The 144179-nt window shown below is 41.9% G+C and overlaps 6 protein-coding genes and 1 pseudogene across 58 annotated transcripts in view; 3 read left to right on the top strand and 4 right to left on the bottom strand.

Moving 5' to 3' along the window:
- The window catches only part of otud3 (OTU deubiquitinase 3), a 6244-nt gene extending 3414 nt beyond the window's left edge, over positions 1–2830 (top strand). The window contains exons 3-8 of the mRNA XM_021616205.3: positions 83–231; positions 395–507; positions 925–1047; positions 1170–1299; positions 1568–1758; positions 2129–2830. Coding sequence (XP_021471880.1) covers positions 83–231; positions 395–507; positions 925–1047; positions 1170–1299; positions 1568–1758; positions 2129–2287 — 865 coding nt within the window. The 3' untranslated portion in view covers positions 2288–2830. The remainder of the gene's footprint in view (positions 1–82; positions 232–394; positions 508–924; positions 1048–1169; positions 1300–1567; positions 1759–2128) is intronic.
- A 13531-nt stretch (positions 2831–16361) lies between these two features.
- On the bottom strand, positions 16362–33588 carry vwa1 (von Willebrand factor A domain containing 1). 2 transcript variants are annotated; one of them, XM_021616203.3, is made up of 6 exons: positions 32830–33588; positions 27886–28443; positions 27426–27758; positions 26926–27201; positions 26376–26657; positions 16362–17815 (listed from the first exon to the last, which is right to left on the bottom strand). In XM_021616203.3, the coding sequence occupies exons 1-6, from the start codon at positions 32900–32902 to the stop codon at positions 17787–17789; spliced, it is 1551 nt and encodes a 516-aa protein (XP_021471878.2). In that variant the 5' UTR covers positions 32903–33588; the 3' UTR covers positions 16362–17786. The 2 variants fall into 2 exon arrangements, with proteins under 2 accessions (XP_021471878.2, XP_036844201.2); XM_036988306.2 differs by lacking the exon at positions 16362–17815 and adding an exon at positions 23809–24238 and having other exon boundaries at positions 32830–33578.
- Positions 33589–53677: 20089 nt separating this feature from the next.
- Positions 53678–93652, top strand: tmco4 (transmembrane and coiled-coil domains 4). Of its 2 annotated transcripts, XM_090184683.1 has the most exons (15): positions 53678–54176; positions 54718–54868; positions 55038–55212; positions 55431–55458; positions 55565–55694; positions 56077–56174; positions 57911–58054; positions 58225–58344; positions 58692–58856; positions 59563–59699; positions 63876–63960; positions 64240–64357; positions 64647–64764; positions 69220–69424; positions 93514–93652. In XM_090184683.1, exons 1-15 carry the CDS (start codon positions 54125–54127, stop codon positions 93549–93551), a joined length of 1764 nt encoding a protein of 587 aa, XP_090040809.1. In that variant the 5' UTR covers positions 53678–54124; the 3' UTR covers positions 93552–93652. The 2 variants fall into 2 exon arrangements, with proteins under 2 accessions (XP_090040809.1, XP_021471876.3); XM_021616201.3 differs by lacking the exon at positions 93514–93652 and having other exon boundaries at positions 69220–74671.
- On the bottom strand, positions 70400–83186 carry htr6 (5-hydroxytryptamine (serotonin) receptor 6). Its single transcript, XM_090184684.1, has 3 exons — positions 79985–83186; positions 75966–76100; positions 70400–70748 (listed from the first exon to the last, which is right to left on the bottom strand). Exons 1-3 carry the CDS (start codon positions 80948–80950, stop codon positions 70401–70403), a joined length of 1449 nt encoding a protein of 482 aa, XP_090040810.1. The 5' UTR covers positions 80951–83186; the 3' UTR covers position 70400.
- Positions 93653–100741: 7089 nt separating the features above from the next.
- Positions 100742–103462, bottom strand: sike1 (suppressor of IKBKE 1). 2 transcript variants are annotated; one of them, XM_021616200.3, is made up of 6 exons: positions 103296–103462; positions 102884–103057; positions 102675–102780; positions 102356–102498; positions 102120–102233; positions 100742–102008 (listed from the first exon to the last, which is right to left on the bottom strand). In XM_021616200.3, exons 2-6 carry the CDS (start codon positions 103040–103042, stop codon positions 101889–101891), a joined length of 642 nt encoding a protein of 213 aa, XP_021471875.1. In that variant the 5' UTR covers positions 103043–103057; positions 103296–103462; the 3' UTR covers positions 100742–101888. The 2 variants fall into 2 exon arrangements, with proteins under 2 accessions (XP_021471875.1, XP_036844197.1); XM_036988302.2 differs by having other exon boundaries at positions 102884–103053; positions 103296–103370.
- A 12328-nt stretch (positions 103463–115790) lies between these two features.
- LOC110532354 (cold shock domain-containing protein E1) lies at positions 115791–137964 on the top strand. Of its 50 annotated transcripts, none has more exons than XM_090184633.1 (22): positions 115960–116053; positions 119434–120049; positions 121038–121281; positions 124126–124284; positions 125004–125202; positions 125589–125698; positions 126487–126573; positions 126664–126761; positions 126859–126940; positions 127036–127164; positions 127735–127860; positions 127958–128173; positions 128599–128739; positions 129071–129241; positions 134484–134591; positions 134719–134894; positions 135019–135131; positions 135248–135367; positions 135494–135672; positions 135900–136063; positions 136318–136450; positions 136567–137964. In XM_090184633.1, the coding sequence occupies exons 3-22, from the start codon at positions 121156–121158 to the stop codon at positions 136612–136614; spliced, it is 2685 nt and encodes an 894-aa protein (XP_090040759.1). In that variant the 5' UTR covers positions 115960–116053; positions 119434–120049; positions 121038–121155; the 3' UTR covers positions 136615–137964. The 50 variants fall into 50 exon arrangements, with proteins under 50 accessions (XP_090040799.1, XP_090040775.1, XP_090040806.1 ...); XM_090184631.1 differs by having other exon boundaries at positions 128599–128763; XM_090184632.1 differs by having other exon boundaries at positions 127958–128197.
- A 378-nt stretch (positions 137965–138342) lies between these two features.
- On the bottom strand, positions 138343–143286 carry LOC149981270 (uncharacterized; annotated as a pseudogene).
- Between the last annotated feature and the right edge of the window lie 893 nt (positions 143287–144179).

The following is a 144179-nucleotide window of genomic DNA, read 5'->3' as shown; positions in this document are numbered from 1 at the left end:
AATGTAGTCAGCCTGGAATGCCACCAAAGTGCTGTTCTAAATGTATGTTATAACGTTGACTAATACTGTGTCCGTCCTGTAGTAATTGCCTGTTCCGGGCTCTGGGTGACCAGTTGGAGGGACACTCTCGGGGACACCTGCGCCTGCGCCAGGAGACTGTGCAGTACATGATGTCACACCGGCAGGACTTTGAGCCCTTTGTGGAGGATGATGTGCCCTTCACACAGCATTGTAAGGAAATGGCCCAATATGATAGAAACCAAATACTATTTGCATGTGAAAATGTTGTTGGCTGCCCAAGTTTCTGATAGCATGCAAGTCAACCTAAATATTGTCTTTAAAGGTCTTGTCACTAATGTTTTTCTCTGTTGTTATGTTGTTCTCTTCCTCTCAGTGTCAAACCTCTCCCAGCCTGGCACTTTTGCTGGCAATGATGCCATCGTGGCGTTCGCCCGCAGCCAACAGCTTAAAGTGGTCATTCATCAGCTCAACACCCCACTGTGGGAGGTAGTAACCTCAATGACACCCTATTGCCCATATAGTTTACTACTTTTGGCTAGAGATATTAAGCTGTATAAAGGGTATAGCAATGCACAATTGGGTAAGCACTTTATTTGACTTTGTTTGGGATCTCCTTTAAAAACAATCTCATTAAGTAAGCCTATTTTTTTAGTTTATTATATTTTTTTTCTGAAAGAACAATAGGAAAGTAAATAAGGGCGTAGTACAAAATAGAAGGGTATAAATGAAAAAGTCAGCGAGGAGAGGCATGAATCCCCTGTTGCGAGGTGGTATATATGGTCCTACCACGAGACTACATTCTGGCACACTACTGTTTTTTAAACTGAAGTCCTCTTCTAATGAAACAGAATGTACAAAATACCCCTATTGATAGTTCCTACTCATTATGTTTCCTCAATTCAGATAAATGGCTCTGAGAAGCTGGTTGGCCGAGAGTTACACATTGCCTATCGCTATGGAGACCATTATGACAGTGTAAGACCATTCGGTGACAACTCTGAGAGCCCTGCTCAGCTGCGTATAGAGGTACGAAAACGACCCTTTCAACTAAAACACACTACTAAATATTTTGACCTTTGGATTAGTCCTATTCTCACAATTTCCTTTACCCCCCCCCCCCCCCCCCCACCCCACTCTTGTCCCTTCAGAATCTACATAATTCGAGTGGGCAGCGTGAGTTTGGTGACAGCCAGACAGACAGACGGAAAGCCCCCTCGCCCACCTCCTCAGAGGAGGACAATGTGATCCTAAATTCCCTGAAGAACATGGGCCCGAACTGTGAGTGTCTTCTCCCCCAGTGCATTCTGATTATCAGTGTCTACTAGCTGTTTGGGGTCCTTTTCTAACCCCAACTCCCTATCAAACTTTAATTTGTCTGCAGTCTTAGCCTACCTCTTATAATAAACATTGCTAATAAATACAACTGATGTTTATTGGCTGTTTTGGGGATTTCCATCTTTTAGAGGGAGCTACCAACCAAAAACCTCTTGATAATGATCAACAGGAGCATCTGATATATATATGTTTTGTGTGCTATGTCTCTCAGGTGAAGAGGAGAATCTGTTTCAGCTGAGTGTCGCCACAATCAACGCTGGGTGGCTGTTGGATTCTGAGCTATCAGCCCAAGTGTGTCACGGCCAGTGTGCCTCGGGATCATGCTCTGCGTGTAGAGAGGCAGCGACAGAATGCAGTGATCACAAACTTCCACCTGATGGAGGCAACCTACACAAATCCAAGGTAAGATGCTCAAATTCTAATTATTTAAAAATATATATTATTTTGTAATTTAACACATTCTATTCAGACAGTAAGGAAATTAGATGGGGAGACAGGCAAGTTGGAGAAACAGTGGGAAAGGTGAACACATGGATTGAACCCTGGTCTCATGTGGGGAGTTGTAATAGTATATGTGTCGTGTCGGAGAGTGTTATTGCTATACGACGGCTCTGCACTCAAATCCCAGTTCTGTATCAGTATTCTGAGTCTGTGCGACTATTTCAATTCAAGTTTCAGATTAAATAGACCTGCATTTCTCAATTGAATTCAGAACGGACATGAAGTCTCCCCCTTTTCATCTTGACCCCCTGATTTTCAACCCCTCTCTCAGGCTTCAAACAAGCAGAGGAAAGAGCAGCAACACTTGGTGAAGAAAAAGCGACAAGAGGAAAGGCATCGACAGAAGGTTCTTCAGAGCAAAGGAACACCTGACCAGAACCTCTCGGAGCCGGTCACTCTAGTGCCAGCTCTAAATACACTTACTATATAGACAGAGCATAGCCAAATAAAGCAGCGGTTGACAATGTTTTGCACACAGAATCAATCTCAATCACATTGGATGACTTTCATATACCCTTTAGTTTCTTTGCAAATGTATAGTGCCTGCGATAGGGTGTGTGTGAATGTGTTCAGGGTTGTGGTTGACTATGAGGATATTGGTGTACATAGTTTCCTCTGTAGAGTCAATACAGTGTCTCTTTCTATGCTGGTGAATGAGGGATGATGTTGACATTGACCATGCAGTACATCTTGGCCTCTGAGTTTGTTTTGTGTTGAATTTCTCTGATTACAGCCAAAGAAGAAAGGGAAGAGAGAAACATCATTGTAAACAGAATTAAATGTTTTGTGAACAATACTGAAAAAGTTTAGGTGACTTGTAATGAATTTATATTTTATCTGGTTAATGACAGTTCCAGTATTATTGATCAGGTTTAAAGAAATACTTAATTTGGGAGATTTGCTTATGAATGATTGTGAAGCACTCTGTCTTGTATGACATGTAATGTGGCAATAAATGAACATCTTTACAGTATTTGATTTCATTAATATTTTGAAATATCTTATTTTAAATGTATATTTTTTTACTTTTTGATTAAGTACAGTATGTCAATGACTGAATCAATAGATATCTTCAATAGCTGATACAAGATAACGTTACATTCTGGTAGGCTGCACTATTATTTTCTGTGATAATTTGGGAAATATTTTGGCCAATGATCTTCTCAAATTACAAGTATGTTTTATAAAACTGATTTATTATTTTTCCATGGATAATGTAGATTGGAGCAGTATCAATGTTCTGGATGTTGACTGACTCCTCCCCTTTACTGTGTACTGTGTCACAATAAGGGTGCATATATGACATCAGTGGTCCAGGCTGCAAGCATAGAACACAGTTTCACTCATAAAATCATTATGACTCAAGGTTAATACACTCTCCAATGATGTTCTGAATCTGCAAGGTGGTGAGTACCTCTTAATGAGAACTGTATTGATTTTAATTTGTAGCATTGGTGATGTGGTTCTGAGAGCAACATGTGTGAGAAGCATAATGGTATTAAACAATTTAGGTTCAGGTGAATATAGGAAGCTAGAGGTCAAGCAACATTTTTTAAAGCTATAGGGATACTGAATTTTGATTGCCAAGGCAGCAGCTACTCATCCTGGGGTCTGGTAAAATTAAGGCAGTTAAACAATTTTAAAAACATTACAATACATTCATTACAGAATTCACAATGTAAGTGTGTGCCCTCAGGTCTATACTCCACTACAACATATCTACAAAACAAAATCCATGTGTACGTGTGTGTATAGTGCATATGTTATGTGTGCCTGCATGTGTCTGTGCCTATGTTTGTGTTGCTTCACAGTCCTCACTCTTCCATAAGGTGTATCTTTATCTGTTTAAAAAAAATCTGATTATACTGATTGCATCAGTTACTTGATGTGGAATAGAGTTCCATGTAGTCATGGCTGTATGTAGTACTGTGCACCTGCCATAGTCTGTTCTGGACTTGGGGACTGTGAAGGGGCCTCTGGTGGCATGTCTTGTGGGGTATGCATGGGTGTCTGAGCTGTGTGCTAGTTGCTTAAACAGACAGCTTGGTGCTTTCAACATGTCAATACCTCTCATAAATACAAGTAGTGATGAAGTCAATCTCTGCTCTACTTTGAGTCAGGAGAGATTGACATGCATATTATTGTTTGCTCTCTGTGTACCTCCAAGTGCCAGCCGTGCTGCCCCGTTCGGAGCCAATTGCAATGTTCCTAAGTCCCTCTTTGTGGCACCTGACCACACAACTGAACAGTAGTCCACGTGCGACAAAATTAGAGCCTGTAGGACCTGCCTTGTTGATAGCGCTGTTAAGAAGGTAGAGGAGTGCTTTATTAAGGACATACTTCTCCCCATCTTAGCTCCTGTTGTATCCATATTTTTTGACCATGACCGTTTACAGTCCAGGGTTACTCCAAGCAGTTTAGTCACCTCAACTTGCTCAATTGCCACATTATTAACTACAAGATTTAGTTGAGGTTTAGGGTTTAGTGAATGATTTGTCCCAAATACACTGCTTTTAGTTTTTGAAATATTTAGGACTAACTTATTCCTTGCCATCCATTCTGAAACTAACTGCAGCTCTTTGTTAAGTGTTGTAGTCATTTCAGTTGCTGTAGTAGCTGACGTGTATTGTGTTGAGTCATCTGCATACATAGACACACTGGCTTTACTAGAATTCCTGATTCTACCTGGATTATGTTGTAAAGGCCTCGATTAAAGAACACCCTCTGTGTTCTATTAGACAGGTAACTCTTTATCCACAATATAGCAGGTGGTGTAAAGCCATAACACATTTTTCTAGCAGCAGACCATGATCGATAATGTCAAAAGCAGCACTGAACAAAACAAGTTTCTAATAGTTTGTCAGTATTTAATGGACTATATTTCAACAACAGCACCATTTACAAATTCCACACAACATTGTGCACATTTTATACGTTTTCTTTTGGCATTTTTGAGTAATTGACTCTTAAAAGCTGTAGTCTTGGTATCGTATTTTCAATTGATCAAATTTCGAAACAAAATGGCACTGCACACTGTTAGACCTAATTTTCCACTTGTTTTTAGTGTTGAAGCATCATCCAAATAGTTGTTTTGGTCAGAGTTCCATTCCTGAAATTTGTTTGGCTGGCTTAATTGCTTGCATGAGCCATTTAGTGGTAGTGGCCTGACTATGTGCTTTAAAACGTCCCCACAATAAACTCTACAGCCATCTCATGTCTTTGCAGGCTATACACCAGGGCTATACACCAGTGTTCCGTCTTGACCGAGACACCCACCAACAGAAAGATTGATTATGCCTTGATCATGCCAACAGTGTTATTGCGCAAAATGATATGCAGCAATCATCTGGATATGTGTGCAACAGAAATTCAATATTCCTCAGTATTTGAAAAATATTTCCAACATACCCGGACTTGATAATCACCAAGCCTTGGTGTGAAAGGGCAAAATATAATGATCTGATGATCCTATATATCCAGTAAAGCTGTCTGTACCCAGCTCACTGGCACGGGAAACTCTGAGGGTCCGGAATAGGCTATTTAATACAATGTTTCAAGTTCGCTAGCGACAGCTTCTGGCCGGACCCAGTTGATGATTTGATACAATGTTGGACTTCACTAGTGATAGCTCAAGTCAAGACAGAAAGAAATAAAGGGAGGCAGACAGGCGGAGTAGAGAGATAAATGTGCATTTTTATTTGTCGGCTATAGGCCTATTTATTTTTACTTAGTTAACGATGGAAGTCATAGGCCTACTGCTGCAAGTCATAGGCCTACTGCTGCATTGGTCCTATCCTATCTCTGAGTTCTATGTGCTCATTTTGTTAGCTGCCAATGGACCACAGGTCAAGGGCAGGCAGAGGTCAGTAATCCAGAGCAGAGTCCGAATGGTACAGAACGGCAAGCAGGCTCAGGGTCAGGACAGGCAGACGTCAGTAATCCAGGGTGGTGTGACAAGGTACAGAATGGCAGATAGGCTCAGGCAAAATGGTCAAAACCAGGAAAACAGGAACTAGAGCAAGACAGGAGCACAGGAAAAATGCTGGTAGGTTTGACGAAACATAACGAACTGGCAACAGACAGAGAACACATGTATAAATACACTGGGGATAATGGGGAAGATGGTCGACACCTGGATGGGGGTGGAGACGAGCACAAAGACAGGTGGAACAGATCAGGGTGTGACACGCACCTGCTTCTCTGTACCACTTGATTTTCAAGAATGTATAAAGACTGAATACGTAATGACGCCAAGATGTATTACACAACATGTCTATGGCTATAACCATGTAAATACAAGGTGTATAAGTGCCTTTGACTATGTGAACAACATAAAGTTACTTGTTCTTTAACATTTTTCCCAAATAATTTTATGACACATAAGCATGTTCCCAAATAAAGGTAACACTGTGCAAGTACAGTATGTTTTGTAGACAATTGATTTGTAATAAAGGTTATAAAAGTAAACACACATACAGTACAACTAATAAAAAAGACACTTTTGCATAAGTAAATGAACATATAAACATGTTCTACACTACTACTTTAGCAATCCAACAACCTATGGGCTCCCGGGTGGCGCAGTGGTCTAAGGCACTGCATCTCAGCGCAAGAGGTGCCACTACAGTCCCTGGTTTGAATCCAGGCTGTATCACATCCAGCCATGATTGGGAGTCCCATAAGGCAGCGCACAGTTGGCCCAGCTGGGTTTGGCTGGGGTAGGTCGTCATTGTAAATAATAATTTGTTCTTAACTGACTTTCCTAGTTAACTAAAGGTTACGTGTAGCTTCTTTGTCATCTAGGCTTTCTGTAATCTTATCCCTGTCCAAGCTAGTGACATCTAGGCCAACTAGAACAATGAGACAGATATTTCACTGGACATATAAATGTGAAGTATCCAGTTGGCATTTCCATTCACTGCCAAATATGGTGATGAAAGGAAGCCCAGTGGGAGATGATAGATTTTGGTTGACATTCTTAAAATTTTCTCATCTATGAAATATTTGACCTCCATACGGTTTTCTGTTTCCAAAACTATAATCTGTAACAACAGAGTGGACAGGGTTTTGTAGACTTTAACCTTTGCCAAAGTTTTAAAAAATGGCATTGTTTAGAAGGAGTGCAAATTTAGTTATTGCACAAGCGCACTTCACAGAGTAGACTTTTCTTAACGGAAATATGCAAATAAATGCTAGAACGCGCCAATAGGATCTCACTAACTCATGCTTGGCTCTGCCCACGTCCTTGCTTGTTCTGCCAACTATTATTAATTTGCACCCATTGGAAACGACAGACTCTGGTCTATCTTGGGTTAGTTATAAAAATCTTTGCATGCAACAAACTACGACTGAAGTAGCTAGTCCATTTTCTTTAAAAGCACAATTGCAAAAGTTTGCAGAAAAAAACAATATCAGATTTTTCTACAGCCTCCCTGAAAACTTAATAGTCTTTAGAATTTTATGTGGAGATTTTTTGAAGCACGTCTTTGGGTGAGTCTGGCCACTACCACTATGTGGCTAATGCAAGCACCTAAGCCTGCCAAATAAATATCAGGAATGGAACTCTGACTAAAAAAAACTGTCTGGATGATGCTTCAACACTAAAAGTAAGTTGGCTGGATGTCCTTTGGGTGGTGGACCATTCTTGATACACATGGGAAACTGTTGAGCGTGAAAAACCCAGCAGCGTTGCAGTTCTTGACATACTCAAACCAGTCCACCTGGCACCGACTACCATACTGTGTCCAAAAGCACTTAAATATTTTGGCTTGCCCATGGCACACATACACAATCCACGTCTCAATTATCTCAAGGGGGGATTTGTACTTCAAAATAGTTTTGTTGACGTAACTTAAAAAGTTGGGATGAGACAGATTACATTTTTTTGTTGAGCAAAACTAGTTGCATCTGTTTAAAAAAACAATGACATAAACTGGTTTCTGTGAGAATTACAGGAGTGGGGCATTTAACCCCAAGCCACCCTACATTAGGAGGTTGGAGTAAATTCTCACAGTTACAAAGGCCCAACTGATTCAATCATTTACCTATTAAAATCCAGGCTTGAAAATCACACAGTGAATTGTTAATTTTAAGAAAAAACTGTTTCTGTTTTTTAGTAGAAACATCACCATGTGAAGATATTTGTAAGTAAGTATATATGTACAGTATATATTATAGGTACATGTTTTGTATTAGTTGTATTAGTAATTGTAGCAGTAGTTTTTATTAGCTGTAGGCCTATTAGTAGTTGTACAAAAATTACTTTATTATGCTCTTAATGTATGCTTTTTTATATATATAATTTAATTGTTACTATTATAAGATAGTAGTTGCCATTATTTTTGTTACTGAGTATTATTTTATTTTTACACTCTTGAAAATGAAATGGTGCATCTCAAGAGATTTTATCTTGCAAAATGTCAAATAAATAACATACATATATATTATTAAAGAATTTTAATAGATATAATTGATTTATTTCACAATTAAATGTGTTCTATATAATCAACGAAAGGCAGTTTAGTCAGTTTCTCATTAATGATCATGACTGACCTTTTTAAAAAGGTAGCTACAGTGGCTTGCGAAAGTATTCACCCCCTTTGGCATTTTTCCTATTTTGTTGCCTTACAACTTGGAATAAAAAATAAAAAAACAGAACATTTGTGCACGCATAACTATTCATCCCCCCCAAAGTCAATACTTTGTAGAGCCACCTTTTGCGGCAATTACAGCTGCAAGTCTCTTGGGTTATGTCTCTATAAGCTTGGCACATCTAGCCACTGGGATTTTTGCCCATTCTTCTAGACAAAACTGCTCCAGCTCCTTCAAATTGGATGGGTTCCACTGGTGTACAGATATCTTTAAGTCATACCACAGATTCTCAATTGGATTGAGGTCTGGGCTTTGACTAGGCCATTTCAAGACATTTAAATGTTTCCCCTTAAACCACTCAAGTGTTGCTTTAGCAGTATGCTTAAGGTCATTGTCCTGCTGGAAGGTGAACCTCCATCCCAGTCTCAAATCTCTGGAAGACTGAAACAGGTTTCCCTCAAGAATTTCCCTGTATTTAGCGCCATCCATCATTCCTTAAATTCTGACCAGTTTCCCAGTCCCTGCCGATGAAAAACATCCCCACAGCATGATGCTGCCACCACCATGCTTCACTGTAGATCATCAATTTTATTTTCCATGTTGCATGTTAGCAAGTAGAATTGATGGCAGTGGGAGTTTACTCCCTCGCCTACGGATTCTCAAAAGGAAGCCTGGTATGCATCCTCTTTTCATCTGCCTTTTATTCACACAAATTACGGGGATCTGGGCCAGGAAAGCAGTATATTTTTATCGTCGGACTCGTTAAAGGAAAAAGCTTCTTCCAGTCCGTGGTGAGTAATCCCAGTTCTGATGTCCAGAAGTTATTTTCGGTCATAAGAGACGGTAGCAGCAACATTATGTGCAAAATAAGTTACAAACAATGCAAAGAAACAAACAAAATAGCACAATTGATTATGGGCATGTAAAACGTCAACCAACGTCTTCGGCGCAATCTTACAGGTGACTAGCTCATGAAGCTGGTTCAGAGAATGCCAAGAGTGTGCAAAGCTGTCATCAAGGCAAAGGGTGGCTATTTTAAGAATCTCAAATATAAAATATATTTAGATTTGCTTAACACTTTTTTGGTTACTACATGATTCCATATGTGTTGTTTCATAGTTTTGATGTCTTCACTATTATTCTACATCTACAATGTAGAAAATAGTCAAAATAAAGAAAAACCCTTGAATGAGTAGGTGTTCTAAAACTTTTGACCGGTAGTGTATATTAGAAAATATTTGTCAATTCACCTCTGGAATTTTGAAATGTGCTTTCTGAGTTCTACCAGAAGCTGACAGAGCTCAACCAGAAGATGGAGACAGCCATGTTCAAGATTCTCCAACATGGAATAGCAGCAAGGTGTCACACCCTGATCTTTTTTCACCTGTCTTTGTGAATGTCTCCACCCTCCTCCAGGTGTCGCCCATTATCCCCTGTGTATTTATAGCATTTTTCCCCTTGCTCCTGTCCTGTCTATAGTGCCTGTTTTCTAGTTGTTGTTTTTTTAGTTTTGACCTTTCTGCCTGTCCTGATCCTGTCTGCAGGCCTGTACCTTTGCCCCGCTACTCTGGATTACTGACCTCTGCCTGACCTGACTCTGAGCCTGCCTGCCGTCCTTACCTTTGACTGCCCGTGTTCGATTTAATAAACTTTTGTTATTTCGACATTGTCTTCACCTGGGTCTTACCTTCAAACGTGTTAGTACAAACTAGCCATGACTGACCCAGCAAACCCGGGAGGGGGATGAGTGACCACCTTCAACACGGACAGCGACCACTACGAGTATTTGGTCATGCCATTTGGCCTCATCAACGCCCCTGTTGTGTTACAGGCTCTGGTAAATGATGTTCTCCGCGACATGTTGAACTGGTTCATCTTTGTCTACATTGATGACATCCTCGTCTTCTCCCGCTCCCCCCAAGAACATGTGCTCCTAGTCCGACAGGTTCTTCAACAACTCCTGGAGAACCAGCTGTTTGTTAAGGCAAAGAAGTGCGAGTTCCATCGCTCCACCATCCCCTTTCAGGGGTGCATCATCTCTGCTGGGAGTGTCCAGATGGATCACGGGGAGGGGAGAGTGGTGGTGGACTGGCCCCAGCCTTCGTCCAGGGTGCAGCTGCAACGATTCCTGGGGTTTGCCAACTTCTATCGGCGCTTTATCCGGGGTTACAGCACCCTGGCTTCCCCCTTGTCAGCACTCCCCTCTCCCAAGGTTTTGTTCACATGGTCCTCTGCTGCTGAGCGGGCCTAAAACATCGCTTCACCACTGTTCCCATCCTGGTTCAACCTTCCCGTCAGTTCGTAATAGAGGCCAATGCGTCTGATGTAGGAGTGGGGGCAGTCCTGTCCCTTGTGAAACATAGGAAGTGAGGAGGAAGGGAAAGGAGAACCTAAAGGAGAGTGAGAAAAAAAGAGAAGAAGGAGAGGGAGAAAACTTCTGAGTGATAATGAGGGTGATGAGGAGGAGAGACTGGTGTTAAACAACAAAGACAATTCATAGAACAGGAGTTAAAGAACAAACAGCAGATCCTCAAGAAATTGCAGCAGAAGGCAAAAGCATGGAAGAAAGGGTAAAAAGACAGAACAGGTGATAATGGGAAAGGAGGAGAAAAGGTGTTGGGAGAAACAGAGAATGAGGGATAAAGAGAGGGAGAAAATATAAGATAAGGATAGTGTGGGAAAAAGAGGAGGAAAAGAAGCAAGTGCAGTAGGAGGCAAAAAAGAGAGCTGAGGAGAAAAAAACGATTGAATGAGAAGAAGGAAGAGGCAGAAGAAAACAAGGAAGCAACAATTAAAAGAAAAAAAGCAGGAGGCGAAAATGGCAAAGAGGGAGAAGAGAAAATTAGAATATTGTGAGGGCCATGAAATAAGACTCATCCTTTGACAACCTCCATTTCCAACCAATCGCTTTCCCTCGCCAATCAGCATACATCTGATTACATCTGATTCATGTTCATCCTAATTTCTGCAATCCCTTTTGTTATCAACCCTTCCTTAATGAATTACTCCAATCAGCATCCCGATCCTCAATAAATAGTCAAAGGCATTCAGTCCCTGTGTCTTAACTGATGTACAACTCCCAATTTATTGAATATGAACCAACCTAGAACCTTGAATGCATCTAAAAATTTGTAGATCTAAAACACATCAGTACAACTTCCACAGGGAGGCAGCAGAGACCAGCAGTAAATAGAGCCAGATACTGTGAACAGATCTACACACAGTACAGTATGAACATGGTCAAAGGAATTTGGTAGAATAATGTATATTTCCTCTGCAGACCTACAGTGGGTATCATAAGTATTCATCCCCTTTAGATTTTTTAAATGTTGTTGTGTTTCAAAGTGGGATTGAAATAGATGTAATGGTGATCTACACAAGATACTCTATAATGTCAAAGTGAAAATACAATTTTACAAATGTTTACAAATTAAATAACTAAAATCTAGTTGTTGCATAAGTATTCACCCCCTTTGTTTAGGCAAGCATAACGTTCAGGAGTAAATTTAGGCTTAACAAGTCACATAATAAGTTGCATGGACTCAATAATAGTGTTTAACATTATTTTTGAATAACTACCTCATCCCTGTACCCCACACATACAAACAATCTCTCAGTTGAGCAGTGAATTTCAAACACAGATTCAACCACAAAGACCAGAGAGGTTTTCCAATGCCTCACAAAGAAGGGCACCTATTGGTAGATGGGTAAAACAAAAGCAGATATTGAATATCCCTTTGAGCATGGTTAAGTTATTAATTACACTTTGGATGCTGTATTAATACACCCAGTCACTACAAATATATCATAGCTGTTGGAAGTAGGGGTGCTGCATCACACCCTGATAAATAAATACATTTAAAAAAATCACACAAATAATTAACTAGAAGCCTGTACAGAATAAAATACATTCCAAAACATGCATCCTGTTTGCAATAAGGCACTAAAGTGAAACTCTTTTTTTTTTAATATTGCCAAAGAAATTAACTTTATGTCCTGAAAACAAAGCGTTGTGTTTGGGACAAATCCAACACAGTTATTTGCGAGGAAACTCAATTATTGTAATTGTGTTGGTGGTTCAGTGGTAAAGTTGTTGCCTACAACGTGGGAGACTGAGATTCGTATCTCTGCCTTGGCACTGATAGACAAAAATGATTTTAGATTGTAATTCAACCATTTGTATGTTTTGCCTGGAAAAATACGGTCGCTAGTGAACTTTTTACAAGGTTGTTTAGGTTGAATTGAGAGAATAATGGCGAGGCAATTTCGATGTAATATGTTGTGTTGCCCAAAATGATCTGCTGGAATAATGTATTGAGACGGGAGTCGTATTTAAATAAATGTATCATAGAAGAGAAAGTCACCTAAACCGGATGAATTCTAAGGAATAACAGAGAGATACGATAACGTTTAGTGCCATCAGGATGTTATATTTTTTATGAATCGACTGACATACGATATAAATTTAGCAAAGAACATGGTACGTTTACATTTTGGGGTATAGAAAGTTGGGAAGTTCGGTTGGTTTTACTTTTTCGATAGAATTTAAAGCAGAACTTTTTCTGCTTTTATTTTCTGAGTTTTAATTAGACAAGTGAATTATTATTATTTTAAGATAAAGGGTTCTTTAATATGTCTAATATGATATAGAACACGAATGTAAAGGGGTGGTGTAACCTTTGACCAGTTTTCATGGCTCTCCCAGTTGGTCTGATCAGCCACAGGGGGGAGCCATTTGAATAATGAATTTGTGGTCATGAGTGATACTGGTTTTTAAGGTAAATTAATTATAATGGAGTTTATAGTACTGCAACAGGAACAGAAATCACATTAATCATCGATAATAAATGGGGGAGGATGGTCCTTTGAGGTTTGGACAGGACACCGTTTTAACCCAATAGGGCAGGAAAATACATGATAGAAAAGGCGATTTTATAAGCATTAAAATTATTTATGAAAATAAATAAGTTGCAGTTCTTAGGGATGGTAAATTACGGTAGATAAGGTATCTCAAACTAATAATATTTTTTAGCTAACAAGTAGGCATAGAAGTTAAAGATATAATCAGATAGAACGTATGAGAAACTGTTTGTTAACCAAACCTGTATGTCCAAGATTTATGCACTACAGGTGAACTACAGGATAAGGTGATTCACTCAATCCAGTCCCAGAGGAGAATAGACAGGAAGCAGCACAGTGGGTGGGGCCATACCAAGTACTCCTGGTGACTGCCTACGCGAGGAGGATAGCTGAAAGAGCAACTTGGGTGCATATCACACATTGTAAGAGGGTAGGACACTCTGACACTGACGAACAATCATAGGGGTAGGAGCAGAACCGTAATCAACAGGATACGGGGGTTACACTCCTACTGAAGACTTCCCTTTTACCCAACCTTTCCCTGCTGTGAGCGTTCATAGAAGTGAAAGTGTGTCTTGGCCTCTTGCTGCTGATATGTTTTTCGGGAAAAGGGTTGGGCTTCACCGGAGTGCTGTCTTATCGTGGGAGCCATATTCCTGATACACCACGTCCCACCTGAGTATGCGGAGAGTGGTAATTTGACCCATGGTTTAGACGATGAGGATTTTGTTACAAACAAGCATAAGAGATCCCTAGATCTGGGTAGACAGGAAGTTAGAGTAGAGGTTGGGAAGGATGTCTCAATGGAGTTTTATGTAGACCAAATGGGGTCTCTAACTACATGGCAGTCTACTACTCTGAGCCATTATGGTATATATCAGTGCAGGTCCCCATGTTGATCGTGGACACAGGTCATAGCTCATACGGAGAGAGAGGGCTATATGAATTCACTCACCTAGTATGGAAGGAGGTGTAGTATAGTGAAGGTGAGAGTTTTTGACTGTAATCTGGAGATACGCCTTATCCTTAAAAAAGTAATGAAAGAGGATCTAGGGTTATGGTATGTTGGATTTGACCAGTTTTCGGTCGACCCCCTAGTACGGTTCCGGGTAGAGGAGGTTAGGCCAGGTGGTAACTCTATTGTCAGCAGGAATACAAGCAGAGCACCTGACACAACAGACACTGACAGCAGAGTAGTCCAGAGCCAAGGGCCGGTGAAGATAGTGAAGACGAAAGATCTGAAGGAAGTGATTGAGGTAGAAACTGGTTATGGGGATTCTAACCTTTGGATCCACTATACAGCCAGATCAGTAGCTAAACAAGAATGTTATGCCTGCGCCACAGCCAAACCTCAGCTGACTGCCATCCACTTTCCATTTGATGGAATTGATTTACCCAGGGGAATGGCCTGCATGGTAAAGCTGTTCTTGAAGGCCGGAGAAGCCAGACGATGACAGTTGCATTGATCTGCATTATTTTAGGTTTCCCTTCCCTTCGATATGTCCATCGCATCCAGGCTTCCCCCTTTCACAGTTACAGGAGGACATTATTAATGTATGGCTCGCTACATCACAAACGGATGGGACATAGGGGAAGTAAGAACATGCAATAGGACAGAGAATGTTACAGCTGACAAGACAATGAGGGACCTGACTGGGTCTGAGGACTTTAGTAAGATAAAAGGCCTAGAACGGATGTCTGGTGGTTTGTGGAGGTGTGAGACTGGGGCCAACCCGCCTACCGATTGGACCGGTAGTTGTGCAACTAGTGCAGTTAGGCATGCCTTTCCCCTTATCAAACACAAAGACCTAGAGCCAGGTAGAAGAGAGAGAGAGAGAGTGCTCCGTCTGGATCTTTTAACAATATAATTTACATAGGATAGTATTGGATATGTTTGTTGGCTGGAAAGGGTGAGAGTGGGTGGAGGTGGTTTGTTCCCCGATGGCACAGCTCCGGACTAATCAGTGACCAAAGCCTTAGCTGGTTTGACCACCCTGGCTCACGAGTTGGCAGAAAACTCTGGGGTGGATACTTCTCTGACTAATTGGTTTGATAGTATGTTTGGAAAATGGAAAAATGTTATGATCACTGTGTTATGGGCTACCTTCACCTGTGTGACTGTTTTAGTTTTGTGTAGCTATAGTCTAATTCCCTCTGTATGAGGTCTCATTTCCAGGACTCAGAAATCAATGAGAAAACAGATGGTGCGGTACGGACTGATTCCAAGATCTGACCAGTGGAATGATGAATACATGCCTCAAACCTAAATAGATGAATGAATCCGGATTCTTCATATGCGAGGAACATAAGTCTTGATTAGACCATTTTGATATTTAGAGATGTTAGGTTGTATCTTGTTTCGATGAAGATTGTAACGAAAATCCTGATAAGAAGAGTTATGATTCTGATGTAGGCCTAAAAACAGTCAGGGTGAATGCAAGTATTGGTTTATGTTAGAAGGTATTTTTGATAACAAGATATATTTCTAATAAAAATAGATGTATGCTTTTTAATATTTTAATAAAACTGGATGTGTGATTGGATGTATAATATTTAATCATTGGGTGGATATGTTAAGGGATTTTTTTAAATCAATAATGGCTAATTATGTATACATTTCAATCAGGACTGACTAATCAGAATACTATTATGTTACTGTATAGATGTATGAATTTTCTTTTAATCCTAGTACTGAAAATAATGTGTGTAATTATAATCAAGAATTAGAACAATGACTGTCTGTTCCATGGTAGAAACGAATGAATTTATCGTCAGACTGGCTAGAATGCTTATCTACACAGGAAGACCTTGGCTTGGTCATAAATTATCTAAATTGGTGAGAGACGATGTAGGAAGGCTTGAGAACTATACTGTCTTTGTACCGGAGTGGAGGAGGGACAGGACAGTTTGAAACCTAATGACGTCATTTTCAGTTTATAACCTGTTGTAAATTGTATCATGTTCAGTACTCTCGAGAATAAACGCTAGTGCTTGATTTTGAGACTGGTCTCCGCCCATTTTATGCAAATAAGTTTGTTACAAATCCTTAGAAATGGGCTGAGTGTATTAATTTAATTGGGTATTAAACATATAGGAATTGAATTCCTCTATCAAAAACCTGGTTCAGTCTGCATTCCAACAGACACTGGGAGACAAATTCAACTTTCACAGGACAAAAACCTAAAACACAAGGCCAAAATATACACTGGAGTTGCTTACCAAGATTACATTGAATGTTACTGTGTGGCCTCGTTACAGTTTTGACTTAAATCGTCTTGAAAATCTATGGCAAGACTTGCAAATTGAATAATTTTAAGAAGAATAATGTGCAAATATTGTACAATCCAGGTATGCAAAGTTCTTAGAGATTTACCCAGAAAGACTCACAGTTGTAATTGCAGCCAAAGGTGCTTCTAACATGTACTGACTCAGGGGGTTGAATATTTATCTAATCAAGATATATTACTGTATTTTTTTTACAAATGTTTGAATTTTTCTTCCACAATAACATATTATTTTGAGTAGATTGTTGACAAAAAAAAGACAATTAAACCCACTTTGTAACACAACAAAATGTGGAAAAAGTCAAGGGGTATGAATACTTATGATACCCACTCTATGCCCCCTGGTTCAATGGCCAACCTGTATGACTGAATACAGCATCATCCAAAGTAACAGTTTGCCAATACCTCCATGTATAAGTGTTGGTGGTGATGAGTCAAAACAATCCTGGAAAATATCAGTGTGACCATCCTTTATCAAAAGCACATCTGCAACATCTCACGAGTAGAACATCTATCTGTAGTTTTATCAGTGTAGCCACATAGAGAATCTGTTTGGGATTTGTAATTAGTTCAAAGGAGTTCCTCTCTGTTATTAAGGGTTCTGTGTTCACTTGCCCTTCAATTCAAGTCTAAACTGAGATTGAGCACTTATTTATTCAATGTTCCAAAATATTACGGGTGGGTGCCTTGGGAAACATTGAAAGTATATTGCATAGTTGTTCTCTGTGCACTAGAAAAATTTTACTGTACGTTAATCTTTTTGATTAAAACTACATCTTGTATGATACCGCAAACCAGAATTAGCTTGATCTAGACTGCTATGCTTGGCCAACCTCTATCTTAAGATCATATCAAAAACAAACAGTCAAACAAACAAATGTTTTAAGTATGATTACAGGTTTTAGGCAATATGTGAAAATCTGCATTGCAGAAGATAGCAACCCACAGTTCAGTTAGGGTGCTGACTAATAGAGCAACAGTTTTATAGTATAGTAAGCCTATATGTATTGTATCAGTATCTATTAAACACAAGTGCTTTGTAAGCCAAAGGCCTCGTGTATTGTGGATGATGTCCAGAGAGGATAGAATGAACTGAGAGAGGGACGCAAGTTCAGATGTATTGTTCTTCTATCTGTTCTTCTCCTTCCTCCCTCCATCCTTGCCATAGTACAGTGCCTGTTAAACTCAGCAATGTTATGATCTGTGGCCCCAAGCCGATGCATCTGAAAGGCAGAAGGAAACAGACGCACATTAAAACCTCACACCAGTCCTTCCCAGTAGCAAGCCAAGAGGCATACCATATCAAACTGTAATGAACACTGTTAGTTAGTTGCCATGGAAACCCCAGTAGCCATAACCACAACTACCTTTTGGTGTGGTTACTTTGGGGTCAGACAGAATCTATTGGCAGAGTGCTAATTACGGAGGGCCCAGTTGGGGTCTTAGACCCCTAGAATGAGACATGAACTAGATGCAACAAAGTCAAACTTGGAGGGGGGGGGGGGGGTCTCTAAATAATACTTATTTAACTATTCTCCTACTTGTTTCAAATGCAATTTGTACTGGTACAGTGGTAAATATTAAAATGAAAGCTTATTCCAAATTAAACACACACCCCTACCTCTGTCTCATGGTTTAAACAATTTTTTCCCATGTGGCTGCATTTGTCATCCCAGGACAGTCCCCTTTCTCAGCCCCTTTTCAGGTGTCCCAACTTTTCTTTCTACAAAAAAAAGGTCCTTTCTTCAGCAAGACACCGAACGTAATTATACTTTTTTTGTGTTTTTGTTTTGTTTAGGGGGCAGATCAGCTTTAATATTGCAGATATATTGTAGCTTCCATCAATATAAGTGTCTGCATCATTTCCAATCCCTCATATATTTTTTGTAAATATATATATATATATATATAAATATATATACTGTGCCTTCGGAAAGTATTCAGGCCCCTTGACTTTTTCCACATTTTGTTTCGTTACAGCCTTATTCTAAAATGGATTACATCGTTTTCCCCCCTCATCAATCAACACACAATCTCGCCTTAATTACAAAGCAAAAACAGACTTTTAGAAAGGTTTGCAATTTTATAAATAATAAATAAACGGAAATATCACATTTACATAAGTATTCAGACCCTTTACTCAGTACTTTGTTGAAGCACCTTTGGCAGCGACTACAGCCTCCAGTCTTCTTCGGTATGACGCAACAAGCTTGGCACACCTGTATTTGGGGAGTTTCTCACATTTTTATCTGCAGATCCTCTCAAGCTCTATAAGGTTGGATGGGGAGCGTTGCTGCACAGCTATTTTCAGGTTTCTCCAGAGATGTTCGATCGGGTTCAAGTTCGGGCTCTGGCTGGGCCACTCAAGGACATTCAGAGACTTGTCGCAAAGCCACTCCTGCGTTGTCTTGGCTGTGTGCTTAGGGTTGTTGTCCTGTTGGAAGGTGAACCATCGCCCCAGTCTGAGGTCCTGAGTGCTCTGGAGCAGGTTTTCATGAAGGATCTCTGTACTTTGCTCCGTTAATCTTTGCCTCGATCCTGACTAGTCTCCCAGTCCCTGCCGCTGAAAAACATCCCCACAGCATGATGATGATGCTGCCACCACCATGCTTCATGTTGGGGTGGTGCCAGGTCTCCTCCAACGTGAAGCATGAACTCTTGGCATTCAGGCCAAAGAGTTCAATCTTGGTTTCATTGGACCAGAGAATCTTATTTCTCATGGTCTGAGAGTCCTTTAAGTGCTTTTTGGCAAACTCCAAGTGGGCTGTCATGTGCCTTTTACTGAGGAGTGGCTTACGTCTGGCCACTACCATAAAGGCCTGATTGGTGAAGTGCTGCAGAGATGGTTGTCCTTCTGCAAGGTTCTCCCATCTGCACAGAGGAACTCTAGAGCTCTGTCAGAGTGACCATCGGGTCCTTGGTCACCTCCCAGACCAAAAACCTTCTCCCCCGATTGCTCAGTTTGGCCTGGCAGCCAGCTCTAGAAAGAGTCTGTCAACTGTCAACTGTGGGACCTTTTTATAGACAGTTGTGTGCCTTTATAAATCATGTCCAATCAAATGAATTTACCACAGGAGGTCTCCAATGAAGTTGTATAATCATCTCAAGGATGATCAATGGAAACAGGATACACCTAAGCTCAACTTGAATCTCGGATCGACTTCCAGCGCCGACAGAGATGGCTGCCTCGCTTCAAGTTCCTAGGAAACTATGCAGTATTTTGTTTTTTACGTGTTATTGTTATTATTACATTGGTAGCCCAGGTAATCTTAGGTTTCATTATATACAGTCGGGAGGAACTACTGAATATAAGAGCAACGTCAACTCACCATCATTACGACCAGGAATATGACTTTCCCGAAGCGGATCCTGTGTTCTGCCTTCCACCCAGGACAATGGATTGGATCCCAGCTTACGACTCAAAACAACGACATCGTAAAAGAGGCAAACTAAGCAGTCTTCTGGTCAGGCTCCGGAGACAAAAACAAGAAGCCCCCGCGCTCAGGTCTGTTCAATGCTGGTCCGACCAATCTGATTCCATGCTTCAAGATTGCTTTGATCACGTGGACTGGCATATGTTCCGCATTGTGTCAAACAACAACATTGATGAATACGCTGATTCGGTGAGCGAGTTCATTAGAAAGTGCATTGACGATGTCGTACCCATAGAACGATTAAAACATTCCCAAACCAGAAACCGTGGATTGATGGCAGCATTCGCGTGAAACTGAAAGCGCGAACCACTGCTTTTAACCAGGGCAAGGTGACCGGAAACATGACCGAATACAAACAGTGCAGCTATTCCCTCCGCAAGGCAATCAAACAAGCTGAGCTTCAGTATAGAGACAAAGTAGAGTTGCAATTCAACGGCTCAGACACAAGAGGTATGTGGCAGGGTCTACAGTCAATCACAGACTACAAAAAGAAAACCAGCCCTGTCGCGGACCAGGATGTCTTGCTCCCAGACAGACTGAATAAAAATTTTGCCCGCTTTGAGGACAATACAGTGCCACTGACACGGCCCGCAACCAAAAGCTGCGGACTCTCCTTCACTGCAGCCGACGTAAGTAAAACATTTAAACGTGTTAACCCTCGCGAGGCTGCAGGCCCAGACGGCATCCCCAGCCACGTCCTCAGAGCATGCGCAGACCAGCTGGCTGGTGTGTTTACGGACATATTCAATTAATCCTTATCCCAGTCTGCTGTTCCCACATGCTTCAAGAGGGCCACCATTGTCCCTGTTCCCAAGAAAGCTAAGGTAACTGAGCTAAACGACTACCGCCCCGTAGCCCTAACTTCCGTCATCATGAAGTGCTTTGAGAGACTAGTCAAGGACCATATCACCTCCACCCTACCTGACACCCTAGACCCACTCCAATTTGCTTACCGCCCAAATAGGTCCACAGACGACGCAATCGCAACCACACTGCACACTGCCCTAACCCATCTGGACAAGAGGAATACCTATGTGAGAATGCTGTTCATCGACTACAGCTCAGCATTTAACATCCTGTCGGGCTGTATCACCGCCTGGTACGGCAACTGCTCCGCCCACAACCGTAAGGCTCTCCAGAGGGTAATGAGGTCTGCACAACGCATCACCGGGGACAAACTACCTGCCCTTCAGGACACCTACAACCCCCAATCTCACAGGAAGGCCATAAAGATCATCAAGGACAACAACCACCCGAGCCACTGCCTGTTCACCCCGCTATCATCCAGAAGGCGAGGTCAGTACAGGTGCATCAAAGCAGGGACCGAGAGACTGAAAAACAGCTTCTATCTCAAGGCCATCAGACTGTTAAACAGCCACCACTAACATTGAGTGGCTGCTGTCAACACACTGACTCAACTCCAGCCACTTTAATAATGGAAATTGATGGAAATTGATGTAAAAATATATCACTAGCCACTTTAAACAATGCTACTTAATAATGTTTACATACCTGGGGCGGCAGGGTAGCCTAGTGGTTAGAGCGTTGGACTAGTAACCGGAAGGTTGCGAGTTCAAACCCCCGAGCTGACAAGGTACAAATCTGTCGTTCTGCCCCTGAACAGGCACTGTTCCCAGGCCGTCATTGAAAATAAGAATTTGTTCTTAACTGACTTGCCAGGTAAAATAAAAAAATAAAATAAAATATATACTGTACTCTATATCATCTACTGCATATTTATGTAATACATGTATCACTAGCCACTTCAAACTATGCCACTTGGTTTACATACCCTACATTACTCATCTCATGAGTATATACTGTCCTCGATACCATCTACTGCATCTTGCCTATGCCGTTCTGTACCATCACTCATTCATATATCTTTATGTACATATTCTTTATCCCTTTACACTTGTGTGTATAAGGTTACAATTGTTAGCTAGATTACTTGTTGGTTATTACTGCATTGTCGGAACTAGAAGCACAAGCATTTCACTACACTCGCATTAACATCTGCTAACCATGTGGGGAGAACAAGTATTTGATACACTGCCGATTTTGCAGGTTTTCCTACTTACAAAGCATGTAGAGGTCTGTCATTTTTATCATAGGTACACTTCAACTGTGAGAGACGGAATCTAAAACAAAAATCACATTGTATGATTTTAAAGTAATTAATTTGCATTTTATTGCATGACATAAGTATTTGATACATCAGAAAAACAGAACTTAATATTTGGTACAGAAACCTTTGTTTGTAATTACAGAGATCATATGTTTCCTGTAGTTCTTGACTAGGTTTGCACACACTGGGGCAGGGATTTTGGCCCACTCCTCCATACAGACCTTCTCCAGATCCTTCAGGTTTCGGCGCTGTCGCTGGGCAATACGGACTTTCAGCTCCCTCCAAAGATTTTCTATTGAGACTGGCTACGGCTCTCCAGGACCTTGAGATGCTTCTTACGGAGCCACTACTTAGTTGCCCTGGCTGTGTGTTTTGGGTCATTGTCATGCTGGAAGAACCAGCCACGACCAATCTTCAATGCTCTTACTGAGGGAAGGAGGTTGTTGGCCAAGATCTCGCGATACATGGCCCCATCCATCCTCCCCTCAATACGGTGCAGTCGTCCTGTCCCCTTTGCAGAAAAGCATCCCCAAAGAATGATGGTTTCCACCTCCATGCTTCATGGTTGGGATGGTGTTCTTGGGATTGTACTCATCCTTCTTCTTCCTCCAAACACGGCGAGTAGAGTTTAGACCAAAAAGCTCTATTTTTGTCTCATCAGACCACATGACCTTCTCCCATTCCTCCTCTGGATCATCCAGATGGTCATTGGCAAACTTCAGACGGGCCTGGACATGCGCTGGCTTGAGCAGGGGGACCTTGCGTGCGCTGCAGGATTTGAATCCATGACGGCGTAGTGTGTTACTAATGGTTTTCTTTGAGACTGTGGTCCCAGCTCTCTTCAGGTCATTGACCAGGTTATGCCGTGTAGTTCTGGGCTGATCCCTCACCTTCCTCATGATCATTGATGCCCCACGAGGTGAGATATTGCATGGAACCCCAGACCGAGGGTGATTGACCATCATCTTGAACTTCTTCCATTTTCTAATAATTGTGCCAACAGTTGTTGCCTTCTCACCAAGCTGCTTGCCTATTGTCCTGTAGCCCATCCCAGCCTTGTGCAGGTCTACAATTTTATCCCTGATGTCCTTACACAGCTCTCTGGTCTTGGCCATTGTGGAGAGGTTGGAGTCTGTTTGATTGAGTGTGTGGACAGGTGTCTTTTATACAGGTAACGAGTTCAAACAGGTGCAGTTAATACAGGTAATGAGTGGAGAACAGGAGGGCTTCTTCAAGAAAAACTAACAGGTCTGTGAGAGCCGGAATTATTACTGGTTAGAAGGTGATCAAATACTTATGTCATGCAATAAAATGCAAATTAATTACTTTAAAATCATACAATGTGATTTTCTGGATTTTTGATTTATATTCCATCTCTCACAGTTGAAGTGTACCTATGATAAAAATGACAGACCTCTACATGCTTTGTAAGTAGGAAAACCTGCAAAATCGGCATAGTATCAAATACTTGTTCTCTCCACTGTATTAGACAAATACAATTTGATTTGATTTGAATCTCATAGCAAAGGGTTTGAATGCTTACATAAATAAGGTTTTTATTTAATCAATTTCAGAATAAGGCTGTAACATAACAACATTTGGAAAAAGTAAAGGGATCTGAATACAGTACCAGTCAAAAGTTTGGACACACCTACTCATTCAAAGGTTTTTATTTATTTTTACTATTTTCTACATGGTAGAATAACGGCGAAGAAATCAAAACTATAAAATAACACATGGAATCATGTAGTAACCCAAAAAGTGTTAAACAAATCAAACTATATTTTACATCTGAGATTCTTCAAAGAAGCCACCCTTCGCCTTGATGACAGCTTTGCACATTTTTTACATTCTCTCAACCAGCTTTACCTGGAATGCTTTTCCAACTATCTTGAAGGAGTTCAACACATTTGCTAAGCACTTGTCGGCTGCTTTTCCTTCACTCTGCGGTCCAACTCATCCCAAACCATCTCAATTGGGTTGAGGTTGGGTGATTGTAGAGGCCAGGTCATCTGATGCAGCACTCCATCACTCTCCTATTTGGTCAAATAGCCCTTACACAGCCTGGAGGTTGGGTCATTGTCCTGTTGAAAAACAAATGATAGTCCCACTAAGCGCAAACCAGATGGGATGGCGTGACGCTGCAGAATGCTGTGGTAGCCATGCTAGTTAAGTGTGCCTTGAATTGTAAATAAATCACTGACAGTGTCACCAACAAAGCACCCCCACACCATCACCTCCTCCATGCTTCACGGTTGGAACTACACATGTGGAGATCATCCGTTCACCTACTCTGCGCTCGCAAAGACACAGCGGTTGGAACCAAAAATCTCACATATCTTCTTCTCATTGGTGTCCTTTAGTAGTGGTTTCTTTACAACAATATGACCATGAAGGCCTGATTCACAAAGTCTCCTCTGAACAGTTGATGTTGAGATGTGTCTGTTACTTGAAAAATAAATACAAGTTCTGATCCCTTCTATTCTCATAGTTTCTACAGATTGTAAATTAACAAAACATTTTTGCTAAAAGTATTATTACATTATTGATCGATTGACTATGACTTTTCAAATCACCGAGTAGTGCTATCTGCAGAGTTAGCTCCAGGTAAATGTTGCAATTCTTCGGCCATCCCTGGACCTGCGACCAAAAACAAGCTATATATGGACAGTACCAAAACAAATGATGTATTGATTGTCTCTTCGCAGCAAAATCTGCAGAGCTGGGATGGTTGTTTCCCCATAACATTCTATTGGTTGCAAGAATTTTGTATAATTTAAATTGAAAAAGTTTTGAAACCGGTGTCATTTTGCGTATCAGTTCATAAAACGTGCCATGGAATCGGTACATCGAAAATCACTTCCCAAATATTTTGCAATCTATATGACACAGCTGTACATTTTTTGGTCCTTAAATGAAAGTGGTATACTTTTTTATTTATCACAATTTCCTTAAACTAATGTTGGTCTTTATGTCAGAGTTTACTAGGAGTGGTGGGTTGGAGTCAGGCGCAGAGAGCAGAGTGTTCGGTAAATCGTAATATTTATTCTCCAGCACAAAACGGTCACGCCAAAATACAGGGCGCATGAAACAGACAAGCCCAAGCACAGGACAAAACAGTCTGGAGACAACAAACACGCAAACACATCCACAACCAACAGAGTAACAATCCCGCACAAACCTAAGCGGACCTAACAGGCTTAAAGAAACATAAATCAAGAAACGAAACAGGGAACATGTGCAACCAATAAGACAAAACTAAACGAAAAAGGGATCGGTGGTGGCTAGTAGACCGGCGACGACGACCGCCAAGCGCCGCCCGAACAGGCAGGGGAGCCACCTTTGGGCAGCCGTGTATTACGGCTGCCCAAACAAGTTCCAAACTTTTTCCCCATTCCACTTGCCTCTTTCGTTTTTGCATTAATGCTGCAATTAGTTGATTGTAATTTTGTGTAGAGCAGACAATTCCATATATTTTTGTTAGCTGCATGTGTGACATAACTCCACCAATTATGTTTATGATATCATTTACAAAGATTATACCTTTTTTTAAACATTTTTTAAATGTTTTTTTTTTAAATCAATGAGTTAGTATATTTGCGTTTAATCACAATAGTTGTATTATTTGTTCTGTCTTTTCTGGTGGACTAAACTGAAATTGCAACCAACTTTCTAACAGATGTCTCTTTCCATTCATCAAATGGCGCGAGTGCACAGTGCACGGTTGGGATGCTGAATGTATTTTAGACGAGTGGACGAACATATGCATGTACTCTACTTTTTGAAGTAATTTGTTTGACAATAAGATGAAAACATCATGACTGGTAAAGTTCATGCCAAATTAAAAGGTAATCAAAATGTATTTTGACAGTTAAATTACATGCCTTTACTATTAGGCTCATACATTTTTTTTATAGGAACATCCTGTCTAGCAGGAACTATTTTGGAGTTGTTAAAACAATTCTCAGGAGTCCTAGCGACATACTACCAGTGAATCAATGTTGTAATATGGGCAACAAAAAGGCTACCTCTTCATCCAAACAAAGAGTTGGCTTGGATGGATTCAAAAGCGCCAATTCTAGGATCCAATTGAACATGTCTTTAAAATATCCATGTTTGCTCCAATTGACCAACTGAACACAACTGATATTAACTGACCCCAACCAACAGTGCTGAAGGGTTCACATCCTCATTCAAAATGGCGGCGGCCCGTTCTCTCACCTGAATGAAACTGGGCCGTGCAGCAGAGGCCCTTCCCGCGTGTCGTCCGGTATACAGGCCACACACACACTCTGGTGGCGGGGGGCAGGTGTGTCAGACGTGTGGACAGTAAGTTGGGGGGCAGGTAGAAGGAGGAGCGCTGGGCGGTGGTAGAGCCATGGCCGTCCTGTCCCTCCCAGGTGAGCCAGTAGCCCCTGAGGCCGTCCATGCTGGCTTTCCAGTCCACCTGCACAGAGTCACTGCCCACCGTGGTCAGCCGCAGGTCTGCAAGATCCGGCCTCACTGAGAAGGGAGGGAGGTAGGGATGGGATTCATTTTCCAAAGTACACTTTGGCAATATATACATTGTTACGTCATGCCAATAAAGCAATTGAAATTAAATTGAGAGAGAGATAAAAAGGCTGACGTGCTGCATCTGTACAGTGGTATGTGAAGGGTAATAGTACATTTAGCATTTTCCCATTTTATTGCTTCAGTTTAAAGACGTTGAGGCTAATCTCATACCGCATCTGTGCCTAAGAACATATCCTTAATGCTATATGCTCCTTACCCTCCTCAGTGCACACTTTGACAGACATGGCCCTCTCCTGGCCATAGGAGTGACGGGCGCTCACGGTGACCAAGTACTGGGTATCTGGCTGGAGGTTGGTCAGCATGGTGGAGTTCTGCCCCCGGCCCACAGTAGTCATGTGGAGCTTCCCCCCCGGGAGCGCTGAGTACTCCACCTGGAAGCTCTGGACAGACTCTGGCTGCAGAGGACCCCAGCTCACCCTCACACTATTGGCCTCTGAGTCCGACACCGTCACCACGGCTGGGCTCAACACCTCTGAGGAGACGATAAGTTATATGTAATAATATAATATTAAAATATATATTATCTGGTGATTTACCAGGTGCTTTTGTCGAATGTGACTTCAGAATATTCGGTATACAGTGTGCCCATGCTGGACACTACCCCAAAGATATAACATCCCAACCAACTGAGCCAACATTGTTACAATGAACAATGTAAATGTTGTAAATGTCAAATGTAAACATGTCACCTCTTACCTGGCTTAGTGGTGAAGGTGACGGAGAGGGGGTTGAGCACCTGCAGGTTGGACTCAGGAGTCAGTGTGGCTGTGTAGGTGGTGTCTGGCTTTAGTCCCGTCAGCCTGGCCGTGCTAGAGTCCCCTGGCCGGGTGAGTCTCTGGTACTGGCCACCGCTGGTACTGGGGCTGGTACCAGGCCCCCCTGCTCCTCCTCCAACCACTCCCCCACTGGGAGCCGGTCCAAACCGGATGTCATAATAACCGTTCAATCCGGCCAGAACCGGTCGCCACTGCAGCACAGCGCTGTCTGTGGACACATCTCGCACCTGGAGCCGTTCAGCCCAGAGGATCTCTGTTAGAGGAGAGACAGAACGAGACCGGAGGACTGAAACACTGGTGAAATATAAAACTCCACTTTAAATTGAAGGACCATGTCAATTGCTGTCAATTGAGGAATCAAATTGGACACACACACTCACCAATAATGGCATCCCTCAGGTCCTCGGTGATGATACTCATATCGTCAATGTCCACAAAGTACAGGTGTGACTCCACAGGTGGGGTGACCACCTGCCGCAGCACCTGGTAGTTCCCGTGGCCCGTGGAGATCACCAGAACGGCTACGCCCTCCTCTCTCAGCTCCTCCATTGGTCCAATCACATCACCCGGCTTCACCCCGTCCGTCAGCCACACTAAAACCCTGGGTAGCTCTGCCCTGGCCCCTCTGGCCCCTCCAGGCTTCAGCACCCAGTCCTTGGCCATCCTGAGGGCCTCCTCTGTATTGGTGTCGCCCCTCAGAGCCTTGGTGTTCCCCAGTGCCTCCTGGAGGCCAGATTGGGTATTGTGGGCGTCAAAGCCAAACTCGAGGCGGGGTTGGGTGCCCACCTGCAGTAGCCCCACCCTCACCTGGTCCTCGCCCAATGAGAAGGGGAGGAGGAGCTCGGACAGGAAGCCCAGCATGCGGGAGTACTCATAGGATGAGACGCTGCCTGAGGAGTCCAATAGGAAGAGGATGTCGCCCTCACAGCAGTTCAACACTGAGAGGAGAGAAAAGGAAAGGAGAGTGTTACAGATGGTGGACACTAGATTTTTACAGATATAGGGTATATAGAATATAGATTAATATCTATAGGCTATAGCTATAGAATATAATGCTAATATTATGTGAAAATGAATAACTGAATAAGTCACAGAATACTGTTGAGAATTAAATACTCCCAGAGTTAAGCAATATTTACACCACTGTGGGTCTTCACGATGGGGAACTTTCTATAAGCATAGTGCTTATAGTAGATGTGTGAGATACACTACAATTAGTGTATGTGGGAAACAGGGAAACAATGTGGTATAGTTATTTGTTTACCCACAAACTTACCGTAGAGAAGCAAACTAATTATTAATGATAGCCAGCCAAACATTTACAGGGATAAATACAATCCCAGAACTCACTGAGACTGTGTGGAGCATGTGGGAAAACCCACTACTATTTTCAACTTTCTCTCTCTTTTCTCATTCTCTCTCTGATTCCTTCTCCCTCCCTTAACTTTTTCCAGTGGTCCTCCTTCTGTTCAGTATGTGAGTGTGCACACACTGGCACGCACGCACGCACGCACACACACACACACACACACACACACACACACACACACACACAAAAAGAATCTCCCCCTCACCATCCACCTCTTTGGAACAACACTATCCCACAGTCATTAAAACCTTTATAGAAAATGCCACAAGTCTGAAAGCGGGAGAAACTGAAACAAAATGAAAAGAGGAAAAATGTGTGGAGAGGTGTGAACTGTCTGTAGAAAGGAAATGAGTGGAAAACAAGTAATTACAGCAATAAGACCAGATCAAAACAAACAGGCCAACCTAAAATAAGGGATCAAGAAGTGAGCTAGATCAGAGAAGTGGTGGCCAGATGAGGGATGGATGAAAATGCTGTCATAACATTTAGACTAGGCAACATTTTACAAATGTTCCATATTTCATAACAGTAGCACGGAACAGTGCTTCTCATTAAAGAGAGAGAGTGAGTAAGAAGGGGTGAGGGGGAGAGGGGGAGAACTGTAGGAACTCCTTATATTGGTGTTATAAGGAGGAGGGTAGGTTGGAGGTGGGGATAGAGAGAGAAATGTTAACGGGGAGGTGTGTATTGGCAGTTCCATTTGTGAGAAGAAGAGGAATGTTTGGTAGTAGACGTATACCCATATACAGAGAGAGAAAGAGAGCGAGAGAGCGAGAGAGAGAGGAAGTGAGGGATAGTGAGAGAGACGTGCCATGTTCATTTTCTAGCGTTGAGTGCTTTGGAATATCATTATTTTCTTTGGGCCCTTAGCAATTAATTTCTTAACGCTTCAATTTGACACTCGATGTGTGGTCACTGTACTGATAAGAGTGTAGTGTTGAAAGAAGAGTGTACACTCAAGCATGCACACACGCACGCATGCACACACACACATCTGGACTTTGTACTCCAGCTCTCTAAGAGGGAGGGGCTGCAGTTACACTGCACATATGGCCTCTAATGTTAAGCCCCAGTAAACTGTAGTTCTGTCTGTGTCTCTCTGGTCTCTCTATGTTTACTGTAAACCAACTGTTTGGGTCTGAACTGTCTTGTACATTAGTATTAGCTTTATTGCGGTGTTAGGTTTACAGTACACCCTGAACAAGCTTGACAAATAACGTATATTAGTGGTTACACACTGAATGTAAATTATGAAACCACAGAGCCTTCATGGGCATGGGAGTAACTGACAATAACTCTTTAGACCTGCTTCACACATGCACACACACACACATACATACACACACACACGTATGCATGTATTATTGCATGTGCGCGCACACACACACACAGCTCAGATGTGTTAGAAAAAGCCTCCTCCACAGCTCTTCTTGGTTCTAAAACATAATGTGGTTATATCACCATCAGTAGGCTATAAGTAGGATCAAAATACATAATCACAGGGGATCAAACCTGGATCATCTGTGATTCTCTGCCAGTCTTTAGTATTAAAAGCATTTATATTAGTGGAGGCTCTTGAGAGGAGGAAGGGGAGGACCATCCTCCTCAGTGAATTTAATAAAAATAAAAATTGTAAAACATTGAAAAAGTTATAATTTTTAGATAAAACTATACTAAATATATTCACATGACCAAATAATTGATTAAAACACAGTAGCCTCAACAGCACTCTGTAGGGTAGCACCATGGTGTAGCCGGAGGACAGCTAGCTTCCATTCTCCTCTCGGTACATTGACTTCAATATAAAACATTGGAGGCTCTTGGTTCTCACCCCCTTCCATAGACTTACACAGTAATTATGACACCGGAGGACATCCTCCAACCTATCAGAGCTCTTACAGCATGCACTGACATGTTGTCCACCCAATCAAAGGATCACAGAATTAATCTAGTACTGAAAGCATAAGCTACAGCTAGCTAGCACTGTAGTGCATACAATATGGTGAGTAGTTGACTCAAAGAGAGAGAAAGATAATAGTTGAACAGTTTTCAGCAAATTAATTTCTTCAAAAATGAAGGCGAAGCAAGAGAGAGAGCGAAAGAGAGATCTTTTTTATTTCATTTTCAGTTTAACTTACTTAGCTAGTAAATGCAGCTGGCTAGTTTAGTTACTCAAACACCTCAAACAGAGGGATGCTATGTTTGCTAGCTGGCTATGACTATCCAACACAACACTGAAAGTCTTCCAAGTCAAGGTAAGCTTTTCGTTTTATTAATGTATTGTCACCAGGGCCTGCCGGTCTAAATACTTACTGACTATACACTGTAGCATTACTGCATGATTGTAGCGGGTTAACTAACACATTAGTTATATTAGCTATGTTGACTAGGACGTTACTTTAGCTAATATGGAGACAATGATGTAGGCTGTGTGTTGCGGTTATGACATGGTTTGGCTTGGAAAGTTTTTTTAACCTGGTCACATACAGCTGATGTATTGTTCATTGAAGTCCACAAACAAAGGGAAAATGTGAGAGGAGGAGAGTGCATAGAGGCTAGAATGAATACATTGTGGCTACTATGAAAGTGATTAGGGGTGTATTCATTCTGCCGATTCTGTTGAAAAACGTTTCTTAAACGGATGCAAATGAAACGGAGATTAAAAAAATAGCTGAATTTGTCTAATAGAAACTCTCATTTGCAACTGTTGGACTACTGATTACACCCTAGATAAGCTAGATACAGACAAGAGTGTGTAAGGCAGTATTGAATGTGTCACTGTCTGGCCATGTGTCACTGTCTGTTTTTCTCTCAACCTGTGTGCACCTACGTTGTAAACTTTTATTCATAGGCTAGGTTGTAGCAACCTCATGATGGATATAGGGAAAACTTGAGTATCATGTAGTAGCCTAAACCTATCGATGTTACATTGAACTGGGTTGAATGGAACATGAATGACAGTCTTCCAACATGCAACAACGGCACTGACCGCAACTGATTTCTATGTTTGAGTGAGACGCATAGAAAGTAATTAAGCTATGTTAGTCAAAGCCTGTCTATTCTCTATAGATGGAAGTCTGTGTGAGAAGTCTAATGTTCTGTCTGTCCACTGTATACTTACACTGAGTCATAAAGACAGACCACTGACAGATGGAACTGACTCACCAGCAAGTTTAGTTTTCACCATTACAGTATATGTTATGAGCTCTAACTACCACATGCATGGTTGTAACAAGCATTCAGTAATTAGTAATGGTGTTATAATCAATAATTTGTTTTAATTTACATCGCATGTAATAATAAGCACAACAATTTCACATAGTGTTAAAGTCAGGAACAGATATCAACATACACTGAGTATACCAACATTAGGAATGCCTTCCTTATATTGGACAACGGAACAGCCTCAATTCATCGGGGCATGGACTCTACAAGGTTTCAAAAGCATTCTATAGGGATGATGACCCATGTTGACTTCAATGCTTCCCACAGTTGTGTCTAGTTAGCTGGATGTCCTTTGGGTGGTGGACCATTCTTGATACACACTGGAAACTGTTGAGCGTGAAAAACCCAACAGCACTTAAAGTATTTTGTCTTTCCCATTCACCCTCTGAATGGCACACATGTCAGAAAAGGCTAAAAAATCATTCTTTAACCTGTCTCCTCCCCTTCATCTACACTGACTGAAGTGGATTTAACAAGTGACATGAATAAGGGATCATAGCTTGGATCATAGCTTTCACCTGGTCAGTCTATGTCATTGGAAAGAGCAGGTGTTCTTAATGCTTTGTATACTCAGTGTATATTACTGTCAAAGTTGTAGAAATTATATGACAGATGATACAAGTATTGTGCCTTTAATATAATAACACCAGTTAGAGACACTCTGACTTCTCCTCCCTAGTCTCTCAGTCACCCCACCACTAGACCATCGGCCACCACCTGCAATGCTCACCTTCTTCAGTTGCTGAGGATTTCCGCAGGAACATTCCAACCAGTATGCAAGTAAACAAAATCCGATTCTTCATCTCAAGTGTTTATTGTGATCAATTTCGGTAGAAATAATTATGATGATATCAATAGGGTTTCCTCCAAAAATGTGTTCATTTCCTGAACCGTCGCTCCAACTGAAATGGTAATGAGCCTTCCATTCAGGATACTTAGGCTATAAATTGCGGCTTGAAACTTCATATCCCAAATTCTCACTTTCACCGAGACTTTCCCGTTTTGTTTCCGCTTTTCTGGAACATTACATTCTTGTAATATTTCCCAAAGATCAAATGTTGTCTGTTGGTTGCTCTGGTAGCCTCCGTGAGTTAGTGCGCGCAAGTTAAAAAGCGCGAGCATTCTAGTCGGTTCTTCGCTCTGACCCCCCCTCCCCTCCAGTGTTCACTCCCTTATTTCTTAACCGTCTTTCAAGACACTTCGAATAGCAATAGGCGTAAGAGCTCTGGCCAAACGTCATTGCTCTGGAAAGGTGCCCATTTTCTCATATCTTTACATTTTATGGCAAACTAGACAATCTTGCAAAAAGTGAAGAGAGTCTTTAAAATGTAAAACAATATAAGGAAGAATTTAAACTTTCAGCTTTGAAATTAACTAATGGAGATGTATAATTATCTAGACAATTAAAACTAAGAAATGCAGTTAATTATGGAGCCTTATCTGAGGGCCACTGACTTTCAGCACTAAAATCCTTGGAATGAGAGTGCCTTTTCAAGATCATAGGTCCAGGGGTGGAATGGTTTTGTGGTATTTTGGGGAAATGCCAGATGGGCTGGTCCATTTTTAGACAAGTGGGCCTGTCTGTTTTTTTGCGCAAAATAATAATGATCTGGTGAATAATGGGGGCCTCAAGGAATAAAATGGGCTGATGCGGGGGTTCTCAAGGAGAAAAATTTGCTGGTGTGGGGGCCTCAAAGGGGAAGAAATGGTCAGGTGTATTAGAAATGCCAAGGATGTTTTCTGGTTCCAGTCCACCCCTGGATAGGCCTACTTGTAGGCTATTGTCTATTTCATTTGTTGGCCTTCCACTGGACACAGACATCATCAGTCTACTTTTTATGTACATTTCGCTGAGTTATCAACTAACATGAATTCAACATGAAATCAACATTTCTACATGTCATTGGATTTTGGTTAAAAGTTGGGAGGAAAAAAGGCTAAATTCTCTTACGTTGATGACGTTTTGCTAATCCAATCAATTTTCCTTGTTGATTTAAAGTCATCACATCACATTGCATTTTGTTGTTGTTGAAGTGACGTGGAAACAACGTTGATTCAACCAGTTTTTGCCCAGTGGGCTATGTGCATGTTTAGATTATTGTGAGACTATAAGAACATGGGACACAATTATGGGGTCAAGCTCATGGACTTCAGCATCAACTGCTCAAGTTGGCGAAATAGATTCCATGGGAAATATACTTTTTTATTGAATTGCATCAGCCTATAGTGCCTCAGGAGATTTGGAGAATGTGATATTGAGATGGTGTCTGTTTGAGAATGAAAAGCAGCGTGCTTATGAGAGAGAGACCGAGAGAGAAAGAGCGAGAGAGAGAGGTGAGGAGGAGTGGGAATAGGGTAGAAGACGATAGTGGGAATTAAGAGAAGGGACAAAGGTCTGATGTCTGGAGACCTCGGTGACACATCACATGACCTAAGCTTATTTCTATTGTTCCATTGTAACAGAACACCCCATCACACACCTAGTAACTAAACACTGAGTCTATACAAACCTGTGAAAGATAGGCGCTGTTCTATGAAAGATAAGTAGTTGACCATTTCCAAACAGAATAGTATGTTGTGTTTGACCTACACTATTGAGTGGCTGTTTTGAATCGTGTTTCCCACACACTAAACTTGCCCTTACACGCAACCCCTTCTGCCCCCCTCAGTCTGGTCACTGACCCCACTGTATAGTTTGCTGTTTATGTCTTCAGATGGGAGTCCTGCTCTTTCAACTGTCCAATAAGCAGTACATTGGTTAGAAATACCCACCTGGAATAACTTTGCAGTGGTATGTGTGTATCGTATATGTGTGTGTGTGTGTGTGTGTGTGTGTGTGTGTGTGTGTGTGTGTGTGTGTGTGTGTGTGTGTGTGTGTGTGTGTGTGTGTGTGTGTGTGTGTGTGTGTGTGTGTGTCCATTGCATGCAGGTTTTATGCTATTCACGGCTGTATGCTATTCACATAACATGTTGTTACCGGAGGACCAGAGGAAAGGAAATGTTTTAAATCTCACACACGTTCATGTCAACACATTTCTATCCTCTCAATAAACATAGGTCATGAAATCATACGTGGTTGTCTTTGTTCTCTTATTTGCACATTCCCTATAAAGAGTAGTAAGCTCCTCTGAGATTCATGTGTCTTTGGAGTACAGTTTCATTGAAAGCGATTGGGTAAAGCTGCAAAGAGTGGTTAGTTGACCATTTTTGGCAGTGGACAAGGCTATGGGAATAAGGGAGGAAGGGAAGTGAAAGAGTAAGGGAGGTGGAAGACGCAGACAGATGGATGACGAGTCCCATATGACAACCCTCACAGTGTGACAACATGGAAACACAGAGAAACAGCATTACGTGAGAGGAGAGATCTATTTTGTTGAATTCTGAACACTGGAAGTTTATACAACTGAACACCATTTGTAATTGGGTTTTATACAGTCTCTTGACACTTTGGCACATAGTAGCGCTCCCGCTGTTATTTACCATTAAAACTTTGGCTCCAGTGCTTCTGGCATCACAATGGAAATCCCATTTCATTAGTAAAGACAGTTCTCTCCTTCACTACTTGCCAGTTATTCCCCCTTCTTTGGTGAGATTGAGACATTTTAGGTTTATGTAGCGTGCCATGTTCTGATAGATTTGACTTGGACACCAGCCATAAATAAAAGTATAAATAAGTCAGGAAGGGGAAGTCAGAGGGGTTTCCCATCACTGGGCCGTGTTGAAGTTCTTATTTGCCAAAAATGCACAGAGTCTTCCTGGCACGCTCTGACCCTTCTGTTCCTGCATCACTAGATCACCCTGCTCATGGTGTCTGGATCCTGCACATTGCTCATCCTGCAAGCTTTTTTACCAGGTCTGTTTGTGAAGTACTGATAGTTTTTATTTTACAGTTTCCTGTCTGTTCTCAGGGTGATGGTGAGATACTGGTCCAAAGGGTAACAGAGGAATTCCAAGCCAAGGGCAGATGCTATGCACACTGTTACTGTTTTATGGTTGCTTCTTAGTAAAATGACTAGCCAAATGCAGGACATCCCTTACAAAAAAATTACATATAAAAAAGATACACATTTATTAAATGTAGAGTTGACATACAAACATCACATTTCAACATGAGGAGAATAGCGTCTTCACCTCACATGTGAATTGCATGTTCACATTTGAAAAACATTAACATGTGAAAAGCCATTTGCTGTTGTACATGTAAGAAACCTCCACATGGGTAAATCTCACTTTCTCATGTTGAATTGCAAGTTCACATGTGAAAAACAATCACGTGACAATCACATTTGCAGTTTTCCATGTAAGAAAACTCCACATGTGAAAATTGCAAGTTAACATGTAGGGGTGAAATAGTGTTATTCTCCTCATTTGAAAAGGTGGTGTTAACATGTTGCAGTAGCAATGTTTCCTCAAATTCTGTAATGCCATTCTGTAAAAAGGTTACTTAGCCTACCCGAGTAGAATAATTGAAGTGCATTAAAATGAGTGATTTCTTATTTCTGAGCCATCCACTCCATTATTATTGTAGTAATCCATAATGTTGCTTTTGATATATATGTATACTTAGCGCTACACTAGGGAGAGTCATTCGGAGTGTTACTGCTGCTGGGATGCGCCTCTCTTCTTCGAACACGTTGCTCCTTGACAATTGGAAGAAGCACAGAAAAAGAACAAAGAAGCTAGCTCTTCGTGTCTCTTTATTTTTTTAATCCTCTTTTCTGGTTTGTAGGTTTGGTAACTTTTTTTTTAAATCCAGAGATAACATGTTTATTTGGTCATTTTGATGTATAATTAAATTATTTTGACCTACTGAAAAATGAGGGAGATTTTTCCATTCACATGCTCACTTTTGTATTTTTACCAACTAGGGCTCATATTGAGTGTATTTAAATGTGTACATGTATTTTAGAAGGTTACTTTTTATGAAATTTGTATCTAATGGTCGCATGTTAACCGCTAGCTAGCTTATTGACAGGTGATAGCGAGCCTTCCATTTCCTCCTAGCTAGCTATTTGTAGCTTCTGTAATTGTTAGCGGTCCATTGATTTGTGTTACATTTAATTACACAGGCCTAAAAGGGATTTTAAGGAATTTGAAAATGTGTGAATGTGTTTGCTTTAGGAACGAATGTTGACAGATTCTTTTCCACAAAAAGATGATTTTGAATTAGGGCTGTCAGAGTTAATCAGTTAATTCGAGCACATTTTTGTGCACAATTTTTTTTGTATTGATTATTGCATTGTCTGAAAGCATTCAAAATGCACAAAAACATCCACAAATACATAATCTATACAGCTAAAAATGCAATGTCAAAACAAGTTAACATTGAGGTTAAAGAAAATGTGATTTATCAATTTACCTGATTTTGCTAAGCGTTACTTTGGACAAAATCAAGCTGTCAGTATTCTGGTAATGCTTTTCACATAAAATATCTTAAATTAAATTATTACTTAAATTCTGAATTTGTGATTTTCTGATTTGTGATCCTTTGATTAGTCATCGATGTCAGAGTTCTACAAGCCAAGCTCTTACTCCAACGTTCTGTCATACAATCTGGTGGAAAGACTGCAAAATTAAAATGTACCACAACACAAGTGCCCACAAACCTCCAGCTCTGTGCAGAAATGTTTTTGTCACTGTTCACATTATAAGGATTCCACCTCTCCAGCTACAAGGCCACACTCTTTTATCTCCCTCTCTTCTTCTCCACCTAGGCCCCTCTTTATCCTTCGTTCTCTCTCTTCTTCTCTGAACCAACACCTCACAAAGAAGGGCACCTATTGGTATATTGGTAAAAATAAAGAAAGCAGAAATTGAATATCCCTTTGAGCATTCTGAAGTAATTAATTACACTTTGGGATGGTGTCTCAATACATCCAGTCCCTTCAAAGATACAGGCGTCCTTCCTAAATCAGTTGCCAGAGGGGAAGGAAACCACTCAGGGAATTCACTGTTTAGACAATGGTGACTTTAAAACAGTAACAGAGTTAAATGACTGTGATAGGAGAAAACTGAGGATGGATCAACACATTGAAGTTACTCCACAATACTAACCTAAATGACAGAGTGAAAAAAGGATGCCTGTTCAGAATTACAAATATTCTAAAACATGCATCCTGTTTGCAATAAGGCACAAAAGTAAAACTGTTAAAAATGTGGCAATCTATTGAACTTTATGTCCTGAGTGTTATGCTTGGGGCAAATCCAACACAACACATCACTGAGTGTCATACCTTCAAGCACAGTGAAGGCTGAATCATGGTATGGGTATGCCTGTCATCGGCAAGGACTAGGGAGTTTTTCAGGATGAAAATAAACTAAATAGAGCTAAGCACAGGCAGGATCATAGAGGAATTCCATCTGCCTTCCAACAGACACTGGGAGACAAATTCACCTTTTAGCAGGACAATAACCAAAACAAAAGGCCAAATATACACTGGAGTTGTGTACCAAGATGACATTGAATGTTCCTGAGTGGCCTAGTTCCAGTTTTGACTTATGGCAAGACTTGAAAATAGCTATCTAGCAATGATCAACAACCAACTTGACAGAATTTTTTTTTAAAGAATAATGTGCAAAATATTGTACAATCCAGGTGTGCAAAGCTCTTAGAGACTTACCCAGAAAGACTCATAGCTGTAGTCACTGCCAAAGGTGATTCTAACATGTATTGGCTCAGGGGTGTGAATACTTACGTCAATTAGATATTTCTGTATTTTATTTTCAATAAATTTGATAAAATCTCTAAAAATATGTTTTGACTTTGTCATTATGGGGTACTGTCTGTAAATGGGTGAAAAATGTTTTTTATGTAATCCATTTTTAATTCAGGCTATAACACAACAAAATGTGGACTAAATCAAGGGGTATGAATAGTTTCTGAAGGCATTGTTTACACACACTGCTTACATACGTGCAAACCTTACTTTCCGTTATATCCGTACTCACTAGTACTCAATAGTCCTCTAAGCAAGGATCTGCTAAGAGTTGGCCATTGTGTTTTCCTGATCCAGGTACCGTAGCTGGGGGTCATAGACTATATGAATGTGTTTGTGTGCATTCTTATTTTGCTTCTTTATTTCTGGAGCGAGTGGATGCAAGTAAGGGTTTACTTTATGAAACCTTTGATTGGTTGCCAAGTTCTCCAAATCTCTCTGAACCTGCCCTAACAGATTCCACTGCGGATGTACCCACAGCTGCACATCCCAGTTCCTGTGAGCTAAACACAACAACAGTGTGTGTGTGTATGTGTGTTTGTGTGTGTGTAGCTGAGTGTGCAACTGCATGTACATCTTGTGGAGACAGACAGCAGTGCAAACCTGCACTCATATCTCTCACAAGATGTGTAATGTGGCTGCACACTCAGATACACACACACAAACACACATACACACACACACTGTTGTTGTGTTTAGCTCACAGGAACTGGGATGTGCAGCTGTGGGTACATCCGCAGTGGAATCTGTTAGGGCAGGTTCAGAGAGATTGACACATTTGTGAAATTGCTTATTGCAGTTACTAATAAGCATGCACCCATTAATAATTAAGAAAATGAAGAAAAATGGTATGAATGAGAGGGACGAGGCAAAAGGAATGGCAAATAAGTCTGGCTGCACAGCTGATTGCCAAACGTACTGTATATTGAGAAATCAAGAGACTAAACTACACAAAAAAAACTAGAAACTGTATTATGAAACAAAGAAAAATTATATAAAGGATGATAGTAAAAAGCTTTGGAGCATCTTAAATGAAATTTTGTGCAAAGAAATGCGAACTCTGCTCCATCCTTCATTGAATCAGATGGCTCATTCATCACAAAACCAATGATATTGTCAACTACTTTTTGCATTGGCAAGATTAGCAAACTTAGGCATGACATCCCAACAACAAACTCTGAACATACAGATCCATGCATAACTAAACAAATTATGAAAGACAAGCATTGTAAAAAAAAAAAAATCCGGTAAGTGAGTGTTGAATGATATTGTTTGTTGTTGTCTATCAACAATGACAAACCACCTAGGACTGACAATTTGGATGGAAAATGAGTGAGGATAATATTGCCACCCCTATTTGCCATCTCTTCAATCTAAGCCTACAGGAAAGTGTGAGCACTCAGGCCTGGTGGGAAGCAAAAGTCATTCCGCTACCCAAGAATAGTAAAGCAACCTTTACTGGTTCAAACAGAAGACCAATCAGCCTACTACCAAGCCTTAGTAAACCTTTGGGAAAAAATGGTGTTTGACCAGATACAAAGCTATTTCACAGTAAACAAATTAACAACTGACTTTCAGCACGCTTATAGGGAAGGGCACTCAACTTACACAAGTGACTAATGATTGGTTGAAATTGATAATAAGAAGATTGTGGGCACTGTTTTGTTAGACTTCAGTGCAGCTTTTGACATCATCGATCATAGTCTGCTGCTGAAAAAAATGGTGTAATGGCTTTACTCCTTCTGCTATATCGTGGATCAAGAGTTACCTATGTAACATAACACAGAGGGTGTTCTTTAATAGGAGCCTCTCCAACATAATCCAGGTAGAGTTGGGCATACCCCAGGACAGCTGTCTAAGCCCCTTACGTTTTAAATGTTTTTACTAATGACCTGCCACTGGCACTAGTAAAGACTGTGTGTCTATGTATGATGACTCAACATTATTCATGTCAGCTACCACAGCAAGTGAAATCATTGCAACACTTATCAAAGAGCTGTAGTCAGTTTTAGAATGGGTGGCAAGTAATAAGCTAGTGCTAAATATTTCAAAAACTAAAAGCATTGTATTTGGGACAAATCCTTCACCAAACCCTAAACCTCCACCAATTCTTGTAATGAATCATGTAGAAAATTAGCAGGTTGAGGAGACTAAACTGTAACCCTGGATTGTAAACTGCCATGGTCAAAACATATTGATTCAATGGTAACTAAGATGTGAAGAGGTCTGTCTGTAATAAAGCGCTGCTCTGCTTTCTTGACATCTCTATCAACAAAACAAGTCCTACAGGCCCTAGGTTTATTGCACCTGGTCTACTGCCCAGTCATATGGTCAAGTACCATAGGCAAATTACCGTTGGCCCAGTACAGAGCTGTATAGCTGGTCCTTAAAAGTACACGGGGAGCTAACATCAATAATATGCATATCAATCTCTCCTGGCTCAAAGTGGAGGAGAGACTGACTGCATCACTACTTGTCTTTGTGAGAGGTATTGACATGTTGAAAGCACAGAGGTTTCTGTTCAAACGACTAGTACACAGCTCAGACACCCATGCATACCCCAAACAACATGCCACCAGGGGTCTCTTCACAGTCCCCAAGTCCAGAACAGACTCTGGGAAACGCACAATACTACATAGATCTATGACTACATGGAACTCTGTTCCACATCAAGTAACTCATGCAAGCAGTAAAATCAGATTTTAAAAAAATAGATAAAATCTTAAGGAACCACGTGGACTGTGAAGAGACACACACACACACACACACGCTTTACGCACACACAAGCACGATACACACATGTACATTGTAATGTATTATTGTTGTATTGTGGTATTAAACAGTTTGTATTGTAGATATGTAGTGGTAGAATAATAATGTGGTGTATGATGTACTGTTTTATTTCTATTTTTTTGTGATGTAATTGCCTTAATCTTGCTTTGGACCATAGGAAGAGTCCAAACATGAACCAACTAATGGGGATCCTTAATAAATACAAAGACAAATTACTTCTCAATCACAGGAAGATGACAGTCAGTGTGCCCAGCTCATCCTGCCTGTTAACATACTCTACTATTATCAATGTTTTCCTTTCATTCCACATGTTTCACTTCTCCTTTATGTCTCTCCCTCCCTTTCTCAGTGCCCTAGGGTCAGTCGGTGATGCTGCCTGCCTTATTTTAATTTGTCAAGGAACGAGAGGGAGGCGAAAAGAGGCATCACATTGTCCGTCAGTGATATGGCACCTGTGAGGTTGTGCTTGAACTTGTCTGCAAGATTATTGCTGTCTACCTGTCTGCAGTCAAAGAGTAATCAATCCATCCTTTGTCTAAGGCTGATCTCACACAGAATTGAAGCGTGTGTCACATAGCTCAGAGTAGACGCATGCGGAAATGTGTGTTTTACCTGGGGGGATAGATAAAGGAGATAGTCAGGAGTGTTCCAAGGTTAAAGGATTGACGGCTATCTCCTACAAAATCAAGATAGGATCTGTCGGATATATATCAAGGAATATTTATGGTATATAATGTATAGCCAAAGTTGTTTCGCAAACTTGATACATAGGCTACAAATAATCACTTATAACAGTGATTATAACTTTTTCTCTGTGTCACATGGCTTTCAGATTCAGATCCTTTTACGCACCAAGTAAACAAACTATTTTTCTTGCAACACCCAAAAGTAATGGGCTGCGACCCACAAGTGGGTCATGCCCCACCCTTTGGGAAACACTGACTTTATTTTGTCATCAGTGAACTCCATCAAAGTATTTCTCTTTACTGCCACATTGTAGGTAAATGCTATCTATTTTTCCAGAGTAAAATGAATAACTTGTGAACAGGGCTATTTAACCAAATCTAATCAAATGAAATCAAATTGTATTAGTCACATGCGCAGAATACAATAGGTACAGTGAAATGCTTACTTACAAGCCCCTAACCAACAATGCAGTTTAAAAAACACAAATAAGAATAAGAAATAAAAGGAACAAGTAATTAAAGAGCAGAAGTAAAAAATAATAGCGAGACTATATACAGGGGGTACCTGTACAGAGTCAATGTGTGGGGGCACCGGTTAATCGAGGTAATTGAGGTAGTATGTACATGTAGGTAGAGTTATTAAAGTGACTATGCATAGATAATAACAGAGAGTAGCAGCGTAAAAGAGGGGGGGGGGGCAACGCAAGTAGTCTGGGTAGCCATTTTATAAGATGCTCAGGGGTCTTATGGCTTGGGAGTAGAAGCTGTTAAGAAGCCTCTTGGTCCTAGACTTGGCGTTCCGGTACCGCTTGCCATGCGGTAGCAGAGAGAACAGTCTATAACTACGGTGGCTAGAGTCTTTGACCATTTTTAGGGCTTTCCTCTGACACCGCCTGGTATAGAGGTCCTGGATGGCAGGAAGCTTGGCCCCAGTGATGTACTGGGCCATATGCACTGCCCTCTGTAGCGCCTTGTGGACAGAGGCCGAGCAGTTGCCATACCAGGCAGTGATGCAACCAGTTGCTCTCGATGGTGCAGCTATAGAACCTTTTGAGGATCTGAGGACCCATGCCAAATCTTTTCAGTCCCCTGAGGAGGAATAGGTTTTGTCGTGCCCTCTTCACGACTGTCTTGGTGTGCTTGTGCCATGTTAGTTTGTTGGTGATGTGGATATCAAGGAATTTGAAGCTCTCAACCTGCTCCATTACAGCCCCGTTGATGAGAATGGGGGTGTGCTCGGTCCTCCTTTTCCTGTAGTCCACAATCATCTCCTTTATCTTGATCACGTTGAGGGAGAGGTTGTTGTCCTGGCACCACACGGCCAGGTCTCTGACCTCCTCCCTATAGAGTGTCTTGTCAATGTCCGTGATCAGGCCTACCACTGTTGTGTCATCGGCAAACTTAATGATGGTGTTGAAGTCGTGCCTGGCCATTAAGTCATGAGTGAACAGGGAGTACAGGAGGGGACTGAGCACGCACCCCTGAGAGGCCCCTGTGTTGAGGATCAGCGTGGCGGATGTGTTGTGACCTACCCTTGCCACCTGGGGGCGGCCCGTCAGGAGGTCCAGGATAATGGTGTTGATGTGAGCCATGACCAGCCTTTCAAAGCACTTCATGTCTACAGACATAGTCATTTAGGCAGGTTACCTTTGTGTCCTTGGGCACAGGGACAATGGTGGTCTGCTTAAAACATGTTGGTATTACAGCCTCAGACAGGGAGAGGTTGAAAATGTCAGTGAAGACAATTGCCAGTTGGTCAGCGCATGCTCGCAGTACACGTCCTGGTAATCGGTCTGGCTCTGCGGCCTTGTGAATGTTGACCTGTTTAAAGGTCTTACTCACATTGGCTGCAGAGAGTGTGATCACACTGTCGTCCTGAACAGCTGGTGCTCTCATGCATGTTTCAGTGTTATTTGCCTCGAAGCAAGCATAAAAGTAGTTTAGCTCGTCTGGTAGGCTTGTGTCACTGGGCAGCTCTCGGCTGTGCTTCCCTTTGTAGTCTGTAATGGTTTGCAAGCCCTCCCACATCCGACAAGCGTCGGAGCCGGTGTAGTACTATTCGATCTTAGTCCTGTATTGATGCTTTGCCTGTTCGATGGTTCGTCGGAGGGCATAGCTGGATTTCTTATAAGCTTCCGGTTAGAATCCCACTCCTTGAAAGTGGCAGCTCTAGCCTTTAGCTCAGTGCGGATGTTGCCTGTAATCCATGGCTTCTGTTTGGGGTATGTACATACATACGGTCACTGTGGGGTTGACGTTATCGATGCACTTATTGATGAAGCCAATGACTGATGTGGTGTACTCCTCAATGCCATCAGAAGAATCGCGGAGACCCACAATTGCACATGCCCATATCCATGAGTTCATCCGACTCTGCGTAAGAGGAAGGGCTGCCTTCATTGCCCAAATCTCTGAATGTGGTTGTTATTAGCTGTGTGTGCAGGCAATGGTCTCGTGAGTGCTGAGCAGCAGAAAATGGCTACTCACAACCCAAGCGGGAGACAGACAATTTCCAGTAGATGGCACAGCCACAAAGTCAATATTGCCTATATCGTAAAAATGCATGAAAACTCAAATTAAGTTTTAGGTTAGAGTTAGGCAGTGCGATTAAGGTTAGGCTGTGTTTATGACTTTGTCACTGTGGTAACTAGTGATGACCGGGACAAACAGACAGCAACTAATGGAGGAAAATTTTCTGATTTCCTCTTGTAAAAATGGGCAGGAGATGGATTTTTATCGGGGTGGGACAGGAACATTTCCGGGTTATAGAACTGTTGTGGGATCAGGACTGTACAGGGATTTTTCTTTTACAGGACAAGACAGGACAGGAATACATTTTCACTCCCGTGTCAACCTCTAATTTGACATCCCAAGTGCTATTCTGATACCAGCTGTTATGGAAAGAGGTGCTCTGCTTTATAAGCAGTAGGCCTAATATAAATGTGTGTTTTACGTCACATTGAACCATGATATAATGTGTTTACATGCATACCCACATATGTACAGTGTTTTATAGAGCTTTTATAAACTTCTGAAACAGTGGTTTTGAGTCATAAACTTTTCTCTGGTCTTTTCTCTTTGAAACCTCTTGTGAAGTGCACATATGCTCATCAATTGAAAAACATATGATCAGTGTTGCATCCCGAGAAATCGGATTTGACTATGCAATGTTTCAATCAGTGTTAGCCTACATCTGATTACTATGCAATGTTTTAATCAGTGTTAGCCTACATCTGATTACTATGCAACGTTTTAATCAGTGTTATCCTACATCTGATTACTATGCAATGTTTTAATCAGTGTTAGCCTACATCTGATTACTATGCAACGTTTTAATCAGTGTTATCCTACATCTGATTACTATGCAATGTTTTAATCAGTGTTAGCCTACATCTGATTACTATGCAATGTTTTAATCAGTGTTAGCCTACATCTGATTACTATGCAATGTTTTAATCAGTGTTAGCCTACATCTGATTACTATGCAATGTTTTAATCAGTGTTAGCCTACATCTGATTACTATGCAATGTTTTAATCAGTGTTAGCCTACATCTGATTACTATGCAATGTTTTAATCAGTGTTAGCCTACATCTGATTACTATGCAATGTTTTAATCAGTTAGCCTACATCTGATTACTATGCAATGTTTTAATCAGTGTTAGCCTACATCTGATTACTATGCAATGTTTTAATCAGTGTTAGCCTACATCTGATTACTATGCAATGTTTCAATCAGTTTTTTTGCTCGTTTTTATATATTAATTTGTCTTTAGGTGGAATCATATGAACTGAACTTGTAGCTCCTGCGAAGAATGCCTCATATTTCTAATTTTCCCATGGTGTTCCTTCTAGATAACATACTGGGAGTTGACTTCATCAATGCACTTATTGATGAAGCCAATGACTGATGTGGTGTACTACTCAATGCCATCAGAAGAATCCCGGAACATATCTCAGTCTGTACTAGCAAAACAGTACTGTAGCTTAGCATCTGCTTCATCTGACCACTTTTTTATTGACCGAGCCACTGGTGCTTCCTGCTTTCAATTTTTGCTTGTAAGCAGGAATCAGGAGGATAGAATTATGGTCAGATTTGCCAAATGGAGGGCAAGGAAGCGCTTTGTACGCATCTCTGTGTGTGGAGAAAAGGTGGTCTAGAGTTTTTCCCCTCTGGTTGCACATTTAACATGCGGATAGAAATTTGGTAAAACGGATTTGAAGTTTCCCTGGATTAAAGTCCCCAGCCACTAGGAGCGCCGCCTCTGGATGACCGTTTTCCTGTTTGCTTATGGCGGAATACAGCTCATTGAGTGCGGTCTTAGTGCCAGCATTGGTCTGTGGTGGTATGTAGACAGCTACGAAAAATACAGATGAAAACTCTCTAGGTAGATAGTGTGGTCTACAGCTTATCATGGGATATTTAACCTCAGGCGAGCAAAACCTCAAGACTTCCTTAGATATTATGCACCAGCTGTTGTTTGCAAATATACATAGTCCGCCCCCCCTCCTTGTCTTACCAGACGCCGCTGTTCTATCCTGCCAATATAGCGTATAACCAGCCAGCTGTATGTTGATAATGTTGTCGTTCCACCACAACTCCGTGAAGCATAAGATATTACCGTTTTTAATGTCCCATTGCTGAATCGAATCATTTATTTTATTCAAAGCTGCCTTTTTTTCTCCCTTTTATTCATTTCAATATCAGCTACAGCTTGATGGCATCTACTGGCAGCATTTACCTGCCAGATTCCGATGCTCAAAAACCCTGTTAGCTAAAACGCTTAAAAACACCTTTTAAATTTTGCCCGAAGATTAGAAGAAAAAAACTTCACATCATTTGTGAATTTTTTAAAAGTTATTTTCATTCGTTTTGAAGTCAAAGATAATAGTTTCAGTATAGGTTTCGTTGTTCAAATGTTTTCGGTTAAAATTTTGGTCAGTTTACAAAATAGTTTTTCGAATTTTAGTTTTTATTTTAGATTAAGTTTTTTGTTTACTATACTAACCTTGGAAGCTGCAGACACAGATGAGAAGCACACAGTTAGACAAGGTCATGGCAAGAGTAATACTATGTGATGAGTGAAAATACATAGAATTTGTTTAGATCAGATGCATAATGGCTTATGCCACACATTCACACTCTGTTGCCCCTGAAAGCCCCAATAATAAGTGTAATAACATACAACATGTATTAGTCTCCTCAAATAATAGTGCAGCACACTCTTATTTATTCATGTTATTTGGTTTCATGATATATACCGTGTTCATAATTCAAGTATGATGGTACATTTGTTTGTGTAACTGTTCTGGATGTGTCTGAAAATATCTCCATAAACCCACCCCCCCCTCTCTCTCTTTATGACTCACTGTCTCACCAGTTCATTCTTGGCACCATTTACGGGCCCGGCACATCTTACAGTGCATCTGTATAATGACAGGGGTCTATGGAAAGACAGGAAAGTGTGTGTGGGTGGATTAAGAGCAAGGCCTTTATGCAGTGAAACTGTTAATACAACCTGGGTACTCTGTCAAACTAATATCCTGCCTCATCAGTGTGGAATCCCCAGCCTACGTGGTGTATATTAAGGTCACGTCCCAAAACGGCACCATTTCCCCAATTAAGTTCACTACTTACGGAATAGGGTGCCATTTGGGATGCACTCTAGGTCTCTGTAAAGCATCCTGCTTACACTGTCTTTCCATTCTTGAGTCTTCATTGTATTATAAACATTTCTTTATTTAGTAGGGACACAAATCATAAGTAGCCTATACAAATAAGAAAAGTAAAGTAATTAAGTAAGTATAACAATTAAGAATAAGAGGCATGTGAAATATTTTCTAGTGAATCTGGCTAGAATTGCTGTAATCTTGTCGTCCACCCGGCATGCGGTAGGTAGCAACTGAGCCTGGGGAGTTGGTTAGAGTTGCTGAAGTTGGTCCGTGGGGCGACGCACAATTGGCCTAGCGTCGCCCGGGTTAGGGAGGGCTTGGTCGGTAGGGGTGTCCTTGTCTCATCGCGCACCAGCGACTCCTGTGGCGGGCTGGGCGCAGTGTACGCTAGCCAAGGTGGCCAGGTGCACGGTGTTTCCTCCGGCGCATTGGTGCGGCTGGCTTCCGGGTTGGATGTGCGCTGTGTTAAAGAAGCAGCGGCTTGGTTGGTTGTGTATCGGAGGACGCATGACTTTCAACCTTCGTCTCTCCCGAGCCCGTACGGGAGTAAAATTCAAAAAAAAAAAAAAGATTTGCTGAAGTTGGTGAAAATATGTTATGGAGCAAGACATCTAATGTTTGAGTTCCATTTATGTGCAGTGCCGTGTTCAATTCAGTCTATGCCAATGTTTCCAATAGGCCTAGCTTGTCCATCGCTATCACTAGCTAACAGGTAAGAAATCTGAAGGTGAGAACAGAGCGTGAGTGGGCCTCTGTACGCAAGGCACTACAGAGGGTACATCACTGGGGCCAAGTTTCCTGCCATCCAGGACCTCTATACCAGGCGGTGTCAGAGAAAGGCCCTAAGAATTGCCTAAGACTCCAGTCACCCTAGTCATAGACTGTTCTCTCTGCTACCGCACGGCAAGCGGTACCGGAGCGCCAAGTCTAGGTCCAAGAGGCTTCTTTTGGACCCTCCCCCCTATTTTTACGCTGCTACTACTCTCTGTTTATTATTTATGCATAGTCACTTTACCTCTACCTACAAGTACATATTACCTCAATTACCTTGACTAACCTGTGCCCCCGCACATTGACTCTGTACACGTACCCCTGTATATATATATTTTTACATTTTTTACTTCAGTTTATTTTAGTAAATACTTTCTTAACACATGTTTTTCTTAAAACTGCATTGTTGGTTAAGGGCTTGTAAGTAAGCATTTCACAGTATTTCACCTGTTGCATTTGGTGCATATGACAAATATAATTGTATTTTATTTTGATTTGCAGCAGCTTGCCTGATGGCCCCACATGTGTCTCTAGTACTTCTCTCAACAGAGATGGAGCCGCTAAGGAAGGTAGCAGAGTCTGTTGTATTTCAGAAAATCAGAGAGTACAGCCATCGAGCAGCGCAACCCCAGGAAGATGCCAGCACGATGAATCCAGCAAGCATCTCAACCACAGTGCTTCAGAAATATAGCTTTGTCGTATCGAAGATTGTGTCTGAGGTCACTGTACAGCCGGAGGGTCAACCTGGCAGGGCATTAAGTTCCCTGTGTAAGCTGTGGAAATACCTGGAAGAGGTAAAAGGTGGTATGTTTACAGAGTCACCTCTCCAGTTCTGGCAGTGCAACACACATTTTTTATTGGTCGCAAGGGTGCTAGTGAAATGTTTTTACCTGGTCATGTTAGTTTTTGGTTCACAAAGCTTTTTTAATAATCATGTTTTATTCAAACTGTAATGTGCAATTGACCAAACATAAACAAAGTTTCTGAAGAGGCAACAACTGTGTGTCAGGGCTCTACATACAGGGGAGATTTTGGAAACCCTCTGGGCCAGTCGATCTTCCCTGTCAGTGGCCCACTGACAGGAAAGAAAAATATATTGTAAAAATTATATTTTTAATCTAGGCTATATAATTGATAAAAAAAAGGCTTTCCAAAATGGCTTTCCATACAAAGCGTTCCATTACAAAGGGAACCTGGCTTTTGGTTGCTTTCTTGTTTTAAAACGTGATACAATAACCCCTCTAACTCTCAACATCTCAAATGGCAAGACTGACTAGATACCACATTGACAGATACCACACTGGTGTGTTTGTGTCGGGAGCATGTTGTCTATTTAGCCATGCAATGCCCACATTATTCTGACATATTTTAGAATGTAAAAATAATGTGAATGTCAATGCATAATGCCATTGGGTTGGCCGATTAAAAAATACATTATTTTTTAAGTGGTAAAGCAAACATTTTTGTATGCATTTTAGGGGAGTTGGTTTTCTATAGGCTATTACAACAATTAAATATAAAGGTCCTTGAAAATTACAATTAAGTGCTTGAAAATTTAATTGAAAGTCCTTGAATGTGACTAGCCAATGTCTGTATAAACCATGTATATGCTCTACATCTTGAAAATCAGATTTCATGTATGGCATATAAATCTAAAGTTCAATGTGTATCCATCGCATTTTCTACCGATATTTTTCTCACAAAAACTGGCTCAAATAGCAAATGTGCAGACTCTGGTCTTGGCACGCGTGCTCTAGCCAACAGCAAGCATATTCAGTGCATGTAGGATAGTCTACATGATGAGATAATTAAGAGAGATAATATTTTTATTTGTCAAATGGGAATCAAGCATCAATCATCACCTCGCTAGAATCAGACCCTCGATATTTATTGGAAAGGAGGATCAAGATCACCATACACTTTCGCTACACTGTGAAGTTCATCATACATTATTTCATCTGTAGCCTAACTAATAAACTGCATGGTTTCCGAGTCAGTGGGAGGACCACACACCATATCATTGTGTGAATCCAAGTTTACTTTTATATGATGGTTATTAGGGTATATCCATATTTGCGCATTAAGGCGTTCCCACCGCTATTTCTCGCATAATTCATTTTACCCACACAAAAAGATCCCACCATGTCAGATGAACAAATGTTCTGTCAGCATTTATAAAATTGTGACGAAACTTACAGTTTCCATCACAGCTGTCATGATTTTATTAATATGGTTGGCCTATGACATTACTTGCGGGTTGGATGCGCGCTGTGTTAATAAGAAGCAGTGCGGCTTGGTTGGGTTGTGTATCGGAGGACGCATGATTTTCAACCTTCGTCGATGACAAGAATACCACGAAATTGGGGAGAAATTGGTTAGTGGTGGGAAAATGCTTTTTTTATTTATTTTATACATTTTACCCCTTTTCCTCCCCAATTTCGTGGTGTCCAATAGCTTTTTAGTAGCTACTATCTTGTCTCATCGCTACAACTCCCGTACGGGCTCGGGAGAGACGAAGGTTGAAAGTCATGCCTCCTCCGATACACAACCCAACCAAGCCGCCATCCCACCACAGGAGTCGCTGGTGCGCGATGAGACAAGGATATCCCTACTGGCCAAACCCTCCCTAACCCGGATGACGCTAGGCCAATTGTGCGTACCTCCCGGACCTCCCGGTAGCGGCCGGTTACGACAGAGCCTGGGCGCGAACCCTAAGTCTCTGATGGCACACCTGGCGCTGCAGTACATACAGCGCCCGGGAGGCCTTGAAATAGACCGCACATTTTATCGGTAAACTTTCCAAATGTCCACAAAACAAAATTCGATAGAAAAGTTGGGATATTTTTGTGTTAGTAAAATCAATTGTGTTGTGTGGTCCTCCCACGACTCAGGAAAGCATGCAGTGTTGGCAACTTAGCGACTTTGTCACTATATTTAGTGAGCATTCAGACCCCTCTAGCGACACATTTTCATGAAAATCGACTAGCGACAAATCTAGTGACTTTTTCTGATGTTATTGGAGACTTTTGGAGACTGACGTGAAAGCACGTATCTTTCTTACTCTTCTCAACGAGCAGCGGGTGCTGTCGTGGGGGGCGGGGCCCCACCCCGGTCCCAAAGCACTCACTCACAGGTGGCCCAGTCCTCTTGCAGCAGTCCCTCCCAGCTGCAGTCAGAGCAGGAGATGTTCACACCTCCGCCTCCACGTCCCGACTGCAAATGAATCGCGCATGCGGGAAGCCGCCGCTGGCTGATCCCGCCCTGGCTTACATTCAGGGTGGGATGTAAATGTAAAATGTTCTTTGTCTAAAATAAATCACTGCACACAAAAAAAATCATTGCATTTGACTCACACAACCTCAGTCACTTACTCACCTTGTCCACTGTGTGTGTGCCTCTCTGTGACATAAGCTAAACATCTAGCTGGCTAGCTCATCATGTCTCAGTCTAAACTGTACACTCAAAAATACAGAAAGCAGTGGGAATCCTGAATTCAAAGGCTGGTTGAAGCCGTTTATTGGAGATGATACACGGGCATACTGCCTGTACTGTAAGGCTGATTTCTACGCCAAACTTAGTGATGTAAAAAAACACATGACAACTCAAAAACATACTCAAAAGGCAAAGCCTTATAACAGTTCCACTCAAAACAAGCTGCCATTTATTATTTAAAAAATTGACTCTGCAAAAAAGGCTGAGGCCACCATGGCATTAGCTATCGCTAAACACTGTTCTATGCTGGCATGTGATCACATTGGAGAAGCATGTAGAGCTGCTTTCTCAGACTCCACTGCTGCTACCCACTTCAAAATGCACAGGACAAAGTGCACAGAAATTATTAATGGTGTTCTAGCACCATCCTTTCTGAAAAAGTTGGTTGCAAATGTGGGTGACCAGCGTTTCAGCCTCCTCCTCGATGAGTCCACGGATGTAAATGTTTCAAAGTACCCGGGGGTTGTGATAAGGTACTTTAGTGACACCAAGCAGACAATTGTATCAACATTTCTGGGGCTTGTTGAGTTGGAGGGAGATGCCAAATCTATAGCCCGTGCTGTTGTGGCTTTCCTCGAGATGTGTTGTCTTAAAAAAGAGAAACTCCTGGGGATAGGGACTGACAATGCCTCTGTTATGACAGGGATTAACAAAGGGGTCCATAAAGTGCTGAAGGAGGCGTATGGCCTCAAATATCTGGTTCTTATTCGCTGTGTGTGCCACTCTCTGCAGCTTGCTGTTGGTCATGCTTCCAATGACATCATCCCCCGTAGTTGGTTCGAGAGACTTATAACTGGTTTTCAGTGTCTCCAAAGCGCAGGGAGGCCTACAAGGCCATATATGAGACCATCAACTGTGAGGAGAAACCTTTACAGATAACCATACGTTGGCTCTCCATTGAACCTGCGGTTTCATGCATTTTGGACCAGTGGGAGGAGCTTAGGCTGCAGTTCGCAGTCACCAAGTCCAGTGAACACTGCTACATGGCTGAGGTTTTATACTCCATGTACAGTGATCCTCAAAACATATTGGATCTGACTTTTTTGACGTCAGTGCTGGGTGAGGTACAGTTGGCCATCAAGGCTTTTGAGAGAGAGCAAGTAGATCCTCTTAAGCTACTTGACAGCTTGGTTAGCCTGATCATGTCTGTGAGCAGCAGGGTGCTGAATCCACTGGCAAATGTTGATGTACTCAAAGGGCCAATAGATGGATACATCAGTCCCAAACAGTACCATGGTTACCTTTTTGAGTCAAAGGCAGCTGAGCTCCACCTTGTGCCTAAGGATTAAAACAATGTCTGAAAGTGGTGTGTAGCCTTCACCATATCCCTCACTAATGAGTTGAGGGTGAGACTGCCAGACAACATCGAAGCACTGCAGTACATGTCTGTTTTTAATGTGGAGGAAACTCTAAAGCACAATAAGAGCCCTGGAGAAATATAAAAAATAGCCAAGTTCCTTGGCTACTCCCCTGCAGAGATAGACAAGATTGTCCATTAATGGCGTGCCATCCATTTTAGTAAATGGAATGAGACAAAAACACACGAGGCTTGTTGGCAACACTGAAAGTATGCAGTTTATTAGGCTACAGATGAAAAGTTATGATGCACTTCACAGTATGGTGAAAGTGCACGTTGATGAGCTTGATGCTCCTTTCCAATAAATATTGAGGGAACATATAATAATTTCCCCTCATCCATTTACTCTTGCCGAATGAACGAACGAGGTGTTTCAGATCGTTACACGTCTGTACAAGCTGTGTCTCAACGTTACAATTTTGAACACGACCTTGCTTGGACGCGTCAGCTCTTTGGTCAAGTTGCAAAAAGTTCATTGAACTTTCAACCACAAGTAGATAATAACAACCTAGCTGAGCCATCATGCTAACAAAGTGAAATGGAGGAGGAAAGATCAAAACAACACTGTTTTAATCCAGTGTTGACTCAAGGTAATCGATCATGTTTTGCATTTATAAAGAAACATCTACGTGTCAAAGTGGGGTTGTCTAGCTAGTTAACTTAAACCAGCTAACGTTAGCTAGCTAACTTAACGTTACATAGCTAACGTTAGCTATCTATCCGCCAGCTGTTTCGAATAGTGAGTGCACATTAGCTAGATAACTTGTATCATAGTCCCCAGTTTATTTGGATAGATAGCTAACTAGAACAAGTAACTTATTTTTGTTGTCTAACTAGTTAGCGAACGTACTCATTTGAGGCAGTGTATGGAAGGAGGTAGCTAGCTAGCAAGTTGCTAAATATTTTTGGGGGGACTTATTTTTGCCTGGGTTCAGTGAGTTTCTCCGTGATGCAGGAGAATATTTTTTTTTCATGTAGCTAGCTAGCACATTTTTGTATATTTGTTGTTACCTTTCACTGACTGTTCTAGTGCAGCATCGTTGAAAATGTCAGATGTATCAAACCTTTATCAAGATATGATACATTTTGTTCTTGTGTAATAGCAGTAACGTTATCTGTCAATATCTAAAGATCCAGGGGGGGAGAAGCCCGGTCGAGAAAGGCCGGATGAACCGATCTCTGTGGCAGTGATTGGCAGGCAGCTGACTGAACCAGGGCGCTTTGCCTACGCTGGGCTCTGTGGGGTCTCCTTGGGCCAGCTGTTTCCTGGACCTGAGAACAGGTACTGTACTGCAAGGGTTACCAAACTGTTTCACACGGGCCCTTTTCAGCATTGGGGAACAATGCAGAGATGGTTGTCCTTCTGTAAGGTTATTTTAATGCATTTGTTGATATGAATATGAACGTCTTGCTGGCTTTGCCTAATCTTTTGTCCTCTAATCATTGTACAGGTGTTTCCGGGAGCTGTACCTGGAGGGGCTGGTGCAATGGCTGGGTCTGGACGAGTCGGTGATGCCCGTCATGGGGGCCTTTCTGGCAGGCCTGGGATTCGAGGGCAGCGACACCTTCCTCTCTATCCTTCAGGCAGAGCCACTACTGTCTGCAGGTGCCACTCCCATCACACAGGTGGGTTCGGTCACTGCCCTGCACATATCTAATCAAATGCTGGAATGATTCATCAGTGTATTGGTGATATGACCATGCTCTCTCTTTCTTTTTTGCACAAGTGACCTGCATGTAACTTATGTTTGTGGCCCAGCACTTCAAAACAAAGTAAGCTTTGGGCATACTGACACTTCTAAGATCATTCACAAGTTCCTTGTGTCATTCTCTCTCACTCACAGGACCTTGTGTCTTTTTCTGTCAAAGATGGTAAGTAGCTTACATTAATTAGTAGTGTTGGCCTTCATCATAACTGGAAAGTTCATAAAGTACTAACAATGTCTCTGAATGTGACCAAGACATACTTTGTCCACAGGCCTGTATGACTCCAGATCACGAGTCCTAATTCGCCATGTCAGCTGTCTACTGCGAGTGTCCCCTCCGCAATTGGAGGAGTTTGAGGCGACGCTGGGCGAACGACTGAGAGAGGGAGTGGTGGAGACCGCGTAAGTGAGGGAGAGAAGAATGAATTAAAACAAATTTCCCTCGTCATGAAGATGTTTAACTAGATAAAATGTTTAACCATGTATGCGGCAGTGTGATTTTTGCATGGGTAATTACATTCAGTGTACTCTCTTTTATGTGTCATTGCTTTGCCTCAGGACTGACTACAACAGTAAGTTTGTTTATCCTTTATGGTCTACTTGGTTTGGCTTTTAGTATGGAATGACCCTGTGGTGAAACATGTAACCATAAACTGTAGTACTTCCTTCACATTGTAAACATTGTCTTTGAGAAGCCTATATGAATGCACCAATACATATATTGTTTATAGACATTATGTATCTCACTGTATATTCAGATTGTCTTCTTTCTTTTATCTCTCAGAGAGGAGTCATCTCGGCGACAGACAAAAGAGAGAGGACGCAAATTACGACGCTACCTTCTCATTGGCCTGGCCACTGTGGGCGGAGGAGCTGTGATTGGTCAGTGCTTTTACTTGGGCCAATTTCTAGTATGAGAGGCAACATTGAGAAATTCCCCCAAAAATGTATTACTCACTCATTGGAAAATTCTGCCATTATTTAATGTACAGTTGAAGTCAGAAGTTTACATACACTTATGTTGGAGTCATTAAAACTAGTTTTTCAACAACTCCACAAATTTCTTGTTAACAAACTACAGTTTTGTCAAGTTGGTTAGGACATCTACTTTGTACATGACACAAGTAATTTTTCCAACAATTGTTCACAGACAGATTATTTCACTTATAATTCACTGTATCACAATTCCAGTGGGTCAGAAGTTTACATATACTAAGTTGACTGTGCCTTTAAACAGCTTGGAAAATTCCAGAAAATGATGTCATGGCTTTAGAAGCTTCTGATAGGATAATTGACATCATTTGAGTCAATTGGAGGTGTACTTGTGGATGTACTTCAAGGCCTACCTTCAAACTCAGTGCCTCTTTGCTTGACATCATGGGAAAATCAAAAGAAATCAGCTAAGACCTCAGAAACAAAATTGTAGACCTCCACAAGTCTGGTTCATCCTTGGTAGCAATTTCCAAACGCCTGTAGGTATCACGTTCATCTGTACAAATAATAGTACGCAAGTATAAACACCACGCAGCCGCCATACCGTTCAGGAAGGAGACACATTCCGTCTCCTAGAGATGAACGTACTTTGGTGCGAAAAGTGCAAATCAATCCCAGAACAACAGCAAAGGACCTTGTGAAGATGCTGGAGGAAACGGGTAACGAAGTATCTAAATCCACAGTAAAACGAGTCCTATATTGACATAACCTGAAAGGCCGCTCAGCAAGGAAGAAGCCACTGCTCCAAAAACGCCATAAAAAAGCCAGACTACGATTTTCAACTGCACATAGGGACAAAGATCGTACTTTTTGGAGAAATGTCCTCTGGTCTGATGAAACAAATATAACTGTTTGGCTGTAATGACCATCTTTATGTTTGGAGAGAAAGGGGGAGGCTTGCAAACCGAAGAACACCATCCCAACCGTGAAGCATGGGGGTGGCAGTATCATGTTGTGTGGGTGCTTTGCTGCTGGAGGGACTGATGCACTTCACAAAATAGATGGCATCACGAGGAGGTAAAATTATGTGAATATATTGAAGCAACATCTCAAGACATCAGTTAAGTTAACCAAGTTAAAGCTTGGTTGCAAATGGGTCTTCCAAATGGACAATGACCCCAAGCATACTTCCAAAGTTGTCAAAATGGTTTAAGGAGAACAAAGTCAAGATATTGGAGTGGCCATCACAAAGCCCTGACCTCAATCCTATAGAAAATTTGTGGGCAGAACTAAAAAAGTGTGTGTGAGCAAGGAGGCAAATCCTACTCAGTTACAGCAGCTCTGTCAGGAGGAATTGGCCAAAATTCACCCAACTTACAGTGGGAAGCTTGTGGAAGGCTACACAAAATGTTTGACCCACGTTAAACAATTTAAAGGCAATACACTCAATTAGTATTTGGTAGCATGTAAACTTCTGACCCACTGGGAATGTGATAAAAGAAATAAAAGCTGAAATAAATCATTCTCTACTATTATTCTGACATTTCACATTCTTAAAATAAGGTGGTAATCCTAACTGACCTAAGACCGGGGATTTTTACTAGGATTAAATGTCAGGAATTGTGAAAAATTGAGTTTAAATGTATTTGGCTAAAGTGTATTTAAACTTTCTACTTTAACTGTAGGTGTGACGGGCGGGTTGGCGGCGCCACTGGTGGCGGCGGGGGCATCGGCCGTACTAGGGGCAGGAGGGGCGGCTGTTCTGGGCTCAGCCACTGGCATCGCCATCATGGCCTCCCTGTTTGGAGCAGCAGGGGCTGGCTTAACTGGTGAGATCACTGGTAGATGAAGGGACTTTGGCAGTGTATGAAGATAGTTGGTCTTGTTTTTTTTTGGTGATAGTTTGTCTACTTTTTACATTTTTTGTTTGAGATCAGAATGTCTTTCCTTTGATCATTTACCTTATTTTCTCACTCGCTCTTTCTCTGTCTCTCGCTAGGCTATAAGATGAATAAGCGGGTGGGAGCAATAGAGGAGTTTGAGTTTCTGCCACTGAGCTCAGGGAAGCACCTACACCTGACTGTGGCTGTGACCGGCTGGCTGTGCACTGGAAAATACAGTGAGCAAGCATAACCTCTCACCAGTCTCACTTTAGAATTTACCATCAATAATACTAACATCAAACTGTGTCCACATACACTGACTGCCACTTAACTACCAAGGTCATCTACTGTACATACTTTACAAACCCATGGAGGCAAAATGTAGGAGAATCTTGACGGAACAGAAAGTTGCAATGTTATTCATAACACCATATGATATCGGTAGCAAATTGAAAAAATGCAACTGATTTAGATTTTCCGTATCGGTGTCTATCACTATTACAACTAATAGTTTCATGGGCCGCACACTTACCGGTATCCACTTTGCTGAACTCCCACTTCCTGTCCCCTCTCCCACCCTCAGGTTCTTTCCAGGCTCCTTGGTGCAGTCTGGGTGCGTGCGGGGAGCAGTACTGTCTGGTGTGGGAGTCTCGTTTCCTTCGGGACCTGGGTTCCACCATGGCTGCTCTTCTCGATGGCCTGGTCAGCATGGTGGCCCAGGAGGCCCTCAAGTATACCGTACTGTCAGGTAGGTAATCACACCACGCCTCCCCATCAAAACATGCCTCACCCCTGGCTAGTTGTTTTAAAAACAATGTAGAGTGGAATTCCACTGAATTGTACAAATTTGTATTTATTTAATTAGACAGATATTGCATTGAAATGAGAGGGAAGACATAGGGATACATTCAGAGAAGCTGGTTGAACAGACGATACCTTAGGTTGATCTTGTCAAGGGGAGGCATATTTTTATGGGTTACAATATCTTGTGCTGAAAATGCTATCAATAGGGATGACACGTCGTGATGCGGAGGCTTGTCTGGTAGAACGTCGGCAACAGCTGTTAGAAAGAAGCCTGAGGGTTCCTTTGATATTTGTGTGGGTGGAAATAAGGGGCCATGTGAGTTTATATGCAAGCAATGTGACTGAATTAAATGAGCCTTTGTTTGGTTGAATAGGATTTTGTAGTAGGCTACACCATTGAGAATTCTTTCCGGTTTCACCCAGGAGTTCAACAACCAACTTTGAACATGCCCCTCACTCAATTAATCCTGCACTGTAGAAACAAAGTCTAAATACATTTTTGTTTAAAGTAAAACTTTTCCATGAACATAGCAAGTTTGATTGTTGAATTCCAACCAGCATCCTAAATTGAGTGTTGTCCTCCAGTCTCATAGATAGCCTAGTAACCCTCCACTACTGAGAAGCTCTTTCCCCTACTTGTCCCTGTCTAGGTATTGTGACTGCTCTTACGTGGCCTGCCTCTCTGCTTGCGGTGGCCAGTGTTATAGACAATCCCTGGTCTGTGTGTCTTAGTCGCTCAGCCGAGGTGGGAAAACACCTCGCTCAGGTGCTGAGGAGTAGGCATCAGGTACGCTTCTCACTACTGACAACAGCTGCCACCACACACCAGCATGACCGCTCAGTAGGATTCAATCCCGTTGAAACAGGGATCTCTTGTTAATTACATAAGTAAATACATTTAAGGATGGATGAAATATAGATTTACAGTGCCCTCTAATTATTGGGACAGTGAAGCATTTTTTTCTTCTTTTGGCTCTATACTTCAAAGGTTTGGATATGAAATCAAATAATGACTGAGGTTAAAGTGCAGGCTGTCACCTTTAATTTGAGGGTCTTTACACCCATTATGGGTGAACTGTTTCGATATTACAGCACTTTTTGTACATAGTCCCCCCCAGTGGAGCAAACGTATTGGGACAAATTCACTTGTGTATCATTATTCACGATTCATTCAGGATTATCTGTAATCATGGTAGCATCTATAGTGGGGCAAAAAAGTATTGAGTCAGTGACCAATTGTGCAAGTTCTTCCACTTAAAAAGATGAGAGGCCTGTACATTTCATCATAGGTACACTTCAACTATGACAGACAAAATGAGAAAAGAAAATCCAGAAAATCACATTGTAGGATTTTTAATGAATTTATTTGCAAATTATGGTGGAAAATAAGTATTTGGTCGATAACAAAAGTTTATCTCAATACTTTGTTATATACCCTTTGTTGGCAATGACAGAGGTCAAACGTTTTCTGTAAGTCTTCACAAGATTTTCACACACTGTTGCTGGTATTTTGGCCCATTCCTCCATGCAGATCTCCTCTAGAGCAGTGCTGTTTTGGGGCTGTTGCTGGGCAACACAGACTTTCAACTCCCTCCAAAGATTTTCTATGGGGTTGAGATCTGGAGACTGGCTAGGCCACTCCAGAACCTTGAAATGCTTCTTACGAAGCCACTCCTTCGTTCCCCGGGTGGTGTGTTTGGGATCATTGTCATGCTGAAAGACCCAGCCACGTTTCATCTTCAATGCCCTTGCTGATAGGAGGCTTTCACTCAAAATCTCACGATACATGGCCCCATTCATTCTTTCCTTTACACGGATCAGTTGTCCTGGTCCCTTTGCAGAAAAACAGCCCCAAAGCATGATGTTTCCACCCCCATGCTTCACAGTAGGTATGGTGTTCTTTGGATGCAACTCAGCATTCTTTGTCCTCCAAACACGACGAGTTGAGTTTTTACCAAAATGTTCTATTTTGGTTTCATCTGACCATATGACATTCTCCCAATCTTCTTCTGGATCATCCAAATGCTCTCTAGCAAACTTCAGATGGGCCTGGACATGTACTGGCTTAAGCAGGGGGACACGTCTGGCACTGCAGGATTTGAGTCCCTGGCGGCGTAGTGTGTTACTGATGGTAGGCTTTGTTACTTTGGTCCCAGCTCTCTGCAGGTCATTCACTAGGTCCCCCCGTGTGGTTCTGGGATTTTTGCTCATCGTTCTTGTGATCATTTTGACCCCACGGGGTGAGATCTTGCGTGGAGCCCCAGATCGAGGGAGATTATCAGTGGTCTTGTATGTCTTCCATTTCCTAATAATTGCTCCCACAGTTGATTTCTTCAAACCAAGCTGCTTACCTATTGCAGATTCAGTCTTCCCAGCCTGGTGCAGGTCTACAATTTTGTTTCTGGTGTCCTTTGACAGCTCTTTGGTCTTGGCCATAGTGGAGTTTGGAGTGTGATTGTTTGAGGTTGTGGACAGGTGTCTTTTATACTGATAACAAGTTCAAACAGGTGCCATTAATACAGGTAACGAGTGGAGGACAGAGGAGCCTCTTAAAGAAGAAGTTACAGGTCTGTGAGAGCCAGAAATCTTGCTTGTTTGTAGGTGACCAAATACTTATTTTCCACCATAATTTGCAAATAAATTCATTAAAAATCCTACAATATGATTTTCTGGATTTCTTTCCTCATTTTGTCTGTCATATTTGAAGTGTACCTATGATGAAAATTACAGGCCTCTCTCAGCTTTTTAAGTGGGAGAACTTGCACAATTGGTGGATGACTAAATACTTTTTTGCCCCACTGTACATTAATGTAGAAGTGTTTAGAAACATATTCTATTCTTATTTAAAATAAAAGTGACTCCAAAATGGCACAGTACATTATTTACCATTAATTTCTGTTGGGCACAAAATCATCTGAAACAACCAAAACAAAGAGTCACAGGCTTGATGTAGTCGTTGCATGCTATGAATATGGGAACATATACTTTTTACTACACAAGTGCATTTGTACCAATACTTTCTGATGTACAAAACTGCTGTAATTTCTAAATCCTTCACCTGATATGGATGACAATACCCTAAAATTAAAGCTGACAGTCTGCACTTTAACCTTATAGTCATTGTTTGATTTCAAATCCTAACTTTTGGAGTATAGAGCCAAAAAGAAAAAATGCTTCACTGTCCAAATAATTACGGAGACACTGTAGCTGTAATTGGGGCTTGGCGATACATCAAATTAATAAAAATGATGTGAGACGTATTTGAAATATCTTGATATCGCAATAATGGAGTTTTATTTAATTTTTGTATGAGCGTTAATGTCCACTTGTTCTCATGTCTATTTGTCTCGTCTCCTTCACTTCTTCTGCTGTGACTGTGCACCTTCACATTTACACACACACCAAGCCCCTGCCACTCATAACAACAAAGAAGAGAGATCACTTCTTCCTCTCTGACAAACGGTTTCAACTTGCTATTTGCAATTGAGGTTTGGTCCAACAGAATAGGTCACATGGACACCGAAAGATATTGAGACATGATTTTACTTTAAAAGAACTTAACCTTTCTAACAATGCCCTTTTTCTGTCTCAACTCTTCAAATTGCACTCAGAACAGACACTACTAAAACAGAAGCATCAATTAACATTGGTTCTGGAAAATGAATGCGCAGTTTGAACAAAGTGGACAGGCTAGCATGCTGTTCAAACAGTTGGAGATGGACAGAGGGGTGTGTTCATAACAGTTCAGCTGTTCTACCTTGTTAGCTAGCAAGCAGTGTGCATTAGTCTCCTGAGTGGCACAGCGGTCTAAGGCACTGCATCTCAGCGCAAGAGGCGTCACTACAGTACCTGGTTCGAATTCAGGCTGTATCACCTCTGGCCGTGATTGGGAGTCCCACAGGGTGGTGCACAATTGGCCCAGCGTCGTCTGGGGTAGGCCGTCATTGTAAATAAAATAACAATTCTTAACTGACTTGCCTAGTTAAATAAAGGTATTTTTCAGGGAGATCTGCTATTGGCTCCTTGATTTGTCGCTAGATTATGTTTTTCCGTGACGGCGTCACAGCACCAATTTGCCTTGCTGCGGTCCCCGACGTAGATTTTCACCCCCATCCCTTGTGCTTCTACACCTGTGTGTGCGAAGTTGCTGTGACTTCTGTTGCACAGACAGCTTCTCCTGCTCTCATTTGTGGCAGAAGTGGGAAAAGTTGTTGAATACTTTTCAAAACCATAGTAACCTTTGGTGTCATAACTCCCTGAAGGCAGCCTGAAAAAGTTATTGAATTTGTTGCTAGAATCTTTTACCAATACAAGTTGCTGTAGGGGTATGAAAACTCGCAAAATATATCGACAACATTGCTAATTTGGTTTAACTTGAAATATAAAGATGAGCTGGCTACTCACAAGCATGTGGGCTTGTGCTTGAGAGATTGTTTGAGACCTGTTATTTTTTTAAATGCCTGCTACAAGAAGTTATTCGTTATTAGTGACTGTGCATTATGCATGGTTCTGGTTAAATTTGAGACAAAACGGGCATTTTCATAGCCAGATCAGTGATTTTTGCAAAAATGCTGGTTTAAACCATTTTAATAAAAATAATTTCATTATTAGTGGGTCTAATGGTTGTGGAAGGATTATTTATCCTAGGTATAATTTCACAAGCACTGAATTCATTAGATTATTGCAGACTGTTTGAAATGCACTGTGTAAAAATATTGTGAAAATCCTGTAAATTAAAATTAAATCCAGATATGATTTTTATGCCATATCGCTGAGCCTTAGCTGTAATTGTCATTGGAGTTTGAACATTCACATTGAAGGTTTTACAATGGACATATCTTTATACAACTAAAGTTAGATTTTATAGATTTTTTGCTGTAGATGTGTTTACAATTATCTGGATTTTGAAAGCCTGTGTCATGATGTTTGTTGTGTCAACAAATCAGCATTGGTGTTTTTAAAGGGAAAGCGTCCTGTCAGTCTCATTGGCTTCAGTCTTGGAGCGAGGGTTATCTACTTCTGCCTTCAGGAACTTGCCAAAGATCAAGGTATAGCAAGCACACTAAACCCTTGCCTGACTTTATACATACTATAGAGTGTAACAGGCCTAACAAACGTCAAATTGTATTGTTGCATTTAACTGATGCCTTCAAAGATTTTGCATAATCATCTAGGTATGCTTTTGATCTATTAATCAAAATATTCATTTTTGTGAGATTTTTGCCAGATACATGTCACCGCTTCCACACACACACACACACAACTGCAATACAGAACTGTTCAAATTAACAATATCTCTTTTTCTATCCTGTTGTACATGGTCTCAGGTTGTGAGGGCGTGGTGGAGGATGTTGTCCTATTGGGTGCCCCAGTAGATGGCACCGCCCAAGCCTGGGAGAGAATGGTCAAGGTGGTCGCTGGGAAGATAGTGAATGGATACTGCAGGTGAGAAAGATATCCCATCTTACCTTTGGGGGTGAGATTGTTGTCTTGGTGACGCAAAATATGTATACAGCAAGTTTTGAATTTGAGCTATTGTCAACAAAAAATATTAATGTATATGACCATTTCGAAATGAGACAAATATAATACATATTTTCATATGCATGCATTCTTTATCTACTAGGAATGGCATAAGTATGCATATAAATGATTTAGTCTCTTCATTGATAAAGAGCACATTCATGATACAAAGGTGCTGTGGTTTTTATTAATTGGTCCATCAACCTGTCAGAGGGGACTGGCTACTGGGATACGTGTACAGGGGTTCGTCGGCACAGCTGTCTGTTGCAGGGCTTCAGCCAATCAGCTTGAATGATCGCCGCATATTCAACGTGGATCTATCTTCTGTGGTGAGTTACACTATTGTTCCTCAATTAGTCATTTCCAAATGAAAAGTGGCAGCTTTTACATGACACTAGGTTTCAGCTTAGTCCATTTATTTTCTATCCAACACAGCATCATTGTGCTTTTGTTATTGCACTGACTGTTGTTGTTTAGCACTGACTGTTGTTGTTTAGCACTGACTGTTGTTGTTTAGCACATCCTGCTTAACAAAATAATTTGCCTGAAGTCACTGACTACCAGCTGTAAGCAGAGGGAGAATTCACACATCACTGTGCAGTACCGACTTGCCTGGTGATTTTTAATTTTTATTTCGCCTTTTTTGAACTTTTCTGGGATATGTGGGACGGTCGCGAACATCCAGTGAAAATGCAGAGCGCCAAATTGAAATAAATTACTATAAAATGTAACTTTCAGGAAATTACACATACAATACACCAAATTAAAGCTACACTTGTTGTGAATCCAGCCAGCATGTCAGATTTCAAAAAGGCTTTACGGCGGAAACATAAAATGCTATTATCTGAGTATAGCACCTCCACAAACAAACACAGACAATCATATTTCAACCCGCCAGGCGTGACACAAAACGTAGAAATAAAGATATATTTCATGCCTTACCTTTGAAGATCTTCCTCTTTTGGCACTCCAATATTTCCCGTAAGCATCACAAATGGTCCTTTTGTTCGATTAATTCCGTTGATATATATCCAAAATGTCCATTTTATTTGGCTCATTTGATTTTGAAAAACACCAGTTCCAAAACGCGCAAAATATCTCAAAAGTTACCTGTAATCTTTTTCCAAACATTTCAAATAACATTCCTGATACAACTTTAGGTATTTTTTTACGTAAATAATAGATTAAATTTAAGACGGGATAAACTGTTTCATACCGGAGAAAAAGAAAGTGGAGCGTGCTGTTCAGGTCGCACACCTCTAACAAAGAGTACACTTCCCTCGAGCTTCATTCTGAACAGTGTTGCTTCTTCTTTTCTCAAAGGAAAAACCTCAACCAATATCTAAAGACGTTTGACATCCAGTGGAAGCGATAGGAACTGCAAGCCTGCCCCTTAGAAATCTGGAATCCCAATGAAAACCCATTGAAAAGAGTGACCTAAAAAAATATAAAAAAATCTGAATGGTTTGTCCTCTGGGTTTCGCCTGCCAAATAAGTTCTGTTATACTCACAGATATCATTCAAACAGTTTTAGAAACTTCAGAGTGTTTTCTATCCAAATGTACTAATAATATACATATCTTAGGTTCTGGGCCTGGGTAGCAGGCAGTTTACTTTGGACACGCATTTCATCCGGGTGTGAAAATACTGCCCCTATCCCAATGAAGTTAGGCCAGTTGAGAACAAGTTCTCATTTACAACTGCGACCTGGCCTAGATGGAGCAAAGCAGTGCGACACAAGCAACACAGTTACACATGGGATAAACAAACGTTCAGTCAAAAACACAATAGAAAAGTCTATATACAGTGTGTGCAAATGTAGTAAGATTAGGGAGGTAAGGCAATAAATAGGCCATAGTGGCGAAATAATTTCAATTTAGCAATTAAACACTGGAGTGATAGATGTGCAGAAGATGAATGTGCAAGTAGAGATACTGGGGTGCAAAGGAACTAAAAAAACTATATGGGGATGAGGTAATTGGGTGGGCTATTTACAGATGGGCTATGTACAGGTGCAATGATCGGTAAGCTGCTCTAACAGCTGATGCTTAAAGTTAGATAGGGAGATTTAAGTCTCCAGCTTCAGTGATTTTTGCAATTTGTTCCAGTCATTGGCAGTAGAGAACTGGAAGGAAAGGCGGCCAAAGGAGGAGTTGGCTTTAGGGGTGACCTGTGAAATATACCTGCTGGAGCACGTGCTACGGGTGGGTGCTGCTATGGTAACCAGTGAACTGATATAATGTGGGGCTTTACCAAGCAAAGACTTACAGATGACCTGGAGCCAGTGGGTTTGGCGACAAATATGAAGTGAGGGCCACCCAACGAGAGCATACAGGTCGCAGTGGTGGATAGTACAGTGGGGCAAAAAAGTATTTATTCAGCCACCAATTGTGCAAGTTCTCCCACTTAAATATTAGAGATAAAAAATCCAGAAAATCACATTGTAGGATTTTTAATGAATTTATTTGCAAATTATGGTGGAAAATAAGTATTTGGTCACCTACAAACAAGCAAGATTTCTGGCTCTCACAGACCTGTAACTTCTTCTTTAAGAGGCTCCTCTGTCCTCCACTCGTTACCTGTATTAATGGCACCTGTTTGAACTTATTATCAGTATAAAAGACACCTGTCCACAACCTCAAACAGTCACACTCCAAACTCCATTTGACAGTGATGAGGGGTGTTCGTTTGACTGCGGACCCATTATGCACGCAGGCAATGAGGCAGTGATCGCTGAGATCCTGGTTGAAGACAGCAGAGGTGTATTTAGAGGGCAAGTTGGTCAGGATGATATCTAAGAGGGTGCCCGTGTTTATGGATTTGGGGTTGTACCTGGTGGGTTCCATGATAATTTGTGTGAGATTGAGGGCATCTAGTTTATATTGTAGGACGGCCGGGGTGTTAAGCATATCCTAGTTTAGGTCAAATAACAGTACAAACTCTGAAGATAAATGGAGGGAAATTAATTCACATATGTTGTCCAGGGCACAGCTGTGGGCTGAGGGGGTCTATAACAAGCGGCAACAGTGAGAGACTTATTTCTGGAAAGGTGGATTTTTAAAAGTAGAAGCTTGAACTGTTTGGGCACAGACCTGGATAGCATGACATAACTCTGCAGGCTGTCTCTGCAGGCTGTTTCTTGGTGGAAAATGTTGTAGTTGGAGATGGAAATTTCCGAATTTTTGGTGGCCTTCGTAAGCCAGGATTCAGACACGGCTAGGACATCGGGGTTGGCGGAGTGTGTTAAAGCAGTGAATAAAACAAACTTAGGGAGGAGACTTCTGATGTTAACATGCATGAAACCAAGGCTTTTGCGTTTACAGAAGTCAACAAATGATAGCGCCTGGGGAATCGGAGTGGAACTAGGGGCTACAGGGCCTGGGTTAACCTCTACATCACCAGAGGAACAGAGGAGGAGTAGGATAAGGGTACGGCTAAAGGCTATAAGAACTGGTCGTTTAGTGCATTGGGGACAGAGGAAAAAAAGGTGCAGATTTCTGGGCATGGTAGAATAGATTCAAGGCATAATGTACAGACAAGGGTATGGTAGAATGTGAGTACAGTGGAGGTAAACCTAGGCGTTGAGTGACGATGAGAGGTTTCGTCTCTAGAGGGACAAGTTAAGCCAGGTGAGGTCTCCGCATGTGTGTGGGGTGGGACGAAAGAGCTATCTAATTCATTTTGAGCGGGACTGAAGGCTCTACAGTGAAATAAAACTGTAAAAACTAGCCAAGACAGCAGTAGACAAGGCATATTGACATTAGAGAGAGGCATAAAGCAATCACAGGTGTTGATCAGGTGTGATCCTTTCATCCTCTAAATGCCCATTGTAGCTTCATGACCTCAATGCCTCCACGGCCTTGGGAATGGAGTTAGAGGCCAAGCTATTGAGATCTGAAAATGTTTACTATTGAGCTGCCGGGAGGCATTGCTTGCGTGAGTTTTTCAGCAGACTGAAGGTTGAGAAGACTTCTAGCTATACAATGGCTGTATTCAATAGTACATTTCAGTTGGTGTCAGGCAACCTTGTACTTTCTCTTGTTTTCCAATACTGTCTCTAAAACCTTTTATTACTACAACATAATAGACATGTATTCATAATACACCATGTATTTCAAGTTTAAGGAAAACTATGTTAAGGTAACTGCAGCTTGTACTGTCAGTTCACGGCCAGGCTTAGGTATTCAGCCACCACCCCCATGGACTGTCATATGAAAAGACAACCTTTGACAGAAAATCATCATGGTAGATTTAAATTGTATTTTAAATGTAACCTTTACTTAACTAGGCAATGCACAAAGGACAACTTGGAGAGCATTACAACCTTGACATGTGTTGAATAAGGTCGGGATGATACCAGTGTCGTGTCAAGGAAACAGAACACGAAGCATCATTAAATCATTATCACATGTATTTATTTTACAAGCTATAGCACACAATATTTTACATACAGCAGGTTTAGAGGACCAGAGATTTTGGTCTGCTTCGTGTTTTCATTTTTGCCATGAAAAAATATTGCGACACTGGTATTGTCCTTGGCCCTACTGTTTGAATGGAAATGATGGAACTCTACAGCATTATGTTTTACATAGTTGTTTGCGGGTTATAAAGTGGCCTATTCATGGCAACTTCAGTTACCACAATGTGACGTAATTTCCAGTTATTAAAACAAGTCCATGGTATGTTTTTAATTTCCATCGGTAAAAGGGTGAAAATGTGTCCACAAAGCCCACTTTTCCTTCTTTGCACATATTCAAATGATTTGAACCCCCCCCTTCTTTTAGGTGAAAGGTCACTTGGACTACATGCGTCAGATGGATACCATCCTCGTAGCAGTGGGCGTGCCCACCAGAGAAGTTCCAGGAGCTGGGGGTGGACCGCTTCAACCACTCACTATGACCGAGAGAAAACTGGACATAGCCATGATCCAATCAATACAAGGGGACATGGCTGAAAAGCAAAAACTGGTTGGTTCTTCGGCTGGAGCAGGTGAGACTTGCATGGGTGAGGGAGGGCAGCTGGAGGAAAAAGAGGATATGGGAGACGGTTGGGACATCCCCGACATATCAGATCTGTTGGACTCGCTAAACGAGATCGATGTTGTTTCAACTGAAAACATTATTGAGGGTAACCTGCAACAGAGTTCTGAGGGGAATGCCACCCATGAGGACAACGGTGCACCTTCCCATCTAGAGTTTGATGGATGGGGAAAAGAGCTGGAGGAGATATGGGAGGAGGGAGTGGAGGGGACAGAGTCTGACACTGAACACACGTCCTGGAGTTGGGAGGACACACGCTGGACTCCCGAGCACAAACACATGGGACCAAACAGGCGGACATAGGAGGTTACAGGACCAACTGCCTCACTGCAGTTTGTCTGCCTCTTCTCAACTTGAATTATCAACAACATCCCAATCGTGTGTGGAAAGACCTCCTTTACCTTAACAGCACACTCGGGTGCCAGAACACTCACCTAAGGCATCCGTACCACAAACGTAAAATATTTTTTTATTTTATTTAACTATGGCAGTCTAAGTTTTCTCAATCATTTCATTTACAAGTTAATCTGTTGCATAATGTATAGTGTGTCAAAGTATTGTCAGTTTTATGTAGGCAGGATGTAAATTAAAAACATTTAATTACAACACATTTAATTATAGACATCCCCCACTTTTATGGATATAAAGACAATGCAGCATGAATGAATTCTAACTATATTCCTAAATTCCTCCGGTCGATTATTCCATCTGTTGGGGATTATGGTTATCACAGTGACGTCGCCCAGTGATTTTCAGTGCCTAGCTCTTCCTCATCCACTCCTGCCCTGTATGCTAAATTACACCTTCTAGATCATTTTTACATCTTGCTACCAACCCCAACAAGACACACCTTCCTCCAATGTATGGTGGTCATATTTTAGTATGTAACACAGCATCTGTTCATGCTCTCTTCTCCATCGCCCCCTTCAGTCCAGCGTGTCCACCTGATTAGGCAGCAGCAAGGGCAGCTCAATCCCAGCATGCTCTGCATCATACAAGTTGACGGCGTCTGTGGCAGTGGCGGGGGGCTGTCGGGGATCGGAAGCCAGGGAAGGGGGCTCTGTGGGCAGGTTGGGCTCACCAGAGTTGCAGAGGGAGAGCTCCGGCGAGGGTCTGTGGGGCGAGCGGGTAGAGCAGCAGGGCAGCAGTCGCCCCAGGGCCCGTTTGAAGTCACGCATGAACAGCGGGTAGATAATGGGGTTCATGGTGCTGTTACAGTAGCCCAGCCAAGTGATGGCATCGAAGAGTGCCGGGGGAACACACTCGCATACCGCCTGACAGGTGAGAGAAAGGGCAACAGACAGGCATTGGGGTTGTGTTCAGTATGTACACAACATTTAAGATTTTGTGAAACAAAAGTATTCTTATCAGAAATATGTAGTTTGTCGGAAATATAGTGCCTATCATAAGTATGCACCCCCTTGTATTGTTTGTTCGCGTTTTGTTGCGTTACAAAGTGGGATTGAAATTTATAGGGGGTCACCGATCTACACACTTTTTTATATAAATGTTTACAAATTAATGAAAAGTATTTTAACTAAAAGGTTGCATATGTATTTATGGCAAGCCTAATTAATATACAGTGCATTCAAAAAATATTCAGACCGTTACAGCCTTATTCTAAATACACACAATACCTCATAATGACTAAACAAAAACAGGTTTAGACATTTTTGCTAGTTATTAAAAATACAAAACTATTCAATTCACATGCACTACCTGTCAAAAGTTTTAGAACACTGACTCATTCAAGGGTTTTTCTTTATTTGTACTATTTCTACAATAATAATAGTGAAGACATCAAAACTATGAAATAACAATTGTAATCATGTGGTAACCAAGGAAGTGTTAAACAAATCAAAATATAGTTGAGATTCTTCAAATAGCAACACTTTGCCTTGATGTCAGGTTTGTACACGCTTGACATTCTCTCAACCAGCTTTACCTGGAATGCTTTTCCAACAGTCTTGAAGGAGTTTCCACATATGCTGAGCACTTTTTGGCTGCTTTTCCTTCACTCTGTGGTCCGACTCATCCCAAACCATCTCAATTTGGTTGGGGGATTGTGGAGGCCAGGTCATCTGATGCAGCACTCCATCACTCTCCTTCTTGGTAAAATAACCCTTACACAGCCTGGAGGTGTGTTGCATCATTGTCCTGTTGAAAAACAAATGATAATCCCACTACGCCCAAACCAGATGGGATTGCATATCGCTGTAGAATACTGTGGTAGCCATGCTGGTTAAGTGTGCCTTAAATTCAAAATAAATCACAGACAGTGTCACCAGCAAAGCACCTACACACCATAACACCACCACCTCCATGCTTTACAGTGGGAAATACACATGCAGAGATCATCCGTTCACCCACACCACGTCTCACAAAGACAGTGGTTGGAACCAAAAATCTCCAATTTTGACTCCAGACCAAAGGACTAATGTCCACCGGTCTAATGTCCATTGCTCATGTTTCTTGGCCGAAGTCTCTTATTATTGGTGTCTTTTAGTAGTGGTTTCTTTGCAGCAATTTGACAATGAAGGCCTGATTCACGCAGTCTCCTCTGAACAGTTGAAGTTGAATTTTTTGGGGCTGCAATTTCTGAGGCGATTAACTCTAATGAACTTATCCTCTGCAGCAGAGGTAACTCTGGGTCTTCCATTTCTTTTGGCGGTCCTCATGAGAGCCAGTTTCATCATAGAGCTTGATGGTTTTTGTGACCGCACTTGCAGAAACTTTAAAGGTTCTTGAAATGTTCCGTGTTGACTGACCTTCATGTCTTAAAGTAATGATGGACTGTCGTTTCTCTTTGCTTATTTGAGCTCTTCTTGCAATAATATGGACTTGGTCTTTTACCAAATGGGTATATCTTCTGTATACCCCCCTACCTTGTCACAACACAAATGATTGGCTCAAATGCGTTAAGAGGGGAAGGAATTCCGTAAATTAACTTTTAACAAGGCACACTTGTTAATTGAAATGCATTCCAGGTGACTACCTCATGAAGCTGGTTGAGAGAATGTCAAGAGTATGCAAAGCTGTCATCAAGGCGAAGGGTGGTTATTTGAAGAATCTGAAATATAAAATCTATTTTGATTTAACACTTTGGGTTACATAAAAATAAAAGAGAATTTCACCAGGTAGGCCAGTTGAGAACAAGTTCTCATTTACAACTGTGACCTGGCCAAGATAAAGATAATAAGATAGAAATAGTCTGTATGCAGTGTGTGCAAATGAGGTAGGATAAATGAGGTAAGGCAATAAATAGGCCACAGTGGTGAAATAATTACAATATAGCAATTAAACACTGAAGTGATAGATGTGCAGAAGATGAGTGTGCAAGTAGAGATACTGGGGTGCAATGGAGCAAAATAAATAACAGTATGGGGATGAGGTGGTTGGATGGGCTATTTACAGATGGGCTATGTACAGGTGCAGTGATCTGTGAGCTTCTCTGACACCTGGTGCTTAAAATTAGTGCAGGAGATATGAGTCTCCAGCTTCAGTGACTTTTGCAGTTCGTCCCAGCCATTGGCAGCAGAGAACTGGAAGGAAAGGTGGCCAAAGGAAGAATTGGCTTTGGGGGTGACCAGTGAAATATACCTGCTGGAGCGCGTGCCACGGGTGGGTGCTGCTATGGTGACCAGTGAGCTGAGATAAGGTTGGGCTTTACCTAGCAAAGACTTATAGATAACCTGGAGCCAGTGGGTTTGGCAACGAATATCTGAGAAGTAGTTGGTGAAACAGAGTCTTCTGGATATAATGCTACAAGCTTGGCACACCTATATTTGGGGAGTTTCTCCCATTCTACTCTGCAGATCCTCTCAAGCTGTGTCAGGTTGGATGGGGAGTATTGCTGCACAGCTATTTTGAGGTCTCTCCAGAGTTGTTTGATCAGGTTCAAGTCCGGGCTCTGGCTGGGTCAATCAAGGCCATTGAGACTTGTCCCGAAGCTACTCCTGCGTTGTCTTGGCTGTGTGCTTAGGGTCGTTGTCCTGTTGGAAGGTGAACCTTTGCCCCAGTCTGAGGTCCTGAGTGCTCTGGAGCAGGTTTTCATCAAGGATCTCTCTGTACTTTGCTCCGTTCATCTTTCCCTTGATCCTGACTATTCTCCCTGTCGCTGAAAAACATCCCCACAGCATGATTCTGCCACCATCATGCTTCACGGTAGGGATGGTGACAGGTTTCCTCCAGACGAAACGCTTGGCATTCAGGCCAAAGAATCTTGTTTCTCATGGTCTGAAAGTCCTTTAGGTTCCCTTTGGCAAACTCCAAGTAGAGTGCCTGTCATGTGGCTGTCATGTGCCTTCTACTGAGGAGTGGCTTCCACCTGGTGTCTCTACTATAAAGGACTGATTGGTGGAGTGCTGCAGAGGTGGTTGTCCTGGAAGTTTCTCCCATCTTCACAGAGGAACTCTGGAACTCTGTCAGAGTGACCATTGGGTTCTTGGTCACCTCCCCGACAAAGGCCCTTCTCCCTCGATTGGTCCGGTGGCCAGCTCTAGGAAGAGTCTTGGTGGTTCCAAACTTCTTCCATTTAAGAAAGATGGAGGCCATTGTGTTCTTGGGGACCTTCAATGCTGCAGAATTGTTTTGGTACCCTTCCCCAGATCTGTGCCTCGACACAATCCTGTCTCGAAGCTCTACAGACAATTCCTTTGATTTCATGGCTTGGTTTTTGCTCTGACATGCACGATCAACTGTGGGACCTTTTATATAGACAGGTGTGTGCCTTTCCAAATCATGCTCAATCAATTGAATTTACCACAGGTGGACTCTAATGGAAACGGGATGCACCTTAGCTCAATTTCGAGTCTCATAGAAAAGTGTCTGAATACTTATGTAAAGTGTGTTTTTCATTTTTAATACATGTGCAAAAATGTATAAAAACATGTTTTCGCTTTGTCATTATGGGGTATTGTGTGTAGATATTTAATACATTTTAGAATAAGGCAGTAACGTAACAAAATGTGGAAAAAGGGAACAGGTCTGAATACTTTCCGAATGCACTGTATTTTTACTTACCCAGAATTTGGTTGTTCATCATTGTTAGACAGCCATTTAGCAGTTATGTCCTTGAGCTGTTCTTGTCTATTAATGTTCTGTATTATTTCATTTATTGTGTGGACCTCAGGAAGAGTAGCTGCTGCTTTTGCATCAGCTAATGGGGATCCTAATAAAATACTAAATACCAACTTGACAGAGCTTGAACAATCTTTGAAAATAATTATGGGCAAGTATTGTACAATCCAGGTGTGCAGAGCTTAGAGTCTTAACCACCCAAAACTCAGCTATAATCGCTGCCAAAGGTGTTTTTTTTGTATTGACTCGGGGGATGAATACTTATCTATTCAGTATATATTAGTATGTTACTTTGTAACACAAAATGTGAAGAAATCCAGGTGAGGGGGGTTAATACTTATGATAGGCACTGTATGTATCCAATGGAAATATGTAGCCAATAAGAGAGAAAACAGAAAATATTATTTCAAATGCTCTTTTCATCAGTGTACAGCTACTGTAATTGGGCCTGAGTAGAACATATATATGTAAATTAGGGACATAACCCATAGAAGGGTGAGAAACTGGCTCACTATGGCATATCAGAGAGAGAGGGTGGAGACTGCTGTTGGAGGAACGTGTCCTATCTTATCAAGATGGAAGGAGGCAGGGAGTGAGAAGGTGAAAAAAGGGAGGGGGTGTTCACATACCACATGGAGTGTGAAGGGAGGGGGGAGGAAGGCAGACACTGAAACCTCTGTTGGCTATATTCTGGAAGAGTGAAGTGAGGGACACAGATGGGAAATGAAATGACTGGATCATTGAAAGCCTGAAAGCAGGACAACAATAATTACCCATTTAGATTAAATCCTTTTATGTTACACAATGTGCGGACACCTTTCCCAGTCAGAGGAATAAGGTAACCTCAGAGTTGGAGCACAGACAAAGGGGAGTTTAATTGCTATAAGATGATGCATCAGGCATTGAATTTATGTGATCCAGGTTCTGTAATACAGTGAATTAATTTCAATTAATAGGCTGTACACAATGAACATAAGGAGAACAGATCGACAATATATTGTGTGCTTGTGGTTTGCAAGTTTCGACCCTGAGAAGATGAGCAGCAACCAATTTAAAGATTTCTATTAGTCGCAGCTCTGAGCAGCTAGCTGATCCCATAGTGTTTTGGCTCATCGTTCTTCCTGGAAATCCCTCGATTTAAGATGGTAAGAGAGTCCTTTGAATCTAAAAGTTGACAGCAACAAGGCACAATATCATTGATAAAGAAAAATAATGGCCAGATTTGATTACGCATCCTATAAGCCTATTTCATTTATTAACTTGGACATAAAGTGCAAGTTTGGAAATTGATATTTCACTATAATTTCAGAAGAACATGTATACTCTTCCAAGCTTGACATTAAAGGGATAGATTGCTTAAATTGCTGAACTATCCCTTTAATCCAAAGGCTCACCTAGTCTGAGCCACTGACCTGGGCCATGTTGGTGATGAAGAAGGGTAGCCAGGCGCTGAAGAAGAGGCCCAGCAGGACTCCCAGGGTCAGACTGGCCTTCACTGCCCTCCGGCCCTGCCTGTGGGCCAGCCGTCGCTCGCTGTTCACTGACAACTGAGGATAGAGGGACAGACAGGGCAGTAAGAGATAAGGACTGCATCACAATGTGTCCAAAAACCTAGGTATTTAAATTGACATGGTAGCTACAGGTCCACATTGTTACATGATTCTTAAAACTGTTACACACGTTTGCGGCATGCACATTTTCAAGGATTTTCAAATGAACTCAATGGAATTAAAACAACAATTCCAGGGTGAGTACAAATCTAATGCATAGAAAGTTCATTATATAGAAACAGCAAACGGGTATAAATAGCTGTAAGTATTATGTATCAATGTGCACTTACTCTGTACCTAAGAGCTACCATGTAAATACTTAGGTTTTATAATTGGAGTGGCGAAAGAAAATAAACTATAGCTTCCACCATGTTGCTTTCAAGAGAAGAAGATGACACACTTTAGATGCATCCTTGGCCTGGTATTGTCAAGGAGTCTGAAAAAAGTTAACGCTTGCATTTAACAAGATGTAATTATCACATTGAAAGAGATGTGACGTGTTGCTGAATACATTGAAAAGTCTGCGTGGAACAACATTGTTATGAATTATTGTCCTTGGCACTCAATCTCAGGAGTGGAGATGCAGGCCCTTGACTACATAAATACAATGCAAGGTCTGTGCCATTTATTCTAACAAGCAACCACTTTGCCTTCAACAGGCGCCATCGTCTCTCCTCCCTCTGTCTCTTTCAGATGTTTATTTTCTGAATTTCAAGCTCTTTCCCATCTTTCATCTTAAACTGTCTCACTTATTTCACTCTATTCCGTTTCTTTTATTTTAGTGGATGTAAGAAAATGTATTCAGTGTGTCAATTCCTCAGCTGCCCACCTCACTTTAATAGAGGGGAGATCAACGAGTGCAAAGTGGCAAGGCCAACTCTCACACACACAAACACACACTTACCTACAGTGCCTTCAGAAAATATTCATAACCCTTGACTTATTCCACACTTTGTTGTGTTACAGCCTGAATTTAAAATGTATTCAATTGTTTTTTTCTCTCACCCATGTACCCCATAATGACAAAGTTTTTAGACATTTTTGCAAATGTATTTGAAAATGAAATACCGAAATCTAATTTACATAAGTATTCACAACCCTTTGCTATTACACTTCAAATATCTTTCATCATCTTTGAGATGTCAATACAACTTGATTGGTGTCCAACTGTGACCAATTTTTTGGACATGTTTTTAGAGAGAAACACACCTGTCTATATACGGTCCCACAGTTGACAGTGTATGTCAGATCAGAAAATATACCATGTCCAAGGAACTGTCTGTAGATCTCTGACATATAATTGTGATGAGGCATATATCTGGGGAAGGATATAAACCAATTTCTAGTGTGTTGAAAGTTTCCAAGGGCACAGTGGTCACCATCATTGGAAAACTGAAAAAATATGGGACTATCCAGAACCTGCCAGAAGGACAACAATCTCTAAAGCATTTCACCAATCTGGGCTTTATGAGAGAGTGGCCAGACGGAAGCCACTCCTGAGAAAAAGGCATATGACAGCACGCTTGGAATTTGCAAAAAGGCATGTGAAAGACTCAGAGCATAAGGCAAAAGATTCTGTGGTCTGATGAGACAAAAATGTAACTATTTGGCCTGAATGCAAAGCGCTATGTCTGGAGAAAAGCAGGTACAGCTCATCTTCCGTCTAACACCATCCCTACTGGGAAGCATGGTGGTGGCAGCATCATGCTATGGGGATGCTTTTCAGCAACAGGGACTGGGAGACTGGTAAGGATAGAGGGAACAATGAATGGAGCCAAATACAGGCAAATCCTTGATGAGTACCTGCTTCATAGTGCAAACGACCTTAGATTGTGGGCGAAGATTTATGTTCCAACAGGACAATGACTCCAAGCTTACAGCCAAGGCAACGCTGGAATGGCTTCAGAATAAGAATGAGTGCCCAGCCAAAGCACAGACTTAAATCCCATTGAAAATCTGTGGCAAGACTTGAAGATTGCTGTTCACCGCCACTCCACATCTATTTTAATAGAGCTTGAGAAAATCTGCAAGGAAGAATGGGAGAAAATCACCAAATCCAGATGTGCAAAGCTAATACATACATTCCCAAGACAACTCAAAGCTATAATCGCCACCTAAGGTATTTCTACAAAGTAGTGACTCAGGGGTATGAATACATATGTATTTCATTTTCAATAAATTAGCTAACATTTCAAAAAACATGTTTTCGTTTTGTAAATAAATGTTGAATTCAGGCAGTAACACAATAAAATGTGGAATAAGTCAAGGGGTATGCATACTTTCTGAAGGCTCTGTAACCCACCCACTCCACCTTTAAAGAGGAACTGCCTTTAAAAAGCAACGAATCCCTTTGAAAACAGCCCATGTGGCAACGATATGAGTCAAACAGTTATTCTAGTGTCAAAATGTGCTACATGTGTAAATAGGATAATTTTGGTCATAAAGTAAGTAGTCTAAAACTAAGTTTAGAACATCCGTGCATTACAGTGGGTAAATGAAGAATGGGTTTTGATTTGCTGATTTCCATTTGCCTACTAACATAGGGTGATCAGCTGCAGTGACTGTTCTCTATCCAATAGCATAGACAGTGAGACAGACCTGCCCCAGCAGTTCTGACTTTGTTTGCATAAGACAACACATAGCAACACATTGCACATGTTTTTACTTGAGAAATACTGCGCCAAACACCTTAGATTTAAAATTGTGCAACTATATCATCCTCAAAAAAAAATCAACATTTAGTACCGATTTCATGAGTTATCTTAGATTCATTCTGGGGATTTTGAGGAAGTGAACATCCCATCATTAAGAGCACCTGTTCAACTTAATAAAAAACATGTTTTCCCATCTCAAGAGGTTCAATAAAAAATGTACTATAGTAAGTGCCTATTAAGTGCCGAGTAAAGTAGGGTTGATTGAAAGAGTTGACGACTTCATCTTAAATCAACCATAAATCCCCTTATTGTGTGAAACAGGGAGTGGCAATTTTTGTATTTTTTTATTGTTAAAACATTTCTAGCTTGTCTATCTATGGACAACGGTTGACGCGTTATTGTCTACCAGGTCAGTTTTCCACCAGAAAATGGCCAAAAAGCTTACCTGCTTTTACACTATGATTGACTATAAGATATTCAATGTTTCTTTAAAAAGCAATAGTTTCACCTTATTTTTTTAAAACTAGGCAAGTCAGTTAAGAACAAAATTCTTATTTTCAATGATGGCCTAGGAACAGTGGGTTAACTGCCTGTTTGGGGGCAAAACGACAGATTTTGTACCTTGACAGCTCGGGGGGGTTTGAACTTGCAACCTTCCAGTTACTAGTTCAACTCGCTAACCATTAGGCTACCCTGCCGCCCCGTTCAGAGTTCAGTTCACGTAACAGAGTTGACCTTAAAATGATCACTAATCACATTAATAAATAATAATCGTCATGAATGACTTTGTCAAAGCAACCAAATAACTAAGGCTTTACAATGATGGTGAAAACTTGGAGACATTTTGGGGTTACGTGGGTTAAAATCTTCCAGAAGTCACAGAGAGTCCATGGTGGGACATGGATGTTGAATATGTTGAATATGAATAATATTAAAAAAATCAGATTTATTGAATTCTCCATGTGGTCTATATTAAAGGGGTACTCCATTTAATATAACAGGCTTTTACAATTCAATATTGGAACTCAATTTCTATAAAAATATCAAAGGGACGCGAAAGGCACTCTTTTTGTGGAACGACCCAACTGATCTGAGAGGCAGAAAAGGCATCATGGTGGAAATCTATCCAGGCACACAGTGATCATGCAGTGACAGTTTACACAGCTGTGAGATGTAGCCTCAATGTATCTCCCTTAATTTCCTCTACAACTCCCCTCTCCCTCTCACCGGTACTTGGTGTGACATAGAGCGCTCCTGATTGTAGTCTTCTCTGTCATGGTGAGCATGTCCCGCGGCGCACCCACCTGGTGAGGGAGGCTGAGAAGGCCCTCTGGGCGAATGTTGCGGGTACGGAGGGTGACTTAGCGCCGCCACTCGCCTTGCCTGTCTCCGTGCCACCAGGAGAATCCGACAATAGGTGAAGCAGATAGCGCTGGATGGCAGGAAGAAGGTGAGGACGGATGCCACCAGGGCAAAGGGCAGGGTGACCCGCAGACAACACTGGAAGGACAGGCCATCGGCGGGTGACAGCTGGAAGTAGGAAGCGGGGTACCGCAAGCTTAGCTCTGGGTATGTGCTGATGTTGGCACTGCCAGCCCCGTGCATTGGGAAATGGTGACTTCGGTGACCCAAGCTGTGCCAGTTCATCTTGATGGGCAAGAAGGAGGCGAGGGCGGCCAGACCCCATGCCCCTCCCACCAGAAGCAGGGCTCTGGGAAGCGTCATCCTCTGCTTGTAACGCAGAGGCGAGATGATGAGGAGGTAGCGGTCCAGGCTGATCACACACAGGTTGAGAATGGAGGCACTGCAGCACATGACGTCGAAGCAGAGCCACACGGGGCAAAAGCCCGGCGACAACACCCAGGCCCCGCACAGCACATTGAGCATGGCTGGCGGCATCACCACCAGCGCCACCATCAGGTCCGACAGGAAGAGAGACACCAGGAAACAGTTGGAGGTGTTGCGTAAGGAGCGCTGGGCAAACACCAGAGTGATCAGCAGAGTGTTTCCACAAGCCGTCATCAGGATGATGAGGGTTAACATGCACGCCAACAGCCACGGACCGCTGCCACTGATGCCCCAGGCACTGCTCGTGGACAAGCTGCCATTGGAGCTCCCTAAAGGGTTAACAGCATCCACACCTGCTGCCTCTAAGCCAGTTAAGGCAGAGTCGCCCATAGCGGTAGTTGACATTGGTCAATGTGAGAGCTTCCCTGTTCCTCTCCCAGTCTGTGAAGACGAAAAGTTGCGCAAAATGTATGTGACTTCTGGTGCTTGTTAGTGCCGCTAAAGCTTTCCTGACACTTGAGGAGAATAAAGAGAAGCCACCGAAGTCCTGTGTTGATCATCCATTCACCACATCCTTCCCAAGGTTAAAAGAGGAGCCTGTGAGTCATTTATCTCTCTTAAGTGTGAAAATCTCCTCTTAACACTGCGATCAGAAGTGCCAACACCGTTTCCATCTCTCCATCGTGTCAAATAGTCCTGCTTCTTCTCAGCTTTGGAGCCAGTGTGAGCAATTCTGTGGCTGTCAGTGCGTCACGATGACACTCGCTGGGGGAGGGAGAATTGAGAGGTGGGCTACAACGTGGGAGCGCAAAGGCAGTTAGAAACGAAATGCGAGAAGAGGGAAAAATAAATTAGCCAAGATATTCTTTACTACACACACAAGGCTAATGATATAACATTGTGTGTGTGTGTGAGTGAGAGAGAGAGAGAGAGAGAGAGAGAGAGAGTGAGTGAGCGGTGTGAAGTCTATTTGCTGCTCCCTTTTTCTTGAATAGAATAAACACCACTGTGAGGCTGTCATTTGTAAGCAAGGCTCTGGCCACAAGTGCTCTACAGGTATCATGGTTGCTGTGGGGTTACCTCAGGATCCCCGCTCCTGATAATCCTCATGCCAGCCACTCCAGTGTGCCTCCCAGCAAGAGCATTTTGCTCCCGGGGAAGGAGCGTGTCTGAGCATTGAGCTGCTAATACACAGCTAGGTGATGCAAATTCTGTACCACAGCAAGGAGGCAGTGTGTGCTTTATACACTCTACATCTTGTAGAGTTGTACAGTTTCATTTAATAGCCAGTGCTTGTTGTGACATTCTGCATTATTTCTGTGAAAAAAGTTGGAAATGTATTGACTCATATTTTCTTTGTAGAGCATTTCTGGTATATATAATTGTGAAATTGTGTACTATTCAATTCTGTAGGTATATGTGGTTTATCATATTTCTTTCACTTACTTATTTAATAATAGCATAAAGCTTCATTTTTCACAGAACTACTAATAGCTTTTTGTCCCTCAATGTTAACATCTTAACAATAGACTAAGTAAAAGTCAAGGATGTCAAGAACATTGTGTTTCAGACAATTATGCAGATTCTCTGACACCGTTTACAATTGATTCTAACACAAGGTAAATTAGTCGGCTTATTCGGAGGGCACTTGAATGCTAATGAGTACAACATGTGCTTCCATGGAAGTGTTTTGCATCCGCACAAATTAATGCCGGTTTTGCATTGTTGATGTATCTTTCAGTTCACTCTATGATATAACACATCATAATCATATGTTTTAAAGGTAGATTAAGTTATATGATTTAGATGCACAAAGAAAACAGTATAGTGGGTCAATTACCGCAATTACCGTTGAAGCGCGAGGCTAAACTTCTTTGCTGTTTTGCTCCCGTAACTACCACGTTGCAACAGTATGAAGCAAATCCCTGCATATATGCAGATGTGACTCTGTGAGAGCGAACTATTGCATCTCGCTATCGCAATATCTGCGGTGCTGCTCGTGGCAACGTAATTTTGTCTTCCTTCAAAAACCTAAATTATCCTTATTTTACCTCAATTATCCTCATTGTCCTTTATTTTATTTAATAAACACAGATTTTCCTGTTCAGGCACGTAGAATTTATATGAGTAAGTATGGAAGGGTCGACCCACAGAAATAAATTAGTCTGGATGGAGATCAGTGCAAATGATGGGCAACCAAAAAAAGACAGTTCGTCGCTGACATGTGGCTACTGCTCCTGTGAGGAAAAGAGTGAAGATAAAATGGAGTCCGTTTTCATTTGGATTTACATCTCAGTACATTATACAATAACATTAATGCACGATGTGGTCTTGAATATTGGTCCAATATACTATGCATTTGTACCACATCTTCAATACGAAATGTGCAAAGATTCTTATATTGACCTTGATGTTTCTCTGAAGTAGATATGCTTGGGCCAATTAAAAAAATTAAATCTAGGCTATGTAGTTGATTTAAAAAAACAGATGGATTCCCGAAGTGGTTATGAATTTTTAATGTAGATCATTGACCCCACGAGTGACTTTGGGCAGGAGGAGCCCGCATCTCAAAGAACATCTCAAACTACTAGAACACAGCACGGACACCCATACATACCCAAGAAGACAGTGACCAAAACATTACCCATACTAAAAATGCTAAACATTTGAGAAAATGTACATTTTCTCTCATGTTGAACTAACTGGTCTGGTCTGTAAAGACCAACTGAGTGGACGGGGAGCTCAACTTGACTGGCGGTTCTTTGAAAATGACTACTAATTATATTTGCTAGCATGCTACAGTCAAATTTTGGCACCAGTAGACCACGCCCTTCTGCAAACAGCCTTCTGTGATGTTGGCTACAAGGCCGTGCTTATTTAAATTAGGTAAGAGAATAATTAGTTACCATTGGTGTATTAAAATTATTTTTTTGTGATGTCACAAAAAGTCCTTAATAATCCCACTTCCATCCCCCCTTCTGAATCCAATTGTTTGAGATGGGGAAGGGGACCAGTAACTTTATGATCAATCTTTATCAATATAAAAGCAACAGTCATTTTTCATACTTTGTTCTTTGGTTTCATCCAAACATAATTCAAATTTAATAAAAAACATGATTTTGACTATTCAGGACCTTTAAGCATTGTTGTGGACTTAATTTGGTTGTTTTTCTATAAAACAAAGTGTGATTTTAATAGTGAAAACCTGAAAAAACTAGGACAACTCGGAGACCTCTGGGAAAAAAACAGGGAAAATGCCCCACCCCACCCCAAATCTAAAGACACAACCTTAAAATCAAAAAATATATTTTTACGGTGACCGCACTGCAGTTTCCCCCAGTGGGTCACGACCCCGACATTGAATACCACTGCTGTCAGTTGTCTATGGAAATGATATTACAGCAATCCATGATTTGGTTTTGTTGTCCACTGTTTCAAATGCAAACTTTTTTGCATTTGTGGCACAAATCCAAAGCAAGTCAATGGTACCTATATTAGCATTTTCACAGTTCATGTCAAAATTATCCTAAAGTATATAAAAATGTATTGTGTAACTCAATCATATCACTTATAGATAATTTGGATATGAATTGTGAAAATGTTAATATAGGTACCATTGACTTGCACTGGATTTGAGCCACACATGCTAAAACGTTAGCATTTGAAAGAGTGTCTAGGTAAAAATCTAATCAAATTTTATTGGTCACATACACATTTTAAGCAGATGTTATTGTGGGTGTAGCGAAATGCTTATGTTTTTAGCTCGGCAGTGCAGTAATATCTAACAATTTCCCAACATATACCCAATACACACAAATCTAAGTAAAGGAATGGAATTAAGAATATATAAATATATGGATGAGCAATGTCAGAGCAGTATAGACTAAGATACAGTAGAATAGTATAGAATTCAGTATATACATATGAGATGAGTATTGCAAGATATGTTAACATTATGACAAGTGACTAGTGTCTTCCATTTCTTAAAGTGGCCAGCGAATTCAAGTCTATGTATGTAGGCAGCAGCCTCTATGTGCTAGTGATGGCTATTTAACAGTTTGATGGCCTTGAGATAGCTGTTTTTCAATCTCTCTGTCCCAGCTTTGATGCACCTGTACTGGCCTCGCCTTCTGGATGATAGCGGAGTGAACAGGCTGTGGCTGGGGTGGTTGTTGTCCTTGATGATCTTTTAAGCTCCCTGTGACATCGGGTGCTGTAGGTGTCCTGGAGGGCAGGTAATTTGCCCCCGGTGATGCGTTGGGCAGCCCTGCAGTTTTGGGCGGTGCAGTTGCCATACCAAGCGGTGATACAGCCAGACAGAATGCTCTCAATTGTGCATCTGTAAAAGTTTGTGAGGGTTTAAGGTGGCAAGCCAAATTCAGGCGCTGTTGCGCCTTCTTCACCAGGCTGTCTGTGTGGGTGGACCATTTGAGTTTGTCAGTGATGTGTAGGCCGAGGAACTTGAAGTTTCCACCTTCTCCACTGCGGTCCCGTCGATATGGATAGGGGTGTGCTCACTATGCTGTTTCCTGAAGTCCATGATCATCTCCTTAGTTTTGTTGAGTGAGAGGTTATTTTCCTGACACCAAACTCCCAGAGCCCTCACCTTCTCCCTGTAGGCTGTCTCGTCATTGTTGGTAATCAAGCCTACTACTGTTGTGTTGTCTGCAAACTTGATGATTGAGTTGGAGGCATTCTTGGCAATGCAGTCATGGGTGAACAAGGAGTACAGGAGGGGGCTGAGCACGCACCCTTGTGGAGCCCCAGTGTTGAGGATCAGCGACGTGGAGGTGTTGTTTCCTACCTTCACCAACTGGTGGCGGCCCGTTAGAAAGTCCAGAACCAAGTTGCACAGGGCGGGGTTCAGACCCAGAGGGCCTCGAGCTTAATGATGAGCTTGGAGGGTAGTATGGTGTTAAATACTGAGCTATAGTCAATGAACAGCATTCTTACATAGGTATTCCTATTGTCCAGATAGGAAAGGGCAGTGTGCAGTGTGATGGCGATTTCATCGTCTGTGGATCTATTGGGGCGGTAAACAAATTGAACTGTCTGCACATGCTCTGAGGACGCGGCTAGGGATGCCGTCTTGAGCCAGCTCGTGGAAGCCCAACAAAGCTTTGGAAGCCCAACGAGGCACCCCTGGTTACCTCGGCGATAGCACCCGGACCCGATGTCACCAACCAAAACTCCCTGATGCTTCTTTTAGTGGTGTCTGTGTTCTGTAAGGGTTGACGCTGGTAGAGACAAGAAGCTGGTACAGGGAGTGAATATTTAATGTTGATGGACATGGAACATGACAGGACAGCGTCTGGACATAAACACATAACGACATTAAATGCAGACACAGGGAACAGTTATAGACCGGGCAATCAACAAAGGGAAGGAGTCCAGGTGAGTCCAATGAGCGTTGCTGCTCGTAATGATGGTGACAGATGTGCGTAATGAAGGACAGCCTGGCATCCTCGAGCACCAGAGAGGGAGAGCGGGAGAAGGCGTGACACAAATAGTTTCATGTTTAATTAGTTGTACGGGATACGCATTGTATACATCATCCAACGAAATCCTTACTTGCAGATTCCTTATCGGCTATGCAACAACAATAAGAATCAGTTCAAATGTTCAGCAGTCCGATGGCTTGTAGATAGAAATGGTCTGAGCCTGTTGGTATCAGATCTAATGCTCCGATAGTCTGCCGGACGGTAAGGGAGCGAACAGCTCGTGGCTGAGGTGTGTGGGGTCCTTGATGATGCTGTGTGCCTTCAAGCACCGTTTCGAGTTGATGTCCTGGATGGGTGGAAGCACAGTCCCAGTGATGTACTGGGCCATCTTTATCACCCGCTGGAGGTCCTTGCTGTCATGGACAAAGCAATTCCCGTACCAGGCCGTGATGCAACTGGTCAGGACGCTCTCGATGGTGCACTAGTAGTATTTGGAGATGACCCGGGGCGGAATGGCAAATTTCTTCAGCTGCCTTAGGAAGTAAGGACACTGTTGCGCCCTCTTGACAAGAGTGGGGGTGTTGTTGGTCCATGACAAGTCCTCGGAGATGTGGACGCTGAGACCCGTGACTCTGAGACCCGTGATGTGGACCTAAAACCTGTGACTCTCTCTACTACAGTCCCATTGATGTGGATCGGGGCATGTTCCCTCCTCTGCATCCTGAAGTCAACAATCAACTCATTTGTTTGCTGACATTGAGGGAGAGGTTGTTGTCATGACACCACAATGCCAGTTCACTTTCCACCTCCATATATGCTGACTTGTTGTTGCTGGTTATCAGGCCTACAACCGTGATGTTGTCAGCAAACTTGATGATGGAGTTGGTGTCATGCAAATACACTCAGTCGTGGGTGAACAGGGAGTACAGCAGAGGACTGAAGACTCACCCCTGGGGGGCCCCTGTGCTAAGAGGGGGTGTTGTTTCCAATCTTCAAAACTAGTGGTTTACCTATCAGGAAGTCCAGGGTCCAGTTGCAGAGGGTGGTATCCAGACCCAGGGCTCTAAGCTTGGTGTCGATCTTGGAGGGAAAAACAGTGTTGAATGCTGAACTGTAGTCAATGAACAGCACTCTCACATAGATGTTCCTCTTCTCCACATGTGCTACGGCTGTGTGAATAGCGATGGAAATGGCATCTTCTGTGGATCTGTTGGAGTGGTAGGCAAATTGGAGTGGGTCCAGTGTGCCTGGCAAACTGGACTTGATGTGGGCCATGACCAGCACTTCATGATGACCGAGGTGAGCGCAACAGGGCGATACTGATTTGGGCATGTCACCTTGTCTTTCTTGGGCACTGTGACGATGGTGGTCTCCTTAAAGAAGGTAGGGACTACAATTTGGAAGACACCCGCCAGCTGGTCAGAACACACGGAGGACCCGTCCAGGGATGCCATCTGGGCCGGTGGCTTTGTGAGTATTCACTCTTTTGAGAGTTTTCCTCATGCCAGCCTCGGAGAGCGAAAGCACCTGGTCGTCCGGAGAGGCGATAGTCTTCCTGGATGGCTCTGTATTGTCTGTCTTGAAGCGAGCATAGAAAGTGTAAAGCTTATCTGGCAGGGAGGTTTCAGTGGGTACCGCACAGTTGGATTTTCCTTTGTAGTCTGGGATAGTCTATAATCCTTGCCACATGCGACGCGAGTCTGAGTTGTCAAACAACAATTTAAGTTTTAGTCGTCTTTATGCATCCCTAATGGTTTTCCAATGCTCATACCTGCTTGCCTCGTATGCGTCGCTCGCCACCGAGTCATCAGGGTTTGTTCTGCTGACATTGAATGCTGCAGTATGGGCTCTCAGCATTGTACAGATATCTCCGTTCATTCAGGGTTTTTGGTTGGGTTAGTCCAGGTTATTTTTGTGGGTACAACTTCATCAACACATTTCCTAATGAAGCCTGTGACTGACGATGTATATTCCTCAATGTTGATAGATGAATCTTGGAACATATTCCAGGCAGTATTCTCAAAACTATCCTGCAGCATTGAGTCTACCTCCTCTGTCCAGCGCCTCACTATTCTCTGTATTGGTGCTTGTAGGCAGGGAGTAGGAACAGAGAGACATGATCTGATTGGCCAAAGTGGGGGCGGGGGATGGCTTTGTACGCGTTGCAGATGTTTGCGTATGAATGGTCAAGCACCGCGGATCCTTTTGTGGGGAAAGATACATGTTGGTGATATTTTAGGAACATTTGTTTTAGACGGGCTTGGTTAAAGTCACCCGCAACGGAAAAGACTGTTTCTGAGTGAGAGGATTCTTGCATGCAAAGGATCTTGTACAGCTTGTGAGTGCCGCCTTGTTGTTTGCTTGTGGTATTATGTACACAGCTGTGATAATAACACGTCAATTCCCTCTACATATAGTGGGGTCGGCATTTTAGCATCAGAAACTCCAGGTTGGGTGAACAGGAGCTCGCAATGCCTTCAACTTCGGTACACCAGGAATTGTTTATGAAACATAACCCCCCCTACTCTTACCAGAAGACGCCGTTCGATCCATTCAGGAATATGGAGAAGTGTATTGACATTCATATTGCACTGTACAGCCTTACCTAAGGATTGTGGATCAGTGAAATGGGGTATCAGTCTACTCAGTACCCAAGTGCTTTTTTTCCAATGTCCTCAGAGTTATCAGACGTACCTTTTTTGGGACAAGCGAAGACCCAATCGGCGTTCGATAGATTGGTGGTGCAGTCCGGTAAGACAGTTTGCTCATAGTTCAATGGCTGTGATTTGAGCCGTATTTGCTCCCGATGCACATCTTTTTTTTTTAAGTGTGCCAGTGGACTTTTTGTAAGTATGCTTTAGTAAGAAGTGTTGGGATCAGGTACAACTATGTTTACCCACCCCCTCAATTAATATTTATGATAAATTCCCCCCCACTTCTCACCTGAATGGATTTTTTTTATTTGAAGTGGTTGGGCAAAGGCGAAAATTGGAGTTGAGAGTTACCTTTTAATGTCACCACCAATGCACATCAAATAGGTTACATACTGAAAGCATTGCATAGTGCCAGAGTATGCTACCTTCTTTTACACCTCTTGGTGGTAGGAGCTCCCATCTGGTGTGCAAAGTAGAGAGAGCACTGGAGGAGGAACCCACAGCATGTACAGTGCCTTGCGAAAGTATTCGGCCCCCTTGAACTTTGCAACCTTTTGCCACATTTCAGGCTTCAAACATAAAGATATAAAACTGTATTTTTTTGTGAAGAATCAACAAGTGGGACACAATCATGAAGTGGAACGACATTTATTGGATATTTCAAACTTTTTTAACAAATCAAAAACTGAAAAATTGGGCGTGCAAAATTATTCAGCCCCCTTAAGTTAATACTTTGTAGCGCCACCTTTTGCTGCGATTACAGCTGTAAGTCGCTTGGGGTATGTCTCTATCAGTTTTGCACATCGAGAGACTGACATTTTTTCCCATTCCTCCTTGCAAAACAGCTCGAGCTCAGTGAGGTTGGATGGAGAGCATTTGTGAACAGCAGTTTTCAGTTCTTTCCACAGATTCTCGATTGGATTCAGGTCTGGACTTTGACTTGGCCATTCTAACACCTGGATATGTTTATTTTTGAACCATTCCATTGTAGATTTTGCTTTATGTTTTGGATCATTGTCTTGTTGGAAGACAAATCTCCGTCCCAGTCTCAGGTCTTTTGCAGACTCCATCAGGTTTTCTTCCAGAATGGTCCTGTATTTGGCTCCATCCATCTTCCCATCAATTTTAACCATCTTCCCTGTCCCTGCTGAAGAAAAGCAGGCCCAAACCATGATGCTGCCACCACCATGTTTGACAGTGGGGATGGTGTGTTCAGCTGTGTTGCTTTTACGCCAAACATAACGTTTTGCATTGTTGCCAAAAAGTTCAATTTTGGTTTAATCTGACCAGAGCACCTTCTTCCACATGTTTGGTGTGTCTCCCAGGTGGCTTGTGGCAAACTTTAAACAACACTTTTTATGGATATCTTTAAGAAATGGCTTTCTTCTTGCCACTCTTCCATAAAGGCCAGATTTGTGCAATATACGACTGATTGTTGTCCTATGGACAGAGTCTCCCACCTCAGCTGTAGATCTCTGCAGTTCATCCAGAGTGATCATGGGCCTCTTGGCTGCATCTCTGATCAGTCTTCTCCTTGTATGAGCTGAAAGTTTAGAGGGACGGCCAGGTCTTGGTAGATTTGCAGTGGTCTGATACTCCTTCCATTTCAATATTATCGCTTGCACAGTGCTCCTTGGGATGTTTAAAGCTTGGGAAATCTTTTTGTATCCAAATCCGGCTATAAACTTCTTCACAACAGTATCTCGGACCTGCCTGGTGTGTTCTTGTTCTTCATGATGCTCTCTGCGGTTTTAACGGACCTCTGAGACTATCACAGTGCAGGTGCATTTATACGGAGACTTGATTACACACAGGTGGATTGTATTTATCATCATTAGTCATTGAGGTCAACATTGGATCATTCAGAGATCCTCACTGAACTTCTGGAGAGAGTTTGCTGCACTGAAAGTAAAGGGGCTGAATAATTTTGCACGCCCAATTTTTCAGTTTTTGATTTGTTAAAAAAGTTTGAAATATCCAATAAATGTCGTTCCACTTCATGATTGTGTCCCACTTGTTGATGATTCTTCACAAAAAAATACAGTTTTATATCTTTATGTTTGAAGCCTGAAATGTGGCAAAAGGTCGCAAAGTTCAAGGGGGCCGAATACTTTCGCAAGGCACTGTAGATGGGGTGCCGTCATATTTATCCGGGATGGACAAACGAGCATTGCTGACCTAGGCAGGTTGCTGGTGTGCTGGGTCGACTGGTGGTAGAGTATCCTCCGCTAGTTGAAGGCAACCCCTCTCGGGTATGTTCGAGACGTTGAACACTGCGAATAACCTCTTCCATAACCATCCCCAGCTGGTCGTGGTGTTGACGAAGTAACGATCCCTGCTCGTTGACCATCTGGGAGATGTTATGATTTGCTGCTGCTTCTTCCATTTTGTGAGGCAGTATTCTGTTATGTAGACCCTGGGAGTCGAGAAGCAGGTGGTAAGTTTAATATAACATGGAACGATACAACGTAGGTGTAGCGTCTAGACATGAAAAACAGAAACAATACTGTCTGGAGAAAGAGCCTAAGGGAGTGCCAGATAAAGGGGAGGTAATGAGTGAGGTAAGAGTGAGGTAATGGAGTCCAGGTGTGCCTAATGATGAAGTGCAGGTGCACGTAATGATGAATGCCAGGTGCGCGTAATGATGGTTCCCAGGACCAGTGGTTAGTAAACCGGCGACATCGAACGGTGGAGCGGAGGAGAGGGAGTAGACAGGGCAGATTTATGTCATCTTGTCTTCAGGAGATTTTATTATCTATTTACTTTATTTAGTCCGATCAGTGGAACAATGTGCTAAAATATAGGGTATTTAGTGTGCTTGTCAGCAAGAACACTGCTCTTATTCTCCACACGTATTTTATTATTCAATTTCTACACAATTTTGCCAGTGTAATCACATATTTGAAATCTGATATGCCTACTTGAGTCTTTGAAAATGAATTATGAGGCTATGTATTTTTGCAGCCATTCATGGACAGTTTTGTATAAGTCATACAAAAAAGCATTGGATATTGACTACTCCAGGCCTCAAATATAATTTGCCATTTTAATATTGTACACATGCTAGGCATAGATGGTAGGGGGACTCACAACTCATAAACACATCATATTTTCTCTATATAGAGTAAGATGATGGCAAGGACCTTCAACTTGTAGGCATAAACCAAAAAGAAAGGAGGACCAAGGCACTCTTCATACAATTAATTATACAATGGGTGTGTCTAATCCTGAATGCTGATTGGTTAAAACTGCATTCCAGCTGGTGTCTATTACACAAATTACCACCCGCTAAATCTCACATTTATTTTGGACTAACATTTAGTTTTCAACAGCGAAGATTTGTATAATTCTTGCTGTCTGTCTCTCCAACATTTGCAACATTGTTTCAATATTCAAATTCGATCTCCAGCTTGTCCATAGTAATGAACGTGTCGGGATGAGACAGACAGGCAGGCAGCTTTTTCAGCCAGTCGAAATCATGAATCAGCATCATTATTTATGGATATATACAGTGCATTTGGAAAGTATTCAGACCCCTTGACTTTTTCCACATTTTGTTAAGTTACAGCCTTATTGACGAGGGAGCACTTTTTATACGCCTGGATTTTCTGAACGTTAACACTAGAAGCGTATTACCTAAAATTGATCAATTGAAAGTGTGGGTTCACAGCTCCAATGCAGATGCGTTGGTCATTACTGAGACGTGGTTAAGAAAGAGTGTTTTGAACAGTGATGTAAACCTCTCTGGTTATAACCTTTTTCAGCCATGCAGATCTTCCAAAGGGGGTGGAGTGGCAATCTTTACCAAGGAACACCTTCAGTGCTCGGTTGTCTCCACCAAGTCTGTCCCCAAACAATTTGATTAGCTGGTTTTAAGCATTAAACTTTTAAAAAGCTCTTTGTTCACTGTTGCTGGGTGTTATCGTGCACCATCAGCACTGGCCTGTATCCTAAATGCCCTAAGCTCTCTCCTGGCCCCTCACACTAAGTCTGAATTTGTCCTGCTAGGTGACTTAAACTGGGATGTGCTTAAACCACCTGACCAAGTCCTAAAGCAATGGGACTATATACTGTAAATCTTTCTCAGATTATTACCAATCCCACAAGGTATGACTCCAAATACCCAGAAAAGGCTACTCTCCTCGATGTTATTCTCACAAATAATCCTGATAGGTATCAGTCTGGTGTTTTCTGTAATTACCTTAGTGATCACCGTTTTACAGCCTGTGTTCGTAATGGCTGCTCAGTGAAACGACCTGTCCTGATTTGTCATAGACAGTTGCTGAAAAAACGTGAATGAGCATGCCTTCCGTCATGACCTGGCCTCTGTAAATTGGTAAAGAATCAGCTTGATCCCCTCTGTCGAAGACGCTTGGACCTTCTTTTTTATTTTTTATTTTCAGTGGTATTGTTAACAACCATGCCCCCATAAAGAAAATGATCATTAAAAACAGGTTCAGCCCCTGGTTCAACCGTGATCTGGCAGAGTTACTCCACCTCAAGAATTCCATTTGGCGAAAGGCACACACATACTCAGGCTGACTGGCTCTCGTTCAGGCAAATGAGAAATAAGTGCACTCAGGCTATCCGGTAGGCCAAAGTTAGTTACTTTAAGGAGCAGTTCTCTCTCTGTGGGTCTAACCCCAAGAAGTTCTGGAAAACAGTTAAAGACCTGGAGAATAAACCCTCCTCCTCACAGCTGCCCATGTCCCTTAATGTTGATGATGTGGTTGTTACTGACAAGGACCACATGGAGATCTTTAATCACCACTTTATTAAGTCAGGATTTCTATTTGACTCAGCCATACCTACTTGCCGTCTAACATTTCTTCATCTCCCACACCTTCTCTTTTTCCCCTGCCCTGCTACAAAGTTTCTCCCTGCAGGCGGTCACTGACTCCAAGGTGCTAAAGGAGGTGGCTCCTCTTCCTGTTCGGGTGGCGCTCGGCGGTCGTCGTCACCGGCCTACTAGCTGCCACCGATCCCTTTCCCTTTTCACCAGTTTCCAGGAGGCAACAAGAAATCAAGCGCCTCGTTCAAGAAAGGCGACAGCTTAAGAAACAGTGGAAGAAGGCCTCGGAAGTGGAAAAGGAGGGCATAGAGGCACTTCAGGCTGATATCAAAACCCGGTTGGCATCCCTCCGCAGAGCAGAGAACCTACGGAAACGCAGAAGGAAGAAAGAACAAACTAGAACTCGATTCTATAAAGATCCCTTCAAGTTCCTTAAAAGTCTCTTCACGAAGGAAAAAAGTGGAGCTCTAAAAACAACAAAGAAAGACCTAGAGGAGCATCTGAGAACAACAAACTTTGACTCAAAGCGACATGAACATCTGGCCATCCCATCAGATATCCCACCCATTGAACCCCCGGAACATCATATTGAGACCAGCCCTCCGACATGGAAAGAGGTGGAAAACACAGTTCGATGGGCAAGAACAGCATCAGCCCCGGGGCCAAATGGAGTCCCGTACAAAGTGTATAAGAACGCACCAGACGTCCTGAGGTTCCTCTGGAGGCTTATGAGAACAGCTTGGAAAAATAAGATAATACCCAAAGTGTGGCGTAGGGCAGGCGGGGTCCTGATCCCTAAGGAGAAGGATGCAGTGAACATCAGCCAATTCCGCCCAATCTCCTTACTGAATGTCGAGGGTAAAATCTTCTTTAGGGTCATTGCCCAGAGGATGGCCGAGTACCTGCAAAGGAATGCGTACGTCGATACATCTGTACAGAAGGCAGGAATATCAGGGTTCTCTGGCTGCTTGGAACATTCCAGCATGATCTGGCACCAGATCCAAATGGCCAAGGTGGAAAAAAGGGACCTCCATGTAGTCTTTCTTGACCTCGCCAATGCATTTGGCTCTGTGCCCCATGAACTCCTGTGGTCTGCCTTCAGATTTTTCCACATACCGGACACCATCACAACCCTGGTGAAGTCGTACTTCCAGGATCTGCAGTTCTGCTTTACCACCTCAGAGTTCACCACCTCATGGCAGTGCCTGAATGTAGGTATAATGGCGGGATGTACCATTTCTCCGTTGGCATTCATAATGGCAATGGAGGTTATCATCAGATCCTCAAAATGGGTTGCTGGTGGACAGCGGGTCGACTCTGGTTTCCGCCTCCCTCCACTCAGAGCCTACATGGACGACATTACAACATTGACCACCACTGTCCCATGCACCAGGAGACTGCTCCGAAAACTCGAGGAGAACATCAGCTGGGCCCGTATGAAGATTAAACCATCCAAGTCACGCAGCATCTCGATTGTGAAGGGAGTACTCTCTGACCTGAAATTCTTCATCGGAGATGACCAAATCCCAACAGTGTCTGAGCAGCCGGTAAAAAGCCTTGGAAGGTGGTATGATGCAAGCCTGAAGGACAAAGACCAGGTGCAACAGCTGCGCAAAGACATCAGTAGTAGCCTACAGTCCATCGACAACACCCAGCTACCTGGAAAGTTAAAGGCCTGGTGTCTGCAGTTTGGTCTCCTACCCCGGGTGTTGTGGCCCTTAGCAGTGTATGAGGTTCCAATCTCAACAGTGGAGAAGATGGAAAGAGGAGTCACAGGCTACTTAAAGAAGTGGCTTGGAGTTCCACGATGCCTTACCACCATAGGCCTCTATGGAGATGGTGTCCTCAAGCTGCCCCTCACCAGTCTAACAGAGGAATTCAAGTGTTCAAAAACCAGGCTCCAGATGACACTGAATGAATCTCGAGACCCAGTGGTGAGCAACAACGCGCCGACCTTGGCAACTGGGCGCAAATGGAGGCCAGGAAAAGCAGTCCAGGAGGCAACAGCAGCCCTCAGACATGCTGACATTGTGGGTCATGTTCAGCAAGGGAGAGGAGGCCTTGGGCTAACTAGCCGTGCTGCTTGGAGTAAGGCCACTGCACCAGAGCGGCGGAAGATGGTAGTGCAGGAAGTACGCCATCAGGAGGAGGCTGCAAGGTGGGCCAAGGCAGTCTCTCTTTCCAAACAGGGACAGTGGACTCGATGGGACAGTGTGGAGAAGAGGAAGATAAGCTGGAAGGATCTGTGGGCCATGGAAGCGAGGCGGTTGAGCTTCTCCATCAGAGCAACATATGACGTCCTTCCAACACCAGTTAATCTTCACCAATGGTATGGTGAAGATCCGGACTGTGCCCTCTGTTCCATGCCAGCCAACCTCAGGCACATTCTCACAGGGTGTAAAACAAGCCTCACTCAAGGACGCTACACTTGGCGTCACAACCAAGTCCTTAAAAACCTTGCGTCCGCCCTGGAGGACAAGCGAGCTGCCACCAACTCCCTACCACCCCCAGCAGCATCACACCCCTTACGGACAAACTTTGTCCGCGAAGGGGCTAAACCACCGAAGCGCGGCTCGACACCATTAGAGCGAGACCAGCTGCGCTTGGCCCGCGACTGGAAAATGCTAGCTGACATTGGCCGGCAACTTGTGTTTCCTCCGGAGATCGCGACCACCACCCTAAGACCTGACATGGTGCTCTGGTCCCGTTCACTCAAGAAGGTCTTCATCATTGAGCTCACAGTACCCTGGGAGGACTCAGTAGATGAGGCTTATGAGCGAAAGCATCTGCGCTATGCCGATCTAGCTGCCGAAGCACGGCATCATGGCTGGAACACAGAAGTCCGACCAGTGGAGGTGGGCTGCAGAGGTTTTGTGGCAACATCTACAACCAGACTGCTTAGAGACCTTGGAATTAAGGGCCAGAGCCAGCGTTCGGCAATCAAAGCTGTATCGGAGGCGGCAGAAGGCAGCAGTCAGTGGCTCTGGATGAAGAGGAAAGACCCCAGCTGGGCCCCGAAGTGAGAGGGCCAGGAGGTATGCGGTCAACAATGCTTGACTCAGGGAGGAGGATGCCCCTGCCATGCATAGTCCCATGGGATGTTGGCTATCATCAACAAGGCAACTCCTATGACTAATTGGGAATGGGACGCAAGCGTAGGATTGATCACCCTATCGCTGGCCGCCTTTGGGGAGGGTGTATAGTGTGAAAGGCCGAAACACCCTAGGAACCAAAGGTACACTACTGATGATGCGCTCCCCAAATTTCACCAGGCTCACTGTTCATTAACTCTTGGAAGTGCTTGCACAAAGGATAGTAACATCTCATCCTGTGTTCTTGGAATCTTAAGCCGGAAGGCCCGCCTGCTCTTTGTGCGGGCTTGATTATTTTCCCCACTGTGTTGATGTGTGGTAGTGCGTGTTGTTTAATTACCTGTTTTGGGCATTTGTTTATTACGCCCAGTTTCGTGGAGAGTACTATTTTCCCCTGTGTGTAATAAAGCGCTATTCTGAACTTTCTGCCTCCTGCACCTGACTCCGCACCCACTACGCCTAGTGTGTTACAGCTCCTTAAACTAGAACCCCAAAAAACATCTGGGTCAGATGGTTTAGAAACTTTCTTCTTTAAGGTTGCTGCCCCTATCATCGCCAAGCCTCTGGGGCAGCAGGGCAGCCTAGTGGTTAGAGCGGTGGACTTGTAACCGGAAGGTTGCAAGTTCAAATCCCAAGCTGAACAAGTCATTCTGTTGGTCTGCCCCTGAACAGGCAGTTAACCCACTGTTCCTAGGCCGTAATTGAAAATAAGAATTTGTTCTTAACTGACTTGCCTAGTTAAAGGTAAAAAATTGTTTTTTAATGAAAGCCTATCACTAACCTTTTTAACATGTCTCTCCTCTCTGGGGAGGTTCCTATTGCTTGGTAGGCAGCCAGGCAGCCTCCTTTATTTAATTAAAGGGGAGATTAAGCTGATCCTAACTGTTATAGGCCAATTTCTATTTTGCCTTGTTTATCAAATGTGTTGGAAAAACTTGTCAATAATAAACTGACTGGCTTTCTTGATGTCTATAGTATTCTCTCTGGTGTGCAATCTGGTTTCCACTCAGGTTATGGATGTGTCACTGCAACCTTAAAGGTCTTAAATGATGTCACCATTGCCCTTGATTCTAAGCAATGTTGTGCTGCTATTTTTATTGACTTGGCCAAAGCTTTAGATACGGTAGACTATTCCATTCTTGTGGGCCGGCTATATTGGTGTCGCTGAGGGGTCTTTGGCCTGGTTTGCTAACTACCTTTCTCAAAGATTGCAGTGATAAAGTCTTATACTCCCCTGGCACCTCCCTGGATTTTGTGTGAACGCTCTACAACAAAGCTTTCTTAGTGTCCAAGAAGCTTGTTCTGAACACCTCTAAAACAAAGGTAATGTGGTTTGGTAAGAAGAATGCCCCTCTCCCCACCTCATACAATTACTTGGGAGTATGGCTAGATGGTACACTGTCCTTCTCTCAGGACATAAATCTAGACTTGGTTTCCTCTATCGTAATCACTCCTCTTTCACCCGAGCTGCCAAACTAACCCTGATTCAGATGACCATCCTACCCATGCTAGATTACAGAGATGTAATTTATAGATCGGCAGGTATGGGTGCTCTCGAGAGGCTAGATGTTCTTTACCATTTGGCCATCAGATTTGCCACCAATGCTCCATATAGGACACCACTGCACTCTATACTCCTCTGTAAACTGGTAATCTCTATATACCCGTCGCAAGACCCTCTGGTTGATTCTTATTTATAAAACCCTCTTAGGCCTCACTCCCCCCTATCTGAGATACCTACTGCATCATCCACGTACAACACTCGTTCCGCCAGTCACATTCTGTTAAAGGTCCCCAAAGAACACAAATCCCTGGGTCGCTCCTCTTTTCAGTTCGATGCAGCTAGCGACTGGAACAAGTTGCAAAAAACACTCAAACTGGACAGTTTTATCTCCATCTCTTCATTCAAGACTCAATCATGGACACTCTTACTGACAGTTGTGGCTGCTTCACCTGATGTATTGTTGTCTCTACCTTCTTGCCCTTTGTGCTGTTGTCTTTGCCCAATAATGTTTGTACCATGTTGTGTTTCTACTACGCTGTGTTGTCATGTGTTGCTGCCATGCTATGTTGTTGTCTTAGGTCTCTCTTTATGTAGTGTTGTGGTGTCTTTCTTGTCATGATGTGTGTTTTGTCCTCTATTTTTATTTTTGATCCCAGCCCCCATCCCCACAGGGGCCCTTTTGGTAGGCTGTCATTGTAAGTAAGAATTTGTTCATAACTGACTTGCCTAGTTAAATAAAGGTTAAATAAAATAAAAATATTCCAAATAAATGTCACTAGAAAACAGCTTAAACAAATGTTATTTGTTGTTATTCTAGCTGCACTGTTTGACGTAAGTTAGCCGTATTTGGCTAGCTAGCAAGCAAGGGATAAGAATGTTGACAGCCAGTATGGCATGATTGGGTCGTGTCCATAGATACAAAACAAAAAGACTTAAAGACTGGGTCGCGTCTCTGGCAACCGAACCAATAGAACGAACTTCCAGCCAGTTTGGGTAGCAACCCTAGATTTATGTCTGGACTATATCTTGTGGGATGAAATAGTATGAATATATTCATCAACATTTATTTTTTATGAAAATATGTAAATCATTATTTTAATATTGGTAACCCATTGTATAAAAGTTACAATGCCCTCGATGCCGGTGTTTGGAGGATATATTGGCATGGTTTGCCGGCCCAAGAGAACAACACCCATGCCAATATATCCCTCAAACACCGGCATCTCTGGCATTATCGCTTAATTAAAATGTATTTATTTGTATAACTACCTGAATACTGATACTCATTAAAAAAAATTGAAGGTTGAGTGATTTTGAGAAATTAATTGTTATAACAACATTATAACATTAGAATTGTTATAACAACGTTATAATTAGGTGCTAATGCCAGAGATGCATTTTTAAACACCCAGCACTTGGGAAACATTGATCAGGCGTGGCCAACACTCCTGTAGCATAAGCAGGATTTTCTTCCGGACGTATTTTAAAGAATTCACCCAAATTACAAAATGTTTGTGTCCTTACCTTGAAAGCAGTCTATGGACAAGGAGACTGCAATCTATATTTGGTTACCCACTGCCATCAACCATTAATATTAGTATTTCCTGTGCAGAGCCTTTGTGTAGTGGTAACACTCTCCGACACATGTTGCATACAACTTTCCACATGAGAACAGAAATCAATCACGGCTTAAAACCTTCCACTGTTTTTCCCATTAGTGTGTCTCCATCGAACTTCAAACAACCTAAAAATTATGTAAAATAAATATGTGCATACTTTAAATTGAATCCCCCAAAAATCACAAAGTAAGAAAGTGATACAATTTTGAGTGTTCATTTAATGTTCAAAGCATTCTGAATACAATTGACCTGTATTCAGATCATAGGTGTAAACCATATAAAAATACATAGAATTGCAGGAAATGAGCTTTAAAACAGTAACATTTTCAGACCCCCCATCTTGGGGTTGTGCCAGGGGGCAATAAAATTATCATAGCAAATCTGACTCCCAAGCTTTCTTCAAAAGTTGGCAGCCCTGGAAATATTAGCTTACTCTTATGCAGCTCAACACCCTTTTGGACGACACTGACAGCAGCAATATAGTGAGACATGTCATTAGATGTCTGCTACTAGCAAAATATATGGTTATGCACATCCTGCATACTAGCTAATTGACTAGCTGGACTGATAGTGAGTGTAAATTACTGTGTTACTATAATAGCTATATAATGAGAATAGGATGGCTGGCTACTACAATACTAGTCTTTAGCAGACCTAGCTAGCTAGCCAGCCAGCAAATCAAGACATGTGCATGCTTTTATTATCTGGCAAAGCAGAACATAGCTAACGTTCTGGAACAAATTGGGTTATTTACCCAGTTTGATGGCACTCTCTGCGAGGCATCAGTTAATCATGCCAGGAAAAAAGCTTAACTTTTTTTCTTGCTAAAAATGTCAAACGCAGGCTCTGGATTCTGGAGCCATAACCTAAATATCACGATAGCTCGTTTTAATTGAAGACCTTAAAGCAATGTCTCCATCTAGCGAAAGCCCCGAATTTCAGATCGCCATTACTTTTGAGTGAACTGGGAAATTCAAATAACATTTGTCATCCTGAGTAAAAGGACATTTTCACCAAATCTATCCATCAAGCAAGTGCTTTATATCTTGCAATGTCCGCATTTCCTTTTGCTGTAAAAAATCAAATCAGTAAAATTAGGCATTTGATTAATATTTATTTGACACATCAAATTAATAAATTCACTCATCAAAGCTTTGAAGAAATTACAGCTCACTTTTGCAATAATGACAAGAAAGTTTCCTGAGATGACAATGTCATATACAATTTGACAACAGTCCGTCAAGCTGTTGGATTGTTAAAAATAAAATTTAAAAAAGAGCCTCAAATCTAAGTTATGGTCAAACGCTAATGTCAAGAACATGTTACACTCACTCATTATGTAAGTATTATACCAGACATGAAAAATATATATATTTTTACACATGAATTACAGACATTAACAAAATATTTCTAATGGTTCTAATGTAGCAGATAATTACATACAGATACAAACTGTTAATCTGCTACAAGCAAGTCAGACTGAAAATTGATTGACTTTATTTCTTACTGTTTTAAAAACTCTGCATTGTTGGTTAAGGGGCCATAAGTAAGCCCATGTGAAAAACGCAATTTGATTTGAAACATTTTGAGACAACAAGATGTCATATCAGGCCCAGGGGAATAAACATCAAGACTTGCAGTTTGACAGCATAACATTTGCTAAACCATGTGGGGAGAGTTGGCATTTGGTTTCCCGTGAATTGACCACATGATTATTTCTACAATGTTCCAAGTACATTTGAACAAATGACTCAAAATGAAAAGCTAGAGACCATGCCATAAAAAGCAAATGTGATTATCTTTGGCCAATGCAAAAGTTCACCCTCTATACTAAAACTGTTGTACAGGAGCTAATCTTTCCTGACAAAAACAGTATTCTCTCTTCTCTGTGCCTTTACAGTGCTTCATTGGGCAGCAGGAGCACCTTTGGAAATATATATTAAATGGTAACTAACAACACAAAACATGGACTTTGTCTTAAAGGGAAGGGGTGACCGGTGGTGAAAATGTAATCAATCCTGTCTTGTGGCCCCGGGGAACTGTTCTTCTCCATGAACAATCCAAACTCCTCTCTATGGGAAGTTCTCGATTGCATACTCCTACTGTCCTCACTCCTCAAAACCCACTGGAGGAGAATGTCAGAGGGGCGGAACCTCTGGCTTTCTCATTCAAAAGGTTTTGAGAAGGAGACGAGGAGAGGAAGCGAGGAGTATGCAACTGAGATCTTCTCTATCGAGTCCATTACTGATTGGTCCCCGGTTCGGCTTCTTCCTCTGTCGCTGATTGGCTGGAGTCTTCCTTCTGTGGCCTCACAGAACTCTTACTAATGGTCAGTAGATCTCGCAGCTCCTTGTTTTCAATCTAAATGCATGAGAATATTGGCCATGGGTTGATAAATAGTATTTTTATTTACCCTGACCCAGAGTCATAGATAATAAAAATAGTAATTTGCTTGATTTAACCATTTTTTACCTCTAGTTGGGCAAGCCTCTCTCGCACAGAGCAGTAGTGCTGGTCATCCACCTGAACAGCTCTTCTCATCACCTGACCCATCTCGCATATCCGCTCCAGTTGGCTTTGCACTTCCTTCATGAGAATACAAATTCAAACAAATAAAACATGACACATAGCTAATTGTTTTTATCATAAATGTGAGCCCATGTCAAATGTTATTACATTCATTCTGAGTAGACAGAAAGGGTGTGTACCTTGGCATGGTCCTCATGAAGGCTAAGAACAGGCTTTGTGTCCAGCTCCTTCTTTTCCATCATAAGCTGTAGCATTTGCTTGCGGTATCTACCCATGATCAATTCTAGCGCATACTGGTGCTCCTCCAAAGACAGCCACAGTTCTGTGGAGATTTAACACATTACCAGACATATGTGCCTCAAATATATGACACATACATTGGTGTAATATATTAACAGATTATATTGTTTTTCTCGTGCTGCAAACATTGACATTTGACTCAGACAAAGTGGGGTAGAATAAAATATTACAGTGAATAAAACATGAATTGTGTCTTGCCTCGGTTTTCTTGCTGTAGTTCCTTTATTTGGGTATTCTCTTGCGTTAACAGGACGTGAGGCTTGTACTTTGACAACTCCTGTATCTCAGAACTTTCCTCCATGTACTAGGGGAACAGTGAACAGATAAATCCAAGGCTCTCATCTATATGCCATTAAAGTAAAAATACTAGATACGTATTCAGCAAGCTCGAAAGATAGCAAATGTACCTTGTCTGGAAGGGCATTCCCCACCTCTCTCATGCCCTGAACCTTCTGGCTGAGCGCTCCAGACTGCTCGATCAGTCCTTCTGCCGCCGTGTCGTGCTCTTTGAGCCTCTCAAGCAGCGTGCGAGCATCGCCAAGAACCTTTTCCAAAGTGCACGCCATAGCCTTCAGCACTAGCTTGATTACAAACGGAAGACGCAGGTCCTTTTTACATTACATTTGCTAGCTAAATTAGCTAACCAATCATCGAAATAGCTAACCTTAGCTAGTTATAGTGGCAGATCTTTTGTAGATTAGCGGACAGATTAAATCCTTGCTTTACTGATATGCGTCATAGATAAACATGAGTATCGTCAAGTATTTTGTGAAAATTGACCAAAATATCAAGAAATACTTCAAAAACAAACTCTCTGACCTGGAGACCGCTGTTTTCGGAACAAAATGTGACTCATTAGTTTTACATCACTTCCGGTCGTAAGCAGGGTTGCGTTCAAGATGGTAACACAGTTTCTAAACCCATACGCGCAACATCCAGGAACGCTTTTGAAATAGACCAACCAGACCAGCCTGCGGTTTGGGGTTAGAGAAGTCACTGAACACCTTTACATGCAGACCAATGTCCCGTTATTATTCGGGTACTGAAGTATTCGATTTTTGAGTTGTCATATAAACATCACATCCCGTTTACAATAACCCGAAAAAGTTATCCCAGTTATGAGAAACCCGGATAAGATGCCTGGGATATGCTGATTTTAGACGGGATACTGTGGCATGTAACCATCTTATCCCCTTTACCACAAATAACAATGAGGTTTAGGTATAAGAATATTTGCCTTTACCATTGTTTTTCACGGTCTGCGCAGGCTCAGTTTCGCATATCATAGGTGTGTGATTGTCAAACAAATCACTTTAAAAAAAGTCGGCTACCTGCGCAGTTTGATCCACCATGATTCCATAATAATTTGTGTTGATACTCTGCACAGGACATTATAGCGGAGCCTACTGGCCACTTTCACATCTAATTTAGACATGTTTCTGCTTATAATTTCCAACATTTGGTAGGCCATTTGTTTGTCAACGAAAGTTAGATAAATGAAGCTTCTCTTCTGTCATAACTTGTTGCCCCAGAAAACTATGAAGTAGTTCTCACCTGAATAATGTCTTACATCAATAGAATGAATGAGATTGTAATCTAGTTCAAATAGGTAAAGGTGTCTGTTTCGTTTAGGGACCGGGGATTAAACGCAATAACTCCAAAACAGTGGAAAGATTGGTCCTGTGCAAAATGTCATCAGTTTGACCGGTTTTAATGGGAAAAAACCGGAGAAAACAATAAAAACACGTTTCTGACTTCACTCAGTTCCTCTTGGGTGCATATTTTTGTGGTTGAAATACTGTCTGCTTGTATTAGGTGTCAAAGATAACACATTACATGCGTATTCACATTTTCTCAAGAGATGCTGAAATAATATTTCTCCATTCCTGTTCAAGACAAAATTAACATTTGTATAATTTTACTGCAAGAAATGGATAATTCTGCAAGAGTTAATGGCATATTACTACATGTGAAAGGTTATAGGCCTACCTACAGTCAGTGTCTATATTTCAATATTCTGTTTAATCATGGATACAGGGATACTCATGATGTCACGATCGTCGTAAGAAGCGGACCAAAGCGTGGTGTGAATGCATCATTTTAATGGATGACGAAAAACACGACGTAAACTGACCAAACTAACAAAACAACAAACGACCGTGACTGCTAATGAACCATAGTGCTAACATGCAACTAGACATAGACAATAACCCACGAAATACCCAAAGAAGATGGCTGCCTAAATATGGTTCCCAATCAGAGAAAACGATAAACACCTGCCTCTAATTGAGAACCAATCTAGGCAACCATAGACCTACATAAACACCTAGATGGAAACAATCCCATAAAACAATCCCATCTATAAAACCCCTAGACAGTACAAAAACCCTAGATGAGACAAACACACATACCACCCTCGTCACAACCTGACCTAACCAAAATATATTTAAAAAACAAAGAATACTCAGGTCAGGGTGTGACACATGAGCGGGATATAAAATGTGCATGTAAACAGCTTATCCCGAATAAGACCTTAAGTGGGATATGAACTACTATCCGCAATATTGTGCGCATGTAAACGTGGTCACACCTGAGAGTAGTGAAAAAGGATTCCTTAGTTGTTCATATTCTCGAAATCTGAACTAAACAGTGATCTGGTTCAGACCCCAATAGTCAATACAAATAGTCAATACACGGGCGTAGACCTCCCTCCTTCTTCTTCACAAAAAAGAAACTCGAGGAGGCGGGTGAAGTGGAGGACCTAATGTACCCCTGACACAGGGATTCGGAGACATATGTTTCCATAGCCTTCGTCTCCGCCTGTGAGAGGGGATACACGTGACTCCTGGGAAGTGCAGCGTCTACCAGGAGATTTATCGATTTATAGTAACCCAAAAAGTGTTAAACAAGTCAAAATATATTTTACATTTGAGATTCTTCAAATAGCCACTCTTTGCCTTGATGACAGCTTTGCACACTCTTGGCATTCTCTCAACCAGCTTCACCAGGAATGCTTTTCCAACAGTCTTGAAGGATTTCCAACGTATGCTGAGCAATTGTTGGCTGCTTTTACTTCACTCTGCGGTCTGACTCATCCCAAACCATCTCAATTTGGTTGACTTCAGGAAATTGTGGAGGCCAGGTCATCTGATGCAGCACTCCATCACTCTCCTTCTTGGTAAAATATCCCTTACACAGCCTGGAGATGTGTTGGGTTATTGTCCTGTTGAAAAACAAATGATAGTCTACTAAGCCAAAACCAGATGGGATGGCATATTGCTGCAAAATTCTGTGGTAGCCATGTTGGTTAAGTGTGCATTGAATTCTAAATAAATCACAGACAGTGTCACCAGTGAAGCACCCCCACGCCATAACACCACCACCTCCATGCTTTACGGTGGGAAATACACATGCAGAGATCATCCGTTCACCCACACCGTATCTCACAAAGACACGGCGGTTGGAACCCAAAATCTCCAATTTGGACTCCAGACCAAAGGACAAATGTCCATCGGCCTAGTGTCCATTGCTCGTGTTTCTTGGCCCAAGCAAGTCTCTTCTTCTTATTGGTGTCCTTTAGTAGTGGTTTCTTTGCAGAAATTCGACCATGAAGGCCTGATTCACACAGTCTCATCTGAACAGTTGATGTTGAGATGTGTCTGTTACTTGAACTCTGTGAAGCAGTTATTTGGGCTGCAATTTCTGAGGCTGGTAACTCTAATGAACTTATCCTCTGCAGCGGAGGTAACTCTCGGTCTTCCATTCTGGTGGCGGTCCTCATGAGAGCCAGTTTCATCATAACGCTTGATGGTTTTTGTGACTGCGCTTGAAAAAAATTCCAAAGTTCTTAAAATGTTCCATACTGACTGACCTTCATGTCTTAAAGTAATGATGAACTGTAATTTCTCTTTGCTTATTTGAGCTGTTCTGCCATAGTATGTACTTGGACTTATACCAAATAGAGCTATCTTCTGTATACCCCCCAAAACTTGATACAACACAACTGACTGTCTCAAACCCATTAAGAAGGAAATCAATTCCACAAATTAACTTTTAAGGAGGCACACCTGTTAACTGAAATGCATTCCAATTGACTACATCATGAAGCTCTTTGAGAGAATGCCAAGAGTGTGCAAAGCTGACATCAAGGCAAAAGGCTATTTGAAGAATCTCAAATATAAAATATATTTTGATTTGTTTAACACTTTTTTGGTTACTACATGATTCCATTTGTGTTATTTCATATTTTTAATGTCCACTATTATTCTACAAATTGTTAAAATAAAAACCCTTGAATGAGTAGGTGTTCTAAAACGTTTGACCGGTAGTGTATATATTTATCTAGCTAAAAATATGGGCCTCAAAACAGGTGGATGCATTCAAGCAGAGAGGAAGAGGTAAAGAGAGAGGAGCCAACTCTGCAGAAAATCTTCCTCCTGTGGCTGCTTTGTGTGATGTATTGTTGTCTCTACCTTCTTGGCCTTTGTGCTGTTGTCTGTGCCCAATTACATTTGTACCCTGTTTTGTGCTGCTACAATGTTGTGCTGCTGCCATGCTGTGTTGTCATGTGTTGCTGCCATGCTGTGTTGTTGTCTTAGGTCTCTGTCACGCCCTAATCTGTTTCACCTGTCCTTGTGATTGTCTCCACCCACTCCAGGTGTCTCTCTGTGCCAGTTTGTCTTGTATGTTTCCAAGTTAACCAGCGGTTTTTCCCTGTTCATTGGCTTTTATCCCCCTATTTTTTTAAAGTCCTCTCGCTTGTGACCCTTGCCTGTTTCTGGACTTTGTACCTGCCTGCCTGACCATTCTGCCTGCCTTGACCATGAGCCTGTCTGCCACTCTGTACTTGGACTCTGATCTGGTTTGGACCTTTTTGCCTGTCCTCTACCATTCTCTTGCATACCCCTTTGGATTAAAAAAACAATGTAAGACGCCAACCATCTGTCTCCTGTGTCTGCATTTGGGTCTTGATAGTCTCGTTTTGTGCTGTGTTGTCTCGTTGTCCTATATTAGTATTTAATTTATTTTTAATCCCCCATCCCTGCATGAGGCCTTTCGCCTTTTGGTAGGCCGCCATTGTAAATAAAAAATAGTTCTTAATTGACATGCCTAGTTAAATAAATAAACTCCCTCCAGCAGGCATAACCGCGGGAAGTGGGATTGCGGATGGTGCTGTAGCACCCCCTGAAGAATCTGATTATTTACTTTTTAATCATCTATATTTAGTTTTGGAAAACACGTGTTTTTAGCAGAAGTTGTGCACTGGGCCTTTACTAGTCCTGTATTAGCAGACCAATAGAGCCGTCTGTAGCGCTGGCAAGAAAAAAATATGTTGTGTCAAATTTGGTCTACAAAAACTGTATGGCTTATTTGCTACTTGAGGTTTATTTGATTGAATATAAGTTTCATAATGCTTAGGTCAGCGTTACCCAAACTCGGTCCTGTGGGTGCACGTTTGTTTTTTAGCACTACACAACTGATTCAAATAATGAACTCTTCATCAAGCTTTGATTATTTGAATCAACTGTGTAGTACTAGGGCAAAAAACTGAACAGCCATCCCTTGGGGTCCCCAGGACCTAGTTTGGGATACACTGGCTTATACTCATCTCCATGCTATCCTGCTCTGGGGTCACGGGTCTAAATCTCTCCAGGTGCTCATGGACTGGGGCTGACGAGAGCTTCATGGACGCTACCTGGTATCTGAACTGGGTATCTCCATTCCCATGGACGCCAGTGTATTGGACGGACGCTCCGTTGGCAGGGTCACTCACAGTATGGTTCCCATTAACCTGCGAGTGTCGGGCAATCACAGTGAGTCCATACAGTTTCCCTGGCTTTCATTCAACATCATTTTTGGTGGACCACCATGGTTCCTGACGTCTCCGCATTCGTCGCCGCCTGCACTATGTGCGCACAGAACAAGAAGCGGCAAGCTCCGGCTGGCCTCCTTCAACCACTCCCTATTCCTCACCGCCCCTGGTCCCATATATCCCTGGACTTTGTCACTGGTCTTCCCCCATCAGTTGGCAACACCACCATCCTTACGGTTGTGAATAGGTTTACCAAAGCCGTACATTTCATTCCCCTTCCCAATTTGCCCTCAGCGAAGGAGACGGCCCAGCTTAAGGTGCAGCACATCTTCCGGATCCATGGACTTCTGGTCGACTTGGTCACCGATCATGGTCCTCAGTTCTTGTCCAGGTTCTGGAAGGGATTCTGCACCCTGATTGGGTCATTGGCCAGCCTGTCCTCCGGGTTTCATTCCAAATCTAAAGGCCAATCGGAGCGAGCCGATCAGGACCTAGAGACGACTCTTCGTTGCCTTGTCACTGCCAACCCCACCACCTGGAGCCAGCAACTCGTGTGGGTGGATTACGCCTGCAACACCCTTCCCTGCTCAGCCACTGGTCTCTCGTCCTTCGAGTGTTCCTTCGGTTACCAGCTTCTGCTCTTCGCTCAGCAAGAGAAAGAAGTCAGCATAACCTCAGCCCAGATGTTCGTCCGCCGCTGTATGCGTACCTGGAAGAGAGTCCGGTCTGCTCTTCTTAAGACCACCTCTAGGTATTGGTGACAGGCGGACCGCCACCGGACCCCAGCTCCCTGCTATCGTCTCAGGCAGAGGGTATGGCTCTCCACTCGAGATCTGCCCCTCAGAGTCCCGTAAACTTTCCCCCTGCTTTATTGGCCCTTTCCTCATCTCTAAAATCTTTAGCCCCACTGTTGTTCTTATTCTGTTGCCCTGCACTATCCGTGCACATTCCAATTTCCATGTGTCTAAGATTAAACCTCTGTCTCACAGCCCTTTGTCTGCCTGCCGTTCTGTCCCTTTTTATGTTTCAAATATTTTTTATTGAACACACACAAGAGTGGTGTATAGGTATACAAGACAGATATACAATTCTTATCTAAACATAAAAGAGCTGACAGGAACAACAAGACCCAGAGTTCTAGGTGCAAAACAAATAATACAAAACACGACATACAGAACAAGGACATGTAGAAAGAAAGAGGGTAGATGTCACCCCCCCACTTAATCCCCCCCCACCCCCCCCCCCCACCCCCCCAACTGCTCGGTGGCAGGGCCAGCACATGCTGCCCAAAGGTAGATAAAGATATTACAATTGAGAGCGCGTTAATAACTACAAATTCACAGTGCCGACTTGTGCAAGTAGGAGAGGGAAAGGCTGCCAGATTTGATCAAATGTTGATAATTTATTGTTCAGAATATATCTAATTCTTTCTAAGTGTACAGTTTTGGCCAATTCACTGAGCCATAATTTGGTAGAGGGCGCTTCCCTCCTTTTCCAAAACAACAAGATTAGTTTTTTTGCCGAAATGAGACTGCAAGAGATGAGTTGTTTTTGGGGGTTGGTTAATCCGTTTAGGGACTCAGACACTCCCAGGATTATCAGAAGCGGGTCCCGGTCTACTGAAGTCTCCAAAACTTCAGAGAGGATCCCAAAAATTCCACACCAATAACCATGCAAGCTAGAACATAGGGCAAGGCAGTGGAATAGTGTAATGTGTATCAGGAAATATCCTATGCAGTTTAGTTTTGGAATAGTGTAATCTGTGTAATACCTTGAATTGTATGAGACGATGTCTGGAATTAATGGAGCATGTGTGGATATACTCCAAGCTCTCTTCCCAGTCTGTCACCGAAATGTCAGTCCCTAGTTCTTCCTCCCATTTTGCCTTAATGGCATCTGTAGAAGGTGTGCTAACAGATTGAAAAGCATCATATAGACGCAATATCAGTTTGTCTGAGGTGGGGCATATTTTTATGCGTCTGTCAAACTTGGAAGGTTTAGCATTCCCAAATGTTGGGAGGTGTTTTCTAACGTAGTTTCTAATTTGTAGGTATCTGAAAAAATTACTTCTGGGAAGATTATAAATTTCCCTCAGCAACTCAAAGGAAGCAAAGGTCCCTTCTATGTATAAATCCCCTATGGTACTTATCCCCAACTCTTCCCATCGCTCAAAGGTGTTATCAAGGTCAGAGGGGGCAAAGGAGGGATTCCTGGCGACAGGGAGCATGAATGACATTGGTCTAAGCTCAAAGTGGACTTTAATTTGCTTCCAGATTCGGACTGTACTATGTATAATAGGATTGTTACAATAAAGTGACATCTCCAGATTGACAGGTGACAAAATCACAGCCCCAATAGAGAAGGGGTGACTCTCCTCACGCTCCATACTAAGCCAGCTGGATGACGGAAGTGCGTCATCCAGCAGAAACGTAACAACGCAGAGGTTAGCGGTCCAGTAATAAAATATCAAATTTAGGAGAGACAATCCTCCTTCCATCTTGGATTTACAGAGATGTTTTTTAACCTATCCTGTGTGTTTTATAATCCCAGGTGAAAGGATTGATAATTGAGTCCAGTTGTTTATGAAAGGATTTAGGTTCTGTCCCTTTTTGACTCTGTCTTGAATTACGAACCTCTGCCTTCCCTCAACCTGCCCTTTTGCCTTCCCCTTTGTTATAATACATATTCTGAGAACCAAACCATCCGCCTCCTGTGTCTGCATCTGGGTCTCATCTGGTGTCGTTGTATCTCCTTAGTGTATGGGTCAGTCAAGTGGGTGTCTGGGGTATAGGGTTGGGGACCGTTCCATCATGATAGGACAATAAATAAATAAACTTGTATTCATTTATTTTAAAATGTATATCCCATATCTGGACAAAATTGAAAGCTCTCATTCACAACCCCTGTACACAAACACACATGGACTCTGGGATTTGCAACCATTTTTATTTTCCCTCACTTAACTCCACACTTTCCAAACCCCACCTTCCATCATAACACATCCACACATACCCACATACTGTGCTGTGTTTTTTCTCTACCATGTTGATTGAATACTTTTGTGTTTCAGTTCCTTATATTTGAAGATTAATATTTTGTGAATGATCTTTTCTTCTGTTGTCTTATCACTTTATAAAATGGTATGAATGGAAAGTCTAATACTAAATATTTTCCATAATTCCCTATCTCATCTACAAGACCCTGCTAGGTAAAGTCCCCCCTTATCTCAGCTCGCTGGTCACCATAGCATCTCCCACCTGTAGCACACGCTCCAGCAGGTATATCTCTCTAGTCACCCCCAAAACCAATTCTTTCTTTGGCCGCCTCTCCTTCCAGTTCTCTGCTGCCAATGACTGGAACGAACTACAAAAATCTCTGAAACTGGAAACACTTATCTCCCTCACTAGCTTTAAGCACCAACTGTCAGAGCAGCTCACAGATTACTGCACCTGTACATAGCCCACCTATAATTTAGCCCAAACAACTACCTCTTTCCCAACTGTATTTAATTAATTTATTTATTTTGCTCCTTTGCACCCCATTATTTTTATTTCTACTTTGCACATTCTTCCATTGCAAAACTACCATTCCAGTGTTTTACTTGCTATATTGTATTTACTTTGCCACCATGGCCTTTTTTGCCTTTACCTCCCTTATCTCACCTCATTTGCTCACATTGTATATAGACTTGTTTATACTGTATTATTGACTGTATGTTTGTTTTACTCCATGTGTAACTCTGTGTCGTTGTATCTGTCGAACTGCTTTGCTTTATCTTGGCCAGGTCGCAATTGTGTTGGACTAGTAACCGGAAGGTTGCAAGTTCAAACCCCCGAGCTGACAAGGTACAAATCTGTCGTTCTGCCCCTGAACAGGCAGTTAACCCACTGTTCCTAGGCCGTCATTGAAAATAAGAATTTGTTCTTAACTGACTTGCCTAGTTAAATAAAGGTAAAATAAAAAATAAATAAATTGTAAATGAGAACTTGTTCTCAACTTGCCTACCTGGTTAAATAAAGGTAAAATAAAAAATACAATAAAAAAATTAATCTAGAATAATGGTATGGTGTAGCCCTTCTTGATTTTCTATATACACTGCTCAAAAAAATAAAGGGAACACTTAAACAACACAATGTAACTCCAAGTCAATCACACTTCTGTGAAATCAAATTGTCCACTTAGGAAGCAACACTGATTGACAATAAGTTTCACATGCTGTTGTGCAAATGGAATAGACAACAGGTGGAAATTATAGGTAATTAGCAAGACACCCTCAATAAAGGAGTGTATCTGCAGGTGGGGACCACAGACCACTTCTCAGTTCCTATGCTTCCTAGCTGATGTTTTGGTCACTTTTGAATGCTGGCGGTGCTTTCACTCTAGTGTTAGCATGAGACGGAGTCTACAACCCACACAAGTGGCTTAGGTAGTGCAGCTCATCCAGGATGGAACATCAATGCGAGCTGTGGCAAGAAGGTTTGCTGTGTCTGTCAGCGTAGTGTCCGGAGCATGGAGGCGCTAACAGGAGACAGGCCAGTACATCAGGAGACGTGGAGGAGGCCGTAGGAGGGCAACAACCCAGCAGCAGGACTGCTGCCTCCACCTTTGTGCAAGGAGGAGCACTGCCAGAGCCCTGCAAAATGACCTCCAGCAGGCCACAAATGTTCATGTGTCTGCTCAAACGGTCAGAAACAGACTCCATGAGGGTGGTATGAGGGCCTGACGTCCACCGGTGGGGGTTGTGCTTACAGCCCAACACCGTGCAGGACGTTTGGCATTTGCCAGAGAACACCAAGATTGGCAAATTCGCCACTGGTGCCCTGTGCTCTTCACAGATGAAAGCAGGTTCACACTGAGCACGTGACAGGCGTGACAGAGTCTGGAGACGCCGTGGAGAACGTTCTGCTGCCTGCAACATCCTCCAGCATGACCGGTTTGGCGGTGGGGCAGTCATGGTGTGGGGTGGCATTTCTTTGGGGGGGCCGTCTCCTCTTCAGGAGACCTCTGTGTGTGTGTGTGTGTTAAAACCTGATTTTGAGAGTTGTGACCTTCAGACACTATCAGAAGGCGTCTATGTTCAGACTCCTCCTGTCTGGATCCCACCGTGGTCATCTGGTTTTCTGAGAACACAAGGCTGCCACAGACCTGATGAAACCAGCCACCTGTCAGAAGATGCTTACACTCGTTCACATTGTTATGACTATATTTGTGATGAAAAGTCAAGTTTCGGTCAAACCCACTTCTGAGCTTTTAATTGCTGATAAGATGGTTACTGCTGTTAGAGGAAACGTTAGATTTATTAAAATGTTGTTGCCAGGTTAACTCACGCAAGGAGGACTGAGAGAGTCTATATGAGTTGCAGGATGTCTTAGACAATTTGCAGAACTTGGGAGAACTATCATATTCTATTATAATGTACTCTGTACCAACTTCTGCCTACAATTGTATTACTAAAAGCAGTATTTTAATACTTAAACAAAGAGTCTATGTTTCCTTTCCATTACTAATGTACAGTGCATTGCGAAAGTATTCGGCCCCCTTGAAATTTGCGACCTTTTGCCACATTTCAGGCTTCAAACATAAAGATATAAAACTGTATTTTTTTGTGAAGAATCAACAACAAGTGGGACACAATCATGAAGTAGAACGACATTTATTGGATATTTCAAACTTCTTTAACAAATCAAAAACTGAAAAATTGGGCGTGCAAAATTATTCAGCCCCTTTACTTTCAGTGCAGCAAACTCTCTCCAGAAGTTCAGTGAGGCTCTATGAATGATCCAATGTTGACCTAAATGACTAATGATGATAAATACAATCCACCTGTGTGTAATCAAGTCTCCGTATAAATGCACCTGCACTGTGATAGTCTCAGAGGTCCGTTAAAAGCGCAGAGAGCATCACGAAGAACAAGGAACACACCAGGCAGGTCCGAGATACTGTTGTGAAGAAGTTTAAAGCCGGATTTGGATACAAAAAGATTTCCCAAGCTTTAAACATCCCAAGGAGCACTGTGCAAGCGATAATATTGAAATGGAAGTAGTTTCAGACCACTGCAAATCTACCAAGACCTGGCCGTCCCTCTAAACTTTCAGCTCATACAAGGAGAAGACTGATCAGAGATGCAGCCAAGAGGCCCATGATCACTCTGGATGAACTGCAGAGATCTACAGCTGAGGTGGGAGACTCTGTCCATAGGACAACAATCAGTCGTATATTGCACAAATCTGGCCTTTATGGAAGAGTGGCAAGAAGAAAGCCATTTCTTAAAGATATCCATAAAAAGTGTTGTTTAAAGTTTGCCACAAGCCACCTGGGAGACACACCAAACATGTGGAAGAAGGTGCTCTGGTCAGATGAAACCAAAATTGAACTTTTTGGCAACAATGCAAAACGTTATGTTTGGCGTAAAAGCAACACAGCTGAACACACCATCCCCACTGTCAAACATGGTGGTGGCAGCATCATGGTTTGGGCCTGCTTTTCTTCAGCAGGGACAGGGAAGATGGTTAAAATTGATGGGAAGATGGATGGAGCCAAATACAGGACCATTCTGGAAGAAAACCTGATGGAATCTGCAAAAGACCTGAGACTGGGACGGAGATTTGTCTTCCAACAAGACAATGATCCAAAACATAAAGCAAAATCTACAATGGAATGGTTCAAAAATAAACATATCCAGGTGTTAGAATGGCCAAGTCAAAGTCCAGACCTGAATCCAATCGAGAATCTGTGGAAAGAACTGAAAACTGCTGTTCACAAATGCTCTCCATCCAACCTCACTGAGCTCGAGCTGTTTTGCAAGGAGGAATGGGAAAAAATGTCAGTCTCTCGATGTGCAAAACTGATAGAGACATACCCCAAGCGACTTACAGCTGTAATCGCAGCAAAAGGTGGCGCTACAAAGGGGGATGAATAATTTTGCACGCCCAATTTTTCAGTTTTTGATTTGTTAAAAAAGTTTGAAATATCCAATAAATGTCGTTCCACTTCAAGATTGTGTCCCACTTGTTGTTGATTCTTCACAAAAAAAATACAGTTTTATATCTTTATGTTTGAAGCCTGAAATGTGGCAAAAGGTCGCAAAGTTCAAGGGGGCCGAATACTTTCGCAAGGCACTGTATATATTGTTCTATACCATCTACTGCATCTTGCCTATGCCTACCATTAGTCACTTTAAATAACACCACTTTAATCATGTTTATATATTCTACATCACTCATCTCATATGCATATACTGCTCTATACCATCTACTGCATCTTGCCTATGCCTACCATTAGTCACTTTAAATAACACCACTTTAATAATGTTTATATATTCTACATCACTCATCTCATATGCATATACTGCTCTATACCATCTACTGCATCTTGCATATACTGCACGGCCATTGCTCATCTATATATTATGTGCATATTCTTATTCATCCCTTACATTTGTGTGTATAAGGTAGTTGTTGTGAATTTGTTAGATTTCTTGTTAGATATTACTGCACTGTCAGAACTAGAAGCACAAGCATTTCGCTACACTCGCATTAACTTCTGCTAACCATGTGTATGTGACCAATAAAATTTGATTTGACCTGTGTACCCGATCTATAAACTTTGATTTGTGACAAGTATCTCGTCATTATATCCATGATCTCTGGTATAACCTCTCAGTACCGTATCATATGAAATCTCGCGATAGGATCGCACTCAGATCACTACGTAATGTGCCGTGCTGCTTCTGGCGGCGCTGGTGACAGTGCTGAAAGCTGTTGGGGTGAGTTTTGTTTATTTTACTAATTGAAAGTTACGATTAAAACCACAATAATATGAGATTATATTCAAGTTATAGCGATATAAAATCATTTTGAACAAAGTTTTTATCTTTCAAAGCGTATAGGCGGGGTAGTGTTATCCGGTGTTTTTACTCGTCCTAAATCATACCGACACGTTATCTGGGGAGCTATTTTGGTAAACGTTTCGACGTAATTAATAACCTGCATAAACATGATCAATTGTTTAATGCCTACCGGTATCCTCGCGTTATGTTTGGCGTTAAACAAATTTGCTGAAGTGACAAACGAGCTGAACTCCATTTGTTATCTGGACTTGCACGAGTTTAGCAAGCGTTGGCTAGGTAGCCACAAGCTAGCGAATTTATCTGTCGCAGTTCCTTTGTTGTCCGGTGCCACACTACCAACTAATGCGCCTGCCCATCTTAAAATGTTAACCCTTGCGAAGTAAATGGGTTGTTGAAATTGGCACAATAGACATTGTTCGTTTTCACAATTACATGAATTAGGTACAAACCATTTTAATGTATGATTACCTAGCCAAGTGCTCGTAGTAAGTAACTGTTAGTTAGGGAAGTAAAGCTAACGCGTTGTTGGCTAGCTAATGTCAGCTAGTTAGTGTTTAACAAATATCTAACGTTAACTAGCCATTCGATTTAACCATTTGTTAACACCTCCATTTGTTTTGTAGTTAGCTTGCTAGCTAATTAGTGTCCGTTAAACTTAATCGGCTAGCTAGCAATGCAAACTAATGATGCGTTGGCTAGTAGGCCACGTTACTGCATTACAAAGCGTGGTTGCTTGATGGCAAATCACATGGCTGTGCATAGTTATAGCTAATAGTACGCTGGTTGGTAATTAATGAATTGCTTGGTTTCAAACATTGTTCAACCAACAGGGACAGTTAAGTGACGTTACGACTAGTAATAATGAACAACCTAGCTAGGTTGTCATGATCCATGAACGCTACAGTTCTAGCCAGCTAACGTTAACTAGCTGAGACGAGGCCGTGTACGTATTCTTGTTGTTGGCAACTTTAGTATGCTTTACTGACATGAATTCAGAATTTGGTGAAGCATCAAAACAATAGATAACGTTAGCAAGTAAGACGACAAACAAAAGTTATGGGCTTCTGAACTCGACAATGTACGACCACCTATTTCAGAAATATGTGCTCAAAGGCCAGTCGTGGCCAGTGATTTTAGTGGGTGGGCACTGGTAGGCAAATGTTGATTTATGGCTGCGTCATGAGCAACTGAAAAGCACTTGCTCCCAAGTTGCTGTTTTGTTTTAACCATGTTGATATTCTTCATTGCTCTATTAAGCAAGAGTTGTTTTCTGAGTGAATGTTTTCCCCACTCTTTCAACCAACGTCACCCTATTACCAAGGGTGATTAAATTGCATACCATTCTTCAGTTTGACAGTACATGTGTTGTCTCAACAAACCTTGCTAGGTGGTAGTTGTGCCAATCCATTGACAGCCTAAACACACAATGACATGTAACCAAACTGTCACTAATGGCAGTGTTGTCAAGATGTGAATTGAAATCATAGAATGGCAGGGTGTTATAATGGTTATTTATGTAGATAAGTGGTATAAAGAGATCCATTATGATGGACTGTAAGTCAAATTCTTTTGAATTTCTCTGACACTGATTTCCAAGAGGTTCAATTTAGCACTGCTGTCCATAAACAACTGTAACCTGGATACCAAGTATGAGCTTTAAAGACCCATCCACTCATTGGAATTATATTTGACCCCTTTCACAACATTTAGCACTCATTGTGACACAGCCATGACGCATTAGTTAAACTTTGTGGATGTGTCCCTGCTTCTTGTTACTGTGCAATGTCCTATACAGTTAAATGTTAGGATCAGTGTCTGAGCCTTTTGTCATGATACACATTGCTCATAGAATTACACAGACCTTACTGGTTAGAAACTGACATGCATATCAGTACGGCCAATGGTATGCATAGGGACTTGTTTATCCGCAGGACTTCTAGTATCTAGTCAGCTGGCACTGTGTGCAGGGGCAGCTGAGGAAGGTCTATATTTAGGCCTGGGAGTCTGGGGGCGAAGAGTGGAGTTCAATTCACATGAAAAGTGACCCAGGGCACTAGTCTACAGGTGGCTATAATGGTTTTTCATAGTGGTCTTGAATCTAGAAAGACTATTTAGAATGCTCTAATGCTAGCCCCGTAGTACTTTGTTGCAGTGTTTCCAACACATGAGTCGTGCAATTTGCTAGTTTATTCAAATTAGTAGGTCATGTACATTGATAATGACTAAATCTGATTAATTTTAACTTCTTGATGCATCCATCCCGTTAGCGGGATCATTCACGTCAACATCCAGCTGAATTGCACCGCGCCAAATTAAAGTACTAAAAATATTTACTTTTCATGAAATCACAAGTGCAATATAGCAAAACACAGCTTAGCTTGTTGTTAATCCACCTGGCGTGTCAGATTTCAAAGCTTGTCGGCGAAAGCTATCCTAGCATTTATGTAAGAACATCTCTCTCAGTAGACAAAATATTACAAACAGCTAGCCGCCAAGTAGATTGGTCACGAAAGTCAGAAAAGCAATAAATTAAATCGCTTACCTTTGATCTTCGGCTGTTTGCTCTCACGAGACTCCCAGCTACAAAATAAATGTTCCTTTTGTTCCATAAAGATTATTTTTATATCCAATATACCTCCATTTGTTTGGTGCGTTATGTTCAGAAATGCCCGGGCGCGAGCGGTCACGACATCGTAGATAAATTCCAAATAGTATCCGTAATGTCCACAAAAACATGTCAAACGTTTTTTATAATCAAATCCCAGGTTGTTTTTTCAATATATAATCGATGATATATCAACCGGGACTTTAGCTTTGTCAATAGGAGAGAGACGCAATGGCTGCTCCAAACTGTTGCGCAAGCAAAATTCTGGGGACACCTAGCTATACACTGACACGATGTGATCTTTCTCGCTAATTTTTTCAAAATAAAAGCTCTAAAGACTGTTCACAACATGGGGAAGCTGTAGGAAAAGGAATCTGGTTGATATCCTTTTAAATGGGAGGGGGGGGGGGGCATTCAATGGAACATGGAGCTTTCGAAATAGAGGCCACTTCCTGTTTGAATTTTCCTCAGGTTTTTGCCTGCAATATCAGTTCTGTTATACTCAGACAATATTTTGACAGTTTTGGAAACTTTAGTGTTTTTCATCCTAATCTGACAATTATATGCATATTCTAGATTCTGGGCCTGAGAAATGGGCAGTTAAATTTGGGTATGTTTTTCATCCAAAAATCAAAATACTGCCCCTACACTCAACAGGTTAAACTAATAGTGGATCTCTTTTTCTCAACAGTATGAAGTGAAACGGAACTGAATTTTTTTTTGTACCATACGCAACTGCTTCTTCAAGTTCAGATCACAACGAAGAAACAAATTCAAGAGAAACATCCCGAAACGTACAGTCGCAACAACTCAAGGAAAGGATCACTTCAAAGGAAAATCTAGAAGCAACTAAACTAAGAAAACACCAAAGACACAAGATACACACCTGCCCAATCGAAACACACTCAAGAGAAGCAATCCTTTGCCAACATTGCAAAACCGTGAAGATAACTGATCTGAGACCAGAAGTTTGTGCCTACTCAACAGCTTTGACAAAGCACACGTCCCAACGCTACTCCCAGCCGCCCTCATCCTCACCACCGACTCTACCCTGGGGTGCCTAGAGGGCTTCTATTTTTCCCCACCCAGTTCCTTTAACCATCTGATCTCCTGCGTCTATCTTTTCTTGCTCTGTTTATTTTTTTTCAAGCACTATTGCACCTGCTTTTGCCTTTTAAAATATTTTTTCTCCCTTTTGCTTCATGCTACTCGTATCTAGAACTTGTGCCAGAAACCTGTAACAAATAAGTGTGTGAGATCTGCAAAGGCGTTCAAGACGACCAGAAGTTTCAAGACTCCAAATCAAGGTAGGTCCATTTTTTTCTTTGTTTTACTTATTTCATAAATTTGTTGTGGTTTTGAATAACTTTGTTTCTTAAATAACTTTGTTTCTTACGTTTCTTGTTTGTGTCTAGAAAGGCATCCTTTATATAAGCCCCGCCATGTCCAAATATAGTTGCATGTCAAATGTATTTACTTTGCATATACTTTGCTTTCACTTATCTACACATATCAAGGACTGATTTGATAGGACGCCATTAATAAATGCATTTGCAAACTACTGTAATGGTTTATCACATGGCATTTTATCTACAAATTGATGCTCGTGTTAAATTTGACGTTGAACCAATTAAGAAAGAAACACCTTCCCAAGTTCCAGTCTGCTCCCCTGGTGTGCTGTCATAGGCCAGGAATGTGGAGATATATTTGTTATGATAATGAACAAAAAAAACCACAAAATGTCCCAACAATTCTGCCATTGTACGTGTGCACATCCGCTACCATTTTAACTAAGGCGGGGAATATTGCCCCTTACCCAGATGGTCGTTTTTTTGATATCATAAATAAACTTGCTTTTTTTGGTGACAACATGCACAACGGCTCCCCTAATTTACTTGAGTGACTTGAATTTCAGATGCAGTTGGACTAACCATCCTGTACCTCAAATTATGACTGACCTTTGCGTCTACTTGAGAGGGCTGAATCATTCTTCAACTTGTTTTAGATAAATTGGTAACAAGAGAAATTAATTGCACTAACTCTAGTAGAGAGCTTTAGCACAGTTAAAGGCTTTTAGTGAGCCAGTCTTCCCTGTCATGGGCCTACTTCGTTATTGAAGTTTAGCAATCTTTCCTCTGCCTCTCTATCCTGCCCTTCTACCTGGTCATATCTAGCCTTTTCCCTTGTCTCCTCACACCCACAGACCTTTCCCTTAATTGTGACACTGTTCACTGGCTGACCTTTTTGCCTCCCCCTTTATTTATTTTTGTCCCTTTCCCATTTTCACCCTTGCAGACATCCAGAGGTGTATCATTGGGTGGTTGAGCAAAAAAATAACAAATCGAGGCAGTCAAGCAAACCAGTTATCAAGTACAACAAAGGGGTGGAGTTTGGCTTGAGTTTATGGAAAAATATGGGCAGCCCCTGGAAAGGCTTTGTTGAGTTTACCTTGCCCACGTCGCCACCTGCCGCGTTTATTAGCGCTGACCTGAGCAGCACCTCCCCCATCGGACTCAGCCTGTCACCATACGGCCGATCCGTAAGTTCCATCTTCCCCACCACCTCCCTCCGTCTCCCCTCCCCCCCATCGAACACCCATTCACCCACCTTGCCCTACCTCTCTCTGCTCTGACTGGCCTTACCTTTCCATTCCTCGGGGCTCCGAGACTAGCCTCTGCTCAGGTGCAGTCAAGCAGTTACAGGTTGGTCTAAAGGTTACTTGGGATTTGGTTATGTTTCAAATTTGCTTTTACCCACCACAATTTAAGGCTGTAAATGCTGTGTGCCATGCCCCATGTCACCTGAAATTAGTGGTGTGGGATATGATTAGTGCTGCGATTTCTGTCTAATGTAGGCAATATAAACAAACTGAAGTTTGTTTTTGTCTTGGTGATCTAGGACAGGCAAAGGAAAACAATGGGCGTGTAACAGAGGTTGGCCGATACCGATTATTGGAGGACAAAAAAAACACATTTTTGTAATAATGACAATTGCAACAATACTAAATGAACACTTATTTTAACTTAATACATAAATAAAATCAATTTAGTCTCAAATAACATGAGAACATGTTAAAATGAACCACCAGCTTTCATGGGTCTTCAATGTTCCCAGTTAAGAAGTTTTAGAACACACACAGCTCTGAAGTGACAATGATACTAAAGAGTCTGCTTAGGAGACAAATACTCTCAACTGTTTGAATACAAATAGTTTAAGTTACCTGTGATGAATGTTGAAAACAAAAACAAATTTCTATATGCAGGAAATCCAATTTTTATAATGGGCATGGTAAGAATTGACTACGAAAGTGCGAGTCATAATTCCCATGACACCTTCTAGCAAAATCTGAAAAGCGGTTCCTTCATTCATTTATTCCATAGGATATTTTTAGATTCACTTAAAATAAGGTCTGTGTTTCATGTAGGCTTACACCAAGGACAAGGTAACTCTGCTCAATATTGGCTAAATATAAGCAAAGATCATATTTTTTTGTATAGTGGATTTATGAAAATATGTTGACAAATGTTACCTTATCCGAGTGAGATTTACACGGGTATCAAAACGCCGAGGCGGTTTAAGCGTGCACGAAACACAGACCTTAATTGAAGTAGATCAAGACCTTCTCTATTGAAGACATGAACGGTAAAATAGTGAAAGAACCCCTTTCAAGTTCAGCCGCAAGTTATTACAGGAATTATAACACGTTGACTATTTCTCTCTAAACCATATACCTTTGACTATTACGAGCCTGCTGCTGCCGACCACCCCTAAAGTCTGACTGCTCTATCAAATCATAGACTTACCCTGACTCTGCGTGCAATAAACGCAAGAGGTGACACAATTTCACCTGGTTAATATTCCCTGCTAACCTGGATTTCTTTTAGCTAAATATGCAGGTTTAAAAAATATATACTTGTGTATTGATGTTTATGGTTAAGTACACATTGGAGCAACGACAGTCTATCGATTGTTTTTTATAAGATATGTTTAATGCTAGCTAGCAACTGACCTTGGCTTCTACTGCATTCGCGTAACAGGCAGGCTCCTCGTGGAGTGCAATGTAATCAGGTGGTTAGTGTGTTGGACTAGTTTACTGTAAGTTTGCTAGATTGGATTCCCTGAGCCGACAAGGTAAAAAATCTGTCTTTCTGCCTCCTAGGCCGTCATTGAAAATATGAATGTGTTCTTACCTGACATGCCTAGTTAAATAAAGGTGTGAACAACAAAAAAATCTACTTGAAATCGGCCCTAATTAATCTGTCGACCTCTAGAGTGTAATGTAACATGAAGTGAGAATAAAGGGTGACTTTAAAATATATTTTTCGTGACCTACAAAGCAGATTCTGATGCAGAGGTGAAGAAAATACTATTGATTTTCTGGTTTATTACGAAAGCAAAACGTGTTTTTGGTTGAGTCAATTATACCATGCCCATTTCAAATTTCGCTGCTTTGTCAAGTTAGCTGGTTAACTCATTGATCCTGCTTTGTAGTGCACCCCTCAGGTGATGTTAATGCTCAAAAGAAATAATAAATAAAACGATTTATACAATGTTAGTTTGACATTATTTCCCAATTAATAACTAGACTGAAATAAGCTACGGTAGGCTAGTTTGTAAGACGAGTTGATTTTAAACTGTTTCCCCGATGGCTGGTGCCGTTCAATGTCGCTTAGTCTGGAATCTTAATTATCGAACCAGCAAATGGGATTATTCATCCCTTTTAAGGACAGACCACTCAATCCACTAACTACTGGGAATTTCAACTTTCAACATTGATGCTATGCTAGTAAGGGACCTAACAGATGAGGCTGCTCTGGGACCCTTCATGTACCCACTATCATCTTACTGTGTAGACATGCTTCTGTCTAAACTGTCTTTCACATCAGCACTTTCTGATTCTGTCAACTCTTATTTTAACAGTAATTCAGGCAATAACGATAACTTAAAATGTTACATGACCACCTTTCTCAACGCTTTGTTCCATTCCGTCAGATGTTGATGGCAAATGTTTAGTTTTACTGATCAGGCTGATTATTGTAGGTGTTTCAAAGACTACCTCGCCTGGACATTAACCCCCCCCCCCATTTTAGTGTTGTAGAGCCAAACAGCACATTTCCATCCATAATACTAGATGCTAGGTCTCTGCTAATAACTTAATTTATGAGTTTCTCTTATGTAATTAGGATTCCCACGGTCAGTATCGATCTGTTTTTATTTTTATTACTTATTATTATTATTATTATTACCCCTCACTTTTACAATTGGTGTAAGAAAATAACTTCAAAGACCTAGAAAGCTACAGTGAAATGGAATGAGAACTCATGAGCAGAACCACAGCGCCAAGTATCTGAATCTCCAAATCACCCTTTGACCCTCCCAACAGTGTTTCCCAGTCCCGACCCCACTGTTGGATATGGAGAGGGTGCACTCTGAACCCCCTTTGGCACGTAATACTGCTCCTTCCACCTCTGCGGTGGCTATCCCCCGCTCCTTCTCTGTCTCCCACAAAAAACACAAGCGGACCCCCCTGTATCAGAGATCAGTAAGTGGGCATGTTGTGTGGGAATCGCATCAGTTGCACCCACAGTGGTAATGACTGCCAGGGGGATGTTAGCTAACCGCATGGTTTGTTTTGCAGTGGCTCTTAATTACTTTGAAGGAGATAAATTAATGAACATTTGGCTCTGTGTGAAGTCATATTGTAGCACCCAGTTCATGTTGCGTTTTGCTAGTCAATGGGAGATGCAATGGTTTTGTAGTAGGTTTGGATAAGTCCTATAACAATGTATGATGTTCCCAACTTTGTCAATCCAGGGGTGCTTGTTTATTTTAGTTGCAATAGTTACTGAGTGAATAGAAGTGGAGGATTCTCTTGAGCCAACTAGAAATAACTATACAGTGTGGCCTTTATTGGTAGTGAATGGTCTCAATCAACATAAAAAAACATCTGGGGTTGGCCAACTGTACTTACCTGCATTCAGAAGAGAAATGGTCAGAACACCAGAAAGCTCTTTTGGTTAGTCTCTCCAAACTTTGGTTCAACCATTAGTCAGGAAACACAATTTAATGGATTGTGTGTAAATTAGATCTTATTGACGTATGTGGGAGTTTCATTTGTGAAAGATAATTGTTCTATCATATACATTTACACAATCCCACTCATAAACTCACATCTGCTCACGTTCAATGTTCAGAGCTGTATTTTGTCAGCCTTTTTTTATTTTATTTTTCTAAAATAATGTCTGTTCTTGTTCTGCTCAGATGAGTTTTGACCCTGGCATGCTCCACAACAACGGGCACACAGCGTTTGCCAACGGCACGGCGGCGGGCATCAGGGAGACTGGAGTGGTGGAGAAGCTGCTCACCTCCTACGGGTTTATCCAGTGCTCGGAGCGGCAGGCGCGCCTCTTCTTTCACTGCTCCCAGTACAACGGCAACCTGCAGGAGCTCAAGATAGGAGGTGAGTCCAGTGCTGCTTCTAGTCATTTAGTAGTCTAGTCTCATCCACCAGCCTTGTACTGAACAACACAAGCTTTTAGGGGTGGTTTCCCCAGACACAGATTAATCCTGGACTAAACATTTTCAAATGAGATTCTCCTTGAGACTAGGATTAATCTGTCTGGGGAAACTCCACATAATGTTTATCTGGCCAAAAATGAGAATTCCTTAAAAAAAAATCATTTTGGTTAAGTGGTAACAACAGATTTCTGTCCTGGTCTCTTCACAAGCTACTGTGGGCAGCTTTTAAGTCGATTGACCTCCATGAATGTCCGGTCAGCATTTGGTGTCAAACGCATTTTCTCACAACCCGTTTTCTTCCATCTCTCTTCCCCTCTGCCTCTCCAGATGATGTGGAGTTTGAAGTGTCCTCAGACAGGCGCACTGGCAAGCCCATAGCAGTGAAGCTGCTTAAGATCAAACCAGAGGTGCTTCCAGAGGAGCGCATCTCGGGCCAGGTGGGGCCAGACTCGCACGCCTCTCCCTTTACTGTGCTGCATGGTTATATTCATCCAGTTAAGGAACACCATTTTACTTTTGGTTCTGTTTTTGTCCCTGTCACCTCAATGTCGGTGTTTGTTCGTCAGTTGGGTGTATGTTCAAGCTCATTGTGAATCTTTAAAATAATTTTTGTTTATTAATAGTTTCATAGATGTGTAATTCCTAATACAAACCCCACCCCTCTGATTTTAAATCCACAATTGTATTGTTATTTATGTTGGCCGTGGTCTGTTTATCTGAAATGCTAGGAATATTGTCTGTTTCCATGGAGATTTACAATGGGCTTGACTGTCCTCGACATACATGTTGTGTGGTGATGGTGTTCACGGGTGGAGGTGGGATTTGATGTTTAAACAAAACAGCCTAAATCTTTATCTAAAGTTCTGCCTAAATTAAGTTGAAGGCTTATTTTCAAAGGAATGACAAATTAATTCAGTAAATTGAATAGGTTTGATTGGCTGTAATATTTTGATAGCCATTGTTTTATTAGCATTTTCTTCAAATAGCCTTTTCTTCAAATGGCCTTCACTCATTCAAATGAAGAAATTTGGCATTTCAAGCATTTCACTTCTCATGCAGTAGTGTCTACATTGATATACTTTTGAAAATCAACCAGTTTGTTTCCACAGAATGATTGATTGTAATTTCCTTATTTACGTGCACTGATTTATAGTAAGGCAATCGTGTTGAATCACCCAAATGCCATTCTTAACCATCTCCCCCTGTGGTTGTTGCTGTCTTTTAGGTTGTCTCAGCGATTCCCACTCACCTAGATGGCAAATCTGCACCGGGGCAGGTGCCCACTGGCAGTGTGTGTTACGAGAGAAACGGGGTAAGACTGTCAAATGGCCTGTAGAAAGATACTTTTCATGACAAGGCTGGTAGTCAATGTAATGTAAAGTATGGATTCCTTCCCACGCAGGAGGTGTTTTACCTGACCTACACCCCGGATGACATAGAGGGAAACATGCACCTGGACACGGGAGACAAAGTCAGCTTCTACATGGAAACCAACAAGCAGTGAGTTGTTTTTCAAGTGTCTTATTGTTTCACAATTTAAAATGTTTTGATTGCATACTACCGTAGCCTTTTCCTCATGGTATATTCTGTGTTTCAGCACTGGTGCAGTCAGTGCTCACAACATCGTCCTGGTAAAGAAGAAACAGATGAGGTGCCAGGGGGTTGTCTGTGCCACCAAGGTAAAGCCACAGTAGAGCCTTGTGGATTCCTGGCTGGACATTGGCTACTGTATGTGCCTGATTATAATCTAATCTATAACCCTTTTGTCTGGTAGGAGGCCTTTGGGTTCATTGAGAGGGCTGACGTGGTTAAGGAGATCTTCTTCCACTACAGCGAGTTCAAGGGTGACCTGGAGGCCCTACAGGCCGGCGACGACGTGGAGTTCACCATCAAAGAGAGAAACGTAGGTGGCATCACATGGAACCGTTCTGGCTAGCCAACTCTAGGGACTCGTTCTAATGGCTTGCAAAAGTATAGAATATGAGGCCAGTATTGGAATCAAGTTATTCTTATGTTAGGGACTCAACTTGTCAAATCAAGCAATGGCTGTTTAATGACAGTCTGTTCAACAGAAATTACTCCTGCTCATGTATACATTCTGAATACATATTGATGCCATGAGCCTGTAAATATGGAATAGAATGTCGTAATGGAAAGGAAAAGAGCAACATTGAAGTAACTAAAGCATTTATGGCGTTACGGTGTCTGCAGATGTCAGGGCATTCATACTACTTGCGTTTCGTGGAGCTAAGCTGTGTTTACACATGCTCTTCCACTTAGCGTCAACCAATCATCTCAATGCGGAGCTATATGGAGCCCTCTGCATTGTTACAAAATTTGGGAGGTGCATGGCATCGCGTATGGAGCTTGATTTGGCCTCCGCAATTGCGTTAGACCCTCCGTACAGAGCCTTTAGACCACATTGCCGAATCAAGCATAAATCCGCTATAAAGCATTTTGTTTTTTTCTCTAGGGGAAAGAGGTGGCCACCGACGTGAGGCTGCTCGCCCAGGGAACAGTCATATTTGAGGACATCAGCATTGAGCAGTTTGAAGGCACTGTCGTCAAAGTCATCCCTAAAGTTCCAACCAAGAACCAGGTCCGCAACTTACGAGATGCCTGCATACTCAGAATTAACCTGAGCTTGGTTTTTACTGAATCCTGGATTATTTGTATTGTTCCTCCCAATCTTTTAGAATGATCCGCTTCCAGGCCGCATCTGTGCTAGGATCAGCTTCACGGACAAGGAGCTGCTTTTCGGCGAGAAGGATACCAAGTCCAAAGTGACCCTGCTGGAGGGCGACCATGTGCAGTTCAACATCTCAACAGACCGCAGGGACAAGCTGGAGCGGGCCACCAACATCGACATCCTGCCTGACACCTTCCACTTCACTAAGGAGTCCCGTGAGATGGTAAGGACCATGAGGAGATCTATGGTACGCTCACAAGTTCATTTGAGAAAGCTTTTTTTAATCAATGAATATGGCAACCTGAAATTTGCATTCCTAAAATTGATTTCATATTCCAAACTGTTATCTATTAAATGGAAGAGCGTAAACCTACATTCCCGAATGAAAGGGAAGGATTGGCATTTTATCTGCAGTGCACGGTTTCTTTAATCTCGGTTAAAGTAAAATCAAAGCACTCAGTGAAGCAGTTTAAGGGCTGCTTTTGCCCAATCCTGATACGTCCATATAATTAGTGATGAAAACACAAGGATCGGGAAACTAATGCAGCTCGTAAACTCACGCATCCCATTCAGTCCCAGCAGATTCTTCAGTCTACATGCAGAGTCGATGGCATCTCTGCTGTGTGTTAACGGCTCTCTGTCCTATAGGGTGTGATCGCTGCAATGCGTGACGGCTTTGGCTTCATCAAGTGTGTAGACCGGGACGCCAGGATGTTCTTTCACTTTAGCGAGGTGCTGGAGGAGGGCCAGCTGCACATCTCTGATGAAGTCGAGTTCACAGTTGTGCCCGTGAGTCCAGAGAGAACGCCCATGGTCCGTTTTTTCAATATACAATTGCTGTCTTTAAAATTCCTTTTCTCACCTTCCCTCTTTTTCTCTGTCAATCTTCCAAGGCTGTTAGTTTAGTGGGAAACTCTTGATTTTGAAATGAACATCCAGTAAATTCTTATAAATATTAGGAAATGTCACTTTTGAACCCATTCACTTTTCCTAGGCACATTGTTTTCCAAATGTATTTTGGTCTCTGTCTGGTTTGTATTGTGAGTGCGCCAACTCAATGAGAGCATTATTGAACACCAACACACATTGAAACCGTTTTTTTTCTCCCTCTCCTGTGCAGGACATGCTGTCTGCCCAGAGGAACCACGCAGTGCGCATCAAGAAGCTGCCCAAGGGCACAGTCTCCTTCCACACCCAGTCTGAGCAGCGCTTTGTGGGTGTGGTGGAGAAAGAGGCCACAGCAGCTATCACCAACAACAAGAGTGCCAGCCCCAGCAAGGCCAAAGAGAAGGTACGAAAGCACCCAGGGCAGCACTTGGGAACCCACAGCGACATTGTCAACATTTGCCTTTTTATATTTTGACGGTACATGTTTGTCCTTCCCTGCCTGATCTTTCTTTGCCTTTTCTTTCCTCATCCCCTCCTAGTCTGATCAGTATCGAAATGTATAACTGCTCCGAGACCCGCACGCACACATTTCCCCTTACGATCAGGCATTTTTCAGCCCATTTAATTTGACTCCTTAGTTCTAATTCTCTGCTTTGCTTTCTCCTTTCACCCTTTCCCCCTCATGCTCCTTCTCTCCATTAGAAAAAAGACAAGGTAGGAGTTCTGTCTTTGCATGATGCCATCAAGTTGAACAACGCTAGATAGATACATCTATCAGAATGTTTTCCTACTGGGTTGACACTGAGGCAAAGTACTAACCACTAATTTTGTCTCATGTTAGCTAGATATGACATTGACTTGCCAGACATTTTACGTGGCAACTGTGACAAATTCCCCTAAGTTACCTTAATAAAATTCATAATGTATAGGTTTTTGCCCAATTGCTTAGATCAGTCTCATTTCCTAACCTTGCTCTTCACATTGCTGCAGACATACATATTGTAGTTGCCATGTATGCTCAAATGGGTAGACTAATTGTGCATATTTCTCAAGGGTAAAGTAGTAAAGGTCAGTGGTGTTGTCTATGCCCGCTGAATGTGCTCCTCACCCCATGTTTGACTGTGGTTTCAGTCCTAATCAATTCCTCTGTAAAACCATGTTATTCTCACTTTTGCAGTCTTGTAATTTACTTTACTAGTTCCTAAGGAGATATGGCATTTAACTAAGGCTGACTCCATTAACCTTTCTGATCTCCCCATCCGGGATCGTGAATACAGACTCAAGCTCATTACCATAACGCAACGTTAACTATTCATGAAAATCGCAAATGAAATGAAATAAATATGCTAGCTCTCAAGCTTAGCCTTTTGTTAACAACACTGTCATCTCAGATTTTCAAAATATGCTTCTCAACCATTGCAAAACAAGCATTTGTGTAACAGTATTGATGGCTAACGTAGCATTTAGCATTAGCATTCAGCTGGCAACATTTACACAAAAAAACAGAAAAGCATTCAAATAAAATCATTTACCTTTGAAGAACTTCAGATGTTTTCAATGAGGAGACTCTCAGATAGCAAATGTTCAGTTTTTCCTGAAAGATTATTTGTTTAGGACAAATCGCTCCGTTTTCTGCGTCACGTTTAGCTATGAAAAAAACCCTGTATCCAGGATTGTGTAAATCTATCAGCAAGCTCATTAGCATAACACAACGTTAACTATTTATGAAAATCGCAAATGAAATGAAATAAATATGCCATCTCTCAAGCTTAGCCTTTTGTAAACAACACTGTCATCTCAGATTTTCAAAATATGCTTCTCAACCATAGGAAAACAATCATTTGTGTAAAAGTAGCTAGCTAGCGTTAGCATTTCGCGTTAGCATTTAGCGTTAGCATTAGCGTTAGCATCCAGCACGCAACATTAACAAAAACATAAAAGCCTTCAAATAAAATCATTTACCTTTGAAGAACTTCTGATGTTTTCAATGAGGATACTCTCAGTTAGATAGCAGATGCTCAGTTTTTCCAAAAAGATTCCTTGTGTATTAGAAATATCTTTGTTTTATACATCACATTTGGCTACCAAAAAAAATCCGAAAATTCAGTCCTCAAAACGCGAACTTTTTTCCAAATTAACTCCATAATATCGACTGAAAACATGGCAAACGTTGTTTAGAATCAATCATCAAGGTGTTTTTCACATATCTCTTCATTGATACATCGTTCTTGGACACATGCTTTCTCCCCTGAATCAAATGGTAAAGTAGAAGCAGCTGGCAATTGCGCACCGAATTCGACGCAGGACACCAGGCGGACACTTGGAAAATGTAGTCTCTTATGGTCAATCTTCCAATGATATGCCTACAAATACGTCACAATGCTGCTAAGACCTTGGGCGAACGACAGAAAGTGTAGGCTCATTCGTTGCGCAATCACAGCCATATAAGGAGAGAATGGAAAACAGAGCTTCAGAAATTCTGCTAATTCCTGGGTGATGCATCATCTTGGTTTCGCCTGTAGAATGAGTTCTGGGGCACTTACAGACAAAATCTTTGCAGATTCTGAAACTTCAGTGTTTTCTTTCCAAAACTGTCAAGAATATGCATAGTCGAGCATCTTTTCGTGACAAAATATCGCGCTTAAAACGGGAACGTTTTTTATCCAAAAATGAAATAGCGCCCCTAGAACTCTAACAGGTTAACCTGTAGTGACGCCCTGCCCGTGAACGGGACCATTATCATCATCTGACACTAATTAGCATAACGCAATGGACAAATCTTCCTAGAAAATATTCCTATTCATGAAAATCACAAGTGAAATATATTGGAACACAGCTTAGCCTTTTTTTGAATTTGACCCCTTTTTCTCCCCAATTTCGTAGTATCCAATTGTTGTAGTAGCTACTATCTTGTCTCATCGCTACAACTCCCGTACGGGCTCGGGAGAGACGAAGGTTGAAAGTCATGCGTCCTCCGATACACAACCCAACCTAGCCGCACTGCTTCTTAACACAGTGCGCATCCAACCCGGAAGCCAGCCGCACCAATGTGTTGGAGGAAACACTGTGCACCTGGCAACCTTGGTTAGCGCGCACTGCGCCCGGCCCGCCACAGGAGTCGCTGGTGTGCGATGAGACAATGACATCCCTACCGACCAAGCCCTCCCTAACAGCAGGCAAACTTGTCACGGAAATCAGAAAATCAATCAAATTAAATTGTTTACCTTTGAACTTCAAATGTTTTCACTCACGAGACTCCCAGGTAGACAGCTAAAGTTAATTTTTTCCCAAAATATAATTTTTGTAGGCGAAATAGCTCCGTTCTTCACGTTTGGCTGAGAAATCGCCCGGAAATTGCGGTCACCACAACGCTCCATAATATCGACAAACATGGCAAACGTTATTTAGAATCCATCCTCGAGGTGTTTTTCTAATATCTATTCGATAATATATCTGTCGGGACAATTCCTTTTTCTCTAGGACCGATTGGAGTAATGGCTACCTCTGCACTTTACGCGAGAATCTCTCTCGGAGCCACCATGTGACCACTTACGCATTGTGCCCCCATACGGCTATTCTTCAACAGAAATGCATAAAACTACATCACAATGCTGTAGACACCTTGGGGAAAGCGTAAGCTCGTTGATGGTACATTCACAGCCATATAGGGAGTCATTGGAACGCAGCGCTTTCAAAACCTGGGGCACTTCCGGATTGGATTTTTTCTCAGGCTTTCGCCTGCAACATCAGTTCTGTTATACTCACAGACAATATCTTAACAGTTTTGGAAACGTTAGTGTTTTCTATCCAAAGCTGTCAATTATATGCATATTCTAGCATCTTTTCCTGACAAAATATCTCATTTAAAACGGGAATGTTTTTTTTCTTCCCAAAAATGAAAATACTGCCCCCTAACACCAAGAGGTTTTAAGTCGACTGTTTGGTCTATAGGCTTTTGGTCGACCAAGATTTCTTTAGTTGAGCAGTAGCTAAAAAAAACTTGATTCATATCTTAGGATCATTATCAAAAATTGATTTTATTACTTATACAAATGTGCTACTACTACTTTTGGCCGTAACACCACCAATTCTACAGTGACACCTCAAAACCCACCAATGACAATTTTAATACTATTGCAATGCCGATCAGTTGAAGATCCTGCTTGCTTACGGTTTGTTTAATAGCCTATTTATTCCGTGAGCACCAAGCCTCACGTAACCACAACACGTCGGATAAACAAGTTCAGAAATGTAGCTGTTTTTAAGCTTTGCTTTTCAGCCTCTCTGGTTTTATTTAGTGTAACTGTTCCAAATTGTCTGAAAAATAATAATAATAAGCCGCGTGATCTCTATTGTGACTAATAACTAATGTCATTATCATTAAGCTCTTTCAAGCTTCTTCGATTTAAATATAATTTTATTTAGTGTTCACTTTGTTCCAAACGGTCGGGAAAATTATATTGTAATCGAACAGCACCTGTTTGGCACAAATAATACGTACACAGCGCTTGCGCCTTAACTTCTTGATCTCCAAAATGTATTCCGCACATCTAACTTCCCCTTTACTTCCTGAGCAACCAGTAAACATTCCCCCATTTGAGTGCATCTGTTTTGACGTTACGATGTTCTGAGTTTATAACCAATTTGTTGATGTGATTGATGTTCTATAGGCCAGGCCCTATTGGTCACGTGCATGTGACACAGGTGTCATGTAAGGGTTTAGGGAATGTTTTCCTTAAAGAAATTAGGGATTTCAGTAACACGACTTCAGTCAGAATTGGCTGTGATTGTTACAGCAATGTGGACAGCGCTATAAACACTTATTTCTCCTTAACTGCATTATATTGGTTAAGGGCTCGTAAGTAAGCATTTCACTGTTTGTATTTGTCACATGCACCTAATACAAGCTGATTTGTTCTGTGGTGGTCACCGCAGCAGGGAGGAGAGAATGGGTGCTTGTCACTGGCTTTAAAAAAAAAAAAAAAAAATTTTTTTTAACACAGTGCAGCAAGTCTGAGCCCTGCCCTGCACAATCAAATCAATTGCATTCGTACTCCCTCGTCATTTGTCTAAATTATTTCATCTGTGTGCTTAAAGCATCAGACAAGCTCAGTGCGTTTAGTTGATTTAATTGGTTGAAAGATCAACTCAGGTTTTCTTTTTGGGTGGGGTACAGCCCTACATTTAACACTGTTTGTACAAAGGTGTTGATTTCAAACACTAGTCAATGCTAACTGACTACTAACGAGGTGCATCACACATTCCAAAGCACATCTTGGTGCCAGTCATCTGCACTTTAGCTTTAACAAGAAGTTGCTACTGCTGTTCATCTGATATACTCCTAAACTTTTAAAATGCATCATTCCGCCCTTCCTTCTTTTGAAGTTATTACTGATGTGCACCGGCTTGGATGAATTAAAACATTATCCTACTCTTTTACTTTCAACTATCCAGCCTCGTCATATCAGTTATTTATTTTTGCCAGGCTGAATGCATTTTTCTGAAGTATTAGAACGTGTCCTAATGCTCAGCAGTGGTGTTATCCACTTGTAACAGTTGAATGCCTGATTTCTGGAGAGGAGTGCAGTAGCCAGCCTTTGACTGGAACTGTCAGTCTAATCCGTTTTATGTCTGTCCTCATGTAGGAAGCAGAAGAGGGAGTGATTTCTTATGAGGACTGTGGAGTGAAACTGACTGTGTCGTACCACGTCAAAGATCTGGAGGGAGCTACCCAGCCACAGGCAGGAGACAAGGTACTGAAAACCAAACAAGTTCACACTGGCTTAAACTTGCTTTGTTGAAATGGCAATTTACCAAACCCCAAAGAGAGAATGAGTTGGCTCTGTTTTCATGTGCTGTAAATTCAACCTTATCCTCTAGGTGGAGTTCTCCATCAATGAGGTAAAGAGGACGGGCCAACAGAGCGCTGTCACCATCAAGATCCTCAACCGCACTGTCAACACCAAGAGGCTGCTGGGATACATTGCCACCCTGAAAGACAACTTTGGCTTCATAGAGACAGCCAATCATGATCAAGAGATTTTCTTTCATTACAGGTACAACTATTCAACACATGCAAGCTAAGTATAAAATGTTGGTTGGTGTGACATTAGATCCAAAAAAGATCTGCCCCATGTTTTTCATGCTGCCTGGTTGTTTCCTGCTGCCTGTTTGTTCCAGTGAGCTGTGTGGAGACTTGGAGAACCTGGAGCTGGGCGACACTGTGGAATATACCCTGTCCAAGGGCAAAGGAAACAAAGTCAGTGCTGAGAAGGTTACTAAGGTGGTAGCAGGTAGGCAGTGAAATGCTTTAGTTATTGTTTGAGTTTGCACCACAATCAGTTCTATAGTGAAGCATTTATGTATCAACCTTCAAAGTGAGTATGCTAATGGTGTTCTGTTATTGCAGTGAATGGTGTGGGGCAGGATGTTGGTGAGACAGTGATGTTGGGGAAGGTGGTGCGCCCTCTGCGCAGTGTGGACCCGTCCCAGACAGAGTACCAGGGGCTCATTGAGCTCTTGGAGGAAGGTAAGTCACCACTGGCAGTGGAGGTTTATGTCCAAGTCAATTGAATGTTTTTACTAATGCACTTACTCTATAATAACCAAATGGCTAAATTGACTGTTCCTCTTCTCCCCACCTGTACCCATTCAGATGGCACTAAGTGTCAGAATTACTCTTTTGGCATCGTGGGCATGGCGAACAAGGCAGACTGTCTGCAGAAAGGCGAGATGGTGAAGTTCCAGCTGTGCACAGTGGCTCAGACAGGACAGAAGATGGCCTGCAACGTTGTCCCCCAACGTAAAGCCCTGGTGGAGTGCGTCAAGGACCAGGTATCTGATCATGTTTGTCAACATTTTTGGTGATGGACATGATTAAATTGCCTTTCAAAATTGAACTGAAAGATTCTGTGGTTTATTTAAGTATGTATGGTAAGTAACCCAAACATTAAGTAATTAGAATGTTTAATTTGTTTTGGGACTTTCTCATTATGCAAGGTATTGGTGTGGCTACCTATGAGCGCTATGCCTATTCATTCTGTAATGTCTTGTCTCCCCAGTTTGGTTTTATCACGTATGAAGTTGGCGAGAGTAAGAAGCTGTTTTTCCATGTCAAAGAGGTGCATGATGGCTTGGAGCTCCAGACCGGGGATGAGGTGGAGTTTTCAGTCATCCTCAACCAACGCACAGGGAAATGTAGTGCCTGCAATGTGCGCAGAGTTAGGTAAATACTGCAGGGGGGGGTGTACTATTACCATGAAGTAGGGTAAAATGTTCGGAAACGGAAGTATTACCTCAACTTAGCCAATAATGATGCCCGTTTTCTTTATGGCAACCAAAGTCAATAGAACTGAATAAGTGAAATTGGATTTCTAGCCCCCACATTTACTAATTGTGTCTCATTTATGACCCAGTTATCCTAAACATAGACAGTATATTGTTGGTTAAAAAAGCACTATTGTTTCTCTACCCCCACAGTGAAGGGCCTAAACCGGTGGCAACCCCCCGTCCTGATCGCTTGGTCAACCGGCTCAAGAGCATCACCCTGGATGACGCTAGTGCCCCCCGCCTAGTTATTGTGAGACAGCCCCGCGGCCCTGACAATTCAAAGGTACGCACATTTGAACACTTAATGCTGTATAATAAGTTCTGATGTGTGTACAATTTGTTTTTATCTATAAAGTGTGTTGATTTTATTATTACTGGTCTACTTTATTTTGTACACAGGGCTTCAATGTGGAGAGGAAGACCCGTCAACCGGGTGTCATTGACTGAGCAGTATATAACCCTTCCCATCTGACTAGGTGGGCCCTGATTTAGAAATGCAACGAGAATGGATGACAACAATGGAAAGGGATTTTTGCTGTCTTGTGGACACATGCTCCTACACACACTCTTGATACACACAGAGAAATAAGCATGTGTAACCCCTCCATGTTCCATCACCTGCAAGGGAACCCTCATTCCATTTGTTCTCTGCTGCCCATGTATGATGTACTTGATACAGTTTCGTACTGCAGTATACAAGGCGGGATCTCTCTTCCGAGTGTGTGTGCGTGTGACCGTTGTGCATAAGGTGTTTTTAGAAATGATAGAAGTTAGAGGAATTTGTTTTGAGGGTTTCTGTGCGTTTAGAATCGGTGACGGTTGCGTGGCAGTGTCTTGTCCCATCTGCCTAATTGTCTGGAATTCTGCACCTGCAACCAGTTGTGTGTGGGCATGTATTAGAGCTCATCTGCTTCTTGTCCTCCATTGTTCTCCCTCATTTAAGGCAACTAAATGATTATTATTTGCCAGTGGTTTTCACTATGCTTTCCTACAAAATGCATAAAGCAAAGTTCCCTCCATAAGGAGGGTGATGTTTCTCATGTGTGGACTAAAACAGAGGCTACTTCTCTGCTCGGTTTTTTTGAGCAGTTTTTTAAACTCTTTATCCAAGAGCTGGAGTGAAAGCATGGTGTTGTGTTGTCTGTGAATGTTTAAGTGGCTATGATTTGGATTTACTTTCACAAATCTGGAGCCTTTAAATACCTTTTCGCTATTAACACGCTTTGTAAGCAATTTCCCCAGGTGCAGAATTCCTAATGGCATCTTATATCGAGCAGTTTTATACTATGTACTTTATTTTTTTGCACCTCCTTTGCTTTTTTGTTTCATTGATGTAAGAATACGGTGCCTAAACTACAAAAACAAAAAAAATTGACATATCCTCTGTCCCCAGCCCAACTGCCAAAATATGAAGAAAGGATGGCTTTTTATTCCCAGTAGAAATAATACTGATCTGCATCCCAAATACCTGTTGGTTGAAATATACTGTATGTAATGTGTGCATTTTTTTCTTAGTGAAAGATTAAACATCACAATATAACAAAAATACATTTTAACTTCAGTAAAAAAAGAGCAGGGTAACAAAGCATTAAAATTAAGTTGTCTTAAGGATCAGGATATCTATTGTGCTCTGGCGGTGTTGGAGGGTGATCTGTTGTGCCTGTACGCACTTACGGCAGTTAGAGACTATTTAAACTCTGGAGATCACTGGGTTGATCCTGAACTGCACAGGCGCTCCTATGTACTTTTGTTAATGGTCTTGAATGAAGCAATTGAATTAAAGTTTTATGAAAATCATATTGTTACTTTATTTGAAAGAACATCCAGGCAGTTATTTGTTCCTTTAAATTCCATGCAGTTTAAAGAAACTATTTTATTCAAGATGGCAGCAAGAGACCTGTCTTGAAACGGTGCAGTGAAAAAGAAATGCTGTCCTTACTTTCAAACAAATGTGCCTGAACAGTGGACAAACAAAATGGGAAAAGCTATTCAGCAACTTTTGGGAGGACAATAGATGCTTGCTTAAAGAAATGCAATTTTTTGCCACACAGAACCTTTTAATATAGTAATGTAAAACTGGGAACAAATCCCTGCACGGTTTGAATTATCTCGCACATTAAGTTACTGGTTTGCTTGTTTTTAAACCGTTAAGTTTCAGTTCTTGCTCTACCTCATTCAAACCATTGTGCTGCCCAGATGTATCGTTATCTCGGCGCGATGCACAACCCTTGGTTGTTTCTGAATTTGGACTTGGGGCTTCAGACCAGTGTGTCCACCAGTCTCTAAGCGGACTTGGCCACGAGGGCCGCAAGTCCTTGATCTGGTTTGTAGGAACTAGCGCATGAGGAAGATCGGAGTTCTCTCTGGGAGCAAACTTTCTATTTACCATGCTGACTAAGAGCTCTTGACTGATTTCAAGGCCTCATTTGGCCTTGTCCACCTTGCAGCAGCAGTAGATGTGGCTTGGAACACTAACTTTCTCCCTTAGAACTATTCAATCTCTTGAGGAATCAAGTCCTTGCATTTTCATTTTGTACTCTTCCAACTTGGTACATTCCACAGCTTTCACCTTCATCTCCAGGAACTGTTCCAGGTCTTTCTCATATCCCTCTTCTACCTTTAGTTCATTATCCCAAAATTCTGGCTGCACTATCTTCTGCTGGGCCTCTTGGTCAGTTTGCCTGACGTTTTGTTTCTCCTCCAGCTCATGAATCTGGCGATCTGTTGAGTTTATTTGGACCTGCAGCTCTTTCAGACTAGTGTGTTGGCGAGCAACTAATCCTCTTAACTTTCTTCTCGTCAACCATCTTAAGGGCACTGGTTGGATTCTGCCAGCCCTCTGCTTTTATCTTTGCCATGCCAGCCTCTGAGTGTTTCATAACATGTTGGTTATCCTCATCCTCATCAGAAATGCTTATGTTACTCTTCTCTCTGTCCCTGCCCTGGTCTTGCATGCAGCAAGAGATTCGCTGGTGCTCAATGGACTTGGCACTCTTCTCTCCTGACTTTGCTCTGCAAAACCCCAGGAGTGGAGGGATCCATGGCAACTGACAAACATTCAGGGAATTATACCATCCCTTTTGTCAGTGTCCTTGCTGTTTCCTTTTTCGCGGCCTGATTGGTTCACTCTTCCTCGGCTCTCCAGCCATCCCCAAGCCTCCATCAGGGTCGGGACTTTCTTTTGGACTTCTTTGGTTCTTCCGGTGACTGTTCGGCTTGTTGCCACAGGCGTGATAAGGGAGGTAGGCTTTGACTGTGTTTACTAAGACCACCATTACCCCTTTTGTACTTTGCCCCCCAGCATCTGCTCTCCTCAGCTGAAGCCCAGCCTGGTATCTGCTGCCTTTCCCTCTACTAGACCCTTCCCAGAAGGACGGCCCTTTATGCAGCAGGGTGAGCTTGACCTCTGGTCTGCTGGCCGTACCTCCAAGTGACTTCAGAAGCTGTTCATTGTGTTCTGCATTCCGCCCAAACTCTTTCAATTTCTCTAAGTGTGTAGCACCCAGGACGACCGAAGCAAAGGAAGATGATAGGGATGAATTTATCACCTAAGAAGATTGATTTGAATTGGACTTTTCAAGTGAAATGAAACAGTAAAATTTAAATACTGCTGGACGTGTACACAAAGGGATTGTGCCAAAGCTGTGACCACTTCCTGACGTGGTTTTCTCAGTAACTCCAGACAACACGTGGGACTCCTTCCACTGATACCTTAACCACAGTTTCTTATTCAGTATTCAGAGTTTATGGGATGAGAGCTAAATTCAGCATTAATGTAGGTTCTGAGGTCTTTGGGTATTACTTTCACACACTGGATGTGGTGGAGACTGACATTACCCTCATGGCCATTCTCTTAAGTTTGTGCTCACCATCTTGGCCAGGCTTGAGGGCAGTCACAATTACATATTTGTAAGTTGAATGCAATCTGTATTTTCAAATGGAGCCTAATGATACTCCAAGGAGGTACAAAAAAACAACTTGTCTATTGAGGGTAAAACTTGATATCAAACAATGGCATAAATGCACAAAGCATCCAGCTACTGGCGCAATCAGATGTGAAAACTGATACACTGTAGATTTTAAGCTAAAATGTATGTAGTTCCAAGTTTGGGAATTGCTCAAGATAATTGTAATCAGTTTGTCAGAATCACATGCATATACTGTTAAATTGTCTACTTACCTTGTAATCATTAAAGTTGATCCGATGCTGGGAGCCATCCACTGTGCTGAAGGCACAATTCTCTGTAAGGGATGCACAGGAGTGATTACGGCAATTTTAAGTCCCTTGGGGTTCTAGTACTTCGGCAAAGTTTATGAACCCACCCCTATTGCAAATAAAAAGATTGAGGGGTGATCTGTGAAATATGTACAGATTAGATTTAAGGACAGTTTCAGTATGTTTGCTATAATGTATACATTGGCAATTTGTTACAATACTTCTGAGTACAGTGGATTCAAATACTAGTTTGTATACATTGTATTGTGTGCTGTATCAAGTTTGATGTCCTATGCTGGTGTTTGATGTCAACATTAGATTTTAAAATTCAAATTCCCGTTCTGTCAAGACTAGTCTAGGCTACGTCAAGACTAATGCATTTATATGAATCTTACTCGGGTATAAATACAAATTCGAGCGGACATAATGTACGCTTAGCTACTTATTCTATCCAATGACACCAAATACTGTAAACGTTCGTTCACTTGCGTCAGTAAACTGTCAGAGATTTTTGGCTGTGTGTATTTATATATCTTTCTGACAGGAAGGGTGATCTTTATCAGAATGGAATATATAAACATGCTGGTAAACTGTCCAAAGCTTCAGTAGGCATACGCCAAGATCTGGAACGTTCCACAACTATTTCCTGGATTTTTTAGTCTCAGTCCTTGTCAAACAATACAGTAATCCCTCATTAGCTACCGACCCTTGTTCGTCATGGAACATGACCACATCGCCCCTGACAATTTGTCTGAAATAGTCCCCTGATTAGATATTCTAGCCGTTCTTGAAGTATCGGTCGCGGACCTGTGGTGGGTCGCGACGTGTCCGTGCATGTATAATTATTTAATGAATAGATTTGCCCAAGTGCAACCGCGGTCTCTGTTCAGTGCGCTCTCTGTTTAGCAGCGGTCTCTGCTCAGTTTGGCAGCTGCGGGAGAGGGAGATGCGGGTGTGCTTCGCGGTTTACCAGATATTTCTTCTGGAGTTTTCTTGATCACCCCGCGTCACACGCTGCAGCGCTATCGTTCAACAGCAGATTATGCGCTGTAAACCACTGTTTTTTTTGTAATTCCCACTCGCCAAATGGACTCATGCTCGCAACAAGTTCTGACTGAGCTCAATCGTCATGCAAAGCCAGTACAGCGATGACTTTCTCTCTTTCACACAAACTTTGAGAATTAACGAGGAGATCCCTCAATGTGTTTTGTGTGGGGAAGTACTTAGTAATGAGTCAATCGAAACGAACAAATTCATATAACGGCACGGTTACTCTCTTATAAACATGACTAGCTATTTATATTGCTATTTCATTGTTATTTGTTTATCTAAAATGCATTTGTTTTAGGTATAAGGGCAAAGAAATGTACCAATATTTACGTATATTGGTAAATGTACCTACATTTTGTATATTGGTACATTTACCTAAATTTCGGTCCCAGCAAAACACACAATTTCTCATTTGGGTCCCAGGCTGAAAAAGTTAAAGAACTGTTCTAAGGCATTGGTTCCCAAACTTTTTATAGTCCCGTAACCCTTCAAACATTCAACCTCCAGCTGCGTATCCCCTCTAGCACCAGGGTCAGCGCACTCTCAAATGTTTTTGCCATCATTGTAAGCCTGAGGCACACACACTATACGATATGTTTAATAAATGTAAGAATTGGTGCGTTTTTGTCACAACCCGGCTCATGGGAAGTGACAGAGTTCTTATAGGGCCAGGGCATATATAATAATCAATAATTTTGCTCTTTATTTAGCCATCTTACATATAAAACCTTATTTGTTCATCTCAAATTGTGAATAACTCACCACAGGTTAATGAGAAGGGTGTGCTTGAAAGGATGCACATGACTGCAATGTTGGGTTGTATTGGAGAGTGTCTTAAATCATTTCCTGTGTGCCTGTATTTAGTTTTCATGCGAGTTAGGGCCGAGAATCCACTTTCACATAGGTACATGGTTGCAAAGGGCATGAATGTTTTACCAATAAGCTCGTCTCTCAATTAAAACAAGTGTCAATACTTTGCCCCTTGATAACCAGCGCACTTCTCTGTATGTTGTAAAAGTGTTACATGGTCTTAACCAATATCATTGCATAATGCAGAAAATACACGAGAGTTCAGGGGCCTTGCTTTAACAAAGTTAACCATTTTCACTGTAGTGTTCAAAACGTCTTTCAAGCAGTAAGAGCCTCTCGGCGGATGCTGCAGTGTTCCCAAGTGGTGTCGGGAGCAACCACTTGCATCCGTGTTACCACTCCACTATGTCTCCCTGTCATGGCTTTTGCGCCATCAGTACAAATACCAAACACATCTTGACCACCAAAGTCGATTTGATGTCACAAAGCTGTCCCGTACTTTAAAAATATCCTCTCATGCTGTCCTGGTTTCCAGAAGAGCATGTCTTCCTTAATTGTCCCAGCCATATCCGCGGCAGCAGGAAGAATTCAGTCCTAAAACAGGCAAGCCCCACACAATAGTATGGGGCTTGCCTGTCCTAGCCACTCGGTAGCTCACCATATAAGACACTTCTAGCTCCTTCTTATTAACGGTATCTGTTGCTTTTATACATGTTTTACTACTCAAGTCGTCTTCATTTTGGCTCAAACTCCTGTCTTATTTTTCAAATGGTCATGTTTAGTTTCTAAATGTCTGTGCAAGAGTGAAGATTTCCCGCGAGAGAGTAACTGTTAATGTGATTGGATGTTAATTATCTGACTAGGCTACCTGTATTTGACGTTATTTCGCGGAACACTAGATGGTTTAATATTTTTGGCAGTGAAACGAGGCCACTCAGGTGAGGAAACAAACATTAACCAGAGGTATATCCACGTTTGAACATTTTAAATGGACTGTTTGAAAATGTGAATCACATTTTTATTTGACGTACCCTCGACGACATTGTGCGTACCCCAGTTTGGGATTAGCCGTTTTAGGGAATGGATACCCTAAAATAATGTTACTGCCAATAACACCAACTGAACAGGATGCTCATACAGCACAAATGAAGCGTGAACTCAAAATATGGTGACGGAAACAAACCTAAACTGACAAGGGGAGCAAAGGTTTTGTGATTTTCCACTCACAATCTTGAGTCTCAGTCAACAAATGAGTCGATTTTCCGCCAAATTAAAATGGATAATATCATGTGTCTAGTCTAGTGTAAATTAGTCTAATTCACTCCTGTCCCAAAACTTTTGGAACTGAGGTTGTCTATTGTGACAGACACCCTTGAACTGAAGATATTGAAAATAGTGTTGTGGAATTTAAGTATCTTTTTTTTTTTCAATGTTCTGTGCCACTTTAAATAAAGTCGGCTACATGTGTTTTTGTTTTGGGACAGGAGTGAATTAGGCTAGAATGTGCACTAGACTAGATATAGTGCCTTCAGAAAGTATTCACTTCTCTAGACTTTTTCCACGTTTTGTCATTACAAAGTGGGATTCAATTGGATTTAATTGGATTTTTTTTGTCAATGATTGACACAATACTCTGTCCAAAGTCTAAGAAAAATTCTAACATTTGTAAAATAAACCACTTTTGATTTAGATAAATATTCAACCTCCTGAGTCAATACATGTTAGAATCCCCTTTGGCAGCAAGTACAGCTGTGAATCTTTCTGGGTAAGTCTCTAAGAGTGTTCTACACCTGGATGTGCAACATTATTATTTTCAAAATTCTTCAAGCTCTGTCAAATTGTTGATCATTGCTAGACAACCATTTTCAGGCCTTGCCATAGATTTTCAAGCAGATTTAAGTCAAAACTGTAACTCGGCCACTCAGGTTCATTCACT

This window comes from Oncorhynchus mykiss, chromosome 9, assembly GCF_057628025.1.
Source record: "Oncorhynchus mykiss isolate SJ-2025 chromosome 9, ASM5762802v1, whole genome shotgun sequence".
In the NCBI taxonomy this organism is placed as follows: Eukaryota; Metazoa; Chordata; class Actinopteri; order Salmoniformes; family Salmonidae; genus Oncorhynchus; species Oncorhynchus mykiss.
This window is presented reverse-complemented; position numbering and strand designations above follow the sequence as displayed.

Coding starts and splice junctions, on each gene's coding strand:
- LOC110532354 (XM_090184630.1), top strand. CDS start 121,156: ATGGGCAGCCCCTGGAAAGGCTTTGTTGAGTTTACCTTGCCCACGTCG. Junction 124,285..125,003: donor CCCCCCTGTATCAGAGATCA/GTAAGTGGGCAT, acceptor TGTTCTGCTCAG/ATGAGTTTTGACCCTGGCAT. Junction 136,451..136,566: donor GCGGCCCTGACAATTCAAAG/GTACGCACATTT, acceptor TTTTGTACACAG/GGCTTCAATGTGGAGAGGAA.
- htr6 (XM_090184684.1), bottom strand. CDS start 80,950: ATGTCAACTACCGCTATGGGCGACTCTGCCTTAACTGGCTTAGAGGCA. Junction 76,101..79,984: donor CTATGTCACACCAAGTACCG/GTGAGAGGGAGA, acceptor CTCTATCCTCAG/TTGTCAGTGAACAGCGAGCG. Junction 70,749..75,965: donor TCATCACCAACATGGCCCAG/GTCAGTGGCTCA, acceptor CTCACCTGTCAG/GCGGTATGCGAGTGTGTTCC.
- vwa1 (XM_021616203.3), bottom strand. CDS start 32,902: ATGAAGAATCGGATTTTGTTTACTTGCATACTGGTTGGAATGTTCCTG. Junction 28,444..32,829: donor ATCCTCAGCAACTGAAGAAG/GTGAGCATTGCA, acceptor CTCTCCTCTCAG/TGTTGAACTGCTGTGAGGGC. Junction 26,658..26,925: donor CAAAGTGTGCACTGAGGAGG/GTAAGGAGCATA, acceptor CTCCCTTCTCAG/TGAGGCCGGATCTTGCAGAC.
- tmco4 (XM_021616201.3), top strand. CDS start 54,125: ATGGAGGAGGAAAGATCAAAACAACACTGTTTTAATCCAGTGTTGACT. Junction 56,175..57,910: donor GGGCGGAGGAGCTGTGATTG/GTCAGTGCTTTT, acceptor CTTTAACTGTAG/GTGTGACGGGCGGGTTGGCG. Junction 58,857..59,562: donor CAAGTATACCGTACTGTCAG/GTAGGTAATCAC, acceptor GTCCCTGTCTAG/GTATTGTGACTGCTCTTACG.
- sike1 (XM_036988302.2), bottom strand. CDS start 103,332: ATGAGTCACATTTTGTTCCGAAAACAGCGGTCTCCAG. Junction 103,054..103,295: donor CCGAAAACAGCGGTCTCCAG/GTCAGAGAGTTT, acceptor TAATCAAGCTAG/TGCTGAAGGCTATGGCGTGC. Junction 102,781..102,883: donor GGAATGCCCTTCCAGACAAG/GTACATTTGCTA, acceptor CTGTTCCCCTAG/TACATGGAGGAAAGTTCTGA.